This window comes from Lutra lutra, chromosome 4, assembly GCF_902655055.1.
Source record: "Lutra lutra chromosome 4, mLutLut1.2, whole genome shotgun sequence".
In the NCBI taxonomy this organism is placed as follows: domain Eukaryota; kingdom Metazoa; phylum Chordata; class Mammalia; order Carnivora; family Mustelidae; genus Lutra; species Lutra lutra.
In genome coordinates, this window is record NC_062281.1 from 110,847,761 (window position 1) to 110,991,939 (window position 144,179).

Here is a 144,179-nt window from a genome sequence, read left to right on the forward strand (position 1 = left end):
ACACAAGGCTTGAACTAATGACCTTGAGGTCAAGAACTGAGTTGAAATTAAGAGTCGGACACTCAGCCAGGCACCCTGACTTATTTCATTTGAGATAAAAGATATTTTATATATATGAAATATTCCATATTTAGTCTGTTACACAAAAGAGGTGAGAGCCAAGGACATTTAAGTGCTAATTCTCTGTTTTCCTCTGAAGCATTAAAGCAAGCATTCAGTAATTATAAAAGGAAAGACTTCTGCCCTTAGTCCTGGTGGAATAGCTTGTAATGTACAAGGCCTCCCAATTAATAAATGCTGGACAAAATATAAATATAACTATTTAAATACACTGGGGAATGACCAAAAGCAGGCTGAGAATTATGCTTGTATATAGGTTTTTCCCTCAGAACATTCCCCAGATTGTCTGGTAAGGGATGGCTAGTACTCAAGAGAAGGTTGCAGTCTTAGTGGCTAGAGGGGTCAAAGAAATTGGGGACTGCTAGAGGACCTATATATTGAGGAAATTCTAGAAATGAAGGTGGCACTGAAGGAGGAGCCAGCCTTCCAATCTGCATGTAAATCTCTTAACTCTTTGGCCAACTCCTGAATTGTGCTGGTACAGGGAAGTCTCCATGAACCTGTTGATGAAAGCCAAAGCTAGAAGGCTGAAAAATCAGAGCAGATCTTGTTGCTCTGTATTGCAAGAGAAAACAGAATTTCGAGTTTGAATCCTGACAAGTTGGAAGGCTTGGTAAGCATCTTAGGGTTTCTGTCAAATCCCTAAAATGGCTGTGTACTAGAAAAGACTATGCACAGGACTAAGGATTTGCACACTAAAGACAAAACCTTTCACATAATGTGAAACCAATCCTCCATAAAATCAAGGTGAGTAGTCAATGATTTAACTGCCTGCTGGAACAAAACACTTCCAGGGCATGATAACAAAATGAATCTCTTTAGCATATCAACAATGACTAGAATATAATATCATAACACATTTTAAAAAAACCAGGAAGATGTGATTTTTGGTCAAAAGGGGGGGAAAAAAGGAAAAAAAAAAAAAAACAGTAGAAAGAGATCCTAACATAATCCAGATCTTGGAATTAGCAGATGGGGATTTTAAAGCAGTTGGTAGAGCTATGCTCAAAGATGAAAAGGAAAAATGGTTGTAATGAATGTATATAGATGGGTGCTCTCAGAGAAATGGAAACAAAAACCCAAATGGTTGGACTTAACAGCAGAGTGTAGATGGCAGATGGATAGAAATTATCCTGTCTGAGAAAGAAAGAATAAAAAAAGGGAAGAAAAAAAAGCACAGAGCCTCAAAGCCATGTTGGGTGATATTCAGCAATTCAATGGATATGTAATTGGATTTCCAGAAGGAGAGAAAATGGGGCAGAAAAAAGATGAGTAAGTAAAGGTCAAAATTTTTCCCAAGTTTGGTGAAACTATCAGTACATAGATCCAGCTCAGTGAACTCTAAGCAGAATATAGAGAAAACACCTAATAACATCACAATTTAAACTGATGAGAACCAAAGATAAGAGAAAATCTTTTTTTTTTTTTTTAAGCAGGAACAGTCACTTTAATCAGCTTAGTCCAAAATGCAAAGTATTACACGGTCCCCCCAGATGCCCAAGACTTTTATTGCTCTTCCATCTGCACACTTTTCCTTGTGCTACTTTTGGGGCTGTAATTGTCCCAGATATTTCTACTCTTTAGTCTATGCCTCAAGTATATCCTTTGGGAGGTCTTTTTTCCCTTTTGAACTCTGATTCTGGTTTTTAAGGCTATTCACACAGAATGATGCCCCCCTTCTACCAACATCATTAAGTAGTTAATATCAGATAACCTCAGGTTTCAGCCCATTAATAAGAGAAAATCTTAAAAGCCACTGTGAGTGGTAGTAGGGAACCCACTACCTACCAGAGAGCAATAAATGTTGGCTGCTTCACCTCAGAAACAGTGAAGGTCATGAGACAACAGAAAAAGATCTCTAAAGTACTGAAATTAAAAAGCAAAACCAAGCAAACACAATCAATCTAGAGTTCTATATCCAGTAAAAATGTCCTCCAAAAATGAAAGCAAAATAAAGCAATCTTCATAAAAATAGAATTTATCCCTAGCAGACCTATAAGGAAAGCTGAGGGAGGATTTTTAGGCTGAAGGTAAATGATGTTAGATGGAAGGAAATAGTTAAGTATGTGAGTAATAAAAGGCTCAATTTTTTTCTTAATGTTTTTTAAAAGATAACTGACAATTTAGCATGGTATGCTGGCATATTAGATTTCAACAGTAATACAAGTTACAGAGTTTAAAGTATATTACACCATGGCAGTTCTTATATTTTACTTAAAGTGGTGGAATACTGGGATGCCTGGGTGTCTCAGTCATTAAGCAGCTGCCTCAGCTCAGGTCATGATCCCAGGGTCCTGGGATTGAGTCCCACATCAGGCTCCTGGCTCAGCGGGGAGTCTGCTTCTCCCTCTCCCTCTGCCTGCTGCTCCCTCTGCTTGTGCTCTTTCTCTCTCTCTGTCAAATAAATAAAATCCTTTAAAAAAAATAAAGTGGTGGAATACTAACTGTAGACTGATAAGGTTATGTATATTATGTTTTGAAACCCCTTAGTAACTGCTATAAAAAAAAAAAGGCAGAAATTTAAAAAAAGGAATTAAAATTGAATAGTAAAAGGTTTGATTTGTCAAAAAAAAAAAGGGAAAGGAGGAAATATAGGTAAAAAAAATATACAGGACAAATAGCAAAATGGTAGACCTAAATTCAACCAAACTAGTAATTATGTAAATGTAATTATGTAAATCAAACACTCCAATTAAAAGAATAAATTTTTTTAAAAGCGCAACTATATGTTGTCTACAAGAGTTAAACTTCAAAGACATAAGATGAAAGTAAAAGAATGGGGAAAATAGAACATACAAACTGTAAGCATAAGAAAACAAGTGGCTGTATTAATATAAGACAAAATAGACTTTAAAAGGAGTACACTTGAGATAGACTTTTCATTGAAGAGGGATAGTTCTTTAAGAAGATACAATCCTGGGGCGCCTGGGTGGCTCAGTGGGTTAAGCCTCTGCCTTTGGCTCAGGTCATGATCCCAGGGTGCTGGGATCGAGCCCCTTATCGGGCTCTCTGCTCAGCAGGGAATGTGCTTTCTCCTCTCTCTCTGCCTGGCTCTCTGCCTACTTGTGATCTCTCTGTCCAATAAATAAATAAAATCTTAAAAAAAAAAAAGATACAATCCTAAATGTGTCTTCATCAAATACAAGCTTCAAAATACACAAGGCAAAAACTAACAGAGGAGGTACAGACCAGTCTACAATCAGTTGAGGATTTTAATGAAACTCTTACCAACTGATAGACAAAAATATTGATGATTTGAACAAAAATTATTTGGACAAAATTGATATTGTTAGATCACCACATGCAATTGTAGTAAAATAGACATTATTTTTCATGTATGAAATGTTCATCAAAGTAGACTATATGCTTGGCTATTAGCCACAATGGAGTTAAGTTAAAAGTCACTAACAAAAAGGGGTCTAGAAAAGTCTCAAATATTTGGAAATAAAACAATACATTTATTTTAGGGGGCGCCTGGGTGGCTCAGTGGGTTAAAGCCTCTGCCTTCAGCTCAGGTCATGATCCAGGGGTCCTGGGATCAAGGGTGCATCGGGCTCCGCTCAGCGGGGAACCTGCTTCCCTGTGCCCCCTGCCTACTTGTGATCTCTTTCTGTCAAATAAACAAATAAAAAATCTTTAAAAAAATAAGCCTATATTAGAAACAAAGGATGTTTTAAAAATCAATGATCTGTTTCCATTTTAGCTAGAAAAAGCATCTAAAAACTGTAAGTAGAAAGAAGGAAATACTAAATATCACAACAGAAATCAGTGAAATAGAAAATGAACAATAAAATTAACAAAGCCAATAGAATGTCAAAATTTTTAAAGGCTAACAACAGTAAATGTTGCAAGGATATGAAGTAATTGAAATTTGCCTGCTGTTGGTAGGAATATAAATTGACATAACTACGTTGGAAGGTAGTTTTAGTTGTTTTTTTTTTTTTAAGATTTTATTTATTTGACAGAGATCACAAGTAGGCAGAGAGGCAAGGAGAGAGAGAGAGAGAGAGAGAGAGGAGGAAGGAGGCTCCCCGCCTAGCAGAGAGCCCGATGCGGGACTCAATCCCAGGACCCTGAGATCACGACCTACACTGAAGGCAGAGGCTTAACCCACTGAGCCACCCAGGCGCCCCTCAGTCAGGGTCTTGAGATCAAGCCCCACTCTATGTTGAGCATGGAGCCTGCTTAAGATTCTCTCACCCCGGGGCGCCATGAAACCACCCTTATAATCTAGACACACAGAGTTTCAACACCAAAAAAACTCCTTCCCACTATCCCTTTATATTCAAGCCTCTACCCACCCACCTTTTAGTGATTATATATAGAGTTAAAAGATTCCTATTCTGGTTTGTTTTTTTTTTAATTATCTCTCTTTTTTAAAGATTTTATTTATTTATTTGAAAGAGAGCATGAGAGGAGAGAGGTCAGAGGGAGAAGCAGACTCCCTGCCCAACAGGGAGCCCAATGTGGGACTCATTCCCAGGACTCGATCCCGGGACTCTAAGATCATGACCTGAGCCAAAGGCAGTTGCTCAACCTACTGAGCCACCCAGGCACCATTCAGGTTTTTACGTGACATGAGTTTTTATTTTTGCAGAGTAGATACTCAGGAGTGGGATTCCTGGGTCATGTGGTAAATGTATATTTATAAGGAATCACTGAGATGATTTGCAGAGTGACTCTATCATTTTGCATTCTCACCAGTATTGTAAAAGAATTCCCATTGCTCTGTATCTTTGCCAGTATTTCATATTGGCAGTATTTTTTATTCTAGCTATTGTGATAAGTGTGTTGTGGTAGTTTTAATTTGCACTTTGCTAGTGCAGTGATGTTAACATCTTTCACATGCTTATTTATCATTTTTATTTCCTATTTAGTGAAACATCCATTCATGTCTTTTGTTTTCTTATGCTTAAGTTTTGAGCATTCTTTGCATATTCTGGATACAAATTCTTTGTCAGATAGATATGTGATTTGTAAATATTTTCTTCCAACAGGTAGCTTGTCCTTTTATTCCCTTAACTGTGTCTGGTATAGCAAAAGTTTTTTATTTTGATGAAATACAGATTATGAGTTTTTTCTTGTGTAGATTATGTTTTGTTACCATATCTAAGAACCCATCATCAAACTGAAAGACATGTAGATTTTGTCCTATCTTTTCTTGTAAAATTCTTATAGTTTTGCATTTTACATTTAAATCTAGTTTTAGACTTTATTTTTGTATGAAGTGTGAGTTTTAATATCAAGTTTCTTTTTTTTTTTTGCATATAGATGTCCAATTGCTCCAACACCATTAGTTTTTATTTTTATTTCTTTAGCTTTCACCATTAGTTTTTTAAGACTGTCCTTTCTTTATTGAACTGTTTTTGCACCATTGTCAAAAATCAGTTGGCCATATTTGTGTGGATCTTTTTGCTGTTTTCTTAATTTATGTTTCCCCTCTGTGATACCACATTATCTTGACTAGTTTGGGTTTATGGTAAATCTTAAAAATAGGGAATGTGATTCCTCTAATTTTATTCTTCTTTTTTTGAAATTGTTTTATCTATTCTCATTCTTTTGCTTTTCCATATAAATGTTAGAATGAACTGGTTGATATCTATAATAAAGCTTGTGAGATTTTGATCGAAATTATTTGACTATGATGTGTTTAGGTGTGGATATTTGGGGATTTGTTGTTTTTGGAGTTTCTTATAGCCTCTTGAATCTGTAGGTTTATTTGCCAGGTTGGGAAGTTTTCAGCCATTATTTCAAATATTTTTCCAGCACTGTCCAGTTCAGGATGGTATGCAGAGTCTTTTCTTTCCAGGGGTCTGATAACAAATGTTAGACATTTCTTCTTATGCCACAGGTCCCTGAAATCTGTTCCGCCCCCACCTCCAGTTTATTTTCTCTGCCATTCAGAGTGGTTAACTTTTATTGATCTCCAAATTCACTGACTCTTTTCCCATCTTCATTTTCTGTTGAATCCATTCTGTGTGGTTTGGGTTTTTGTTTTCGTTTTGTTACTGGTATAAAATTTCCATTTGTTTCTTTGTATCTTCCATTTTCTGTCTTAATATTTGTTGCAAGATTATTTCTGATGGCTTGTTCAAGTATTTTTATAATGACTGCTTTAGAGTCTTTGTCAGATAATTCCAATATTGATGTCATCTCAGCCTCATCTGTTGATTTTTTTTCTTCCACTAGTTGAAATTTTTGTGGCACTTTGTGGAGTAGTTTTTTATTGTAGTGGGACATTGTATTATGAGATTCTGGATCTTGTTCAGATTCTATGGAGAATGGCAATTTGTTCTAGTAGGAAATCAACCTGATTAGGTTCAGAATGTAATTGCTAATTAACTTCTGTGGGCAATGGTTCCTATATCAGTTCAGTTTTCAAGGATTGCTTTTTTCTTTGGATTTATTTCAGGTTTGTGCCCCTCAGTAAGGGACCTAGACAGTTTGGGACCTAGCTGATTGGATAGTTTAGTTCTGAAGATGTTCTGGTATGCTGAATAGGGTCATATCCAAGCATTAGTGACTTGAGGGTTCATAAACAACTTTATGAGGTTGCTTTGCTGTGTCCTTCCCATGCCATTATCTCTGCTGCTTCCTGGTTTCCTAGGATCCCCTTCTCAAACCTCTGGCCATAAACTTGGGTTTCTTGTTAATCTACATTGTTGCTCTGTCTCATACCTTCATACTTTAGCCTACATCCTAACCCATGTGGAGGGACAGAAAGAAAAAAAGCAGATGGACTTGTTCTACACTTTTGAAACTACAGGTCCACTAAACAGAGAAAAATTCCTTCCTCTTGTATATAGCTCTTATGGGATTTCATCGTTTTTGGCCACCACTGCAGAACTGCTTGGGGCGGGGGGGGGAAGTGTTTGGATGCCAATAGGAAGTCTTTGCTCCAACTAACAGAACTACAAATGTAGTAACTTAGTCTTGTTTCGAAGTTCTGTAGAAACCTACGATCTGCGTAGAGATTACTGCTCAAGGGGAAGTAGTATGAGACACATACAGGACAGATAACCCCTGTAAAGTTGAACAACAGTTTGATCTAACTTAATGCCTATGGTGGGAAAACAGTGACGGCTCATCAGACAGTTACTATTTTACTTATCATTTTGGAAGTGGTACTATATTTTCAAAAGTCCAAGCCAAATGGTAGGGTTTTAATTGTTGTGAAACTACTTTGATTAGATGTGAATCTGAATTTCATGTTTATTTATACAATGTTACCCTTTAAAAATACTATTGTCTGCCTATATTCAGGAGATACTCTTTTGAATGCTTTTGTTTTTATATTTTTTGTTTTAGCAGTTGCTGTCTTACAAACAGAATGCAGTTTTCTTTAACAATGCATACAGAACCATTTTCCAAGGAGGAATTAATCTTCATATTAAATCCATCATTTTTTCCAATAAATTTTGATTGCCTAAAGTGTGCCAGGCTCAAGGCATTTGAGTATTATCTGTTAACTTTATTACTTCTCTTGGTTATAGGAATTTAGCAGATTAAGTTGAAATGTACATTTAAATGTTAGTAGCATGTGCTAAGCCTGAACTTTATGGTAGAGTTTTTTGTTCTGTTTTGGTTTTTGTTTTAAACCTGAAATAGGGCTGATTGAGTGAATAGATTGTTTGAATGAACTGGAATCCCACTGATATGCTGTTTTCTTTTTCTCTCATTTCTTTCCTTCCTTCCTTTTTACAGAACGAAAAATACTAAAGTGCTGTCCTTCTATCTGCATCTATTGGACGAGTTGGTCTCTGCCTGTCTGCTCTTTCTGTGGTTTAATGACAAGTTTATTGTCATACTGTAGGTAATGAGATTGGATAAGGAGGAGAGGAAAAGCATTACAGTTTCTAAAGTTGTTCAGAGGATTTGTATTTGACGAGCATTAGGAAGGTGCTCGATTCCTGAGCTGGAGGACTGAAAGTGGAAACTGAGAAGCCTACCTAGTCTGTCAGTACAACATAGGGTGGCTTCTGTGGGGAAGGAAACAAAACCCTAGATAAAGATTGGGTAGTGAGGTGTTATAACACATAACTTGCTTATATCAGCATGTAAACAAAAGAGGATGCTCTGAGGGAGTGGTGATGGGCCACTGCAGAGTTCTCTTAGGTGAGAGGCTAATTCTAGAGAACACGGGAAAGACAGGGAGTCCCTCATAGGTGCTCTAGATCTAGCAGGTCAAAGTCCAGTGTGCAGAAGGGCCAGCAGAAGGTAAACAGGAAGCCAGGATAGAGGAAATGTTTCCAGAGTACCTGGGTAAAAAAGTCTGATTCAGCAAAAATTCCTCTTACTTCTTGCCTAAGGCCAGAATTGTTCGTGCTGACAGTTGGAGGAGGGGGTGTCATGGACATGGCTCAACCCAGGCATGGGAAGCTAGATCATTCCACAGTGACTGCATGGAGTCATCAGTGACGTTCTGGAATAAGGCAGTGGGAATGAAAAGGTGAATATAAAAGATTTCAAAGGAATGAAAGGAAAGACTTCGCAATAGGGAATCTAGGAAATGAAGGGGACAAAGGCAATGTTTAGATGTCCAGGAACTAAGTAAGGGATTCTGACAGAAATTGGTAGTTGTAAAGCTACTTGAGTGGAAAAAATAAATTATTTTCTCTTTGTTGATGTTGAGATGTTAGTAGTTCTGCCATGGATGTGACAAGAAGCCACTAAGGGCCTTTGATTAACTTCTACAAAATAAAGAGGACTGAAGCCATATTAGTAGGAGCTATGGAAATAGAAAGGACACATTAGAAACACATTCAGACCACATATGAGGTATTCGACAGCACACACACTGAATATAAAGCTGTTATTGTGTGGCAAAGATTGATAGTAAAGAGGCTGCTTTGATAGAAGAGTATGTTTGAGAAGGTGGGATAAATGGGATCTGGGGTTTTGTGGAGAAGTAAAAAAATAAATTAAAAAAAGCTTTTTTTATTGCTTCTGATTAGAGGGGGAGAATTTTGGAAAGATAACAGAGGCTCATGTTGGTTTTAGTCTTAATTTCCTATAAATTGAGATGCATAGAGAATGAGGTAAAAGAAGAATTTGGAGTTAATGCAAATATCTGGAAATAAATACTGGAAGATGTCTTTATAAAGAAAAATAGTGGATAAGAACTACAAGGAGGACCTTCACATATTAAGACCTTTCCAATCTCCTAGTATCTCCTCCCTCTGGTGAGTTTTCCCATTTTCTGGTCCTAAACACCATTCTTTCCCTTTCATTCCTCAAGTCCTCTAGCTTTGAATCCAGTAATTGTTAGGTTCACAATATTCCTTTCAACTTATCAAACTGATAGACAGAAATCAGGTGAAGATTTTGAAACAAATTTTATTGGAAGAATTTTGATACAATTATTTATTCTTTTTAAATACACCTGAAGTTAAAATATATACATGAATATCTTCAAGTAGAAAAAAAAATGAAATATACATGATGGATTCATTGTATATTTAGGCAAATCATAATTGCTCACTTTAGCACATCCAAACCAAATTACAACACAGTCCTTGAAATTTGACATTCCAATCTAGCCTTGTATTCAAATATTTGTTTAGAAATGTCTTGGTGCCAAAATCTTCATATAGGAATCAAATCCAAAGTCAAACTTGGTCATGTGATTAGAAACCATTAAAGACAGGGAGGTAAAGTGTTGTAGGCGTGTTTGGAATATATCGAGAAGGGATTTGGCAATTTTTAATTCACAGTATTTCTGATATTAAAGATCGATTCTGTTTATTGATCAAACTCACAAGTGTTGGGGCAAAATATCACTTGGGAAGAAATATCACAGAATTTTTGCTATTAGAGGAAGCAATGTGATTATTTGGCAAACTCCTGACAGGATACATCTAGTTCAAAACAGAATCTTCACTGAGGCTAATTGATACATGATATGTGGTACCTAAACAAAATTCCAATATTAAAATTAAAAATAAAGCTTTTTTTTCTTTTTCACTAGTAAAAAGGGGAAATTTTACCATGGCAGCAGCAATTAAAAGATGAAAAATAAGAAATATAGAGAAGCTCTACTAAAATTTGGTATTTAGAAGGGAAAAAAGAGAAAAAAAAACTGTTCTAGGAATATTTAAATCACTAAATGAATATATGTAGTGTTTTTTGTTTTGTTTTGTTTTGTTTTTTTTAGAAGCACCTTCAGGTTATACCCCTGAAAGAGTTTTGGATAATAATATATCTGGAGATAAATGAAACAAGGCATGTCATACACAGATCCTTAAAGTAATATCAATATGGCAATTTTCCATAGAAACCAAGGAGGCAATGTGGTTTCTCATTTGGCAATACATAATGTAAAAATTCTAGTGACCCAGCTTCCAGTCTCAGTTCTGCCAAATTTCTATCCAAAAACATGGATAACATCTCTTTATGTCTACTGTGCCTGGATTAAAATAGCGAAGCAGCTCACAGGGCTCCTTGAAAAATAATGGCCAAAGTTGATACAAAGTCACTTATTTGTGCAAAAATGCCAAAGAAAAGCTGAGGTGTCTTCTGTAATAATAAATCACTGGTTCTATCTGTCCCCAACCATTAGTTTTGTAGCCACTACTACCTACAATATTTACTCACTAGTTAATCATTTACTGAGCATGTAAGTGGAAGTTCATACTAAGTTTGGGGATAATGAGATGGATGATGAGACAAGGCATTCTTTTCTACAGACTTTCCAACATCATCAGAATTGCCAAGTACTAAATTTTCAAAGCCACGGGAAGAGTTCAAAATTCAATACTATTACTAAGCATAGACTGCTACTAATTATAAAATAGATTTCTTCCTCAGAAAGGTGTCTATAAAATGTAATGTTGTACATCCTCAGATCCCTCTCAAGCAGCACAAATTATTCTTGGAAGATAATTCCCTCAACAATTATGTTAACCTCTCTTAGCCAGGATGGATTCAGTTTCTCTTTACTTATAGACTGGCAAGGACTCTCTTCTGAGTCAGTCCCTTTTTTAAGCAACTTTGAGCATCAATAAAACTTTCTTTTGTAAAGGTTTTAAAAATTCTTAAAGGAGTTCTGATTATTCTTTTTAGTCTGCACAGTTTAAATTCAATGGCAAAGGTAGGAAATAAGCATGAGAGCACTGAATGAAGGAATGAGTTTAAGCAATGTATATGTAACAACTGCTACCCCATAATCAGTTTTGTCACGGTAATTGTTCACTGATTTTATTGGAGAGTCTGTTCAAATCTGCTACAACCTCTTGTATCTTTTTACCACTGTAGAATGATATACATAAAACGGAGCCGTGGAGCCATCATCAAAAAAAGCTCTGGATTTAAAGTCAGTGCGTTACCACTGGCTATCCCTCAGGCAAGTCATTTAAGTTCTCCCACAACAGCTTCCTCATCTGTAAAATGCGGTGATGGTTACGAATTCCTTCCCCAGGGAGGGAATTTGAAAATGCTCCGTCCATCATAAAAGCATGCAAAATTTCTTTCTTTATTGAAATGTGAGGCTTTCAAATGTGACAACATGGAAAAGGCCATACAAAGACACAGAAATACTTAATAAAGGTTGAATCCCACCCTTTCCATATAATTTGTAGTTGGGAAATGGTTAAATACAAACCAAAGATGCCCTCATCAAAAAGACTCACATCCATTTGGCCTTTAGATATAATGATACTTCTCAGCAGATACCTTTTTTGATACATAATTTTTCACTGTAAGTCAGTCTATCTCCATGGTAGAGATCTGGATCGCTAAGGCTGCTGGTGGGTCATGTCTTGAGACAATCTTCTTCTATTAATAAAACTTTTAATGACTGTTCTCAAAAAATAAAATTTCTCTCTTTTTTTTTTTTTTGCCAAAGTTCTTGTGAACTGGAAAATGATTTCTTGTTTTGAAGATGGTAACAGAAAGAAAAAAGTTCAATTTTATCAAGGTAATGCTTTTACGTTGAGAGTAAGCAATTTAACATTTGGGGTTCTGGTAAGACTTCAAAATTTCACCCTATTGAATTAAAAGACTTGTTTTGTTCTCTATTTCATTTAATGCCCAATTTTGTGTGGTTCTGAGGATAAATGTTAAAAATCCAAAAACCTCCCCAGTAAGTGAAAACTGAAGTATCAAGACCGAAATGATATGATATGACCTGTGAGAATTAGCCTGGTTTCTAGAAAGTACAAGCTCACAGACTATAAACAAAATAAAGAAACTAAGCAATCCTTAAACTGGATTTAGCCTTGGCAATTAACAGAAAAATTCACTCACAAGTTAAAAGTATCCAAAGTACAGATGTCATCATATTTTAAAAATCAGGAACTGGTTTCATAAGAGTAAAAAAGTAAAAGAGTACAAAAATTATTATTTTCCATAAAGAATATTCTAAACCTCATAATGGAAGTATGGAAATAATATTCTGAACCTCATATTTATGAAAAATAAGACAATAAAACTCCATTATAAAGTGCCTTAATGTACCAAAAATGGAGGTCAGCTTTCCTTTATTTACAAATGCTTTTTCATCACATTTACAGAAAGGCAAATATTACACTGGAGAGGCAGCACAGTAGAATAGAAAGAACTTGACTTGGAGTCAGAAGACCTGGATTCTAGTCTTGGCTTTGCCACTAATTATCTCTGTGACCTTGAGTAAATGACAGCATTTCTGGGCTTCAATGTTCTCATCTGTAAAATGAGAGGTAGAACGAGACTGCTTTTAAGGACAGTCCCTTAGATGTAAAATTCTGTGTTCAGCAATGACGTATTTTTGCTCTTAAATCCCAGCATTCTATGAGGATGCCACCATATTAGTAATCTTTATAAAACTGATAATTCCATAGGTAAAAACATTATAGAACTCTGATCAACCGCATTTGGAGTCACCAACTGGGCTGCTTTACAAGGTATACAAGTCACAGTATTTTGGTTACTGGTGTCTACACGGAGGCTTTGAAGAATGCCAAAGCCTCTGGAGACAAGGGACTTTCCGATGTCACTAAACGTCTGCTGCTGCTTGCTTATGCCTCTGCAGAAAACCGCTTGGCAATGACAGGAATACAGAGATACAGTTGAACTACACACTGTCCTTCACAAAAGTGCACAGGGAGTCAGCAAAATAAAGCCACACATATGGTAAGCCCTTTGAGTAATATAATCTAGATTTTAAAACACAAAACTAATATAGGTGTATTTCTGTTTGGGGATGTTTACTAAGCAAGGTAAACTTTCCCAGAGCAAAACAAATTTGTTCTCCAGGGAATATTCTGATTTTTAAAATACGAGCAAACTTATACTCAGAGACTCACTGCCTGCCTTCCCACCCACCCCAAGAGACTACATCTACATCTATTTCTCCCATCTATTACAACAATCAGGTAGTTTCTCAGTGAAATTACCTACTTTAGCACTAGACCTGTGCCAAAAACACAGGTGAGACAGAATATTTGTTAGAATGAGAACAAAATTGCTTTTTCTCACACTGATTTGTCACTGCTGCACACACAGGTTTAAGGACATTTAATTAAAGCATAAATGTTAATGCCAACCTGCCAAATGATACGAGCTGGAAATCTCTTAAATAAGGTGCAAAATTAGAGTTCCATATCAGTCTAATCATCTGTATGCTTGATGATTATCAAAGAAAAAACACATATGCATGCACTTGTGTATTCAGAGTATAGTTAAAATGATGCATACTTTCGCATAGAATGGAGGGCCTGATGAAAGGCAGAATTCGACCTTCAGAATGCTCTGGTCAGGTATACAGGCCAGTGCAAATACTGTCTCCATATGTGAACAATCAGTACGATTAGATATAATACTAGCTTTTAAAGGCACACATCCAAAATTCCCACCTTCCTCTAGATCTGACATTTTCTACAATATGCCAAAATGCACAGAATATCCCAGGCTTGGTAGCGGATACAAACTTCCAAATGGCCATTTACACATATAATGAAAAAACAGTACATTATCAGAACATTTCCTTTTATACTTTCCCTCCCCAAACTCTCAAGAACTGTTTTAGTTAAACACATTCTACTGCAGGAATTCTTAGCTTTAGAACTGCCTGGCAGTAAGTAAACATGTTTTGAAAATACTGCTTAATCTGCAAAAAGGGGACTATCAACAGCTCATAGCAATCTGAAGCAGTTTGGGAAAACATAAAGAAAGTAGTCCAGTTCTCCTAATACACTTTCGTTCATAAACTGTAGATCAGAAATAAGGAGAAAGATATTCTAAAACTTACACAAAATCAACAACGATTTCTGCCCCATCAGTGAAAAAGTGCTTATTATTGGCCTACATTCTAAACAATCACATTTCCATCCTGCAGAGCTTTTCCCCCCAAGAATTCTTGTTTTTTTAAAGTTAAGAGGGAACATACATTGTGATAAAATGAAGAACAATGGGTAAATATCTCTCCAGATCAATATTTCTTCAAAAACACAGAGAATATTTGAGTGTTCAAGCACTTGCATCTCAAATCACAATTTTATTCTTCAAATACACAAAGACCTAGAAATCAACTTATTAACTTCTAAGACACCTGTTTTATCACAATTGATCTGTATCTTCAATAGTTCAAACTCAATAAAATGTTGCTTTTAGGATTTTTGAAAGCAACTGTATTTGTGCAATGCTTGCACAGGAAAACAAATTGTATGACTTGGCATTTGAAGAATGAGAAAACAAAGTAACATTGTCACAACCATTTCTGCCTTCCCTCTACATTGCCTTTCGTTAATAAAATCCATAGGGGCTCCTGGGTGGCTCAGTGGGTTAAGCGTCTGACTCTTGATTTTGGCTCAGGTCACTGTCTCAGGGTTGTATAATAGAGCCTGGTGCCAGGCTCCATGGTGGGCGTGGAGCCTGCTTAAGATTCTTTCTCTCCGGGGCATCTGGGTGGCTCGGTGGGTTAAGCCTCTGCCTTTGGCCCAGGTCATGATCCCGGGGTCCTGGGATCGAGCCCCGCGTCTGGCTCTCTGTTCAGCGGGGAGCCTGCTTCCCTTCCTCTCTCTCTGCCTGCCTCTCTGCCTGCTTGTGATTTCTGTCTGTAAAATAAATGAATAAAATCTTAAAAAAAAAAAAAAATTCTTTCTCTCCCTCTGCCCCCCTAGAAAAAAAATAAAATAAAAATAAAATAAAACCCATAAAAATAACAAAGAGACACACAGGGAAGTTTTCACAGACACAGTAGCTTTCAGAGAAATTTGGGATTTAGCAAATGTTTTAAGTAAGTCAAAACAATCGTCTATATAACATGTGTTTGCAAAGTTTTGAAAACACAGTATACAGAATAATGTGGTAACTGAATTTGATTTAAAAAGCAAAGTAACACCTATTTTTTGATCAGACAGAGTAGTAAGATAAAACTTTTCATATATATAAACCTAGGCTGGAAGTACACACAATCTGTATACATCACTTAGAAGAGTCTTACACTTTGTACAGATTATAGAATTATCCATTGGAAAAAACCATACACATGACCTTTGATGGTACATTTTTATGCTGGCAAATACATTTTCTGATACAAAGGCACTTTGAAAACCCAATATGGTTTGGTTCATAAGTTTGCAAGGTACAAACAATTTTACAAACCTATGATTATACTGAAGAATGTCAACCATCGTGACATTACATATAAAACGATTTCCATTTTTTTTTTTTTAAATAACACTAGTTTTGTGTAAATGAAAGCAGTGGTTTCCAGCAGCTTCAGTGAAGACTTTCCAGATGACTGGACACCCAGCATCTGGATTTGTACTGGCTAGGATGACAACTGGGAGTGAGGGCATTTTTGAAATGGAAAAAAACCAGTAAACAAAAAATAACATTCTGGGACAAAACTACAAACGTTAGAAATCAAAATGGTTTAGAGGGAAGAGCACAAAAGACAAGACCAAAAGTCCAAGAGAGATCCTCTTAATTTTGCTCCCTTAGCTGTGTGCTCCTGGCCAAGCACAACTGCCGACACTACCTGGTCTACTTGGCGCTGGGGAATTGTAGTGACGAGTTTTCTGTTTTAAAAAGCTAGCTACAACATTTTGAATTGTACAGTACCGGAAATATTAGGTCCCCCAAGAAGGATAATTTCTTTCATTTGTTACATGGCCGCAAAATCAATCTGTACATAAAGCTGTCTCACTCCAGCCTGAAAAGTTAAAAAAAAAAAAAAAAAATCAGAAAATCGAACCAATCAATAGCACCCTATACATTTTAGAAAAGTAACAGAAAACAAAAAAAAAAATCTCATTTTTTTTGAAAAAGGAAAGCATTATTTTTCTTTTCTGTCTCTGGAAAATAATTCTCCAGTCTTCATCAGAAAGGGCCAGTCATTTTATCTTAGAAATAATTATATTCATAATTGCAAAAAGATCCTCCATTTACCTCTACAGAAGCCATGCTCTTGATTATAAACAGTGTCCAAGTAAAATCTGGAACAGTAAGGTTACCCATCTACTGGTACTCTGCTAGCGAACAGCACAGTGTTTGCCTAACTGGCTACTAAAATCATAAACTGATTCAGTCTCAATCTTCCTGTGACAGACGATGAGCAAACACTTAAGTAGGACCATCTGTTGGTTATTTAATTACATTCTAACGCCTCTCTTCAATTTTGGATATGAACCCGCTATTCAAGGACTGCTTTCAAAATTGCTCCCAGCTCTCCTATATTATCAATTGTTGTACATTTGCTGCCTACAATTCCTTTTCTCTATTCTCTCTTGAACGCATTTCAACTGAACTTTTGCCAGCCAGCACTTTGCAGAGCTGTTGGTCAAGGTCACCTCCAAGTTGCTTGGACCAGTACTCACCTGTCCATCCTCTAAACATTTACTCTAAAGGCAAGGACATGGGCACATACTCTTTCCTACTGAAACACTTCCCTCTCGCTTGGCTTTCAGAGAAGACTCACTGGTGACCTTTTACCTCAATTATCAGTCTTCCTCAGTCTCCTTTGCTGGTTCTTCCTCTTACCTTTGAGCACTTAGCACTGAAATACTTAAAGGCTCAGTCCTCAGATTCCTTCTTTTTCTCCATTTGTTCCCTAGCTGATCTCATCTAGTATCCAGACTTTTAGTACTATCTGCATGCTCACACCTCCCACACTTGTATTCCCCCACTGGGACCTACCTGCCATCTACTTCACAGTTCTACCTAGATGTCTGACTTCCTCCCTGAAAGCCTGGTGATCTTGTATATTCTATGGCTCAATGCCATCCTCGGTGTTACAACCTAAAGACCTTTCTTTCTCTCACACTCATTAGGAAAACCTGATCGCCTTACTTTCAAAGTAGCCCAATCCCAGAACCTGATCATTTTACATCACCCCCATTGCTATGTTTACTGTCACTCACCCGTTATAACGTAATCTCTACATAACAAGGATTTCGTCTTTTTTTTTTTTCCATTGCTGATTCCTAGTACCTCAAATAGTGCCTGGCCCATAGTAATTGATCAGTAAATGTTTACTGGATGAACAGAAATTCTGTTAAATTCCTTTCAAACAAAAATAACTTTTAAAAATTAAAGCATACAGTAGTTACAATAAACATTTTCTTGCCAGTACCAAAGAATGAAAGGTAAATTAGAATATTAATGGAGAGAGAAAAAAAATCAGCCGGGGATTAACACTACAGTAATTTCTAGCATGGCCTTTTTTTCTTAGCATTCAAATAGGTGGACTCGGCACAACGCGAATCAATGTGTGGGAGGAGCAGGAACTACTCAAATGGGATAAAAAGCTGAGTAGACCCTAGAAGCTTATCAGCACAGAAGAGGTTTTAGCTTTCTTGCCTCATTAAAAAAAAGTAATAAAAATAAAAAAAATGATAGTAATAATAATAATAATAATGAAATAAAATTTAAAAATCCTTGCTTTGGTCAAGTTAAAGCTATGTAAAACTGCTTATTTGTTATTCAAATTTATGGAAACTACATTTAAGAGCAGCCTTTCCTTAAAGAGGCTTATGGCAGAAAAAAGACAACTCAACATCTGCATGACTTTGAGTTAAGATTTAAAATCAAATCTCAGTTTTTCTCATTTTAAAAGCATTGATACATACCAAGTTTGCCTATCTCATAAAATTGTTCTTTGTTCATCTAATATTTGACATGTATTTAATAAACCCTTGTTGCAACGCAGGATTGTATATGAATATATGAGAAAGGTTTTCATATGCTGTAAAAGGCTATTTAAATAAACTATTATGATTCGTTGTACGTATATCTGATTTACTCAACCGAGACGGTCTCTGAAATAAGGAACTCTTCTGCAAAATTCTTCTATATCTAACCTTAAGAAAAAAACTACTGCCCAAGTAAATTGGCTTAATTCTTTTTCTCCCTTTCTCTTTTAACAAAATTGTTAATGAAAGTAAAATGGGCAAAGTAAGTTGGTTTCCTATTACTATCCCTGCCACTTCCCTCAGCCCCAGACTAACACAGTGAAGATGGTAATAGAAATGAGGTTAGCCCAAGGCAATAAAAAGAGGAAAAACAAAGAGGCTAGGTAAATTGATCTTTGCATAATCATGAGTTAATTACTCAAGCTTGTATCTTTTCCCTGTGGGGCTACAGCTTTACATAAAAAGTCAGTCTAACAGAAAAAGTCATTTTGCTTCATCCAGCTGTCCTGAGGGGATGGCTTCAAGTTTTCTACCCTCCCATATTCCTTTCTCAATTTCCTTCAAAGTAGAAAGAAAAGCAGAATTTCCAAAGAATCCTATAGTGAGTCACCTACTCCCTGATTGCAAACTAGGTTTTCTATAGTTTATCCACACCATAAACACAAGACAAATAGTCTAGCAGATCAAAACAGGGCTCCGTTGCATCAAACACTCTACCGCTGGGATGGCACTGGGAGCTGGAGTCTGGTCTTTAAAAGCCTTGTCTTTAACAAGTGAAAACCATGTAATATTGTGTCTTATATCATAAGAGTCATGTAAACCATGATTCAGTCAATACTTTTTGAATCATTAAGACAGACATTTTTAACACAATGCGCTCCTAAGAAAATAAATGTGAACCTGGTGCCGCAGACTTAGAATATCCTCATTATCAATATTCATCGTTGCGGAAAGGAAACAAATCAGGAGTAAAAAAAAGAAAGGAAGAAAAGAAAAAAAACACGCAGGAATATGGCTATAGAAAATTATTGGTTTGTCTATATTCTCTACCAATTCCACAGAAACTTTATACTTTAGTTTTTGACTGAACATATAACATTAATCTTTATCCCTTTAAAATGAAGTCTTGAGGGGTGCCTGGGTGGCTCAGTGGGTTAAGCCGCTGCCTTCAGCTCAGGTCATGATCTCAGGGTCCTGGGATCGAGCCCCGCATCGGGCTCTCTGCTCAGCAGGGAGCCTGCTTCCTCCTCTCTGTCTGCCTGCCTCTCTGCCTGCTTGTGAACTCTCTCTGTCAAATAAATAAATAAATAAATCTTTAAAAAAAAAAAAATAAAATGAAGTCTTGTGAAACCTAAATCGTCCTCCATGTGAAACCTAAATCGTCTCCATGTGAAACCTAAATCGTCTCAGAATTAGTGAAACAGTGAGTGAATGTGATGAAACGGTAAGTCATGAGCAGTAACTTGGGCCTGGGTTCCTTTTTCTATAAACTACAAATAGCAGCACCTGTTCTGCAGGAGGCTGGGGCGAGGCGTGAAGCAGCTGTCTCAGCGCCTGGTGCGTGGTGGGCTCTCACTGAAGGCCCGGCTGCTGTTGCTGCTGCTGTTTCTGCTCTCTACCAACCAAACCAGTGAGGGCTTAAACCTTGTGGATTAATTAAAAACAATGAACCTAGGGGCCTGTTGGTCTCCCATCCCATGGCCGTTTACTCCAACCTCCTCAGGAGGTTAAGTTCTGGTGGGCATCAAGCACACAGGATGAAGAAAATGGAAAACTGGCTAAGGAGAAGTTGCAGAGTTGGCAAGCAGAACTGACACTTAGGACAGATGAAAACCTTCTACAGACAGGAAAACAAAGGGTGGAAGACTAGCTAGCCCCCAGGAGAGGGGTAAGTAGCTTCTCCCACTCGCTGCCCTTCCCCTCCAGCAGACAGGAGGCTGGACGGGGTCAGTAGTCAGGCAGGAAGGGATCAAGAGCATGGAGGCTGGTGAGGTTCCTAAAACTCGGGGAACTCCCATGGGAGGAGGCTTTCTGGTTCCTTCCTGGGTATCAGTGTGAACTTCTATTTTGAGGCTAGAGGCTAGAGCACCAAAAGCTGAAGCAGGAATCAAGGGGTTCAGGACTTAATATGCACAACAGAAACAGGCAGAAGAGGAGAAAAGATGAGGAAATCACAATAGAAGTTCTATCAGGGGGGTGCCTGGATGGCTCAGATGGTTAAGCATCTGCCTTCGGCTCAGGTCATGATCCCAGAGTCCTGGGATCAAGCCCTGCATCAGGCTCCCTGTTCGGTGGGGAGCCTGCTTCTCCCTCTCCTTCTACTGCTTCGCTTGCTTGTACTCTCTCTTTGCATCAAATAAATAAATAAGATCTTTTAAAAAAAAGTTCTATCAGGGAGCAAAGTAGGTTTGTCTTCTGTGCTTTGTGGAACTGAAGAGGGTACAAGCATATTCTAGATTTTTCTTCTAACATTATTTCTAACAAAATAGTATATTAAAAAATTAACAGATGGTATCAGCAAGTTTAAAAGACACATAAAATGTTAAACTGCCATCTTAATCTTCTTGTTCATATATTAAATACAAAAAATATCTATTTCATCAATTCCCAAAGGATAACTCCTTTTTAAAGAGTTAGTGCAGGGGAGAATGGAAGAGAGAACTTTTTCTATGTCAACAGAAAACCTTGTAGTTTAAAAATTGGATTATCCCTTACCTAATAATCCTTAAGGAATCTAAGTTCACCCAGTCACTTATTTTACTCTCTAGTAATGCACAGCTTTAGCTGGCCATTAAAGACTTATACCAGGGAAAATGAGAATAAAACCATGCCTAATATACAGTTCTAAAATAGTCATGCAGCTTAGAGTTTTATCAACAGAAAAGAAGGCTGTAATTCTCAAACTGATGTTGGTTTTTTCAGTTTAAAGTTGTCTTCACAGATATTTTAACAAGGACAACTTTTTTAACCCAAACTATCATTTAAATTCTGATTTAAGATCAGTTATTAGGGTGTCTGGGTGGCTCAGTTGGTTAATCATCTGCCTTCAGCTCATGTCAGGATCCCAGGGTCCTGGGATCGAGTCCTGCATCAGTGGGGAACCTGCTTCTCCCTCTGCCTGCTGTTCCCCCTGCTTATGGTCTTTGTGTCAAATAAATAAAATCTTAAAAAAAAAAAAAAAAAAGATCAGTTATAAGAAAGACACCTGAAAATGTCATAAAACCAAAAAGTAGGGGCACCTGGGTGGCTCAGTGGGTTAAAGCCTCTGCCTTCGGCTCAGGTCATGATCTCAGGGTCCTGGGATCGAGCCCCACATGGGGCTCTCTGCTGAGCAGGGAGCCCACTTCCCCCCCTGTCTCTGCCTGCCTCTCTGCCTACTTGTGATCTCTCTCTCTCTGTCAAATGGATAGGTAATCTTAAAAAACAGCAACAACAACAACAACAACAACCAAAAAGTATTAACTTATTACTGAGGAAATCCTTCTTTTAGTCTTTCGGAGCTTCAATTCCGCATACGTTGGAACTAAAACAATGATCACTAAGCAATTTGAAAATAATGAAAGGTATGAAATATGAGTCATTAGTAGGGTGATTCCTCCTCTCCTCTGGAAAAAATGTGTTGAACCATCTTCACTGCAAGGCCCTGCTCTGCAAGGAATGAAATAGAGTGGGCTTGACCTTGGTTGATGAAAGGGCTGAAAATATTTTTCAGAGCTTAAAAATTTCAAAACCCCAATACAGATTCCAAAACCAAAGAAGCAGCTGAATAAACTTTCAGCTTCAGCCATTGTAAAAGCCAAGATGTCTAAGGTTTCCAGAAGAAGCTCCTCCACCTACTGCAGTTGCGACTTCAGCAGTTCCTAAGCCCGGACGCAGCTGCTTGCGCATTTCTAAACCTAGAAACAGCATTCCTTTTCAGAGGGAAAACCATGACTAAGTGCCCAAGTCTTGGGAGAGTACTGTGGCATGTCCTGGAGGTCAAAAGAAGCTCACACTAAGGAGGGCGGAAGGACTAGGAGACAGGGGAAAGGAGAGAGCGATGACCTAGAAATGACAGTGAAAAAGCAAGGTTATTGCAGCCACATTCTCCTTTTGCCTCTAAAACTCCTCCTGTTTTGAGATGTGAGAAGGATTCAGACATACTGTGCAGGTCTTGCATGCCTCATTACGACATGTCAGTCATGTACAGACTTCAGAGTTGTCTGTTCAAGAGACCTAGTTCTTAAAATTCTGGAGTAAGCGGTACAGCATACAGCTTCCCAGTAGAGTAAGTCTTGCTGTTGCCTACATAAAATTATTTTATTATTTATCTCCAAAGGAACATAACCATACATTTCTCATTATTAGAGAAGAGAGATCATTTAATTTATGCTAAGATCCTGAATTTAAGCTGCATATTATGTTCTGTTATCCATGTCTGAAGCTACAATGTGTCTGTTTCTCTTCCTCTCCTTTGTTTTCCCACCTTCTTTCCCTCTGTGTGTGTGTATGTGTGTCTCTGTGTGTGTGTGTGTCTCTATTTCTATATATCATTACCACCTTTCATGCTGTGGTTAAACAGACCAATGGGAACCCAACCATATTTTTTCATACTTAGCACATGTAAAGATGGTGTTGGTCAAATACAGTTTGAAGAATTTGTTTATTCAACAAATTTTTTATACACATACATTTTTCTTAAGCATTGAGAATGGAAAATCATGACGTTTGGAAGAAACCTGCAGATAAATATGTGTATCTTAATGATACACAAAAAGATGTATTTATACACAAAAAAGATGAAGTTATGCAGCTTAGAGGGGTCTTTAGGCTTCAGAGAGAAAGTAACAACTAAATTGGGCCTTTATGTTAGAGGAGAGGATCTTTGTCCCATACAGAAAAGTAAACAGTCTACAGGGGTATGAGGTATATAGGAATGAATAGTGGGAGGCTTAAAAAGTTAATGGGGTCATGCTAGAAAGTTTGGGTTTTATCCTGGTGACAATGAGGAACCTCCAGTTTTTGTTTTTTTTTAACTTATTTTGAAAAAATAAAATCAACTATCTTTAATATTTTGCCACATTTGCTTTATTTCTCTATATTTACTTATAATCTTTTACTTCTGTTGAAACATTTGAAATTAGATATCCTGATCCTTTGCCACTAACTCCTTCATGGATCTGGTAAGAATGGGGACATTCTTCGATAACCACAATCCATTATCACACCCAAGAAATCTAACACCTACACAATTATTATGAACTATTATGCAGTCCATATTTAAATTTCCCAATTATCCAATAATTTCCTCTGTGCCTGTTTTTTTCCCCCTAATCTAAGATTCAGTTAAGGATAAGACACTGCATTTAATTGTGAAGTCTCCTCTAATCTAGCATAACCTCCCACTATTCTTCCCCCCTTTGTAGGCTAACAATCTCGTACAAGTTTCTACAAGCTGGGTTTCTCTGGTGGTTTGCTACTGATTAGATTAACCATTTCCGGCAGAAGTACCACACACTCTCACTGCATCACACCAGGAGGCACAGGCCAGTTTTTAAGTACACATTTTTAAGGCATGGAAACAGTTCCTCATTAGATCTGCGTGTTAGATAATTTTGGCAGCAGTGTCAACATCCAGATTTTTCACCAAATATTTCCAGCAAACTAGAATGAAAAAAGAATTTGTATTCTCTCACTCTCTCCTTAGATGTTCTTGACATGATGTTCTTATTCTCCCAACAGATACCTAGTTGATTATCAGTCACATGACTATGTCAACTTCAGACAGCATAAGCATCAAGTAAAGTGATTTGGCTGCAAGCTATGCACTAATTTATGATTCCAAATACAATAGCATATTAAGCTTTTAAATCTCACGAAACTATGGCTTTGCTATCACACAAAAATGTTAACATAGTCTACTTTTAGCTAAAGCCACTGACAAGGCATTATTCTTATTCCAAATGTTATTTTAGTTCTTGGCTTTAAACAGCATTTAACATGTCTTATAAGGAGTATACAGTAAAGGAGAATCTACCTTTTCTTTTTTTTTTTTTTTAAGATTTTTATTTATTTATTTGACAGAGATCACAAGTAGGCAGAGAGGCAGGCAGAGAGAGAGGAGGAAGCAGGCTCCTTGCTTGAGCAGAGAGCCCGATGCGGGGCTCAATCCCAGGACCCTGAGATCATGACCTGAGCCGAAGGCAGAGGCTTTAACCCACTGAGCCACCCAGGCGCCCCGAATCTACTTTTTCTTAAAGGAATTCCAATCAGTATAATGACAGAACGAGACTATCTTCCTTAAGAGTATTAGCTAAACTAAGAACTCCCAATTTTGATGGTATGGTTGAAAGAAAGTACTGTTATGTTTCCTTATAGTAGTGTGTGTGTGTGTGTGTGTGTGTGTGTGTGTGTACGTGTATTTATATACAGACATATTTAACATGCTAAGTAGTAAATGTTTCTTAAACTAGTAGATAAGATAAATTCAAAGAGTTAAAAGAGTTAAAAGAGTTAGTGAAAAAGTCATACCTGAGTAAAAATATTATGTGTTTGGCTTAAAATCCACCTGGCATCAGCATCAGGGGCTACTACTAATTTCAAGGTCCCAACATAAACATCAGAACATAAGGTCCAGAAATGCTGTTCTTGTAAACTGTAAACTCCTTGCAACTGCTGCACCTGGAACAGAAAGGGCAGATATTAACACTGTAATCAAACATAAGGGCCCCCTTGTTTTATTAGGTATGCTGTTTTATTATTTTTATTAATCAACAGTTCAGTAAACTGCTATTTAGATTATTAAATGTAACACTGTTATTATACGACATATCAGTAAACATGGATTCTATTCTCTAGCTCAAAGGAGGAGTCAGAGATTATTTGAGTTAGTTAACAAATACTTATTGAGTACTCTTTATGGGCCATGGCAGGTGTCTGGGAAATGTGAATGATCACATGCCAAAATCTGCAGGGCACAGCTGAGAGAGCACCTAGACAGAAATTTACACTTTCAAGTACATTGATCAGAAAACAAGTATAAACTCATTTGCATTTAGAAACAAGAAGAACAACAAAGTAAACTCAAGGAAATAGTAAGGAAGGAAATAAAGGACAGAAATTAATGATCTAGAGACCTAGGAACTATTAGAAATCACAATATCAAAAAACTAGTTCTTTGAAAGATTACTGAAAATAGAAAAGTTTTCAGTGTTTCTCAAAAGAGGCAGATTTAGGACAGGACGGTTCTTCCCTGTGTCAGAAGCTATGGGACCCTTTGTATCTCCAAGCCCCCAAGGAGCTAAATGCCAACATATACTTTTCTCTGAATCGTGTTACAACAAAAAGAAGAAGGACATCTCTCAGTTTTTCCAATGGCTCCTTAAGGTTTGCACAGCCTAAGGCTGACAACCACTGGCAAGACTAACTTTGATGGAGATTTAAAAACAAAACAGAGGGATGCCTGGGTGGCCCAGTCGGTTAAGCGGCTGCCTTCGGCTCAGGTCATGATCCCAGTGTCCTGGGATCAAGTCCCATATCGGGCTCCTTGCTCTGTGGGGAGCCTGCTTCTCCCTCTGCCTCTGCCTGCCACTCTGCCTGCCTGTACTCTCTCTCTCTGACAAATAAATAAATAAAATCTTAAAAAAATAAAATAAAATAAAACCAAAACAGAAAAAGCAGAATGAAAAAATAAAACTACAACCACTTTTAAAAACCATAAAAGGGAATACTGATGAATGTGTAGTTTGTGAATATACAAAGTACTGCCACTAAGTGGAATCCAAACACTTTTCACCGTCTCTACCGTTATCAGCATAGCTGACATTATCTCTAGTGTGAATTATTATAATAGTAGAAGTGTAAGAATATAGTATTATAATAACTGGTCTATTTCTGGCCTTGTACCTTTTCCACCTATTCTCATCACTGTATCCCACGTGCGATCCTATTACTTTAGGTCAGATCCTGCCTCTGTTCAAAATTCTCCAGTGGCGTCCCACCTTACTCCGGATAAAAATCAAAGCTTTCACAATGACTTATATGGGCCCATGTCACATGGCCTGCTTGTTACCTAAGCACCTCCTCTCCTACTAGGCATCCCCATGCTCTCTCTTTCTCAGCTAAATCAGCCTCCTCACCATTGGCTGGAAAGTTTCGCACACTCCTGGTGCAAGGTACTTGCTATGCCCTTTGCCTGAAGTGTACCTTCCTTCCACATTTCTACTGGGTTTGTTTTGTCTGGGTTTTTACTCAGATGTCATCTTCTCAGTAAGCTACTGGAGCTCCTGTACTCTTGGTCTTCTATTACTCTATGTAAAATAATAATGTTTTCATTTTTATGTTTCTTTGCTATGTTTTACTTTTTGGAGCATAATATGACACACTGTATTATTCATTTATATTATTTATACTTTTTATTGTCTGTCTCTCCAGCAGAACTTAAGCTCAAAAGGGCAGGGCTATGTGTATTTTTTAATGTTTTGTATCTTTACCATCTAAAACAGTGTCTGGCCCAAGTAAGTGCTTAGTAGATTGTGTGTGTATAAAGACTTAGAAACTCACTCCTTAGAGTACTTTTAAGAAGAGTAATTTTAAGGAGACAGTATATGTGTATAACACACACACACACACTAAACACACAAGTTTGAAAATCTAGACAAAATGGATAAGTTTCTGGAAATATAGAAAATGCTATAATTAAAAAAAAAAGAAAATGCCATAATATAAGAAAAATAGAAAATGTGAAAGGACCATTAAAAATTGAAGAGGTAAGAAAAAAAAATTCAAAAGGTAGAGGTTTATATCCAAAATATAAAAAGAACTCATACAACTCAATAGCAAAAAAAAAACAATCTGATTAAAAAATGGGACTCTGCTCAAGTTAAATAATATGGGGAAAGCGTAGTCACAGATGCTTTTCCTACTCGGACAGTGTGGTAAATAGAAAGGGCATGAGCTTGGGAATCAGACAGATATGAACTAGAATTCTGGCTCAGCCACTAGCATTTGTGACCTTGGATAAGTTACTTAAATTCTCTGAACCTCGATTTTATCTATGGAAAGGAAGATAAAACCTAGCCTATATAAATACGGTGAAGACCAGAAACCATATATGTAAAACAGTTAGTTCAGGGTCCAGCTTATAGTAAGCATTATTCAATAAACTGACCCTTTCTCTTCCATAGTTATGATGCCTACCCTACCTTAACATGATAACTACAAATGTCAAATGAGTAACACTTCATTTTCCATATCTAAAAAAAACCCTTTTATACTTTCTTTTTCCTTCTTCCTCTTTCTTTCTCTCTCTCCCTCCCCCTTCCCTTTTCCCTTCATTTCCTTTCCTTCTTTCAAGATTTATTTATTTGGCAGAACCCAAGCAGGCAGAGCAGCAGGCAGAGGGAGAGGAAGAAGGAGAAACAGGCTTCTTGCTAAGCAAGGAGTCCTATGCAGGGCTTGATCAGGACCCTAGGATCATGACCTGAGCCAAAGGCAGACACTTAAGACTGAGCCACCCAGGCACACCCCACCTTTTTTTTTTTTTTTTTTTAAGATTTTATTTATTTGACTGAGAGAGCACAAGCAGGGGAAGAGGCAGAGGCAGAGGGAGAGGGAGAGGCAGGCTCCCCACTAAGCCAAGAGCCTAACACAGGGTTTAATCCTGGGACCCTGGGATCACGCTGGGCTGAAGGTGGATACTTAACCACCTGAGCCACCCAGGCACCCCTCCTCTGGCATTCCAATCTGTTTGATGACACTGCCTTATAAATGATAAAATAGAGCACGCAGGGAGGTAAGGTGGGTGGGAGGGGCAGAGAGGGAATACAGGGCTCCATGCAGGGCTTGAGCCCAGCACCCTGAGATCATGACCTCAGCTGAAATCAAGAGTCTGAGTCTTAACTGACTGAGCCATGCAGGTGCCCGTGGTTCAATACTTTTAATCTTCTCAAGAACTTCATTCCTGCAGTGGCCACCTTCACTACCATATCATTGATTTCTTCCTCTAGGATGGCCCGTTCTTATCAACAAACATGCTCCAGAACTGCACTGTGTAATATGGAAATCACCAGACACCAGTGGCTATTTAAATACAGGAGAATGAAACTACATTAAAAATCAATTGTGCTGGGGTGCCTGGGTGGCTCATTGGGTTAAAGCCTCTGCCTTCAGCCCAGGTCATGATCCCAGGGTCCTGGGATCAAGCCCCACATCTGGCTGTCTGCTCCCCAGGGAGCCTGCTTCCTCTTCTCTCTCTCTCTGCCTGCCTCTCTGCCTACTTGTGATCTCTGTCTGTCAAATAAATAAATAAAAATCTTAAAAAAAAAAAAATCAATTGTGCTACCCATACACCTGGTGTATGCAGCCACATTTTGCTTGTGATTTCCATACTGGACACTGCAGATTATATAATATTTCCATTACTGGGGAAAGTTCCATGGGACAGCACTATTCCAGCATATCCTATTTTAAAAACAAACAAAAAGCCCCTGCCGTAATACTATATCCATACTCAGGCTGTCAACTCATTTCTTTGCTCCCTTTAACAGCCATACTTCTTAAAAGAGTTGTCTGTAGCTACTATCTCTACTTCCCCAACTCATTTTCTCCTAATCTACTCAAATCAAGGTCTCCTTTCCAAATGCCTCTGAAACTGGTCTCATCAAGTTATTAGTGTTCTTGATGCCGATCAATGATCACTTCTCTTCCTACTTTGCTCGCCCCACAGAAAGGGCAACTGCTTCCTTCTTCAGTTCTGAGAGACCACCTCTTCTGGTTTTCCAGCTCCCTTCCTAACCACTCCCTTTCCTGGCTTCCACCACCTGTGCTGTAAACCTGGAGCTAAAAGTAAAGCTAAAAAGAGCTGAATTCGGGGCGCCTGGGGGGCTCAGTGGGTTAAAGCCTCTGCCTTCGGCTCAGGTCATGATCTCAGGGTCCTGGGATCGAGGCCCACATTGGGCTCTCTGCTCAGCAGGGAGCCTGCTTCCCTCTCTCTCTCTCTGCCTGCCTCTCTGCCTACTTGTGATCTCTCTCTCTCTGTCAAATAAATAAAATCTTAAAAAAAAAAAAAGAGCTGAATTCTCCCAAGGAAATCTCACATAACCCCAATATTTTAAATATTATTCATATATCGATGACTCAAAACTCTCCCTGGTCCCAATCTTTCCCTAAAACACCAGATTTGCATATTTAACTACTTCACTGCCATTTCCCCTAAGAGTATAGAAGGCATTTCAATTTTAACGTATCCAGAATAGAACTCTTGATCTGGAGGGAGCTTCCATCCTCAAACCTGCATCAATACAGCCTGAATCTTAACAAATGGTATCAGCATCCACCTAGTTGAGAGTCACCACTTTTTCTCCCCCTCACTAACATAATCCATCTCCAAAAATGTATCCCAAATGTGTCCTTACCTCCATCTTCACTGTTCCCTCGGTAGTCCTAACCACCATTTTTCCCCACTTAGATGACAAGAACCTCATAACTGGTTTTCTTTGCTATCATTCTCTCTGGAATTTGTTCTCCAAATAGCAAGCAGAATAATCTTTTAAAAACATAAGTTTTATGACACTCTTCCTGCCTAAAAACTTTGTCCTACTTCTCCCCGGATTAAGATTAAAACTAAACCTCTAGGGGCGCCTGGGTGGCTCAGTGGGTTAAGCCGCTGCCTTCGGCTCAGGTCATGATCTCAGGGTCCTGGGATCGAGTCCTGCATCGGGCTCTCTGCTCAGCAGGGAGCATGCTTCCCTCCCTCTCTCTCTCTGCCTTCCTCTCCGTCTACTTGTGATCTCTCTCTGTCAAATAAATAAATAAAATCTTAAAAAAAAAAACAAAAAAAAAAACAAAAAAAAACTAAACCTCTAAATAAGACCCAAATCTCTGTATGATCTGGGCCCTACCATTCTCTCCAGCCTTTCCAGCCACTCATCCCTTTATTGACTATGCTTTAGCCACAGTGGCCTTTTCTTCTGGTCTTCACAACTCTAAACTAGCTCCAGCCATAGAACTCCCACATTAGCATAAAGAGTTCCTTGGCCTGAAACACTCTTCTCCAGGATTTTCACAGGGCTGGCTCCTTGTCATCAGGGTTTCAATATCCTTGAGTATAACTTCCTTAGTCAATCTAACGTGATCATCCCTGTCTACCACATCACTTTGTTTATTTCTCTTATAGTAACTATCATGGATATTTTCTTATTTACCAATTTATTGTTTAGTGCCTGTTTTTCCCCACTAAACCGCAACCTCTTTGAACACAGACACTCTCCGTCTTGCTTACCCTTATATACTTAGTACCTTATTAGAATACCTGGCACAAAGTAGGAGCTCAAAAAATATGTCGAATAAATGCTTACATTATCTGCTATTCATACACGTATTTTAGAAGAACTGCTCAAATTCTAAATGAGGACAATCTCTGCCACATTTTCTTTAGTGAAGTTCAATATTTTCCAATGATTTTATTCTGGTTTGTACAAATGGCATTCATGGTTAGCATTCAATCTTGGAAGAAACACTAAATTATACACATATGCTACCCTTATTTGTAAAAGTTAAAAACCCTAACAGCTTGAAAACAACATAAAATCTAATGGTTTGGAAGCTTTGAAACTTACCCTCTGATAGCACTGAGGCAGAGTATTTTCCAACACCGGAGGAGTTCTCTGCATTAATATTCCAACAGACTCTCTTAAAAGAGGAATAACACTAAACAGAAGTAAAAAAAAACTTTATTAAAGCCACATTCTGATAGTCCCATTCTTCAAGAAAGTAGTCATATAATGCTTCTATAATAGAACAAAACAAGATTTTGTTTATCAGAATAATATGAGGAAAAAGAATCTAGTCGTTCTAAATTTTTCATATGATCAGCAAGTTATTATCTAAAATAAAAGAGCTAGGGGTGCCTGGGAGGCTCAGTCATTAAGCGTCTGCCTTCTGCTCAGGTCATGATCCCAGGGTCCTGGGATCAGGCCCAGCATCAGGCTCCCTGCTCAGCAGGAAGCCTGCTTCTAACCCTCCCACTCCCCTTGCTTGTGTTCCCTCTCTTGCTGTGTCTCTCTCTGTCAAATAAATAAATAAAATCTCAAATAAAATAAAATAGCTAGACCAAAATACACCAATGTATGAAGCACTAAACTATACTACTGAATAGTATTGGAGCATCTAAAAATCTAAACACAGCAGTCATTCAACTACTATTTAAAATACAATTTCAGTTGGCCAGAAGCTTCCAAAGTAATCTATAAGGGACATCATGGCTGACTGGTCCTTAATGTTTATCAAATATTGACATGTATATATCTGAACAGGACACATACAAAATATATATTATAAAGGAATATACAAAAAAATTAATATGGTACATTAGTCCATTCATCCAATATTTTTATAGCCCAATTATATATCAGTATTCTTTCATTATTCAAAAAATACAGAAGCCTGGATATAACCACAGATCTAGTGTATCAACACCTTTAGTGATGGGGCCCAAACATCCATCTGTACTGATGTAGCTAGTCCTCCACCAATATTTGGAAATTACTATTTTAAGCTATTTGGATGATTAAGTGTACAGAAACAAGTAACAGTATAATGATAAGGGTGACTCAGTGCAATAGTTCTCTTATCTAGACATCGGGTTCACCTTAGTACAGTCTTATTTTTTTTCATTTCTGACATAAAATATCTGAGGGAAGGCCAAGGCATCTGTTTTTAAATAGCTCTCCACACGATTCCACTGAATCAGGGTGGCAATGCCCTGCTCTACTGCTTGAAGCAGACTAAGAGAGAGGTCAGACAGCTTCATTACACTTAATAGCTTAAACCAGTGCTCTCTTTTATTTTTTTTTCTTTCTTTTTTTTTTTTCAGTGCTCTCTTTTAAATGTGGAGAATCTCAAACTGCCCGAAGTAAAAACCCTCCTAATTATAGCTGTAGGAGATAGAGATAAAAGGAACAAATATACATTTCAAGAAAGGCAGAAGTTGAGACGTACCTTAAAAATTAGTGATATTTCTTTTTTAAGTTTTATTTTTATTTAAGCAAACACACACCCAACATGGGGCTTGAACTCAGGACCCTAAGATCAAGAGTCACATGCTCCTCTAACTGAGCCAGCCAGGTACCCCCCAAATTAGTGATATTTCTGACAGGTGGAAAGGAAGAAAAGACATTACAAGAACAAAGACAATGAGAACAGAAACAATGCTTGTCTTGTTCACAATTATATTCCCAAGGATGCCTAGTAAAATGCCAGTCATAAAGTGGGCCCACAGTAAAAACCCGTTGCTTAAATCAATGACAGATTTATAAATATTAGATGTTTTAGAATCTAGATTAAAGATAGGAAATAGCCACAGGGAAGCATTGACAAGTCCATTCCCGCACTTTATGTGCACAGTGAGAAGTACTTGGATAATGAGAGTAAGACAGGAACAGAGACAACTAGGAAAATTAAACAGATACTGTGAGAAATAACCAGTGTCTAATTGGATATAGTAAAGAAATAGTAAAGCAAAATCAAGGACAAGCCCAAAAGGCAAAATGTATGGAGGGGATGGCAATAGTGAAAATGAAATTATCAATGTAGAGAGGAGGTTAAGTCATATTCAAGCGAAAATATTCTTTAGTCAGATTAAGAGCTAAAAATAATTAGATATGACCCTTAATTCCTTCTTCTCCCTTAAAACCCCCATGCTCTGAATCACCAAGTTCTCATGATTTAACACCCTTCATATTTCCTGACTCCATTCCTTCCCCTTCATTCTATTACACATGTCTACAATAATCTCCATATCTTCACTTGGATTATTATAATAGCCTCCTAAGTGGGCCATTTTTTAGTATATGTGCTGCCGAAGCGAGCACTAAGTGGGTCATTTTAATCTCTAGTCTTATTTCAAGTCCACTGTGATAGTCGGCTTCGAAGATGGATCCCAATAGTCCATGTCTCCCTAGTATTCATGTTCTTGTGTAATCCCCTACCCTTCTCTAAAGTGTGGGCTGGACCTAGTGACTTGCTGCTAATGAATAAAGTACAACAAAAGTGACAAGATGGGACTTCTAAAATTAGATTAAAAGACTCCGCCTTCCATCTTGTTCCCCTGCTCTCTTGCCCTCTCACTTCTTCACTCATGGCTGTCATGCTGTGAGCTGTTCTATGGAGAGGCCCAAGTGACAGGGCACCGAGGGATGCCTCAGTCCAATAGTATAGAACGAACTGAATACTTTCAACAACCACTTCAGGGAGCTTAGAAATAGATTCTACCCCAAATGAACCTTGGAATAACTGTAGCCCTGGTTGACACCTTGACTGCCACCTTTGTAAATGACCCTGAGCCAGAGAGCCCCACTGGATATGACCATGTTCCTGAAGCAAAGTAGACTATAAGATAATGCCTGTTATTTTAGCTACTAGGTTTTTGTATAATTTGTTATGCATCCTTAGATAACTAATACAACCATTCTTTATAAAACTATTAGACTAATTTATCTAAAATCAGTTACCTGATCCTGTCCCTTCCCCATTAAAAAAATCCATTGAAAGCTCCTCCATGACTTGGGGATTAAATGTAAGCTCTTTAACATGGTATATTTTTGGATCTGCCCCACCTAGCTTCACCTTCTATCAATCCTTGCTTCACATTTTCAGCCCTCTAAATAAACATACCTGGACTTTACTTTTGGCTGTTCCTCCTTTCATGCTTTGCTCATGTTGTTACCTCTGCCTAGAATGTCCCTAAACAGCCCTGTAGTCTGGCTTCTATTCCTTCTTTAAAATCTCAAGTGTCACCCCTTCTAGAGTATATTTCCTGATCCCAAACTGTTTTCCAAACTGTATGAAATGTCCTCTCTGTGCTCCTATTTAAAAAAAAAAAAAAAGAAAATCAAAATCTGATACCTATGGTAATGTTAGATGGAGAGCAACTGAAGTGGAATTAAGGATTTTGACAGTAAAAGAATATGGTTATTCCTTCAACTAACCTGAAGAGCAGAGTCTGTTTCTACCTACTGTGCCATTATTATACAGGTGAGGATGCCCTGGGTTTATAAAAAAGGCAAAGAAAAACAAGATGGTAGACTGATAATGTACAATTCAACCATTATGACATTTTTCTTTCCTCCCTCCTTCATTTTTAGGGAAAAAGTCAGGAGTATTTTTTTTTTAAGATTTTATTTATTATTTAACAGATAGAGATCACAAGTAGGCAGAGAAGCAGGCAGAGACAGAGGAGGAAGCAGGCTCCCCGCCGAGCAGGGAGCCCAATGTGGGGCTCGATCCCAGGACCCTGGGATCATGACCTGAGCCGAAGGCAGAGTAATTAACCCACTGAGCCACCCAGGCGCCCCAAGTCAGGAGTATTTTTATATACCTTATAATTTTTATGTTTTCCCACTTTCCTTACTATTATTCAGAAAGGAAGGAACCAAAATGGCCCTCCTAGAATAAGAAAAAAGTTTGAGAATAAAAAAAGTTTTTTTTAATGCCTCCTCTAGGAGGCACATAGAAAAATTTCGCTCTTTTGAGCATTTTTTCTTCAATCTTTATCCCAAGGAACTGCTAATAATGCCTAAAGATATCTGAGGTGCAAAATACACCCGAATAGAAACCACTTGAGATACTTGAGATATACTTGGCAAATTGATTTACTCCATCATTAATTAGGTAATCCTGCTAATGAATTTTTATTAAGCAACTGCTAAGAATAAGCAATTATTAAGCACTACTGTATACTCTGCTTGGCATCAGATTTTCTAGAACCAGATGAAATCCAACTCTTGAGTTGCAAATGCAGGTCTAGAACACCAAAGGAACTTGCCTAAGGACACACCTAGTGAGGTGAGCCAGAATAATAAGACCGAGTCTTTTGACTCTAACTTCAATTTTGAAAAGTTAAAGTCAACAAACATTTATTATATGCCTACCATTTGCCGAGCATGCGCTAAGCACTGAAAATAAAAAGATAAATAATATACAATAGCTACTTCAAAAGGATTCATAAGTTTTGAAAAAGCCTATAGACAGGTGACTGGAAATCAGGCAACAAACACTTATTCAGGGCCTACCATTTGGAAGAAGGCACATATGAATGCAAAACAAATAGACATGATGCCTATACCCATTTTCATTTCCCATGAAATTCTGGCGACAGTTTTCTTTATTACTATGTTGTAAACTTACTTTTAAATCTACTTTTAAAAATAAAGAAGAGTTGGGAAAACTGGAAAAGAACTCAACTCTACTATAGCAGAAGGCATACAATATGAACAATGATACTATTAAGCAACAGGTGTGAAACATCTTTTTGCAAACAACTTTAAAATACTTGATGTTTTAGAATACCCTAGGCATATAGTCTTATTTTTTGAATTTATGTGTGATTTAAAACACAAAAAGAGATGACTGAGTCCAAGCTCTAATAATCCTTGAAGAGACTGGCCTTCAAACCTTAAGGACATTCCTCTAATACACACTCTCTCTCTCTTTTTTTAAAGATGTATTTATTTGGCAGAGAGAGAGAGAGAGAGAGAGATCACAAGTAGGCAGAGAGGCGGGCAGAGAGAGAGAGAGAAGCAGGCTTCCTGCTAAGTAGAGAGTCCCATGCGGGACTCGATTCCAGGACCCTGAGACCATGACCTGAGCCACCCAGGCACCCCTCTAATACAGTCTTTAATAAGTCACCCAGAAAAAAAAAAAAGTCACCCAGAACCATCTACAAATTTATCTAAACCTTTGTTCAAATTTTTATGTCTATATTTCATGTATGTTGCCCCTCAAAGCCAGCTGCTCCTAACTACCACATCAGTTAAAAAAAGAAAGAAAGAAAGAAAGAAAAACCCTAATATTTTCCCTTTTTCCATAAAATTTCTTTTCACATGTGGCCCTTAGTTTGAAGATTGTAGAACTGATGAAGAATTTCCATGATCACAGATAACAAACTATTAAAAGTAACAGGGAATTTAGAGATCACTCATTTTAACACTCGGTTCAAGAACTATAATGCATAATCCTAATAGGCTTAGTCGGTTAAGCCTCTGACTCTTGATTTTGGCTCAGGTCATGATCTCAAGGTGGTGAGATCAAGTTCGTCTATGGCTCCACGCTCAGCAAGTACAGGGAGTCTGCTTAAGATTCTTTCCTTCCACCCCTACCCCCGCCCCTAGTGTGAGCAAGCACATGTGCTCTCTCTCAAAAAAAAAAAAAAAAAAAAAAATCATAATGCAAATGAAAATTTTAATAAAATTAATTTTAAAATAACTAAATAAAACTATCATAATTGATATAAGGAATTAATAATAACAGTGTATTTTTTAGGTAACTGTCAATGAGGTATTTACTGATTTTGCTGTTATTATAAAATTCAAAATGGTTGCCTGCTTCAGTGGAATTTTAATAAAATGTTTACATTCAACAGCATTTCACCAAAGCACACTGATGTGTCACACTAATTTTGTCCAACAGTAATTCTGAAATTATTTAAGGATTTCAGCTGTATCTGTAAGTAGGTCATGAAACTGTGGTGGAAAAAGAAAGGTGCTTGCTAAGTTGCATGGTGATATAGCAATTTAGAATGAAGGTAAATTTCTATAACAATTTCAAAGATTATAAAATGTAAAAGAAACCTGCAGAAATTTTAGTTTTGCCTTTTAAAATTGTGTTTAGCTCAGGAGTTTGTGTCCATATTTTTCTGATTAACTATCGTAATGGGAAATCATAAAACAGATTTTAGCATGCATCTATCTACCCATAATGAAAGGATATGTGGGAAAAGACAAGCTTAGCAAATTCCTGACTTAGCTAACACTCAGAGCTGCATCCAAACCCAAAAAGTAAGCATTTGGAAACAATTAGAGGTTCACTTCTGGTTGACTAACTCAATTCTAACTTTAACATTGAAACACCATTTTCCTAGCATATATAAAAGGCATGAGTCATTCGGTATATGAGTTTACCAGTAAAACAGGGTAATGGTTTAATTCTTCCAAAGCTGAAGGTAAATTAAATGTATAATCATATAGTCATAAACATAAACTTAATGTAGGTTTAAATGCTAACAGATTAAATAACCAATAGTTATTACTCTTTATTGCCAATAACTTTGCAAATGAAAATATATTCCAATTTCACTTGAGAAGCAGCTTTTAGTGAAAGAGTCTCACCATTTTAACTGTAAATTATCTAGCAATATGATAAACAAGCCAAACAAAAGAAAAGGGGATACATTATGAAAACTTCTGAAGAACAGACTAGTGATAATCGTAATGCTAGGCAATAAAAAATTTCAGAGCTGAAACTATTACTTAGATCTGAGAATAAACATCTATAATAATAATAATTAAAACATAATCATTGATTCAACTTCTTGAATTGGCTTATGGGCTCAGTCCTTCTGCATATTATCAAGGGTTCTTACAATCTATGAACCTAGAAAAAGATAGGTGTACTTTTTAAAGAACCCATAAACTTTGAAGGTCTGGTATATGTCATACACTTGAAAATGTTTAGTGGACAAAAAGCCAAAGAAAACTGACCCAAAGTTGAAATATACTTTACATTTAGACACAGTAGTCCTAGGGCAAGCTATAAATAAGCAGTCATATTTGCATAAATACGATTATTTCATAGTGATGAACAATTACCTATTAACACAGAATTTCAAGAATCATAATGCAGGGGTGCCTGGGTGGTTCATTCGGTTAAGTCTCTGACTCTTGATTTTGGCTCAGGTCATAATCTCAGAGTTGTGAGATCAAGCCCCAAGTGGGGCTAATACAGAAGAGATAACTCCATACCACAGGAACTGTGGTTTACCTTATAATTATGCTAGGTTTCAAAACCTACGGTTTAAAATCAATGCACATAGTACCTACTTTAGTCAATAATGGTGATAACTGGATACCCTAAAATATCCCTAACTCAGAGCCAAAGTCATGAAAAGGTCACCCTTTCTTTAAACTTCTGGAACTTAGTTATAACACCTAATAAATCTGGTCTTTGGACCAAAAGCATTAGTAAGTAATGTCATATTAGTAAGTAATTAGTAATGTCTTTGTTTAGACAACACTTAATAGTGTTTAAAGTGCTTTCATAATTTTTTCCTTATTTGATCCTCACATCAGCCTTAAGTAACCTTAAGAAAAACATTCCATTCTGAAATGACAGAATGTCAGATATAGGCAAGATTCTAAGAGATATTTAGACCAGCTCCCTCATTTTGCCTAAGAGAAAACCATCTCAGGGAGATCAAGACAACTTGCTCTTTGTTACATACTAGGAAGAGGCAGAGTTGGATGTGCTGATTCCAATGCTAAAGTTCTCTGGACTCCACTACAGCGTCTCATCATCATTAAGTCCTCTAGAGCCAGAGATCGTGTTATGTTCTTTTTAGTCCCAGTGCCCAGCACAGTACTTGGAATATATAAGCACTTGGCACATGTCTGCTGAATATATTTAAGAATTTCAAACACTCTGGAAGATTTTAAGATTATTGAATAGCCCTTGTTTGATGTGACTTTCAACCCTTCAAAGTAAGAGCTAAATAGAAAAACAACAGGGGTCCCCTCAATTTAGTTACTCCCCCAAAGAATTTTTTGTTGAAGATTTATTTATTTGACAGAGAGAGAGATTGTGAGATAGCAAGAGACAGAGAGAGCAGAAGCAGGGGGAGCAGCAGGCAAAGGGAGAGGGAAGCAGCAGGCTCCTGCCAAGTCAGGAGCCAGATGCAAGGCTTGATTCCAGGACACTGGGATCATGACCTGAGCTAGAGGCAGATGCTTAACTGACTGAGCCACACACATGCCCCTCCCAAAAGAACTTCTAATAAAAAGAAGCAAAAGTATCTTATCCTCTACTCAAGTACAGATGAGAAAGAATTAAACTCAGGCAGGAGCAATCATTGTTCCCAATTCTTGATTTGCAATTTATTATCTTAATAAAAGCTCCTTTCTTTATTCTCATGAATAGAAACTAAAATCAGACCCGCTATATAAGAAAAAAATTATTAAATCATTTATTATATATCCATAAGGAACAAGGGTGTAGATAAAAAAAAAAAAGAATGCAAATTCACACTGATATCCTGTCAAGAGGCAGGGAACTGGAAAGAGACAATGGGATCAATGAAGGACAAGGGCAAAAAGCTCCACAGAATACACAGTTTTCAGAAGATGGGGCAGGAATAAATTCACATTATTTATATTACATATGGTGACATTTGTATTGAAAAGATAACGGGACCTGGAAGGACCTCCCCACTACTTCAGTAACCCACTTGAAAGCAGCAGCTGGAGGACAGACAAAAGCAGATCAAGTTCTTTAAGGAAATCTGCATTTTGCAAACAGTTTAGAAGTGAAGACACAGGATCTTGTTTAGAAAAACCAGATAAGACGGCAGGAAATATTTATCACCATTATCAAAATCAAATTAATTATCATTCACATAGGTTCAGTGATCACAAATTTTAACTCGTAACAAAAAGGACTTGAGGTCAGCAAGAAAAATGCAAAAGGACTGGAACCAAAGTTCTGACTAATCTCTAGGTTCAACAAGGTTATTAGGAATCTGGGCTAAACTCTGTCTGGTGAAAGTTAAAAAATGGTATACCTGTAACTGATTCAATCTGTGCGGTATTCAAACCATAACATTTCCTCATCCTATAGTAACAGAGCTTTGCCTCTAGATGTGTGTGTTCCTGTGAAGAACCTGGTATCCGGGAAGGAGAGCAGAGACAAGTAGCAAAGGGCACTGTTAATATGCAGCAACTCATCTGACCTCTTAAATGATGGAAGCAGTCACCAACATACTACATTTCTTTTATTCTTTTATATTTCTTTTATTCTTTCCCTCCTTTCTCTCTGTCTCTTTTCCCTCACTTGATAATGAATGAATGAGGCAGTTAACTATGGGGGAATAAAAAGGGGCATGTGAGAAACCTTTTAAGTGAATGGTGCCTGCTTTCCAAAAGCATTCCTTTTGGGACAGAAGGGAGGCAAGCAATTAACACACAATGCTTCCCAATTTTTTGCCAATTCGTGCTAGACTTTATATATCTTAACCCACTTAATCCATACATAACAAATTATGAGGTAAGCATTACTGTTAACCCCACTCTAAAGCTGAAAAATTGAGGCAGAGAGGCTAAGGCACCATAGAGCTAACTGGTGAAACCAGAACTTGAATCCAGGCACTCGGGCTCCACAGCAAATGCTCTTAGCCACACTGCAGTATTTCCTCCAATGAAGTCATCAACATGGCTTTGTTAGCTCTCACAAAGCACCTCTGCCTACAGGAGAGGTCTGACTTTTAGGAAAAGCTGACCCTCAGGGTGAATAGGAAGCCTGGACCACAAAAAGAAATTTAAAAGCTCAGGAAAAGAGGAGCAGTAATAACAATGTAAATGTTTTCCACTATCTGAGAGCTGATTGGTATTGTCAAAACTTGAATAGAAGCAAATTCCTACACCTAGTTACCATTATGGGCCCATCTTCAATGATAACTTCCAAAGTCACTGTTTGTGAGAAGTAAACCAAACATGGGAAATACAAAACAAAGGCAAAAGGACCCTTATTAAATTATTTATACAAATCAAACTTTTAAAATACCACTCTGAGAACAGACCTTTTACTGAGTATCTCAAGGTAGATTTCTAATTGCTACATTACATTGGATGCTGACTACATGAAAACACTTAGTTGCTGAGATGGGGGTGGGCGGGAGATCATGTTTTCCAAGGATTAATTAAGCAAGAGAACAGAGTAACTTAAGTGCAGGCTATAGCTAGTGGGAAGAGAGTTTGAAATTAATTACACACAACTTAACAATTAATATTAAAACTGAAGAACCAAGAGGGACTATGTTTTTTTCTTTTGGCAGCCAAGTGAAAAGAAGTGGAAAAAAAAAAAAGAGTAAGAATGAATAAGTGACTCAGAGTTGAAAAAACAATATGATTTCCACCTTTAAAGATTTATGTTTACTTTTTATTGTATTTTTTTTTAAAGATTTTTATTTATTTGTCAGAGAGAGAGAGAGAGAGCGTACGCGCACAAGCAGGGCAAGCAGCAGCCAGAGGGAGAGGGAGAAGCTGGCTTCCTGCTCAGTGGGGCTCAATCCCAGGATCCTGAGATCATGACCTGAGCCAAAGGCAGCCGCTTAACTGACTGAGCCACCCAGCTGTCCCCACTTTTAATTGTATTAAAAAAAAGTATTTTAATTCCAGTTAATTAATATACTGTGTTATAGTAGTTTCAGGTATACAATATAGTGATTAGAAAATTCCATATATTATTCAGTGCTGGTGATAAGTGTACTCTTAATCCCCTTTACCTCTTTCACCCATCCTCCACCATACTTTTATTTTTTTTAAAGGCTAAAAATGTCAATGATTCTAAAGTCAAAAGTATATTAAAAAATATATATATACATACATATATATACGTACATATACACATATATATATATGTATATATTTGAAGTCTCACTTCTATTCCCTTCCCTTTGCCAAGAGGTAGACACACTTGCTTTTGGTTCATTCTTTTAGAGTTTCTTTTGGAAATTTATAAGAAAACATGCATGTTATATATGTATCCCTTCTCCTGCTTCTATAAAAGGTAGCATGTGGTGCATTATCAAGGCGTTGCTTTTTTTTTTTTTCCTTTTCTTTTCTAAGTAGGCTCCATGCCTAGTGTGAAGCCCAAAGCAGGGCTTGAACTCAGGACCCCAAGATCAAGACATGAGCTGAGACCAGGAGTCAGATACTCAACTGACTCAGCCACCCTGGCATCCCTCAAGTGTTTTTTAAATAATATATCTTGACAATCACATATTATCATATAGAGGTCTTCCCTATTCTTTTTATTATTATTATTATGATAAAAAACATTAAGTTTTCTGTCTTGACCGTTTCTCAGTAACAGCAGTGTTAACACTGTTGTGCAAAAGATCTCTAGAACTTTTTCGTGCTGTAACAGTGGAATTCCATACCCATTAAACACTAATTTCTCCTCCTCTCTGCTCTGGCCCTTGTCAACCACCTTTCTATTTTCTGTTTCTGTAATTCTGACTACTTTACCTATTTCATCTGAATGGACATATCATATAGTACTTGTCCCTTTGGACTGGCTCATTTTGCTTAGCAAAATGTTAAGATTCACCTATGTTTTATCAGGTGACAGCACTTCCTTCTTTTTAAAGACTGCCTAATATTCCACTGTATGTATATACATTTCCGTTAATCCACTCATCTGTTGATGGACATCTATCTGGGTTACTTCCACCTCTTATCTCTTGCAAATAATGCTACAATGAACACAGGTATGTGCACATCTCTTTGAGATCCTGCTCTGAGTTCTTTGAGATGTATATCCGGAAGTGGGATTGCTGGTAAATCTATTTTTAACTTTCTGAAGAACATCCATATTTTCCATAATCGTTGTACCATGCCATGCCTACCAATACTGTACAAAAGTTCCAAATGCTCCATATCCACATGAATATGTATTAACTGTTCTTTTGATAATGGCCATCCTGATGAATGAGAATAAGTAATTTGGATTTCCCTAATGATTAGTGCTGTTTGAGCATCTCCTCTTATGCTTATTGGTCAGTTGTATATATTCTTTGGAGAAATGCCTATTCAAATCTTTTGCCTGCTTTTTCATCAGATTATTTGTTTGTTGTTACTGTTGCTTGAATTGTACATTTTCCTTATATATTCTGCATATTAACCCCCATCAGATATATAATTTATAATTATTTGCTCCCATTCCACAGGATGCCACTTTACTCCGCTGATTTTACTCTGCTGATTGTTTTTTATGAGGCACCAATAGTTTCTAAGTCTCATTTGTCTATTTTTTATTTTGTGGCCTGTCCTTTGGGTTTATAGCCAAGAAATCACTGCTAAATCCAATGTCCTGAAGCTTTCCCCCTAAGTTTTCATCTAGAAGTTTAAGAGTTTTAGATCATATATTTAGGTCTTTAATCCATTTTGAGTTAATGTTTGCTTGTGGTTATAAGGTAAGGGTCGAACTTTATTCTTTTGCATGCAGGTATCCAGTTTTCTTAAAACCATTTGTTGAAGACAGACTGCATTTTCCCCATTGTATAGTCTTGGCACTCTTGTCAAAAATCATTTGGCTATATACATATGGTTTATTCCCAGGCTATTTGTTCCATTGGCCTATCTTTATGCCAGGACTACACCATCTGAATTACTGTTACTCTGTAGTATTTTGAAATCAGGAAGTGTGAGGCTTCCTTCTTTCTCAAGATCGTATTGGCTATTCATCATCCTTTGAGATTCCATACAAATTTTAGGAGTTTTTTTATGCAAAAAAAAAAAATGTTATTGGGATTTTGATAGAGATTGCATTGGACCTGTAGATCACTTTGGGTAGTATATATATTTAAACAATATTAAGTTCTGAGATCCATAAACAAGAGAAATCTTTCCCTTTATTCTTCATACCTTCTTTAATTTCCTTTAGCAGTGTTTTATAGTTTTCAGTATACAAGTCTTTCACTTCCTTGGTGAAGTTTATTACTAAGTATTTTATCATTTTTGGTGCTGTAGTAAATGGGATTATTTTCTAAATTTACTTTAGATCAGTCATTGTTAGTATATAGAAACACAACTGAATTTTGAGTGTAGATTTTGTATTCTGCAACTTTGTTAAATTCTTTTATTAGTCCTAACAGCTTTTTAATGGAATCTTTAGAGTTTTCTACATATAAGAACATGTCATGTGTGAACAGGAAATTTTAATTCCTTTTTCAATTTGTATGCCTTTCTTTTTCTTGTCTGATGGCTCTGGTTAGGATTTTCAGTACTATGGTTAACAGTAGTGGTGAAATTGGGCATGCCTGCTTTGTTCTTGATCTTGGAAGAAAACTTACAAGTCTTTCTCCACTGAGTATGATGTTAACTGTGGGTTTTCATATATGGCTTTTACCACATTGAGGTAGTTTCCTTCTTAGTTTGTTAAGCGTTTTACCATTTCATTGCTGTTGAATTTTGTCACATGACTTTTCTGAGTTGATTGAGATGATCATGTCTTTTTTCATTCACTTTCCATTTGGCATATAACATCAATTGATTTTTGTATGTTGAACCATCCTTGCATTCCAAGTGTAAATTCCACTTGGTCATGATGCAAGATCCTTTTAATGTGCTGTTGAATTCATTTTGTCTAATATTTTGTTCAGGACTTTAATATTAGTCAATATTCATGAGGAATATTGGTCTATAGTGGTTTTGTTTCTTAAAGATTTTATTTATTTACTTGTTAGAGACAGAGAGAGAGCACAAGTAGGGGGAGCAGCAGGCAGAGAGAGAAGCAGGGTCCCTGCTGAGCAAGGAGCCCATTGCAGGACTCGATCCCAGGTCCCTGGGATCATGACTTGAGCCAAAGGCAGACACTTAACTGATTGAGCCACCGAGGTATCTCTTGGTCTATGGTTTTTCCTGTCATGTTTTTGTCTGGTTTCAGTACCTGGGTCACTCCTGCCTCACAGAATGACTGGGAGTCTTTTCTCCTCTTTAATTCTTTGGAAGAGTTTGAAAAAAGAATTGGTGTCAATTCTTCTCTAAATGCTTGGTAGAATTCACCAGTAAATTCATCTGGTTCTGTGCTTTTTTGTTGTTGTTGCTGTTGAAAAGTATTTGATTAGTGCCTTAATTCTTTAATTACCGGCTCCTCACTATAGGTTTGTTCAGAGTTTTTTGCTTCTTCATGATTCAGTCTTAGTAGGTTGATGTTTCTAGAAATACATCTATTTCTTCTAAGTTTTCCAATTGTTGGCAAATAACTGTTCACTGTAGTTCCTTATACTTCTTATTTTTGCAATATCAGTTGTAATGTCTCCTCTCTCAGTGTTAACTTTAGATATTTGAGTCTTTTTTTCCTAGAGTTTGTCTAGCTAAGGGTTTATCAGTGTTGTTGATCTTCTCAAGAAAACCAAGTCTAGGTTGTGTTTTTTTCTATTGTTTTTCTATTCTCTGTGTCATTTATCTCTGATCCAATCATTACTATTTCCTTCTTTCTGCTAACTTTCTAGTTCTTTAGTTTTCTTTTTCAAGTTCCTTAATGTATAAAGTCAGGTCGTTAATTTGAGGTTTTTTTTTTTTTTTTTGCTTCAAAATTAAAATGAGATAAAATAAAGTCATGTGACTATCCTGAGATTTTTTTAAATGTAGGTTATTTATCACTATGAACTTCCCTCTTAGTACTGCTTTCACTATATCCTCTAAGTTTTGATATGGTGTGTTTTGTTTTCATTTGTCTCCAGGTATTTTCTAAATTCCTTTGTAATTTCTTCTTTGACCCACTGGTTGTTAAAGAATATGTTATTTAAGTTCCACATAATTTTAGATTTTCATGTTTTTCTAGTTATTTCCAATTTCATTCCATTTTGATCAGAGAAGATATTTTGTATAATTTAAATCTTCTAAAATTTGTTAGAACTTTTGTTGTTACCTAACATGTAGTCTATCTGGCATATTGTTCCATGTTTGCTAGAGAAGAATGTGTATTCTGCTGTTATTGGATGGGGTGGTATACATATTTCTGTAAAGCCCAGTTGGTTTACAATATTGTTCAAGACTATTCTTTTCTTATGGACCCTCTACTTGGTTGCTCTATCCGTAACTGAAAACAAGGTACAATATTCTTCTTTGTCTCTTGTGGCAATTTTTGTCTTAAAGTCCATTTTGTTTGATATACCTATTTTGTCTGATGTAAGTATGGCCACTTCAATCTCTTTAGATTCCTGTTTATATAGAATATCTTTTTTCACCTTTTCACTTTTAGTTTGTGTATATTTGGATCTAAAGTCCATCTCTTACAGGCAGAACAAAACTGGATCATGTTCTCTTTGTTTTTGTTTTTGGTTTTTTTAATGGGGCAAGGGGCAGAGGGAGAGGGAGAGAATCTTAAGCAGGCTCCACACCCAGCACAGAGCTGGATGTGGGCCTCAATCTCACAACTCTGAGATCATGACCTGAGCCTCAATCAAGAGTCAGACATTTGACCAACTGAGTCACCCAGCTACCCCATGCTATTTTTTTAACCCACTCAGCTAGCCTATGTCTTTTAATAGGTATGTTTAATCTGTTTATATTTAAAGTAATTACTGGTATGAAGGACTGCTATTCCTATTCATTGTTTTCAGTCTTATAGCTTTTTGTTCCTCTTTTCCTCTCTTGCTTTGTGTTTCATTGATTTTTCTGTAGTGACATGTTTTGATTCACTTCTCATTTCCCTTTGTGTATATTCTACAGACATTTTCTTTGTGGTTATCATGGCATGTGACAAGTTACTTTCCTCTTACTTTCAAGATTCTCACTTCATATGTGACATGTGTCAGTTTAATTATGATGTGTCTCAGTGTATGCCTCTTTAGATTTATCCTAATTAAGTTTCCTGAATTTGTATGTCCATTTCTTTTCCCAAAGTTGAGAATGTTTTGGCCATTATTTCTTTAACAGGTTCTCTGCTCCTTTCTTTCTTCACTTTCTAGACTCCCATATTCATAGGTTGTTGTTCTTGTCCATCAATCCCTTTGGCTCTCTTCACTTTTCATTTTCGGTTTATCTGCTTTAGTAATCTTTGTTAAGTCCTGTGTTCAAGTTCACTGACTCTATCTTCAGTCTGGTCAAATTCACTAAGTACTACCAGTAAATTTTTCAATTTAGTACTGTTATTCTTCAGTTTCAGAATTTCTTCTTGGCTCTTCTTCCTAGTTTCTACCTCTTCGTTCATATTCTCATTTTGTTCATGCATCATATTCCTAATTTTGCTTATTTGTCTATCTATGCTTTCTTTTTTTTTTTTTTTTAAAGATTTTATTTATTTATTTGACAGAGAGAGATCACAAATAGGCAGAGAGGCAGCCAAAGAGAGAGGAAGGGAAGCAGGCTCCCTGCCGAGCAGAGAGCCTGACGTGGGGCTCGATCCCAGGACCCTGGGATCATGACCTGAGCTGAAGGCAAAGGCTTTAACCCACTGAGCCACCCAGGCACCCCTATGCTTTCTTTTTAGTTAATTAAGTATCCTTATGATGGTAATTTTTAATTCTTTATCTGGCAATTCATATCTCCTTCTTTTTAGGATTTGGTTTCTAGAGATCTAAGTTACTTCTTTAAATGTATCGTAGTTGGCTATTTCTTCACGTCTTATTTTTTGTTTTTGGGATTTTGGCATCCGAAGAATCAACCAACTCTCTAGACTTTATGATCTAGTTTCATACAAGGATGACTTTCTCTACTCAGCCTGGCTAGAGATTCTGGGGGCCTCAAAAGTCTTTTCTAGGTATGTGTCCTCTATGGGCTTTTTTGCAAGTAATCTGTCCTGTTTGGAGAGGTTTCCTGGCTTCTACTCAGGAGCTTTTATGTGTCTGTAATATTACAGCAAGCTAGGCTGTAGTAAATCCAGTCTTGGGGTTCCATCTAGTGTCTGTTGGGGGTACTGCAGACTCTAATGCAGGACGTTGTTCTCAGGGATGCCCAACCAGGCATCCTATTTGTCAGTACTTGGATACAAGCAAGCAAGACACTATCTCTCAGGCAGTACCTTCCAAAAGTCTGTTGGTGGTATGTTCAACTCCGTTCCCTCTTTAAGGATAATGTGGGAGTTGGGGTTTTCCTCCCAAACATTCCACCCTGTGCAGGGGTGGGGGTGGGAGTGGCTCTAATGATAAGAGTTATGAAGTGTCAAACATTTCCTACCAAGCCTCCACATAGTTGGGCTTCCCACTAGCCTGGGATGCAGGAAACTTTGAACTAGTTTCAGGATTTCTGCAAATCTATTTTGTCAGTTTGTTGTGTTAAAGTTCTGTCCTTAGTGAAGGAAAGAGAATTAATTTAGGGCCTCCTGTTCTGCCATCTTGCTGATGTCACCTCTCTTCCCCCAACTTCTTTTTAGGACTGCACAGAACTCCCTTTCTGATGGACATTTGTGTTCTTTCCAATTTTTGGCTGTAACAAATAAAGCCACAAAGAATGACCTTATAGATATATTCTTTTACATTTTTGCCAGTTCATCTTCAGGACACAAATATTTCTAGAACTAGGACTCCTTAATCAAAGATAAATGCACAATTAATTACGCTAGATACTGTCAACATTCGTTCTGCAGAAATAATATCATTCTCATTTCTGTCAGCAATGTTCTGCCTATTTTACCTAGAGCCTTGACAAAAAATTATGCAAACTTTTGGATATTTATCCACCTGATAGATGAGAGGTGGTGTCTCAATGTAATTTTAATTTGCGTTTCTTTTTTATAAGTGAGGCTGAACTACTTTTATATGTTTAAATGTAAGTTGTATTTCTTTTCCTGTAAACTAAAGGAACTTATATTTTTGTCCATTTGTTTATCAGGCTGTTAAGTCTTTTAATTTTTCTTTTTGGAGCTCTCTCTATATTAGGAAGGTTAGTCTTTCATGTTCTAAGTAGCAAATATTTATCAGTTTATTATGTCTTTTACTTCCCTTTTAATTTTGTTTTTTATTTTTATTTTTTAGAAATATTTTATTTATTCATCTAAGAAACAGAGAGAGACAGAGTGAGAGAGTATGAGGGGAGGTCAGAGGGAGAAGCAGACTCACCATGGAGCAGGGAGCCTGACACAGGACTTGATCCCAGGACTCCAAGATCATGACCTGAGCCGAAGGCAGTTGCCCAACCAACTGAGCCACCCAGGTGGCCTTTGCTTGTTTTTTAAAGTCAGAAAACCAATGTTTCCTTTCTAAAATTCTGCCATATATTTCTAGGGGGTGCCCATGGTCACCTCCTACCTTTGTCACCAGGTTTTCTATGTGGCTGGCAAACAGAGGCTGACCATCAGCAGACCAGGACAGAGAGGTATACAAGGGGGCTGGGCTTTGCAGCCGGTACCAATAACTTCCTACTTCACTTCCTACTACAAGATAATGATCTTGCCTCCCAAGTCCCAGATCTTGATGCTGGGGCCTGTGGCAGCGCAGAGACAGTATCGGTTAGGACTGAAGCACAGGGCATTGATGATGTCCCCACCATCCAGCATATAAAGGTGCTTGCCTTCATTGAGATCCCACAGCATGGCTTGGCCATTCTTGTCTCCAGAAGCACAGAGGGACAGTCACAGTGTTCAGATAGCTGATGTGGCCAATGTGATTAGTCTTCAGCTTGCAGTGTGGCAGCTTCCATACCTTGACCAGCTTGCCCCAGCCACAGCAGATAATAACGGGATTGCTGCTACTGGATGGAAAGCAGACACAAGACATCCACTCCGCATGGCTCTCATCCTGGACAGTATATTTGCATACAATCCATAGCTTGATGATTTTATCTCAGGAGCTACTGACAACTTGTCAATTGCTGAAGGCCATACTCAGCACATCCTTGGTATGGCCTACAAATCTGCGTGTGGTGATACCGTGGTACCTGTTGTGAGATCCCTGAGATGAAGGAGTCCATCCCAGGAGCCTGAGAGGGCAAAGTGGACACCTGAGGAAATGACCACATCACTAACAAAGTGGGAATGACCCAAAAGGGCATGCTGCGGGATGCCATCATCAGTCTTATCCCTGGTCAGCTTCCACATGATGATGGTCTTATCTCAAGAGATGGAGAGTATCATGACCAGGAACTGGGGAGTGGTGGTGATCTGGGTCACCAAGCTGTTGTGGCCCTTGAGGATGCCACCAAGTTTCATCTGCTCAGTTATGGTGGCAGCAAAGTGCAAGTATCGCCGTGGTGAGAAGAATGGAGTTTGATAATATTCACTGTAGGAGTGCTTTACTTGTTAATTTTGTTGTACCTATGGAAATATTTAAATTCCTTAAAAAAAAAAAAAGCATGGAGTTGGATAGCTCAGAGAGACTAGCACCACAGTTGTGGCTCTGCTGAGGAAAAGAGCTTGACCTCCCTTTCGATGTTTTCTTTTCTATGCCCAAGTTTTTTCATGTAACTTAATTCACCAATCTTTTTTCTTACTGATTCTAGGTTTCGAGCCATAGTTATTCCCCTAATACTCTCTTATTATAAAATAATTCAGACATGCTTTCTCCTAGTATTAGCATGGTCTAATGTTTTACTTTCTCATCAAGTTTGGAACTCGTCCAAGCATACATAGTATTAGCTACAGTTCCAAATTTATCTTTCTCCAAATAGCTGTCCAGTTATTAGAAAGCCCATCTTTTCCCCACTGAGTTGAAATGCCACCTTTATCCTTACTAAGTTTGTATTTGCACATAAATCTATTTCTGGGGGCATCTGGGTGGCTCAGTCAGTTAAGTGTCTGCCTTCATAGTGTCCTGTGATCAAGCCCTGAGCTGGGCTCCGTGCTCAGCAAGGAGCCTGCTTCTCCCTCTCCTGCTCCCCCTGCTTTTGTTCTCTGTCAAATAAATAAATAAAATCTTTAAAAAAAAATTATTTCTGGACTTTCTGATCTGCTCTGATAGATTTGCTTCTTCAGGCACCTCCCTATTTTAACTCTAAAGGCTTTCTTTACATTTTATATTTTATTTTCCAGGGTTTTTTTGAGCATTCCCTCCTGCTTGTTTGTTTTTCCTTATAAGCTTTAAAATCAACTTTTACTACCACCCTCCAGGAAAAAAAAAAACCTGTTGGTATTTTTATTAGACTAGTTTTAAGTTTATAAATAAATGTAAGAGTTAACATATTTATGATATTGATTCTTCAAAAACAAAAAAGGCTCTGTTCAAGTCCATATGTATTTTTTTAGAAGTATTTAAAAACTTGTCCTCACACAAGTTTTGCACATTTAATCTATAGACTAGATTTTGCTTATATATAAAGGGTATTAATTTTGTATATCAATTTTATATCTTTAACTGTACTAAATTATGCTTGTCAGTTTTTTCATTATTTTCATGAGTTTTACAGAAATAAAATAATAGATTTTACATAAAATAATCTCTTCTTTCAAATTTTTTAAGTCTCAAACACTCTCTTGTCTAAAGTAGTCTCAAACACTCTCTTGTCCAATAGGCTAATGATCACTAATACATTTGCTCTGCTCTTTCCAATATATATATTTTTAAGATTTTATTTATTTGAGAGAGAGAGAGAGAGAGAGAGAGAGAGCGTGCAAGCGAGCCAGGGAGGAGGAGTGTTGGGGAGCGCAGAGGGAGAGGGAGAAGCAGACTTTCCACTGAGCAGGGAGCCTGACGCAGGATCATGAAGTAGAGCTGAAGTAGATGCTTAACATACTGAGCCACCCAGATTGCACTCTTTCCAATATTTCTAAGACTGTCCACCACCCTCTTAACTAGGATTCATGCTCTGAACTACCAAACACACAAAATAATTTGAGTGACTATTTCCAAATTTTCCCAAGGATAGTAACATAACCAGTACTTTTCTAGATGCATAGGTGAGAGGTTAATACTTATAAACAAATGAATTCCTTAGGGATTCTCTCCCAGAATGCTGGCTGAGAAAGGCTGTTAGACTAATTAGTGTTTATAAATGCTCTCACTATGATGGTTTTATGTATGATTTAAAAATAGTTATTATACAATGATGTATTATTCAGTTTTATAATTTAGACACATATACAAATAAGTAAAAAAAATTTAGAAACTGCTTACCTTACCCCAGAAGTATAGTCCATAAATTATAACCACTTGAAGGATGAGGCGCAAAGGAAATTATTAGGCAAAACCACTTTTGAAAAAAAATGGCGTAATTTCTTATGTATATGACTATTTGAAGATATGACAGTTTCTTACATGTTTTTAAAAATGCTACTTTTTAGTTAATAATTATCTATTTATCTATTAAGCTAATAATTATCTATTATCGGGGCACCTGGGTGGCTCAGTTGTTAAGCGTCTGCTTTTGGCTCAGGTCATGATCCTAGGATCCTGGGATTGAGCCCTACATCGGGCTCCCTGCCCAGCGGGGAGCCTGCTTCTCCCTTCACACTCCCCCTGCTTGTGTTCCCTCTCTCTCTGTCTCTCTCTGTCAAATAAATAAATAAAAATCTTTAAAAAATAATTATAATTATCTATTATCACAAATAATTATCTATTTAACCACAGAATCAACAAGATTTATCAAAATCAGTATCTGGTCCAAATTCTGTCTTCATTAACAATAATGATCATCCATGATTTAGAATTTCAAGTACATAATTTTGTTTTCATTAGTGTATATTCTTTCTATTTCATATCTCTATTTATGATGATAACTGTCATTTCTGAAGTCTGTACTTCAGTTTGCCTCTGCAAGTTGGGCTATTTTTTTCTTCAAAATGATGAGAACTAAATTACTTGAAAAACTTTTACAGCTAACAAAAGACAATTTCTTTTGTTCAAAAGTTTTTCTTTGTATTTACAAATGATTATGGTAAAAATAATCCGTAAAATTAACCAATTAAAAATAAACCAGTTTCCACAAATGGGAACTGGTGAGTTGTAGAAAACCGATTACGAAAAAAAATTCCAGCACAGCTTCAAAGATACCACACCAGAAACAACGCTCTTTTCTGCATCCTGTTTATGTATTTTTTTCCCATCATACATAGGTACGTCTTTTATTTAAGTGAATCAAAAATCAAGCTACAGATCTATGTAAAAGGCATCACTTTTAAATAAATCACAGTGTGATTCAAAGCTACAACTAATTGTTCAAATTTCTGCATGCTAAGTTATGAATGTACTTGCCATTCCAACTCAACTACTTAAGGGAAAAGGAGAAAAATTACTCTGAAATCTCTTAAAAAAATGTATTTTCAGAAGATAAAAAATGACATTCTCACTGCTGAACTGGATCGCAGCTTTTCACTGAGAAACAAAATTCATCACAGCACAACTCAGTTTTACTGAGCAATTTAAAGCATCCTTCGCCTGTGTTAGAAAATGTTGAGAGAAAAACTTTTTCTAAGAAATCACTTTCACTGTGAAAGTGAAAACAGAACACTGGGCAGCCTATAAGAAGAGACGCCTATTTTCATAGCATGTTCTCAATCGAGAAACATTTAGGTCCAGAAAACATATAGAGCCCTATTATTTCTTTTGCTCTTGGTGAACTGCAAATACATATATAAAAATTAAGGGTAAGGAAAATTACTTCTTTATACTCATTTTGTTGAGTTGCTAAGAATTTTCATGTATTTCCTAAAATCAGTTTTGGCTAACCAGGCAAACTCTTACTTAATTTGAAAAACATCTCAGAGTGATCTGCTTACAATTATTCATTATCATATGAATATTGAAGCAAATTAAGTTTGCTCCCTTAACATAAGAATAGACAACTGGAATGTCTTTATTTTTGTCTTTATTTTGTACTCTAGAGCTATTATTACTTTTTTTATTACCCTCTATTTAAAAAAATATGTTTTTGAGGTAAAGTCAGAAATGTTAATTTGCCTTAGAGATGTTAGGAAAGAAGCACAATTTTAGAAATGCATCACCCCACCCAAAATAAATGTAAAATAAAATACAACAGCACCCCCCCAGAGAGACCCAAATAATGTATATATGTATATATATGCACTCTGATATTTTCCTGATACATATATACTTCAGATATAGACTCTTATTTAATAATGAATCATTCTATGTGTTGCCCTGTACCTCATTTTACTTATTATCATTGAATGAAAGACCTGCTACCTAATAATCATTATGAAACTTTACTGACTTAAAATAATAATTGTATTTTTACTTTTCATCTAGAAACTTTGAATGCTTTAATGCTGACCAAGATTAATAATCAGTATAGTAGAAACTCAATGTAAACAAAACAAAACACCACTCTAAAAATAACTGTAAAGAAATGTTATTAACAGTGGTAATGTGACCTTCAGGTGTTGTGATCCCAACTGATTTTTCTTTATACTTTTTATTGTACATCATTTTCCAAGTTTTCTACAATGACTATGTATTATAAGAAAACTGAAAAAATTTTCTTAACAATGTAATTTTAAATACATGCTATAATCAGAAATACTCTTTTAAAAAAGGAGCTCAGAATAAAAGAAAAAAGCCAAAATAAAACCCACAAAAATGTTTACATGGTCCTTTTGGCTGGTGGAAGTATGAGAAATTTTTTTCCTTTTCCTCTTCTATACCAAGTTTCTCTGTCAATAAACTTATTTCCATAATTCAAAAAAAAAAAAAAAGTGTAACTTTCATAAAATCCCCAGCCTCTTCTCTCAATAGCAGGAGCAAAGAAAAAAAAACAACCCTGGCTATTGCCTGAGGACACTGTTGTCCCTACAGCACTGTTTTCTCTCCCACACTCCAGTACTGCTGGCGTTAGTGACAAGGTAAATGTTCTCACTACTATTTCCAGATCTCTGCTCCACCTACTTACCCCCCAAAAAACAGTTCCTTTAAGGCCCAGGCCATCAGATTATTCCACCCTCTACCCATCTTGACTCCCAGTGCTATGATTCTGGATAGCTCCCCTCAGTCACTAAAGAGTGTAGCCATGGGCTTATTCTCTTTCCCCCTATACCTTTCTCATGACTCTTAGTTTAAATACCCATGTGGGCAGCCCATCCAGCACACATGGCCTGATGAGTTTATCCTGGACCCACGCCTACAGCCACTCCAGAGACCTGCAGATGCCAAGTTCAAGCCTCTTACAGCCTGAACCTCCCCTACTCAACTGCACTCACCCTCCTGCCAGAGTTCCGACCTGCTAACCCTCTCTTTTGCTTTTCTCCTCTTTTTCAGCATCTATTACCACCTTTAAATCCTTACTTCCCACCGCTATAATCCCTGCTGTGCTCCGTTCTCACTCTGTCAGCACTCCTCTGACAACCCCAAACGGACTGAATCTATCTACTCCATACCTTTCATCAAGTAGCTGAGAAGACTAGAGAAAAACATACAATGGTGCTGGTGGTTTTCACTTTAAATTCATGACCACAGACCTCAGAGTGGGCTCCCAGTGCTGGCTGGCAATCCTGCTGCTCCCCTTTACAGCAAAAGTCCTTAAAGAGGAGTTAACTACAGTTGCTAACCCCATTTCTCTCCTTCCCATTCTCTCCTGAAGCTCCTCTGAAGAGGCTTTCCTTCTCATTACCCTTCCGAGTGTCTTGGCTAAGTTACCAATTATCTGTCATAGCAGCATCGAACAGGGTGGATCACTTCTTCCGTTTGAAACACTTTCTTCACACGGCTCCTAAGACAATGTGCGTTTGTGACTCTCCTCCCATCTCACTGGCCACTCTCCTTAGCTCGAGCTGCTGTCTGTGCCCTGCCTTTCAGGGTTCAGTCCTCAGACCTCTTCTGCTCTCTACCAGCTCTCACTCTCTGGGAAAACTCATCCAATCTCATGGCTTTAAGTACCATACACAAGCAGATGACACCAGAGTTTATCTTCCACCCCAACCTTCTCCCTGAACTCTAGACGCTCTGCACTCTGTCCTGTATATTGCACTTCAGCTGTACTGTCCTTCTCACTGCACCTTACACAGGTCAGGCAGCTTCCCACCTGAGTATGTTTACCTGAAGTTCCCTCTCCCAGGAATAATCTTCCTTTGAACAGTCGCCTGCCTTTCTCCTTCACTATTAAGGGCTCTGTCACCTTATGCCGAGTACTTTCCAAGCCCTTCTAAAATAATACCCCCTTACCCTGCTTCATAGCATTCACCACCCTAAGACATTATGTTATCTATCTGTACGTTCATCTGCTTTATTCACTGTAACCCCTATTAGAATATAAACTCTGTAGGGGTTGGGTATTTGCCTGTGTTATTTACTGTCTAGCACAGAGTATGCACTAAAAAATTTATTGAATTTTTTTTAAAAGATTTTATTTATTTTTTTGACAGAGAGAGAGAGAGCACAAGCAGGCAGAACAGCAGTCAGAGGGAGAGGGAGAAGGAGAAGCAGTCTCCCCACTGAGCAGATAGCCCATGTGGGGCTTGAACCCAGGACCCTGGGATCATGACCTAAGCCAAAGACAGATGTTTAACTGACTGTGCCACCCAGGTGCCCCATGATTTTTAAGAGATGTTAAAGTTCCCTGGTTTATCTCTAAGAGGTGAGATTATGAGAACACTTCAATAGATAAGTTATACATTTCACTAATGTTTGAGTTTTTTTTATAATTAAACATTACTTTTGTCATCAGAACAAAGGAGAAGAACACATAAAAATATTAAAGTTTAACAATAATGAGAAAGAATCTAATTATATAAATTTGAGACTTTATATTTATGTAAACTAGTGAAAAAATGTTTTACAAATAGATTCGAAAGACTTACATAAGGATGATACACAGGTTTTATCTTGAAAGTTAACTGTAGTTGACCGATTGTGGCTGCATGAAATACTATACTGAAAGGAATCCTGAAGCTAAATTGGGTTCTCCAGAAGAGAAGGATGCTTTTCAGGAAAATGGAAGGGGTGTGAATTGTGATTCATGCCAAATAAATGCCACTCAATGACTTTATATCTGTATGTGTACCATTTCCAATCCTTTGTATTCAGCTGAGTTCTCCCAAGAATTCCACATTTGTACATCCTGCCTACAAGAGATCTCTAAACAAACATCTAATGAGACCTCAAACTTGGTCACAACCAAAACAGACCTTTTGATCTGCAGTGCTTTTCAAAAAGAAACAAACATCATTCTTCCTCTAGTCTTTCCTCTTGCATAAGGACACCTTCATGCACTAGGCTGCTCATGTAAAAGCTCTAGGAATTGTCCTTGATTCCTCTTTCATTCAACCCTGTACTAAACATTCATAATCCAAAAGCAAATCTTATTAGCTCTAAGCCCGAAGCATTTTCTAACTTTATCTCTATCTTTCCAGCTCCTAGATGAGACTGAGAAGTAAACGAGTAACATGAGCTACCATGGCCTTTCATTTCATCGACTTTAATAGGTTTCTAGCTGCTCTGCCTTTTTTGCACTCTTGCCCCCTGTAATCCATTACCTACATACCAGCCAAAGTAATTTTTAAAAATACAAACCAAATAATGTCACTTCCCTATGGTTTCCCACTGCAGTTGGGAAACTGCAGTGTTTCCCTAATCCTGGCTAATTTTCCCAGGTCTGTCTCTCCAATTTTATCACAAACCACTCTCCTCTTACTCCCTACACTCCTGCCGTATTGGTCAATGCTGTTTTCACTCTAGGGTTTTGATATTAGCTGTTTCTTACAGAATGCTCTTCCTCTGACAGGCTCTCTGGTGACATTCTGGTATCAGTTTAAATGTCCCCTCTTTAGAAGACTTCCTTTACCACTCAATCTAAAATAAAAACCCAATCCTACATCCTATGTTAACTCTCTACATGCTACAAATAACTATTTGATATTTGCATAGTTTATTTATTGTTTGTTGTCTCTCTCTCTCTCCTACTGTAATGTAAGATTAAAACAGTATCATATCACCACTCTGGTGAGAGGGTCTATTTAATAAATATTTGCTGAAAATGATTTGTACAGTTTTTAAATGTGTCATATTCCAGTAAAAAAGTTGTGAGTATGTATTTATTTTTTAACTGAATGGGAACAGAACTAAATAAGAATTCCTTATTTGGGAAAAGAAAAAGTAATTCTCCAAGGCTAAAAAAACATTAATTTATTTTGATTCAAATCCAAAATATACAAACTTTTTGCCTGGCAGATTCCAGTGCTGACTTTACAACAATGAAAAAACAACTTGCCCTCATGGAGCTTAAAAGAGAAGAAACAAGCTATTTCAATTTGGTAAGTAAATGCCACGAAAGGAATAGTAAAAAGTGCTATAGGTATATATATATATAGCCTGATAGGTGGACAATCAGGAAATGCTTCCTGAAGAAAGGGCTGTTTAAACTGCAATCTGATCTGAAGGATAAGCAGTAATGATGGACATACTTGTGGGAGGAGGGAGACAGGCACTCAGGGTGTAAGAGTATCTTGGGCAAAGGAAATATGGTCAAAGCCCAGAATCCAAGCAGCTCATAACATATTTTCAGGAAACTTAAAGTAATTTAATGTGGCTGGAGAAGATATAAATTGAGAAGGGGTGAGAGAAAGACTGAGAAGTAAATGGGTAACATCATAATGCCCCACTGAGCCATTTAGACTTCTTCTGAAGGTAAGAAAGTGCCACTGAAGAACTTAAAGCAAGGTAATGTATCTCCATTTACCATAATCTTCATTTAAGAAAGATCACTGTGGCCACATGGTAAAGAAGAGTTTAGAGAGAGACAGAGAAGCCCATCTCTTCAAAGCGACAACGGATAGAAGAATTAGGATAGTAAGAGCAGAGCCAAAGTAAAAAAAAAAAAAAAAAAAAAAAAAAAAAGCAATTATTAAGATCCTACTATTAGAAGCAACTAAAACTTCTAATACAAAATAAAATAAACATGGGACATGCAAATAGGTATAAAAGTTACCAAATCCATCAGGAGTTAAGTTTTATAGAATTCTCTGAGATGTTAGCTGAACTTTCAAGAAAGTATAGTTAAGATTTCCAAAGATGGGGGTGCATGAATGGCTCAGGTGGTTAAGCATCTGACTCTTGATTTCAGCTCAGGCCATGATCTCAGGGTCATGAGTTTGAGCCCCGCGTTAGGCTCCAAGCTGAGGATGGAGCCTGCTTAAGATTCTCTCTCAGTGGGGCGCCTGGGTGGCTCAGCGGGTTAAAGCCTCTGCCTTCAGCTCAGGTCATGATCTCAGGGTCCTGGGATCGAGCCCCACATCGGGTTCTCTGCTCAGTAGGGAGCCTGCTTCCCTTCCTCTCTCTGCCTGCCTCTCTGCCTGCCTGTGATCTCTGTCTGTCAAATAAATAAATAAAATCTTTAAAAAAAAAAAAAAAGATTCTCTCTCAGTGGGCTCAGTCAAGTGTCTGCCTTTGGCTCAGATCATGATCCCAGGGTCCAACCATGGCTGTCTCCCCGCTCAGTGGGGAGTCTGGTTCTCCTTCTCCCATTGCCCCCGTCATGGGCACACACACACTTTCTCACTCTCTCTCAAATAAATAAATAAAATCTTAAAAAAGATTCTCTTTCTTCCTCTCCCCACCACTCACATGCTCTCTCTCAAAACAAAGCAAAGATTTCCAAACTTTCAAACTTTATAAGACTTTTACACAGTAGCATTGCTTTCTAGTATAAATAATTTGAAGAAACTTAAAAAATAATCTGCATGTTTAAAATGTGTAAATTTTTTTAAAGCAAGAACTTCAAAATCTGTATTTATGAGTAATTGATAAGATTATAATTCCTCATAATTAAATAAATGTATTCTATTAACCGTAAGCTGTAAAAATTATCATATGCCCTCTAGTTATCATCAGAAAGCAAGTTTTGCTGACAGTAAAATCATTATGGATAAATAAAAACAGTAAAATCAAGACATATGTATATATATTCACATAAAATAATTCAAGACTGAATAATTCAAGACTGAAAGGCACTTATTATTTCATTATTCTGATAAAAATTAAATCAATAATAAAATATATTTCAGACTGTGATAAATTTGAAATACTATTTAATCTAATTCAGCAAATATTTATCAAGAATTTATACACATACACACAGACACACACACTTCGCATACATATTAGCATAACAGAGATAAACTATACTAAGAGACAGACCCCTCCTCAAGAATTTTATAAAACTAGATAGGGAGACAGACACCTATATACCTCAATAAGCATTTTTATAAGACTTCTGCAATGATAATGTAACTTTATAAATTAAATTGTTGTAGAAGAGACAATAACATTCTCTTGCATTTGTAAGATACAGACTAAGATTCTAACTATAGTTAATATATTTTATATTATCAGTGTTCTACTCTACAGATAGAATGTTGAATTCAAAAATATCCTACTAATTTGGATTGCAAACCCAAAAGACTAATTGCTAAATACCAAAAAGAAACATTAAAACCTAAACAAGAAATAAATGGCAAAAGAAAAAAATAGGAAGATGCAAAGAGAAATAATCTACATAGGAATTTATTAAAGGCCAAAAAAAAGCCAACACAATCATAATTTGCATTGTAGATCTGTAATTTAAGTACCACATTTTTCACCTCTCATTTTAATACCTGAAAGTAACATACAACACTTACCTTACAACTATAAGCATGGCTATCAGGATTGAACAAATTGGATCTGCTATCATTAGACCAAAATTTTGCATCATGATGGCAGAGGCAATTACACCAATACTTCCAAGTGTATCTGCCAGAATGTGTAAAAATACACCTGGGAACAAAGCATAATCAGAATCAAAATAGTATCTTCTGATCAATGAAAAATAAAAATATTTCTTAAAACTGTATTCTTGACTTTATATATTAAAAAACTAAATACCAATCTGAAAATCAGGGAGAATTTAGATTCACTGCTCAATAATGAAGTAATAATACTTCTGGAAATTGAAATAATCTTTCCTTTTTTATATCAGCAGGGGTTAAAATATCTGATTCATAAATTATACTTGTTTTTAATGTTCCTTAATATTTGATATAACATACATGAGGGATAACAGAAACAAGTTTATTTTAAGCACATTCAGCTCTGGTTAAAAAATTCCACAAGTTAATTAATAATTTGTTAGAAGAAAATGGTATTAGGCTGAAAGAATTGTTCAAGAAAGTGTTTATGGGGCGCCTGCGTGGCTCAGTGGGTTAAGCCGCTGCCTTCGGCTCGGGTCATGATCTCAGAGTCCTGTGATCGAGCCCGGCGTCGGGCTCTCTGCTCAGCGGGGAGCCTGCTTCCTCCTCTCTCTCTGCCTGCCTCTCTGCCTGCTTGTGATCTCTCTGTCAAATAAATAAATAAAATCTTTAACAAAAAAAAAAAAAGTGTTTATGATTACAAATATATGTATACACAGAGCCCTCTGCTGGTAACTAAAATTATTACTACTTGAGACTAAATTTCCTATGGACTGTGACTATAAAACCTGATATACTTATTAATTATCCTGAAGGTTTTGTTACCTAAAATTATACATTAATCTCAAACCTGATAAGAAAGAAAGTAGAGATATGAATATTTAAAAGCAAATATAAAATATTTTAAAGATTTTAATAAAAGTTAATTAAATTAACACTTGCTAAATATTTAATATTTAAATACTTGGTATTTAAATATTAAATTGGTAGGATACTGATATTCTGTCTTGAAATCTATATAGCATTGTGATATTGTGATTATAATAAGAAATACATATTTGGTCTTCATTCTGGTTTCTGGAAAACCCTTGGAACTTCCTAAGCGACAGAGACAAAGGTGTCTCTCATTAATGTTAATATACTTTTGGACCCCACCTAAGGATGGGAGCTGGCTGCCAGGAGAATCAGTCATATGATTAGAGGGTTGGAACTTTCAGTCCCAGGCCCCTCTGACCTCCGGTTATCAGAGAACTGCTTGCTGGTATGAGAATACATTCTTCACGCCCCCATTGGAATTGGGCACAGAATTAGTTCATGGTCAGAAGTTGGGATCAGAACCAGAACCCATTAAATATTAACAGTTAATAATCATATGGAAAACCATTAAAAAAATCAAGAAGTTTTGGGGCGCCTGGGTGGCTCAGTGGATTAAACCACTGCCTTCGGCTCAGGTCATGGTCTCAGTGTCCTGGGATCGAGCCCCGCATCGGGTTCTCTGCTCAGCGGGGAGCCTGCTTCCCACTCTCTCTCTGCCTGCCTCTCTGCCTACTTGTGATCTCTCTCTCTGTCAAATAAATAAATAAAATCTTAAAAAAAAAATCAAGAAGTTTAAAATACATTATTTCTTAAACAGACTTAACTAAGACAATAAATTATTCAACATTTAGATCCCTAATAGGTAAAATTTACTGTATAGTAAAATACTGTCTTTGAAACAAACTTAAATCATATTACTAAAAATGGAACATTTTAAAATAGCATTTATTCTATCTGAAAAGAAATAATATGTAAAAAGCATGTGTCTACTTTAGAAGTATTTATTCTACTTCTTTATTATTCACTGGACAATTAAAGGCAAACCATTTATTTTTTAGGTATAAAACAGATTTGCTAAAACTTGAAAACACTTTCTAATAATTTAAAAACAGACTATTACTGAATCAAATCTTGGGGCGCCTGGGTGGCTCAGCGGGTTAAAGCCTCTGCCTTCGGCTCGGGTCGTGATCTCGGGGTCCTGGGATCGAGCCCCGCATTGGGCTCTCTGCTCTGCGAGGAGCCTGCTTCCCTCTCTCTCTGCCTGCCTCTCTGCCTACTTGTGATCTCTCTCTGTCAAATAAATAAATAAAATCTTAAAAAAAAAAAAAAGAATCCGTTGAATCAAATCTTAATGTGTTCTAGGAAATTATCTTTTGCTTCATCGACTACTGTGTAATTTTATATCAAGTATTATACCAAATATAATTCATCCCACCGTACTTAATATATTTCTTCATTCGTATGGAGTATTGACCTTTATAACTATTCTTCAAAAAGCTAAATGGCTCTATTTCCTATAACAAAAATATGCTGAAGCATACTTAGAGACAAAATCTCTTCTTCTAGGGTATTTCAAATAGCAAAGAATTAAACAGACTAATAAGTGTCAAGGCCACGTTAAGTTTAAAAAATAAAATTGAAGAAAAATACCCATCAAAGTAGACTGAAGGTATCTAAGCTTCAAAACTCTTAAGTGACATGTGATTTCAAGTCTTTATATTCTTTAATCAGTGTTTTAGTAGGATCAGACATGAAAACAGCTCTAAATATTGAAAGGGAAGAGAAAAGAATCATTTGTTCTTGATTTTTCTTTGACTGAAAAGTCCCCAACCTGAAAATTGGCTTTATTAGCAAGTGTTATTAATTACCTAAACCCTACTTACTTTCTAGTAACTGTTCCAAGAAGAAAAATCACTAAAGAAAAAAGTTTAAACCAGTATGTTTAACGGATTTAAAAGTTGAGAGCTGGACTTGGTAGCATATGGATATGTTCACTGCCCAAGAACACTCAAGCCAGAGGTCATATATATATTTTCTTAATTTTTTGTACTTCGTATCTGGTAATTTTAATATGTGAGTCATTGGGGTTCTAAATCTTTGCTTTGTTGTTGTTGATCATTTCCTCTAGCCAGAGGTCATATTGAAGATGCTGCAAATAACTGAAAAACTCATTTACCTCAGTTTGTTTTCATGTATGAGTATCCACGTGGAAACTCTGAATGCCAGACACTTTTCCCTATCCTTGAGATATCTACTGGGCTGCTGCAGCCACCATAAATTGATGGATACTCAGAAAACATAAAGTAATTTTCTTAACAGCTTATATAAAAGATAATTAGGAAGGCAAATCTAACCTCCCTCCTCTCAACTTGTGATGATTTCCAAAACTAAAAATAAACTCATATTATCAAGGCTAATTTATAGCATTGGATATAGATGCATTACATATGCATGATTACAAGCTATTTCAGCAAATGCTGTTCTAAACCAATTCTATATATTTTGCAAATGGAAAACTAGTGACTGGAAGACACATTTAAGCCTCCTGAAATAAACTCCTCAGTATGGAGGAGCACATTCATAGTGGGGGAAAAAAAGAAAAGCTAGAGCTATATCAAGAAATAGTGGAGAAAAATAGGCACACTAGGGATTGGATCACAAGCTATTCAGAGAGTCAGAGTGAAGTCAAAAGTTAAAAGCAGGAAGGTGGGGAGCTGGAAATTAGGAAACTTTGATGATGAAGTCTAAACAGAAATTCAGAGCCAAAGATTGGCTCCTACCGCAAAAAGAAAAACTGTCATAATTCACAGACAAAACTGATTTTCTCTGCTTTATAAAATTTTGTAATGTACTGTTTTACATGGCATGTAAGCTCCTGCTTAGCCATCGTCATTTGATGCCAATGGATATGACAAAGGTTTCACTTTGCATTTTATATATAAGTTAATATTAACATAACAGAGTTAATTTTTTAGAGCAAGTTTACATTCATAGCAAAACTGAACAGAAGGTAGAGAGATTTCCCATATACCCCTGTCCTGGGCATAACATTCCAAATTGTCAAAATCTCCTAGCAGAGTAGTACATTTGTTACAAGGGATAAAACTACACTGGCGTCATTATCACCCCAAATCCAACTACATTAGCGTTCACTCTTGGTCTTCAATTCTGAAGGTCTGAATGCATTTCATTTTTTCCTCTAAATCTTTCCACAGTGTAAATACATACTAAATACTGAACTTGGAAAAAAAATATTTAGTAATTCTATGAAGGCAAATATATTATACTATGATATTACTATAGTCATGGGCATGACTATTATTTATAGTTAAGCAGTATAGTTTCTAACCTCTGTAATCTTATTAAATCTATGAAAATAGCCAAGTGATAGTTCAAAGAATGTACGCTAATATGCCTACTAGTATATATTTAAAAAGTCACAAGGAAAGATAATACTATAGACACAAATACTTTTACATATTTCTCTTACAGGAGAATTTCAGATAGCTCAATACAATGAAACCTATTTCATAAAACTGAGAAATATACAAATTGCTTGTCATACCTTGTAAAATCTGTCTGCTGGGTCCTGCTGTTTCTTTTAAGGAGGGACCATCTGTAGAGAGTTAAGTTACTTTAAAATATATCTTCAATTACCAATTCCATTTTTCCAATTCAGAGAACATTTCATTCAAATATATCATGAAGGATGCATGACTATATACAGCCACAACAGACTTACAAAATTATTTTTTAAATTTAATATAATAATTTAATGGAGATAGACATGGGCAACTTCAAAATGCATCAGTGGTACACACATAAGGAAATTAATATATCAAGCAATCTGGTAAAACATGGTAAATTAAGAACATAGTGAAAAGTCTCCTGCTATTCATAACATATCTTATACTACAGTTTGCTACATTAATTTTACAACTGGAAAACTGAAACAAAACAAAACTACTGCTGAAAGTTACAAGAAGTCCAAGAAATGAAACCAGGTCAGCACCCAGGGTAACGGGACTGTGGCAAACAAGAGTTTTCCAACAGCTTCTAGATGGATGTGGCAAGCTTTTCAAAGAAAGGAGATAAAATACTTTTCATTTTACCTTTATGATGAAAAAATTTAAGAATACTGTAATTTCTGGGCACCTGGGTGGCTCAGTGGGTTAAAGCCTCTGCCTTCAGCTCAGGTCATGATCCTAGGGTCCTGGGATCGAGCCCCACATAGGGCTCTCTGCTCAGCAGAGAACCTGCTTCCTCCTCTCTCTCTGCCTGCCTCTCTGCCTACTTGAGATCTCTGTCTGTCAAATAAATAAATAAAGTCTTAAAAAAAAAAGATAATAAAAAGAATACTGTAATTTCTATACTGACTCTGAAGATACTATGAGCTTTAACATCAAAGCAGAAAACATAGGTAAATGATGTAAAAGATCAGCAATATTGAGATCATTAGGAGGTCTGACAAACTTTCTGAACATATCCAACAGAAAGCCTGCCTGGGGTCATGGTTCTTGGCCCACAGTACCAAAGAGCTGACATAGCCTTACTACAGCTTTGATAAGAGATGGTAACAATGCTAGAAGATGCTGCCCAGTGATATGGCACTGCATATGGTGGGGAGAAAGACGCAGTCACATTAAAAAATCGTGCTGATTGTCAAAAGGGTTAACTGTCCTAAAAATCCAGCTCCTGATCAAGGCAAGAGATTTGTCTAAAGGTAGTAGATCCAGATAAAGACAGTAATTTTTGACATAATTATGTGGAAAGGTATATTCTGCTATACTAATATAATGGTTGTATAAAACAACATAACTCCCACCTACCTATGTAAAATCTGAAAAGTCCTTCTGGACAAAAAATCTGTTATCTGTGGTAGAGACTGGCTGGCTACTTGTTTATCACCCATTTCTTCTTCTTCTTTGGTAAACAAATAAACTACATTTCTCGTGCTCTCTTAAGTTATATATCTAACAGTATTAAGCAAAGAAATATGACAGGTAGGGTGCCTGGGTGTCTCAGTTGGTTACATGTCTGCCTTTGGCTCAGGTCATGATCCCAGATCCTGGGATCTGGTTTGCAGGGAGCCTGCTTTTTCCTCTCCTTCTGCCTGGCACTCTCCCTGCTTGTGGTCTCTCTTTCTAATAAATAAATAAAATTAAAAAAAAAAAAAAAAAAAAAAAAGAAATACGACAGGTAAACCACTTCTAGGCTCATAAAAATGCCCCACATGATATTCTATGTACCCTATCTCTGGGGAGATGCAGGGAATCCAGTGAAGGATTCCAAGGGTCAAGAATCCCAGGGATGGGGCGCCTGGGTGGCTCAGTGGGTTAAGCCGCTGCCTTCGGCTCAGGTCATGATCTCAGAGTCCTGGGATCGAGCCCCACATCGGGCTCTCTGCTCAGCGGGGAGCCTGCTTCCTCCTCTCTCTCTGCCTGCCTCTCTGCCTGCCTGTGATCTCTCTGTCAAATAATTAAATAAAATCTTTAAAAAAAAAAAAAAAAAGAATCCCAGGGATGAAAGGAACCTAGATCCCTGAATTGAATGAGAAACACCCACCATCCTTTACCCTGTTAACCCAAGAGCAATATATATACTTTTACTGTTTGGGTCACTGAGATAGGAGCAGTTAAACCAAGCAAACAAAAAACCAACTAGTTTAACTGACAGTGTAGCATTTCAATAAATATAAAGCTCACAGTATTTCCCACTGAGACTATGATGTCTCCCAAAATGGAATCATGGCCCTATTACTTGTATATCCTCAGACTGGCTAATAAACAGTGGAGGCAGAAATAACAGTAAAGAGAAGATTCTGGAGTCAGATTTCCTTTTTTTTTTTTTTTTAAAGATTTATTTATTTATTTATTTTACAGAGTGGAAGAATCTCCAGCAGACACCCCACTGAGCAAGGAACCCTATTCAGGGCTCAATCCTATGACCCCGAGATCATGACCAGAGTCAAAATTAAGAGTGGGACACTCAATCGACATAAAAAACTAGGAGGCAGATGCTTAACCAACTGAGGCACCCAGGAACCACTGGAGTCAGATTTCCTTGTGTTTGAAGCCTAGCATTTCCTTTTACTAGTCACTATGATCTTCATGTGCCCTGAGGTCATGTAAATTCTTCTTTGCCACTTACCCTTCTCCCCCTTGGCTAAAAAAAAGCTACCTTTCACCTATTTAAATTCTTACTGCAGTGCATTACTCAAGGTATAAAAAAAATTCTAGGGCAACAAACAAGGGGTCAATTGCAAATATTGGTGGTAATGCTACAAAAGTAATGACTCTATTGACCAACCAGCAAAATCCCTTTGTAAACAATAAAGTTTCCAACTGTTTTTTTTTTTTTTTTAAGATTTATTTATTTATTTATTTGACAGACAGAAATCACAAGTAGGTGGAGAGGCAGGCAGAGAGAGAGAGGAGGAAGCAGACTCCCCGCTGAGCAGAAAGCCCGATGCGGGGCTCGATCCCAGTACCCTGGGATCATGACCTGAGCTGAAGGCAGAGGCCTTAACCACTGAGCCACCCAGGCGCCCCATCCAACTGTTTTTAATAGAATGCTAATGAAACTATCAATCTATAGATCATCAAAAATAATTTTTGATAACAGATCACTATGTAATTTTTGGAATGTAATTCTGAAGGTGTTCAAAGAATTGACTGGAACTGCTATAAACACAATTTCTTCTATTTAAGGTTTCTTATTACTTACATTATAAAGCTAGAAAATAGGAACAGACTTATTGCCAAAACATTTTTATATTGTTAAGTGTCATTTATCCATACACTAATTGAGGAAAAAAAGAGCTCAAATTATCTCACTAAGATATGTATTTTAAGTAAAATGTTGCCTTTTATAATTATAATGTATCAACATTTTTCAAATAGAATTACTTTAATTGACTTTTAGTAATAACTACAATAACTCCATCCAAAAGAAGTGTTTAAATGCTAAATCTTATGTTTCTAGGAAATAAAAAATTTAAATTTATATATGCATTTTATTGCCAAGAAGTAGAACACATGATCAATCAATAACTTAACCTAATATAATCCATTATTATAAAATGCTGGAATGAAAATAAAAATTCAAAGATAAACAGGATGTTGTTAAATTTATAACTATTTATAAGTTTTTGAATGGGTGAGAGTAGTTCTCAAATCACTAAGTTATTTGGAGTCCACTGAATATATTCCAGAGTAATAGAAAAGCTCCATTCTAGGGGCACCTGGCTAGTTTCTCAAAAAGTTAAAAATGGAACTACCATATAATCCAGTAATCACACTACTGGGTATTTACCCAAAAAATACAAAAGCACTAATATGAAGGGATATATGTACCATTATTTATTGCATCATTTTTTATGGTAGCCAAATTATGGAAGCAACTCAAGTGTCCATCCACAGATGGATAAAGAAGATGTGGAAGGGAAGTATCAGGCAATATTTACCAAAAATTACAATGAAAACGTGCAAAACTGAAAACCCCTGTTGTATTTTTATAAGCCTATATGTAGTACAAAAGGCCTTATTGTACTTCAAAAAATTATAATTTTCATTTGCTAAAATGTATTTGTTTCTCATTCACTGACACTGATTTAAAATAGTGGCACACAGTATAATGTAGTCACTGAAAAAAAGCTATATCCATGGCATTATACTGAGTTAATTTCATTATATACTAAACATGAATTAGCCCTGGGAACCATTTAGTCTGATTCATTAGAAAGGCAGTTGATTACAAAACCTTTTCAAGAGACTCTTTCAACTAAGAGAGTAATCTATACAAAATTTCTGTGTATTTGGAAGGCTGTCCATTTGAAAATATTTTGGCTGTACTCACCATGAGAATGAAAGTGCCCATGCCCATGAGCATGATCATGACTATGTGGAGCACCGTGTTTCAATTCGTGACTATGGCAATGATCCCCATGGCCATGTGCCTGATCCAGAACACCATTAAAAAGGGAATGACTGTGTCCATGGCCTAAAAAGTAGTTAGAACAAAAAGTATGTAAAAACATATTATGAAAATGGTTACAATAATACTGACATTAGTGAAAAGAATTAGCTTTAAAAAGAGATTCAATTAAATATTTACTTGTAAAAAGTGTTACAGATTCATTAAAACTGACTGAGTTCCTACCATGGAATATGGGAAGGAAATGAAATATGGAGGGAAGTGGTAGACTTTACTAGAGATGAAAATAAGTGAGAAGTACACAGAAATATTTAGAGATTAGATAATGTTACTCATTCATTCAGAAAATACCTATTTGAAAGATACTATGTTATAGGCACTGTTCCTATAAGGCACTGGGGATAAAGCAGTGAAGACCACAGATAAAAATCTTAGCTAAAACTTTGTGAAGTACTATTATATATATAATCAAAGATGAAACAAAATGTATGCATATGGTCACTTTGAGGCAGAGGTAGGGAAGCCACTGTATTTGATAAAAGATCAGCAGAATTACATTATAGCAGGTAGAATCTTTAGAAAAAACAAAAACAAAATAATGCTGAATCCTCTGTCCATAGCAGACCTAAAAAGTATTAAACCACCAAAGAAACATCTTATACAAGATATTCCAAAGCACAGAAAAAGATCAGATGTTACCCAACTCAAAAACATCACTAATATTCACAAAAATCCTAAATACCAGTAAACCAAATCCAGTATTGCATTATATGAAAAATCATGAATAAGGGGGAGATCAACTCCAAAATGGTAGAGAGGTGATACTGGCAAATTAGCTCTCTCTCTAAAACAACACAAATATAAGGGACACATTTAAAAATTAACCAGTTCAGAACTCTGGTAATTAACCAAAACCAGAAAACAAACTAAAAAGCACCCATCCAAGAAGAAACTATCAAACTTCGTAAGACTAGACGGTTTTTGCTGTTTTTACTTGGGGCTATTCCTGTTTCACCTCCTGTACCACCTCAGCTGACAGTAGCTAAAAGCCAGCAGCACTGCAGACAATGGAGAGATCTGACTTCTTTGAAAGCTGTTAAAAGCAGCGTCTCCAGAGCACAGTTAAGTATTTTGTTCAAACTTGCAGTTCCTTAGGAAAATCTCTATTCTCAGTGTGGCGAATATTAGAGTCAGCTCTAAAAATTCAGTGGCCATACACTGCAAGAAAGCAATAAATCCAAGACAGTCATGCAACAAGACAAACAGCAATATTAGCAACAACAAACTTTGAAGGGAGAGGGTAATGACACCAGAGTCATTATGATATAAAATGTCCAGTTTTCAACAACAAAAATTATAAGACACACAAAGAAAAATGAAAGTATGCCACATACAGAGAAAAAGAAAAGCAACCAACAGAAAATGTTCCCAAAGGAGACCCCGATTTTAGACAAAGACTTTATTTAAATCAGCCATTATAAATACGTTCAAAGAAATAAAGAAACCCATGTCTAAAGAATGAAAGTATAACAACAATAACTCACCAAATAGAGCATATCAATAAAGAGAAATTATAAAAAAAAGAATCAAGCAAAAAATTCTGGAGTTAAATATAATAACTGAAATGAAATATTTATTAGAAGTGCTCAACAACATATCTGAGCTACAGTTAGGCAAACCTAAAGATGGATCAATAGAGACTGTCCACTTTGAGGACCAGAAAAGAAGAAAATTAAGAAAAATAAGCATAGCCTTAGAAACCTGTGGAAAATCAAGTATACCAAATTAAGTATTAAGGAGTCCCCAAAAACCAAAGGAAGTAAGAGACAGAAAAAAGTATCTGAAGAAACAATGGCTAGAAACTCCCCAACTTTGATAAAAAAAAAAAAAAAAATACTAATCTACACATTCAAGGAACTTAGGAAAATTCAAGAAGAATAAACTCAAACAGAGCCATATCTAGAAACATAATAGTCAAATTGATGAATGTCAAAGAGACACTGAAAACTGTACACCAAGATAAAAATAATTTACCATATATAACAGAACTTGACTAAGATTAACTGGTGACTTCTCCATAAAAACGATGGAGGTCAAAAGCCAGTGGGATGACAAAAATCAAAATGTTAGAAAAAAACTCAACCAAGAATTCTAAATTCAACTCTCTCTATTAAAAATAAAGGAGAAATAAGATATTACCACATAAACAAAAACACTACCTGCAAATGAAATGAAAGAACACTAAATAGTAACCAAAATCCACACAGAGAAATAAAAAGCACTGGTAAAGGTAATTATGACAGAGGATAAATGTATTTTTAAATTTGTGACTTGTTTCTTCTCCTGCATATTTTGAGAGACAACTGCATTAAGTAATAATTATAAAACTGTACTGATGGACATCATAAAAACACACAATTTGTATGACAATAATAGTAAAAAGAAGGGAGGTGAACAGAGAAGTATATTGGAGCAAAGGTTTTGCATATTACTAAATTACTATTAATCCGAACTAAACTGATTTAAATTAAGATGGTACTTGTAATCCCCAGGACAACAATTAGGAAAATATTCAAAAATACATAGTAAAAGAAACAAGAGAATTAAAAGGTATAATAGAAAGTATCTACTTAAAAACAGGAATCAGGGAATAGAGTAACAAAAAGAACAGAAGATAAAGAAGACAAATATCATAATGGCAGATGTAAATCCTACCTTAATAGTAATTACATGAGATGTAAATTGTTTAAATTTCCCAATCAAAAGACAGAGACTGTCAGAATGGATTAAAAAAATATGATCCAGTTACATTTTGTCTATAGGAGACATACTTTAGAGTCAAAGACATAATAAACAGGTTGGAAGTAAAAAGACCGAAAGAGAAATACACCATGTAAGGAGTTTAAAAAAAAAAAAAAGAGCTGGAATGGTTATCATAATATCACCCAAAATAAACTGTAAGCCAAAAATTACTTTAAGAAAAAAAGAACATATATAATAACATGATCAATCTATCTGGAAGATATGATGATTACAAACATATTGCACTGAACAACACAGCTCCAAAATGCATGAACCAAAACCTAAAATAACTGACTGAAAAAATATACAATTCAACAGTAACAGCTGGAGACTTCAATACTTACTTTTAATAATAAGTAGATAACTAGGCAGAAGAGCAACAAAAAACTAGAAGATTGAACAACTATGGACAAATAAGACCTAACAGACACCTACAGAACACAGCAGAATACATACTCTTATCCAGCATATATTTGTCCATACAGACCAAACGCTAGGTCATAAAATAAGACTCAGTAAACTGAAAAGAACCTGAAATCCTAAAAAGTGTATCATCTGATCACAATGGAATTAAATTAGATATCAATGACAGAAGAAAAATGAAAGACAAACTCTTAAATAAGAAATTACAAGGGAAATTGAAAAATACTTTGAGATGAACAAAAATGAAATGAAAAAACATGACATACCAAACTTACAAATTATATTTCAGCAGTGCTTAGAAAAATATTTCCCTATGACCAAAGGGGCATTCTTAAAAAAAAAAATAATTGATAAACCTTTAACTAAATTAGCCAATAAAAAAATGGCAGAAGGTACAAATTACTAAAACTGGGACAAGAGGACTTCACAACTGACCTTATGGAAATAAAATGAATTTTTAAAAAAGACGTACTAAAGTAAACAAATAAGATAATTTAGATGGAATGGACAAACGAACATTCCTAGAAATCAAATCTGAATAGAATTTTAACGAGCAAGAAAAAAAAAAAGAAAAAAAGAATAATTTAAAAACTTCAAAAAAGAAAAGCCCAGGCCCAGAAGACTTCATTTGGAACTCTGCCAAAGATTTAAAAAATACCAATACTGCACACTCTTCCCTGCCTACCCCCTTAAAAAAATAAACAGAAGAGAAAGGAACACTTCCCAACTCATTACATAAGACCAGTATTATCCTGATACCAATACCAAACAAAGACATCAAAAGAAAACTACAGGCCCAAATTCCTTAAGAATACAGACACGAAAGTTTTCAACAAAATACTAGCAAACCAAATGAAGCAATATATAAAAAAGATAAACCATGGCCAAATGGAATTTATGCTAAGAGTGAAAAGGTGATTTAATACCCCAAAACCAAGCAATGTAATATGTCGTCTTAATGGAATAAAGGATAAAAACAAATTGATCATCTCAAAAAATGAAGGAGAAATTTGTGACAAAACCCAATACCCTTTCGTGATAAAAAACAAACAAAAAAAAAAACAAAAAAAAAAAACCCTAGTAGACTAGGAATAGAAATGAACTCCCTCAATCTGATAAAGGGCAATTCTGAAAAATACAGGGCTAACATAGCTAACATCATATTTAATGAAGAAGAAGAAAGCTTTATCCTAAAGTCATTAAAAAAAATAAGGATATCCTTTCTCACCACTTTCTATTTACTGAAATGTACGGTACTGAATGTATGTACTAAAGTAGGGCACCTGGGTAGCTTAGTTGGTTAAGTGTAGGACACTTGGTTTTGGCTCAGGTCATGACCTCAGGGTCATGGGATAGAGCCCTGCCTTGGGCTCCATGTTCGGGGGGGGGGGGGGGGTGTCTGCTGGAGATTCTCTTTCTCCCTCTCCCTCTGCTCCTCCCCCCACTCGCATGAGTGCATTCTCTCTATCAAATAAATAAAAAAACCCTTTAATATTGTACTGAAACATCTCATCAGGGTAATTAAGCAAGGAAAAAAATTCAGATGCAAAAGGAAGAAGTAAAATTATCTCTATTTGCAGATGACATGATGCCAAAAAATTCTACAGAATCCATTAAAAATGTATTAGAATATTGAACAACTTCAGCAATGTGGCAAGATGCAAGATCAATATCCAAAAATGAACTGTAACCCTATACATTAGTAAAGAACAATCAAAAAATGAAATTAAGAAAGCAATCACATTTACAATTAGCAACAACAAAAAAAGCCTAATTGTAAAGTTAAGAAGTGTGAAACATGTACACTAATAATAATAAAACATGTTGAAAGAAAATAAAGAAGCTATAGCAAATGGGAAGGCATCCCATGTTTATGGATCAGAAGACTTAAAATTGTGGGGCGCCTGGGTGGCTCCAGTGGGTTAAGCCTCTGCCTTCAGCTCAGGTCATAGTCTCAGGGTCCTGGGATCAAGCCCTACATCAGGCTCTCTGCTCAGCAGGGAGCCTGCTTCCCCTCTCTCTCTGCCTGCCTCTCTGCCTACTTGTGATCTCTCCCTCTCTGTCAAATAAATAAATAACTTAAAAAAAAAAAAAAGAAGACTTAAAATTGCTAACATGACAGTACTTACCAAATTGATCTACAGATTCAATACAATTTCTATCAAAATCCCAACTGCCCTTTTTTGCTGAAATTGGTAAGCTGATCTTAAAAAAATTTTTTAAAGATTTACTTTAGAGAGAGAGTACACATGCACACATGGGAGTGAGCAGAGGGAGTGAGCAGAGGAAGAGGAAGAGAGAAATTTAAGCAGACTCTGTGCTGAGCAGAGTGCGGGGCTTGATCTCATGACCCCAACTGAGGTCATCACCTGAGCCTAAACCAAGAGTTGGATGCTTAGCCAGATGCACCATCCAAAAGCCCCTATATGGAAATATATATAAGTAAAATAATCTTAAATTAGTAAGGAATAGGTAAAATTATCTTAAAAAAGAAGAATAAAGTTGGATAACTCCTATGTTCCAATTTGAAACCTACCTCAAAGGTACATTAAACAAGACAGTAGAGTACTAGCATAAGGATAAACAAATAGATCAATGAAATAGACTTGAGAGTTCAGAATAAACTCTCACATTCATGGTCAACTGACTGTTGACAAGAATGCCAAGACAATTCAGTGGGGTGGGGAGGGATAATCTTTTTAACAAATGGTGCTGAGATAACCAGAAATCTATATATAAGAAAATGATAGTGGTCCCATACCTCATACCATATATAAAAATTGACTGAAAATGCATCACACACTTAAATGCAGACCTAAATGGATACATTTTAACCATAAAATTTAAGGATAGTTTCTTAAAAAATCTATCAATGTAATTACAAATTTTAAATTGACTAAAGAGAAAAAATGATTACTTCAGATGCAGGAAGAAAAAGTAATATCCTTAACTTGATAAAATAGTTTCATTAGAAGCAGACCATAAACATCAGACCAAATGGTAAAATTTCAGTAGCATTCTTCATTGACTTAAGAAGAATGCACATTAAAGTCATCTGGAGAGCATTAAAACATGCTGATGTTTGGGGCTTCCTCCAGAGATTCTAACAAAAATGTTCTGGGATAAACCTGGGCACCAGCGTTTTTTTAAGTTACTCGGGTGATCATTCAGGGACACAAGGATACAAACCAAGTATATCTAATCAACACTGTGCTAGAGGTCCTGGTTATGCAATAAGACAATTAGGAATAATAGTTTTTATTCCTAATTGTAATAAAAACATTCAATTACCTAAAAATGAACTGACCGAAAAATACAAAGATCTTTATCGAAATAGCTAAGACAATTTAGTAAAAGACATAAAAATTCTTTTATGCATTCCCAGTCAAAATCCCAAAAAGATTTTTCATACAACTTGACAAGCTGATGAAAAAACCAGTTGAGCAAGATAAGCCCAAACAACTTTGAAAGGCAATTTAATATAGGCTAAAAGTGTTCTTTTACCTCAATGGGGTAAAAGGCAGGTTAATAATTGGTGCTTGGAAAACTGCTTATTCACACTGAAAAAAAAACAAAGTTAAGTCGTAACTCACCCCATTATGAAAACAAATTACATACAGATGAAGGAACAAAATGGATGAAGAAAAAAACCCTGACATTTTAACAGTATTAAAATATGAGTATATGTTTATGACTTGGGAATAGGAAACTTCTCAAACAAAGTAGAAAACATACCAGAAAAAAAGTAAGACAGAAACACTAAGAATACATCCAAATTAAGAAACCCTATATAAAAGTTTAAAGATAAGCCATAGATTGGGAAAAGATGTTTGCAACACAAAAAACAAATGATTAGTATACAAAATATATAAAAATTATTATAAATGGATTAACAGGAAGACCATAGAAAAACAAGCAAAAATAAATAGACAATTCTAGGAGAGGAAAAACTTGAGTGGCCTAAAAACACAGAAAGATTTTCAACCTCACTACTAATCAGAGAAATAATAAATAAAATGAGATAACATTTTTATCAAAGTGTTAACAAAACAGTGTTAAAGCCATAATAGTAAGTTTTGACGTGAATGGGATGAAATCAGTACTGGCATTCATTGCTGGGGTAAATGTGGATGAGCCATTTTGGAGGGCAATTTGCCATTGTCTATTGAAACTAAAAAACTCTGTTTCCTGTGTTCCAGCAACTCTACATATATTTCAGCACATTGCAATTCAAAGAACTTTGTGTGGTGATAGACATGTTCCACATCTGCTATCCAATATGATAGCCCTATGTGGCTTCAGAGCACTGGAAACATCACTAACGTAATTGAAGAAATGAATTTTTAATTTTATTAAATTTAATTAACCATAATTTAAATTTAAATAGCCACATGTGACTAATGGCTACCAAATGGGTCAATACAGCTTTTGAAAAACACTTGCACATGTTCACAAGGATATGCTTCATGTGGAAAGAACTTTAAAGTCTATATACAGAAGACCAGTTTAAAAAAGCCATTGTATCCCACACCATGGAGCTTTATGTTCACAAGAGAAGGCAGACTAATGTATACCAAATAGAAGGATCTCGAAGACAGAGGGTATAATGAATCATACCCACATACACTCTAATTTTTAGGAACTAGATTTGTTTTGTGGTTTTTATGTTTATTTGTTGGTTTCATATAAATGGTGTCATACTAAACAGATCAGCTGCAGGGTTCTGGAAGAATCCACACTAAGCTGAGAACATGTGTAATCCTGAGATGGCACTCAGAGGGAAGAACATGGAGAAGGGGGAGTGATGGTTCAGGAAGACATTAATAAAAGTCTATTAACATATTTTTTTCATTAAAAATCAACATAGGTTTTAACTTTAAAATTTATCAATTTTCAAAAATGACAATTATGAGGGAAAAGAGAAAAATGAAGAAACGTAGTGTTCTAACCATCATACCAGAGCCATGAGAATGTCCATGACCTCCATGCTTGAAAACAAATATTCCTACTAGGTTTACCACAAACCCAAGAACTGAAACAAGAAGCAGTCTCTCATGGTGTACATCGGGAGGGGCTAATGCTCTCTAGAAAACACATAATACAAACAAAGAGCATTGATATAATTTCTGATTGATCAATTGGTAAAAACAAAAAGCAATCTTTAAAAATTTATTATTTTCAAAATTAAAAGCATTCTAAAAATATATGCCAAGACAGTTTATAGGGAAAAAACAAAAACAAAACAACAGTGCTCACTTACTGTAGACAAGGTAATAATTACTATTTTTAAATATTTAAAATATTTAAATAAATAAAAAACCAGATATTTAAAAGCATGACTATTTCGTCTAAAACCTCTCTCTCTTTGGTATCTTAAATAATATTGCCATTCATTTTAAGTTCACTGATCTTTCAATTTTCTCTTTCCGTTTTTTTATTGTACCAAATATTAAAGATTCACCCGCAAAACTCTCAGGTTCTTTTTAAGAACTCTTTCCAACAGACCTCACTATCCAGATTGTGCTTTTAGTTTTCATAGAGTCAACACTTCATTCATAGCCTATAAAGCACTATCATTTGGTTGTTTTCAATTTCAAGTAGTTTCACATATACTTAATTTTTTCAACTATTTTATAAGCTCCTTTTACATAATATTTTACCTAACCCAAGACTGTCCTCAATAATTAATAGCATGAAAGAGCTCTGTAACATGTACCTTTAGTTCATAAACATTTTCATTATAGAAATGTAATTTAGTGAGTCTAATCATTATTTACAATACCTCAACTCCTTCTGAGAAAATAAAAAAAGCAGTGAAGATCAAAAATAGGCCATTGACAAAGCCAGCCAGAACTTCCGCTCTAACATACCTAAAGAAGAGCAAAGCAAACAACTGAATTATTATTTCTTAAAAATTAAATAATAAATTTATACATATTCAGAGGTTCTAAAACCATATTTATATGGTTATAAGCAGCCAGCAAAGTTCTAGTATTTATGTAGAATGTGTTTTATTCTACATATATTGTAGAAATGAGGAAATGAATTTAATTATAATGAATTATGTATAATAGCACAATACTGCAAAATACATCCATTTCTACAAGCCAATAAAGGCCTTCTTAAAATAAGCAGATTTAGAAAGACCTTTCACAGAAATGTAAATCTCAAGTTGCCCCTGGAGAAGGAAAAACTAGACTAGACAAGTAGGCAAAGGAAGGATCTAAAGATAAAAAGGAGAAGAAAAGGACTTGAAAGAGGGGTTTTTCTAACTTACTGGTTGCTTTTTTTCTAAGAATTCCTTACATTTTTTTTGTTTTGTAACTTTCTGCTCAAATATTTGGAAAATGGAGCTTTGATCTGGAGGAAAATAAAATTATTTCTGAATTACCCCAGAGATAACTTGAGATTTATATTTCTATCACTCTTTTCTAAGATAAATAAATTAAACAAAAATGTTTCAATTACCTATTTTTACAATCAATTCTAGCTTCACATAATACTCATTAAACTATGTTAAAAATACCTGTCTTTTTCTCCATGGACTTCTGAAGCTTTCTGCTTCCTACCTGCGTGAAGCATTGGGGAAAGATTTTATTTTTTCCATAAGGTACTATTTGGCTTAGTTAAAGTCATCAGAAACAACTTTAACTTGGCAGTTTTACATGTCCTAACATTATTCAAAGGGTGCTGACAGCAGTTAATCACTCTGGTCCTTAAACAATATAATAGGAGAATCAGAAACACTGCTTCTTCTAGCTTTCTATGTCAATTTCTAGGTAATACAATTTTTACTATAAGAACTATGTTTAAAGTAAAGAGAACAAACTCTTTAAAAAGCACTCTATTCAGTCCTGTTGGGAGTTTGCTCTGTCAGTACATTCCAACATAGTACATATTTCTCCACTCAGAAATAATGCATACTTCTACCTTCTAACACATACGAATAAATTAAATTTACATAATATTTGTCAAAGCATATGCCTTTTTATTTTTCAGGAGAGAACATTCATTAAATTCCGCTGGCTTTTCATAGTAAACACTTAGGAATTGATCTAATATATCAGCAGGGTTACTAACCTCAAAATGAAAAGCACTTTCTTTTAGCCCACTCTTCTATTCCATAGCTAATAACTGATAGAAAGCCTTTTGTCCTTGAGTTCCATTAAATTTCAAGATCAAGGGTAGGAATGTTATCCAGGTGTCTTTTTGTCTCTAATGCCTAGCTTAATAGGTGCTCCATAAATTCTGATAAACTGCTGGGCTAAAGTGACTTAATTAAGCTTAATATATTTGCTAAACTTGGTTGCAGGGTTGAAGTGAAAAACGTGAAAACCAGACATACTTGCCTTTACAAATGACTACATTTACTTGAATACAGTGAGTCTTGGAATGAAAACAGCACATTCATGAAAGTGCTATTGCCTAATGAAGTATGATGGTATCTGAATTCTTTAGCCATGGCAAAAAAAGACACAATGATACATACATACATATAAAGGCATGTACATGTGCATTCATCTACCTTTCAGACATATATTACTTTTATGCTGGCATTGCTATTTCAAAAACAGGAGTGTGACCAGACACGAAGATGACTTTTCTATAAAGAAATACTGAAAAGTCTTCTGCTTCTCATATTCCTCCTGTTACTCTTCTACCAGTCAGTCTGCTGCCATGATCATACTGAACTGGGGGGTTAGGGATTCATCCCCAGGCTTAGCCTATTTGGTGTCACTCTGATGTACTGGTACCTACATTTTATTACTGCTGCTACTTACTACTATAGCAACTATTAATAGTTTCAAATGTTGCATTAGATTTTACTAATTTTTCCCTTCTCAAAAGAAAAAAGCAAACAAGAAGACAAAACAAGAAATAAAAAGGTGGCAAGATTATCACTCTCCTATATTAACTAGTTAGAGTTGAATAGTTAAAAGCTGCTATGATACTGAGGTATTCAAAGCTGTTCCTAAAAACCATCTTAGAATGGGACACTGTGCTTTATAAATAGAAAAAAATAGGTACCCTAAGATTTAAGGGACTGATAATTTTAATTGTCACCTACTGTTTATCCTGAATATTTTTTAAATTTTTTTCTGAAAAATTGTTAAATAAGATATTCTAATCAGATTTTTTATTTATAGTACATATGAATTACTAATTTTCCAACATAAGATTAGAACTTTACATGCAATCTTTCTTTAATGATCCAAAATACACTTAGGAATCTTTTGATTGCATAATGCCATGGAAAATGTTCTCTTCTGAGCTATTTGGATTTATAGATATAGAGATCCCTCACTGTAGTCAATAGAAACAGTATATTAGTGTTTTTTGTCTCACTTTTTATAATCTTACAAAGAGCCACATCACTTTGGTTATACCCAAAATCAGCAAGTTCTGTCACAGAATTTCATCTATCTTTCTTTTGGCACTTGTCACAATGTACAGTTTTTATGGTGTTTTTTTACAGTATTGTTTCCTCATTAGAGCACAAGTTCCTCCAAGGCAGAAGCCATCTTTTATTCATCTTTAAAAGTAGCAAAGAGCCAGACTCATATGGGCCCTCGATAAATATCTAAAGAGAACAAGAGCACATACAAGAGAAGTGCATGCGTTCTGGCTTGAGAACAAAAGCGATGGTGGAGAGAAAGAAGAAGCAGTGAGGGAACAAGAGTAAAAGAGAGAACAGGAAGCAGTATGCATAAGACAGTGGATGTGAGCAGGTAGGACAGAAGGAGAGACACTATAAAGGAAAGGGAACCTTCCGGAAGGAGGATCAGTGAAAAAAGGAACGAGACTGGGGATGGGAAAGTAGAAAGAACTAGGGCTAAGAAGTTGAGAGGGAGGAGGAATAAGAAAGAGCCTGAGAGAGACAGTGGCCGAGGGTAGAGAGAGAGAGAGAGAAAACAGGAGAAAAAAAAGATAAAAGATGTGTGGGAGAGAGAAAGAGAGGAAGGGGTGTGAAAGGCCGAGGAACAGAGAGAGATCATGAGCAGAGGCACAAGGAACTGGAAAAAAAGAACAAGAGAAGGGAGATGGGAGTTCAGGAGAGACGGCAGAGAAAATGAGGATGGAGATGAGAGTAAAAGAGAAAACAGGTAAGAGTGAAGAAAGGAGATAATGTGAGAAAGCACTCACAAGGGAGGGGGACAGAAGAGAAAGAGTCAACAAGTAAGAGGTGAGAGAGGGGAACAGGAAAGAGAAAGAAGGTGGAGAGACAGAGAAGGAAGGTATTACCCCTAAGTGCTACTTACACATAAATATAATTACACTGCAAAATACTCTATGAACTTGAAAAAGAAAACATTCAGGCAGAGTCAATCAAACACTGGACACTCCACTGCTTCTCCCAATCAGTGATGGCAAAAGGTAAACTCTGCCTCTAAATAATACTAGGCTCAGAAGTGAGACCAGATGTTCCAATATAGTCTCTCCAGCATAAAAACACTCTCCAATATTTGACTAATTATCCAAATTGAGCAAGAGTATGAAAAGAAACATTTTTCATAAAAGTAGAGCTTGAAGAGGGTAAATAATATAAAATCATATCAGATAAAGATAACTTTAAATAAGTCAGTAAAAAAATATCCCTCTAAAAAAGAAACATGACCATTTTTATATACTGAAACTTTCTTCTTCTCCCCCCCAACCCCCTACCCAAAATAGGTTAAGAGTTAAGAAAGTTTCCAATCTAGCAAAAAATTTCTCTTAAAATTTTTTGGTAAAACCAAGATGTCCTACCTCTAAGCAAAAGAACACAAAAGAACTTAGATGCAAAAAAAAGTACATGCTGTAGATTCCAAGTAAACACTGTTCCAAAACAGGTAAAACGAATCCACCGAGTTAGGAAGTACTGCACAGGAAGGAACCAGAAGGAGGCAATGGGGGGCAGGCGGGTTAAGGGCTCAAGTTACACAAATGTGTTTAATTTGTGAAAATTCATGTGCTTAAGATTTGTATTTTTTCTGTATTTCTTATGCTTTAAAAAAAAGGTTTTTAAAAAGTCTTACCCATAAGAGAAAGCATCATTATCTCTCCATTTTGAAATAACAGATGCTGCCAATCCAGCCAAAATGGCAGTGCTATCGAAAAACATGTGAAAAGAGTCGGAAATCAAGCCTAAGCTGTAAAAGAACAGACATATTGGCATATTATAATAGTAACCAAATAGTAAGCATCCTTCTCTAAATTCTCTCAATGTCCTTCTGCTTATCAGGAACTAATCTTCTAAAAAGACAACCTTGAAATACCATACATAGAAAAATATTAAGGATAAATTTTAAACACCTAAGAAGGAAATCCTAACAACCCTTGCCCAAGGCGGCGGGGGTGGGGGGGAACAGCTTCTACTGAAAGAGGGGTAAAAACAAAGCTAGCTGCTACTGGAGAAGGGGCAGGGTTTTGTCTACTCTCTGGTCACTGGCAGAGGTCAGCTGCCACTGAAAGAGAGAGAGAGAAAAACCCAGCCATTTACTGCTGGGGGCAAGTCTGAAGCCACGTTGGGCCCAAGATCTTACATTGATAAAAAGCAAAGGTCTGCTGCTGTCGGAAGAGGGTAAGACAACTGTTCCTTTTTCTGATAAAAGGCTGTGGGGAGAGGTGGGAGAAGGGGCAGGAACATTAATAATACCCACTCTGGCTCTAAGTATGAAGGGACTGCCTAAAAATAAGGCTCCAGCAGGAGAACCAAATTCTCTCTCCCCTGCAACGAAAGCCTTGACTAGAGTACAAAACAATAGCAATCTATCTGCGAGAGCAAGATAGAGCAAGAGCAGAGACTCCCCTGGGGCAAGGTGTGCAGGGCTTGGTGAAACTGACAGCGGAGCAAGAACACTGAAAAAATCCTCCAGGACCCCAAGCCCTACCCTAAACAGAAGGTGGTAAAAGCCACTCAAAAAATCTGAAGTCAAGGGCACCTGGGTGGCTCAGTGGGTTAAGCCTCTGCCTTCGGCTCAGGTCATGATCTCAGAGTCCTGGGATCGAGACTCACATCGGGCTCCCTGCTCAGCGGGGAGCCTGCTTCCCCCTCTCTCTCTGCTTGCCTCTCTGCCTACTTGTGATCTTGATCTTTCTCTGTCAAATAAATAAATAAAATTAAAAAAAAAATCTTAAGTCAGTGGCTTGTTGCTAGTCAACTCTTGATCAGAGACTCAAAACTCCCACACTAACGGCCTGACAAAGTAACAGGTGTGCATATTTCTGGGCATCAATACTATTAACCTTTGTCCCTATTATTTTTTTAAACATAAATTTTACCAAACATTTAAAGAACAATAAATACCAATCCCTTACAAACTCTTCCAAAAAAACAGATGATGAAGAAATGCTTCCCAATTCACTGTATAAGAGCAGTATTACTCTCATACCAAAATGCATACCAAAATGAGACAAAAGACACCACAAGAAATGAAAGAGACTAATCTTTCACAAATATACATACAAAAATCTTCAACAAATACTAGCAAATGGAATCTAAGAATATATATTTTAAAAAGTATACACTGTGACCAAGTGGGATTAATCCCAACACTGGAAGGTTGGTTCAATATATGAAAATCAATCAATCAATCAAACACATCATATCAAGAGGATAAAAGACAAAACCACAAGATCATCTCAACAGGTGCCAAAAGAGTTGGACAAAATTTAACTTTCCCCTTCATAACAAAAACACTCAACACCCTTGGAATAGAAAGAACTTCCTCAATTCTTAAATGGCATCTACAAAAATCCCACAGCACAATTAATGGCTAATGACTGAATGTTTCCCCCTAAGATCAGGTATAAGATAAGGATGTCCCCTCTCACTACTTCTATTTAACATTATACTGGAGGATCTAACAAGGGAAGTTAGGAGGAAATAAAAGACACCCAGACTGGAAGTGAAGGAATAAAACTATCACTATCTGCAGATGACAGGATCTTATATATATAAAATCTTAAGGACTCCACTAAAAACCTATTAAAATAAACAAGTTTGGCAAGGTTGCAGGACACAGTTATCAACATACAAAAATGAACTGTATTCCTATATAGGAATGATACAAAAAATAAAATAAAATAAAATTTCCATTCGCAATAGCATCAAAAAAAATACAAACACATTTAACAAAAAAAGTATAAAATTTATACTCTAAAATATAGAATACTGATGAAAAAATTAAAAAGACCTAAATAAATGGGAAGACATCCATATTTATGGATCAGAAGACAATACTGTTATAATGCCAATACTTCCCCAATTGATCTACAGATTCAACTCACTCCTATCAAAATCCCAGCTGACTTCTTTGAAAAAAGTAATAAGCTGTTCTTAAAACTCATACAGAAAAGCAAAGGTAGAGGACTCAAACTTCCCAATTTCAAAGTTTACTACAGAGTTACAGTAATCAAAACAGTGTGGTGCCGGCACAAAAGTAAACCTATAGAGCAATGGAACAGAATTTAGAATCTAGAAATAAATCCTCACATTTATGGTCAACTGACTTCTGACAAGGATGCCAAGATACAAAGAACAGTGTTTTCAACAAATGCACTGTTACACCTGGAAACCCACATGCAAAAAATGGTTTTTGCCCTTATTTCATACCATACACAAAAATTAACCCAAAATAGATCAAAGACCTATGCATAAAAACTAAAATATTGGGACGCCTGGGTGGCTCAGTTGGTTAAGCAGCTGCCTTCGGCTCAGGTAATGATCCCAGCGTCCTGGGATCGAGTCCCACATCGGGCTCCTTGCTTGGCGGGGAGCCTGCTTCTCCCTCTGCCTCTGCCTGCCATTCTGTCTGCCTGTGCTCGCTCGCTCTCCTCTCTCTCTGACAAATAAATAAAATCTTAAAAAAAACAAACAAACTAAAATATTCACCACCTTGGATTGGGCAACAGTTTCTTATATAAATAAGACATCAAAAGCACAAGTAACAGCAAAAACAGAAAACACAGACTGGACATCACTGGAATTTTAAAACTTATGTTCCTCCAAGGACAATAATAACAAAGTTAAAAGATAATGCACGTGTGTGAGGAAGTATCTGCCAATCATATATTTAACAAGGGGCTTGGATCCAGAGTATAGGAAGAACTCTTTTTCTGTTTAAAAAAAAAAATTTTTTTTTTAAGATCTTATTTATTTATTTGACAGACAGAGACCACAAGCAGGCAGAGAGGCAGGCAGAGAGAGAGGAGGAAGCAGTCTCCCTGCTGAGCAGAGAGCCCCATGTGGGGCTTGATCCCAGGACCCTAGATCATGACCTGAGCCAAATACAGAGGCTTTAACCTGCTGAGCCACCCAGGTGCCCCTTAAAATATTTTTTTTTAGTAATCTCTACACCCAACATGGGTCTTGAACTCACAACCCCAAGATAAAGGGTTGCAGGCTCCACCGTCTGAGCTAGCCAGGTGCCACTATATGAAAAACTCTTAAAACACTTCAAAAAAATAAATAATCCATTTTCTTTTTTTTTTTTAAGATTCATTTATTCATTTGAAAGAGAGCGAGCAAGCACCAGAGGGAGGGGCAGAGGGAGAGAGACTCTTAAGCAGTCTCTGCACTGAGTGTGGAGCCTGATGCAGTGCCAGATCTCATGACCCTGAGATCACAACCTGAGCCAAAACCAAGGTGTCACTTAACCAACTATGTCATCCAGAAGCCCCAAGATAAATAATCTAATTTTTTAAATGAACAAAGAACCTGAGTAAACATTTCTCCAAAAAAGAAACACAAATGGCCAACAAACACATAAAAGATACTAAACATCATTAACTACCTTTCAGGGAAATGCAAATCAAAACAATGAGAAACACCTTCATACCCACACTTTGATAACTAAGTCAAAAAAAATCAGTAAGAAGTGTTGGTGAGGATGTAGAGAAACCAGAATTCTCACACACTGCTGGAATATTATTTGGCAATAAAAATAAATGAATGCTAACACATGTAGAATATGGATGACCCTTGAAAACATCATGCTAAGTACAACAAACCTGTCACAAAGGATCATACATTATGATTCCATTTATATGAAAGGCCAGAGTAGGCTAATATATACAGACAGAAAGTAGATTAGTGGTTGCCTAGAATTAGGGAAATCAGGGGATAAGGGAATTAGAGGGCAATGGCTACAGGTGCAAGGCTTCTTTCAGGGAATAAAACTGTTCTAAAATTTATTGTTGTGATGGTTTTACAACTCTGTGAGTATATTAAAAGCCATTTAATTATATACCTTAAATCAGTGAATTGTATGGTATATGAGTTATCTCAATAAAGCCCTTTTTAAAAAATGATAACTATCTAAGACAGAGATCAGCAAGCTATGGCCCAGATCACTATCTATTTTTGTAAATAAAGTTTTACAGGAACACAGTTACACTCATCCATTTATATACTGTCTACTGATGCTTCTGTGCTATAACAGTAGAATAGAGAAGTTGTGAGAGACCTTATGGCCCTTGAAGCCTAAAATATTCACCATCTGCTGTTTAGAGAAAGTTTGCTAACTCCTGGTATAAAGCAAACACAGGTGCACTGTATTGTGGAGTTTCAACACATAAAAGTGAAATGAATGGCAATAAGCGCTTAGGACAGTAGAAAATATAAGTTTTTTTAAAAAAGATAAACATACTTGTGGTAAGTTAAAAATCCATATTATGCATCTAAAGCAACCACTAAAAAAAGTCACTAAAGGAGGGACATAGAATTCTGCACCAACACAAAGCAGATGTTCTGCTACCACTGGAAAAAGAGCAGGAAACTCACTCTCACCCAAGACTATCCACATGTACACAGCAGTTTTGCTTTCACAAGAGGGGCAAAAATGTTGAAAACAACACAAAACATACTCCCAAGGCCAGGTTCACAGGGCCTGCTTAAGACTGAGGCAGGGTTGGGACGCCTGGGTGGCTCAGTTGGTTAAGCGGCTGCCTTCGGCTCAGGTCATGATCCCAGCGTCCTGGGATCGAGTCCCACATCGGGCTCCTTGCTTGGCAGGGAGCCTGCTTCTCCCTCTGCCTCTGCCTACCACTCTGTCTACCTGTGCTTGCTTTCTCCCTCTCTCTCTCTCTGACAAAAAAAAAAAAAAAAGACTGAGGCAGGGTTAAGTTAATGAATGCCCCTCTGCTGTCACTAAAAACCTAGCACTGAGTAGTAAGAAACAGCAGCCTACAGCTTGTGGGGAATACTAGTAGGGAGGGTGGGAATGCCATGAATATGAAGAGAAAGCTTCTGTGACACATGCAAAAACCTAACCCAATAATGGCTTGACAGAAGAGGCATATCTATTTCTAGTTTATAAATACTATTATTTTAATAACCACAGCTTTTTATTCACTATATCCAGACTTTGATCAAAAATTTCAAGATAAAGAATAAAGAGTAAGAGAAAGAACTCACTGTGAATAGATAAAGCAGTCAACAGAACCAGACCAAGATACTGGCTCAGATACTGGAACTATCATCACTATAATTAATATGTTAAAGGATCTATGGGAAAAGGTGAACAAAATGTATGAATTACTGGAGAATTCTAGCAGAAAAATATGAGATTTTTAAAAAAAGATTTATTAATGCGAGAGAGAGAGAAAACATGAATGGGATGGGCAGAGGGAGTGGGAGAGAATTCCAAGCAGACACTGAGCTGAGCAGGGAGCCTGACATGGGACTCCATCTCACAACCTTGAGATCATGACCTGAGCCAAAACCAAGAGTCTCATGCTCAACAACTGTGTCATCCAGGAGACCCTGAAAAAAAAATTATTTTTTTTTCAGATTTTATTTATTTATTTGACAGACAGATCACAAGTAGGCAGAGAGGCAGGCACAGAGAGAGAGAGAGAGAGAGGAGGAAGCAGGCTCCCCGCTGAGCAGAGAGCCCGATTCGGAGCTCGATCCCAGCACCCTGGAATCGTGACTTGAGCCAAAGACAGAGGCCTTAACCCACTAAGCCACCCAGGTACCCCAACCCTGAAATATTTTTTTAAAAAGTAAATGGAAGGGCACCAGTTGTTTGGGTATCCAGCTCCTCATTTCAGCTCAGGTCATGATCTCATGGTCATGGATCCAGCCACCAATGAGGGGCTCTGTGCTCAGTGAGGAGTCTGCTGGGGATTCTCTCTCTCCCTTTCCCTCTGTTCCTTCCCCTGCTTCCACATGCACGCATGCACACATTCTCTCTCAAATAAATAAAATCCTTATAAGAAAAAAATTTAAAAAAAAAGTGAAAATTAAATGGAAATGGGAGAAATAAAAAAACAAGGTATCAGTGCTGAAGAATTCTTCCAACTGGTTTATGAGAAGACTGGACACAGCTAAGGAAATAATTCAGTGAACTTGAAGATAGCTCAATAGAAATGTTCTGAAAGCAAGTATATCAACAGCTCAATATTTAAAACTAAGGCATATCAGAGTGGTTAAGAGCACTACTTCTGAAGTCAGAGTACCTGGGTTCAAATCCCAGTTCCACAACTTACTAGTTCTGACAATCTCAAATTGCTTAACTACTTTGCACCTCAATTTAGCCCTCCCTTAAACAGGATAATAATAAAAAAATGTCATAAATGTTATAATGATTGAATTAGTATCTGTGAAACACTTATCACAGTGCTTGCCACATTAAGGCTATATTAATATTCCTATTATTACCATTATTATTAAATCCCTATATTAATTATTAATATCTCATAATACCTAGTGTTCCCACCATGACCTATAGCTCTTGACAATTTGGCTAGATGCCAGAGCCTTCAGTTATAAGTGCTACAAACTAAAGTGAAAACCATTCCTCACCTAAGTAGAAAAAGCAGTTTTAAAATGTTCTCATAATCTGGAATAATTATAAAATTAGAAAATGAAGTAAAACAACACATTAAAAAATACAATAATTTTTTTAAAAAGATTTATTTATTCTAGAGAGACACAGAGAGAGAGCGAGCGAGGGCAGGCAGCGGGGAGAAACAGAGGGGCAGAGACAAATAGACTCCACACTGAGTGTGGAGCCCCACCTCAGGGCTCAATCTTAGGTCCTGACATCATGACCTCAGTCAAAACCAAGAGTCAGGGGCTTAACTGACTGAGCCACCCGGATGCCCCCCAAAATACAATAATTTGTAAATCTCTTTCAAGTCATCACAAAGTATTTTGGAAAATGTCTTAAATTTTATCTTAAACTTTGTATACCTTATTCAAATATAGATGCATAATACAGTTTAAGCACTGTCTGTACTCATTTAATACCCAACTCAAAGCAGAATGAGAATAAAGGAATAAATAAGGACTAAATAAGAAAACTGATGCCTGAGGAGGACAAAGTAAAGGTTCAATTCTCTCGGATCTATTATTTTATTTTATTTTTTTAAAAGATTATTTATTTATTTGACAGATAGAGATCACAAGTAGGCATAGAGGCAGGCAGAGAGAGAGGAACGGAAGCAGGCTCCCTGCTGAACAGAGAGCCAGATGAGAGGCTTTAACCCACTGAGCCATCCAGGCACCCCTCAGATCTGTTATTTTAAAAAACTCTCCTTGAATAATTGGATCTCTACAATACTACATACTTGAACCTTAATAATCATGTAACACTGAAAATAATAACTTTATTATATTTTCAAATATGAAAGACCCATTTGATGAATATCTCTGTACTGTATTATAAAACCACTAGTAAAGACATTGCCTATGATTTTTTTTTCTATGCTGTGACAAAGGACTAATGTGGTAAGTTACTTTCAAAATTTGGTTTCAGAAAATGACCTATACTGATAAAACAATGTAGTCGTGTTGTAGTAAAACCAAACAATGAGAATTTTTACCCATCCTCCCTTAACTTTATGAATTTTACAACTAGATTTAAAAGTCAATTTCAGTAACTACCTTAATTTACATATTTAGTAGGCTTATTTTTTTCACTCTATACATGGTTCTTAACAGTTTTATTTCTTAATTTAAGGATTTTATTATATATTTGATTTCTATTTTAAATGGCCATAAATTAGTTGTAGGAGGTTCAGGGTATTCATTCTAAATAAATATAAATAAAAAAATATTTACTGATATACAGATGTATACATATATTTAGTAAAACCTGGTATGGGTTGAATTGTGTCCTCTTCCAAATTCTTAATTTTAAGTCCTACATCTCCAGTACCTAAGAATGTGAGCCAGTTTGGAAACAGGGTCACTGCAGACATAATTCATTAAGATTAGGTCAGAGAGGTGGGCCCAGATCCAATGACTATTGTCCTTATAACAAGGGGAAACCTGGAGACAGACAGCACCCACAGAGACCACTGAGTCAAGATAAGGTATCAGATGAGACTTCCACAAGCTAAGGAATGTGAAAGACTGCCAGCAAAGCAACTGAAGCTAAGGGAAAGTATAAACATTCTTCCTGGCTGACCTCAGAAGGAACTAGCATGGCCAATTCCTTGATCTTAGAATTCGAGTCTTCAGAACCACAAGATTGTAACTTTCTACTGTAGTACTTTGTTACAGCAGCCCTAGCAAATTAATACACACTATCTTTTTTTATGACAAATTTATTTTAAATATATTTAGTGGACATCACACATTGCCCTAAGAGGGGAAGATGGTAAATGTCTTCTGTATACTATACCAATTAGGTTCCCTTTTCAAGAGTTTTAAATATAGCTTGGGAATTTTAATACTCATCAAAACGAGATTTTAATTTTATTTAAATTTTAAGTAACTTTAATTTTCATTAAAATGTTAATTTCATTTTCAGTATATTGTAAAATATGAGTCTACCTGAAAAACCATTCTCTCTTCTAAAGTGGAAGAACATCATGTTCTTAAAGCATTGCAAATGGTCTTTTTATTTAAACCTGGTATCATGATTTGAAAATACTCAGCGGCAACTATGTAGGCAAACTCATATGAAAAAAAGTATATTTCTAGTTCTCTATTCACCTATCATGTATCAAAATACTCATTAGGAAGGTCAATTTTATTGTTCATCTTCAATATTAGCAAATGTTTCTTATTTTGAATTGTCATTTAAACTACATGGCATAAATTTCCTTATAAATGAAGACAGCAGAGTATTTCACGGTATCTGATTTTATCTGATTTATACCAAATGTAACCTGATGAAGAAAAATTAGTTGCTAAAAGCAGCACTCTTGTTTTAGGCTCCCATCTTTAAAAATTGTCAGTTTCTCTATGATTTTTTAACTTTTTTGAAGTGACTACTTTCTAAATATATTTTAATAATGAAAACTTCTTAGGATACAAAAGAGAAACCTGATCGTTGAAGCAAAATATAATAAATGTAAATAGAACATTTAGCAAAAGAAACTTTCGGAAAAGATTTTAAGGTCTACTAGAGGCAAAAACAAAGGAAGGAAGAAAAGAGCCCATAAATTGAGACTTAAGAGACATATCCACCAAATACTATAGATCTTGTTGGGATTAGATCATGTTTGGATTCTGATTTATTAAAATAACTATAAAAAGAAATTATGAGATAATAAGGGTCATCTGAACACTTAACTAGACAACTGATATTAATAAATTGCTAATTTTTTAATGAATTGCCAATTTTTAAAGATGAGAATAGCAATGAGTAGTATTTTTTAAAAAGGGGGGTGGGTTCTTATTTTTTAGACACTCATTCTGAAGCAATAGTATTTCTTTTGAAAGAAATTACAGTTGCTACCTGTGTTAAAATAATCCAGTGGTAGGACACGTAAAAGCATAAGGAAGGTAAAGGCAAGAGGAAATGGAATAGGTTACATGTCGACAAATGTTAAATCTGGGTGATGGGAAGGGACATGAGGTTCATTAAACTCTCTACTTTTACGTATGTTTAAAATTTTCCATACTAAAAAATTTTAAAAAGGTCTATTGGTAACCAAGCTAACAGTATATTTATGGTGGTTGTTAAAGATTAATTAAAAATTGAATATAGGGAATAATCAAGATAGATTTTCCTTAGATGGAACGGAGAAAAGAAATAACTAACTCTCAATTTATTACCAAGAAATCTGAATCCTGACATCTGTATAAATTGTTAAACTAATGAGAGTTACAATGAAAAACCCTCAACTCCACTACATTCCATTATATAATCCCTTACTTAAAAAAATTCAGCAAAATGGAATATTTATCTGCATTTTTAAGATGAAAAGTGTAGAAAAGTAAAAGTCATCACCATGGACTGGGAAGTAATGTTGTCTTTTGAGAGAGGAAAAGCTGATAGAAGATTAAGATATACATGTTTGAATTCTATAGAAAAATGCGATTAATGGCATTTTCTTTACCGAAGAGTTACTTTACAAGCATATGCTATGACATATAATAGGAACAAATCAATGTCCGGTATGGCCTAAAACATTTCCTGAACAAATATTTACTTTGGTAATGCAAAGACATTTATCTTTAGAGTTGTATGACTTCCCTTTATGTCTAAAGGGAAAATGATTGTAATAGCCTTGGTAAAAAATATTACTGACAGGGGCACCTGGGTGGCTCAGTGGGTTAAGCCTCTGCCTTCAGCTCAGGTCATGATTTCAGGGTCCTGGGATGGAGTCCCACATTGGGCTCTCTGCTCTGCAGGGAGCCTGCTTCCTCCTCTCTCTCCCTCTGCTTGCCTCTCTGCCCACTTGTGATCTCTCTCTGTCAAATAAATAAAATCTTTTTTTTTTTTTTAAAGATTTTATTTATTTATTTGACAGAGAAAGATCACAAGTAGATGGAGAGGCAGGCAGAGAGAGAGAGAGGAAAGCAGGATCTCTGCCGAGCAGAGAACCCGATGCGGGACTCGATCCCAGGACGCTGAGATCATGACCTGAGCCGAAGGCAGCGGCTTAACCCACTGAGCCACCCAGGCGCCCCAAATAAATAAAATCTTAAAAAAAAAAAAAAATTAGTGAAATTAAATTTTCTAACAGACAGTGAAGTGCACATAAAATAAAACAGAGTAAGAACAAAGAAAACTATACTGAGATACTAGAAAAAAAAATCGTGTGTAGTGGAAAAACAAAAACAAAAACAATGAGAGGTGCTTCTAGGCTCTCTTGTTACTCTAGGGGAAAAGAACTCTGGGCCTCAGTTTTCTATTTATAAAAGTCAAACTAGCTTAACTCTTTCTAGTCCCACTTCCTGAGCCTACAGTATCTTTCCTAGCAAAGAATCTTTGACTTTCAGCAGGATACCAGTTTGACTGGAACAAAGACATTTGCAACCAGGCATGACCAAAATGATAAAGGTTTAGCCACTGAAATATAAGTCAAAGTGCTCTACGTCTGTCCAGATAAATCTCCTTAAAAGACACTATATACACTTTTTATCAATTTTTCTCTCCATTCTGAACAATCTGCTGCTAGGAATGGCTGGAACTCTTTAATAGCCATCCTGGAAATAAAGTTTTGTCTTATTTAAGAAATCATTATTTGGAGATTTTTCTGTAATTTCAGAAAGAACTTAATCTTTGTACAAAACCACATACTTGGGGCACCTGGATGGCTCAGTTGTTAAGCATCTGCCTTTGTCTCAGGTCATGATCCCAGGGTCCTTGGGCTCCCTGCTCAGTAGGAAGCCTGATTCTCCCTCTCCCACTTCCCCGTTTGTATTCCCTCTCTCCCTATTTCACTCTCTCTGTAAAACAAATAAATAAAATAAAATAAAAAACCACATACTTATACTATATTGAGATTTAGTAGTTACTCAACAATAAATAGCAATGAAAATGCTAGAAGGAAAAAGAACCCTATAGAATGAAAAATCACATATGGTATTCCTACTATTTCCCTACCAACTTCAAAGAATAGAGAAAAGAGGAGTTTAATGATTTCTCCCCTCTACTAGGGCTAGTTAGTATGTTTAGTGTAGGTAGATTAATTCCATATATTCATTATTTCCTCATTCTTCATTCAGCAAATATGTATTAAGCACACTATGTGCCATGCACTGAGGTGCCTGAATAAGACAGAAAAGATCCATACTTTAATAAAGTTTACATTCTAGTGGAAAAATAAAAAGCAGTGGATATTTAATGGTGGAAAAATACACAAAGAGCTTAGCTAGTCTTCCACTGATGACACATTCCCACCATCAAAAATATAAACCAACTATAACTAAGTTCTTCATTTTTTTTTTAATTTACTTGAGAGAGAGAGAGAGAGAGAGAAAACGCATGCACAAAAAGGGAGAAAGAAAAGCAGACTTTCCACTGAACAGGGAGCCTGATGCTAGGACCCTGAGGTCAGGGGACCTGAGCCAAAGGCAGATGCCTAACTGAATGAGACACCTAACCGAATGGCCTAAGTTCTTCCTTTAAATAATAAAGTCTCCAGGAGAGACTGTGGACTCAGAAACAAACAAAGGGTTTTGGAGGGGGTAGGGTGGAGGGTGGGGTGAGACTGGTGGTGGGTATTATGGAGGGCATGTATTGCATAGAGCACTGGGTGTGGTGCATAAACAATGAATTTTGGAACACTGAAAAAAATAATAAAAAAAAATAAAGTCTCTAAATAAAAAACAGAACTATTTAACATTTTTTGCAACTAGTTCAACTGTTTCCGTAAACCTTTGTGAAGAGAGAGCATGTTTATCCATCTTTTAATTCCATAATAGAAAAGAAATTGACATTTCATGTTCACAACATCTTGAAGCTTAATTTTTATAGAATGAAAATGAACGCAAAAATGACTACGATAAAATAAATTTTGGTGAGGTCTTTTTTTCAAGCAACTTAAAATGTAATTGAAACTTCAGGAACAGAGATAATCTAGTCAAATAAAGAAACTGTTGATCAGTCAACAGAAGGGACTAAAAACTATAATATTTGAATAAGACATAGAAATCCAGATTATGACAAGGCCCAAGCAATTTTTAAATATGCCAAGGCTTCAACAGCTATGTACTGGACTCTCATTCCTCTGATAAAATTTAGTATTAGGGGGCGCCTGGGTGGCTCAGTGGGTTAAAGCCTCTGCCTTGGGCTCAGGTCGTGATCCCAGGGTCCTGGGATCGAGCCCCGCATCAGGCTCCCTGCCTGCTTCCCTTCCTCTCTCTCTGCCTGCCTCTCTGCATACCTGTGATCTCTATCAAATAAATAAAATCCTTAAAAAAAATTAGTATTAGGGAATAAGTGGTTATGGATATGGAGGTTAACATAATGATGAATACCTACTAAATGATTTAGGTACGACAAATACTAGTTCAGAGCTAGATTTCAAATGTGGAAGATATAATAACATAATCAGAGAGAGTAAACTCGAGGAAAAGAAATCCTAAGGTCAGGAGAACAAGCCACTAAAGGGCAGAAGAAAAAGTCATGTACCACTGATGTTTTTCTTATGTACTGATGCATGCAGACAAATGGCTTGGAAAACAATGGTTTTAGTACAGTTGATCTATGCACAACACAGGCTTGAACTGCTGGAGTCCTTATACACAGATATTTTTCCATACATTATAGTACCATAAATGTATTTTCTCTTCCTTATGATTTTCTTAATAAGATATCTTCAGCTTACTTTATTGTAAGAATACAGTGCATAATACATATAACATACAAAATACATATTAATCAACTGTTCATGTTATCACTAAGGCTTATGGCCGATAGTAGGCTATTTGAAGTTAAGTTTTGGGGGGGAGTCAAAAGTTATACACAGATTTCTGACTGTACAAGGTTCATGCTCCAATCCCCATGTTGTTCAAAGGTCAACTATAATTTCCTCAATAGACCTCTACAGATCAAAAATTTACTTTACACTTAACTTTCCATGAAAGAAGTGGTTTACGCACTTCAAATATAATTTCCTTGATCAAGACATTTCACACAGTAATTTATGCATGGAAGGCCATATTGAAAGACAGTGTATTATAATATAAAGTAACTGTAGCGAAAGTGTAGATATGCAAACCAAGTTATAGTCTTGATACAGTTGGTACATATGCCATGATATGGCATAATTTAAGAAGAGCAAAATAAATTATAAATACTGTATATTTATAATAAAGCTTGATTTACAATACATCATAGAGCTTTTAATACACACAATACATCGAATGATAGTCCTATTATAGGATACCTATATCAGCTTCCCAAAGGATTTAAAGTGGTTATTATGTATACTAAGATTTTGTTATGTTTCAATATGCCTTTAAAAGAGGTGACTAGATCAATAACCTTTATAATGTACTGAGTATTTTTTATAAAATTGAGTTGACATCTGAACTGAAAAGAAGTCCACTTTTTCACACAAAAATGTAAATGTCACAAAAAATGGTGATCTTATTTAATATCATTGTTCATTCTTCATTTATTTATTTCATTTACTCTTGCATTGTTCATTCTTAATAGAGATTAAGATCAAGGACAAAAAGTCTCTGAAAATGGACTAAGGAAAAAGACTAACTCTAATTAATAGAAAATAAAGTATAAATGGCATGAGTTCTTAAGCTGTTCAAGATGTATTTCAAGGAACACAGTATCACCCTGAAGTTTTATATAAAATTTTAAGTGTTGGTTTTTATCAGATTCTCATATGAGTGTGAGATTTAAAGAGCATTCAGCACACTTAGAAGTGTAATGATCTTATTGTTAGCTGAAGAATTTTACAAGCCCCTACGTTATTCAACAGCAAATACCCAGACAACAGTGCTTCATTTACAGAATCCCTGAATTTTACTCTTCCTAAGGAAGTTTCAAAAACAAACAAACCCAAAGATGGCACACACAAACCCATCAATTCAAGAGATGTAAGTTTGTAGAAAACTATATGGGATTTTCTACTGCAGTCAAAATCAGGAAAATCATGAGACAGTTGTAACCTATTTCTCTGGGTATACCCTTTATAAAGCCCTTTCCCATCCCAAGACCTAATAAATTAAGCTGAACATCTCAGATACTCCCTCTCGGAATCTTAAGGGTGAAAACCAAATGCCACTCCCCCACGAGGGAAGCAAGGAACACTCCCACCCCCAAAGAGGCAGGAAACAGGTTTCTCCCAATTTCAAGAAAGTGAGCAAAGCTAAGCTTTGTAGTCAAGGATGACTATCAGCCAAAATGAAGGAGACTTGTCACTCTTGTTTGACGGGAGGGGTGGGAGGGCGGGACCCAAATCTTAATGCTACTGCACACGATGGGCCCCGGATCTTCAAAGTAGCCTTTCCAGATTGGTGTGAAATTGAGAAAGCAACTCAGCAGCAGAGCTGAATGGCAAAGGCAAGACCTGAACCTCCTGGTGAGGAGCTACGTGGCACTAAGCAAACTGCTTCGTTTCCCCCACCCCCTGCTTCCGCCCTGCTTTTCCCTTTTGGTTACCAGTTGCTCCAGATGCCGTAGAGTAGTTCAACAAAAGCGAAAGAGAGGTTCAGGCACAGGAAGAAAAACAGGTTCCGGGACGTCTTGTCCGACAGGATAGACCTGGGAGTGATAAAAGTGGAGAAGAGGCGGGAGTCAAAGGGGTGCCAGGACCCGGAGGTTGGGTGCCCTTTCAAGACCCTCCCAGTCCAAACGCTCCTTTCCTCACAGCGAAGGAAGCTGTCCCTGACGCTCCCGCCCTGGACCTCGGGCCATCCTTAGGTCTGGGCCTTCTCCCCTTCGACCGGATACCCCCTTCCCGCAAAAATATCACCCCGCACCTAAACCAGCCCGAAATCTTGCCGAACAGATTGAACTTGGGTGGTTTGTATTCATCGTCCTTGATGGACAGGGGCAACATCTTCTCTGCCCGGCGAAAGGCCGGGTCTACTCCCCTCTAGAAGTGGATCCGTGGGTGATGGCAGTGACAGTGGTGACGCCTCAGACGGGATTCCCCAGCGTTTGTCCCGGGCCGCGCGCCGCTTCGAGACACAGACAGACACAGACACACACCCGGGAACTCGCCGACTTCCGGCCCGGGCCGCGCAACGCGTCCTGGGACGCGAAAGGGGGAGGCGGGGCCGGGGGCGGAGCCAGCGCGGCGGGGCGGGGCTTACGGCGGGGGCGGGGTGGGACCTGCTAAGAGGTAGCAGGGGGCAGAAAAAGGTGGCAACTGCTGGGTAGTTAGTGAGCCTCCCTGAGATGTACGCACGAATAAAATCCCAAGGTGGCGGCCCACAGACTGGGATAGCTGGGAGGCTGGAAGCCCGATCTCGCCCACCCCGACCGCCTACCACTGATATTCCCGGATGCGCGGGCGTCCAGCGCCTGCCCTTTCGCCATTTCCCCCTATTGGCATTAAATCACGGAGTCTGAGATGGCAATGCTTTAGAACCCAGGCGACAACCTGTACTGCAGCCGCCAGTCTGCAGGGAGCGCAAGTGATGGTTTTGTTGGGGGAACTCGGGGAGCGCCCAAGTCCTAGTACGCCAGTCCCCCGAAAACAGAGCCTGGCCTTCCGTACGGCCAAGTGTGAGGCAATCAATACATGCCTTTCGAAAGAATGTTAAGTGAATCCAGAAGAAGCCCTTTAAAGAGAAAGACCGTGTTGGAATTGAGGTTTGGGTAACGCATGGCCTCCCGGACAGTCTCAATCCGCGAGCCCCTCAAAACTCTCGAGATCGTGCAGGTCCCCTTCACTTCCAGGTCATCCCGGGGGCCGCAGCGGCGGCTGTAATTCTTGTCAGACCCTCCCTGCGCCTTTGAGGGAGGTGCTGTAGGAGCTGACCCGCCGGTGGTGCGGGAGTACGCGCGGGGCGCAGAAGAGGCGAGCTCTCGGGCTTGTCCCGGGCACCCACAGTCGTTGGAACGTTCCTGCGGGCGCCTTTCCGGAAAACTGATGGGATTAGGTCAGGTGGCCCATCACGTGAATGATTAAAAGTTGTTACCTTGGGGAAGAAATGGGGGAAAAGGAAGACTGGCTTTTTTGGAAGTGGGCTGGAAACTACAAAACCGAGCTTCTTGGGAACTGCCTTTTAGTCTAACAGGAAGTGGAGCGTCACCGGGAGGGAGGGGCGGCCACCCGGCGACTGTCCCCTGCTTCAGGCGCTCACTTTGCGGGCGGTGTGTTTTTCAGGTTAATCGTTCAGCGTATGAGGCAGGTTGGATGCACGCTGCTGGCTTTAGAAAACAAACAAACAAACAACAACAACAAAAACAAACAAACAGAAAATGAGCAAGCGAGACGCCCCTTCCGTTCTATGAGAACCAGGCTGCAAGCAAATAAATCGGCTAGTCCCACTGCAATCTTCTGCACTCGAGGTAAGGAAATAGCAAATGCTCTTGTGTTAAAAAATGTTTTGCAGTGAGGATATATACATGTTTTGCTCTCGTTCTTGGAACTTTGTGCGTGAGTGGGGTAGTGATTCGTTGTCTTTATTTTTGGGAGAATGTAATTTTTTTCAGTGTTCATGTTAATGAAAACTGCTGTGTAAAACAGCTAGATTCCAGAAATTAAGTTCTGTGAAGAGTATTTTTGCCTTTCTTGGCCGAGGTTTCATTATTTTAAACATAGAAGTATTTTCAATTAGTAGAATTTACTTATTTTTTTTTAGGAGGCTTTTATATGAGCCATAGACTTTGAATTTTACTCTCCTTCACTGCTGGGGAAATATTAAGTGGGTGCAAACTAGGTTAAAGATAAATATTTCCATGGTAATTGGGTTTTTCTCCAAAACGGCTTTATTTCAATATGATGTAACTGGGGAGGCGTGGGAGATCTATAGAAATAGCCAAATTTCAGTAACTGATTTTCCGTATTTTCTTAATTCATCAAGGTCAGCTGCAGTTTGAGCCTGTATTTTTGCATTCCACCTCTGAAAATGAATTCTGCATTTTATCCCACATTGCTATGAATGAGAAATTGCTCAGCTGGTTTATGGAGAAATCTGTATTACCCCATTACTCCTTTCAAATACTTTTGAAATAAGTTGGAGAAATTGAAGTTTAATTTCAGTTAGATTGGTTTTCTGGGACTCCCAAATTGCCCCACTCCCCACCCTCAAAGATGTAGATATTCCTGTGAGGGCCTTCTCCTTTCAAAAAGTGACAATGGCACTTCACATCTTTCAGTCTTAGATGACATAATTAGTAACTTTGATACTAAAGGCATTTTATTGGAAATAGAAATTGAACACTAGTTAATGAGGGAAAGTTCTACAAGTGGAAAATGTTTGCATTTCACTTCTTTTTTCATCTGAAATATTTTGTCCACATATGTTGACCAATATATATTGTCATATCAAAGTTAAAGTTAGTTTGTTTCATTCAGGAGTCATTTAATGAGTTTCTACTATCTGCTAGGCTCTGTGCTGGGTACAGGGTGGGAGGAGGAAAATAATTATAAAGCCAGTTAAGTCCAAATTCTTTCCCTGGAAGAATTTTATGGGAAGAAGCAGCTGATGTGAGGAGAAGGGGTGACAGGCAAATCAGTCTGGGATTTTAGAATTGTGTGATGTTTCAGATGTGCACTAAGTAAGCCCTTGGTGTATCAAAGGGAGACAATTGTCACTCAGTGAGTCTTTTGATAATATACCAAGCCTTTTGTCCCAGCCATCCTGTTGCCCCTTCAGATAACTTGTTTCATGAAAGAACATTATTTTGGAAAATCGAAAATGATTCTTAAGTTCAATTCAGGTGGTCATTACAGATGCAGATTTTGAAAGATTCCAATCATAATTCTTAATTCTTTCTTGTCTTAAGAGTATAAGGGGTTTCTTAGGTCATAAAAATAGATATTGTAATAAACATTTTAAAATTAATAAATGGATTTCTACCCTGAACTTTGAAATATTTGTTTAGATCATTTTCTACTAGTTAACTGCATTACATTAACTAGGCAAACTATACGATGGAAAAAAACCCAGCTTCTAAAACATGTGATTGAGGACTGTGAGAAATGAATGCAGAGTGGATGAAGGGGCAGACGCTTATCTCCAGTCAGGGTTCCAGCTCCTTTCAGGCAGTCGTCAGTAAGGAATAGGAAGGATGCCATCTGTCATTCCTTAGTAATCAACCCTGGCATTTAACTGCAGCCCTATTTTAGACCCCATGCTTTTTTGGATGCTTCAAATTGAATGCCCTGTGAACCTTGACTGAATAAAGAAGCTGTGATGGTGGATAAAACTAGAGATTCTTAAAAATCTAGAAATCGAATGTTGGGGTAAATTGCTAATGCATTCCAAGGTTTTGTTCCATGGTACATATATATGGCATATAGTTTTCAAATGTAAAAACACATCAGACAGGCGGAATGATACGAGTTTATTCTGCTTCTGCATACTTCCCAAAGGTGAACACAAAACATAGCAAGGTTAGCTCCAGGTTCACAGGAAGACTTTATCTATCTCACTGCCTAACTGTAATTTTTAGAACACAGAGTTACTCATTTTAATTTCTAAAAATAATCTGAAGCCTATAGGCCATGGCATTGAAAGCATTTTTAAAAATTTCCTGATGGTTGACAAAAACATCACAGAAAAATCTTTGATTTCCCCTAATAGCACCAAGAGATCCTGTTCCTATCAATTACAGAAGCCATTAAGAAAATTTTTTAAAAAGTTAAAACTTTATCATAATGAGGTAAGTACCAGTATGGGATTTTGTTTGTTTGTTTTTTAAAAATGGGGGTAAAATACACATAACATAGTATTTGCTATCTTAACCATTTTTAAGTGTGTAGTTTCATAGTATTTGGAATATTTACATTGCTGAGCAACCATTCTCCAGAACTTTTTCATTTGGCAGAACCGAAATGCTACACTCATCAACCAACTCGCCATTTCCCCCTTCCCCCAGCCCCTGGCAACCACCATTCTACTTTTTGTCTCTGTGAATCTCTAGATGCCTCATATCGGTTTGTCTTTTTGTGACTGGTTTATTACACTTAGCATAATAGCCTCAAGGTTCATCCATGGTATAGCATGTGGTAGAATTTTCTTCCTTTTAAAGGTTAAAGACTATTTCATTGTACGTATATACCACATTTTGCTTAGCCATTCTTCTGTTAATGGATATTGGATTGCTTCCATGTTTTGGCTCTTGTGAGCAATGCTGCTGTGCACATGAGTGTACTACCAATATTTTTCTCTAAGAAAAATTATTTCCTCTAGAGATACTCTTGTTTCCTTGGAAAACTTGAGCCAGGGTCTGTTACAAAATTCTTTAAGGCCTCCTTTAGTCTTACCCATCGAAATAGTTCAGCGTATGGAATAAAGCCAATACCCATAAAGTTGAAATATTCTCATAGACTAGAACAGAGGTGAAGATAAGAGACTACACAAGACACTGAAAATACAAAGTGGCAAAAGTGTGAAGTTTGGTGTGACCAACCACTCTTTCTGTGGCTCAGGGAGAATCACTTCATAGTCTCGATCTCCGCCATCCCATCTCTAAAATGGGGGTGGATATATTTTAATTTCCTTGTCTCTTAAGATTTGAAACCTTACTGATTTGAGATACTATATAACACACAGGTGGCAGAGGTCTGACAGTTTTCATTACTATTGCTAAGCTCTGTGAGGGCAGGAACTGGGTTCTCTTTGTGTTACCATCCTTAGTGCCTGACAGTGCTGGGCACGGGGTAAGTACCTCTATATGTTTGTTGACTGGTGGATATTTGCCAGGGGGATTCGGACCTTCCTCTAATAAAGTTAGAAAGCTTGTATGAGCCAGGATTGCCTTGATGTAGGTTTGATATCTGAAACTATTTATAAATTATAACTCATATGTATGAAATCTGTTTCTCTTAGCGATTTTGGAATGTGAGTTTATTGCTGAACACCACTGTTTTCTAAAAGAGAAGTTTCCATAGAATATTCCAGAGATCTGTTGCCTAACAATCTTGCCTTCTCTCCGTTTTCCTGTGACTGAAACAGAAGTTCAAATGAAAAGCTCTATTATGCCAGAATGGTAAAAGTAATATATTTGCAGATGTACTTGGTTTCTTTTGACCCATTTCTGGAACTAATTTTGCATGGCACTGTACTGAGCTAAAAATGCTTTTCTATTTCTAGGCTTTCTTCTAAGGATGCATTGACTCCTTGGATCCTTACAAGTCGTGGATGTTCCTCTTAGAAATAAGGCCATTCCTACTCCTGCCCTAAAACATGTCCCTGGAATTGGTCCTCTCCAAACATCATCATCAACATTATCTTCATCATAGCTGCAATTAATTGGCAATTCCAGGAGAAAGATCCAAGGCTAAAGTGAACTTTCATCTTGCATAGTTTTATGTAACATAAGCCGGGCGCTTTGAGGGTAGAGAGGACCTTGCTGTCTCTCTCAGTAACAAATGGCTGGATAAAAGGAGGAGGTACTTTTAAAAAAAAGTTCCATATAATACTTATGTATTATTTCCTCTTAAATCAGTGATAATGAAGCAAATCCAATTAATTGATAGTAGCTGTCTGAGGAAGTATAGAAAAGGAATCTGATGCTTTTTACAGGCTTTGGAGCTAAAAAAAAAAAAGAAAAAAAAAAAAAAAAACAAACCAGGACTGTTGGGCAGCTTTTTGCTATGAATAAAGGGTGGGAATGGGGAGAGAAGTGGAAACACAGGTACTTACTGTCCACTATCCCTGCTTTAAATGCTACCCTTGGTGTTCATTCAGACCTGATTTACCTATAAATGAATGGCTCACTCTGCCTGGCTGCCATCAGGAGAGTGTGATCTTTCATGTGCCCAGTACGGAAATTCTTTCCTTACAGCCTGAGTGAGAAATGACCTGTCACAGCATCTATCTAGTCAAATGCGATATTGCAGTAAATGTAGCTATTTATCCATCTGCTTTAGCAATACTGTTGCAGAACTACAATTTCAAAATGCAGTGAGGGCCAGAACTAAGCCTTCTAAAGGACAGGCTTTAAACTGGCTGTCAGTGATCTTATATATGTAGCCAGTTTTACTGTGACCAGAAAAGACGAATTGTATTTATCTGAACAGCCAGTCCATGACTCATTTGGTCCAGATTGTGGTCACCTAAATGATCCATTCTGAACACTGTATAATCGATCCTAAGTACAGCAGGATCACAAGATGAATCCCACATTATGGACACTTTTCTTATTTATTATTACTCTAAGTCTATCCCTACTCTTGGTTTTCCTATTCCTAAATAATTTCCTATTCCTAAATACAAATAATAAAGAATATTTATTGGTAACACAAAATCAGTTAACTTATTTTGATGTGTTTAGACCTGTGAAGAAAGTGATGGGAGTTAGGAAGAGCCTTGTAAGAACAGATGGGTTCCCCAGGAGGAATAGTGAGGGAAAATCATTTAGGAAGCAGAAGATAGCAGTTGGTAAAGGATGAGAAAAGTGGCATGGCACTTCTAAAATAACAGTGAAAAGAATGAATTTCTTGAATATGTAGAAAATACTAAAGGCAAAACTCTTCTCAGAATGCTGGATAGCACCTGGAAAAGACTTGTAAAGAAAAGTGACCTTTCGTGTGCTATTTCTGGCATTCTGTGTTTTTCTGGGAAGTAAATACTTAGTGTGTGCGGCTTGAAATTTTCACAGAAGAGGCTTACGATGGGCCATGGTGAGTGACATCTGGCAACAGTGTTCTCGGTTTTCTTTTTCTGCCAATTGTCTTGAAGTCTAAGGAGTTTTTTTGGTCAGTGTCTGGACCCAATCTAAAATTTCATTTCTCAACTAGGTTATATTTTATTTTCTGTTGGTTTAAATCCTGTATGCTGCCTGCCAGATTAAGTCATCTAACTTCTAATTTTTGTTAGCTCCTTAAAGTTTGGGGAAATTCACAAGGACAATATTATCTAGGAAGTGATGATTTTCCCCCAAGGCAAATCAGCTTATTCTCCCAAGATCTTCCATAAAAACAAAGATGTGCAAAGGTATTTTAATGCAGAAACATGGCTCGTGCTTGAGACCACATTTCTGACGGGCTGTTCTAGTCACCAAATGGGGGATAACTCAGGTCTTTTACATAGGGGTTGGTTTCTTGGTTACTACCCAGTCTTAACTGGGCCTTCATTCACATTTAATTTAAGTCTGTTCTGTTAGTTTCAAGCATTTCTTATCCATTGTGGAGTTGGAGACGGTTTAAACAGAGTCCCTCACCCCATTTAACCACAAAGAGTTGATAGCACTCACTCAAAAAATGGGCCCGGCCCTGTCCTGGATGACAAAGACTAATGGAAACTGCCTTCCAGATACAGTCAGATTCAAAAAGGAGCATAGTCAATGGTTGTGATACCTGGGAACAAAGCCTAGTGGCACCATGTTCTGAGTTCCCAGGAGCACTGAGGATGGAGAGCATAAGCAGTGTTTGCAGGGGAGAGGATGTTTGAAAGAGACTTGGGAGGGACCCAGGAGTGTGAGTTTGTCAGTTGGGGCCAGGAAAGGTCTTTGTAGGTGGGGAAAATAACATGTACCAGCACATGGGAGTCCTAGGCCAGCATACTGGCTGTTGGTATCGTTAAGAGCCAAGTCTTGGAATTTGGCACCATGTGTCCCTTTGCTGTGGATTGAGCGGTGTGTGTCATCTGCGTGCCGTAAACCTGGGCAGAAACTGCTCATCCGTTGCATAGCTTGTCTCTTACAACTCGTGCACGTTCACAGAAGGAAAGCCCAGGTTCTGAATTGGCTTCTGCATTCCACTGCGGAGATGATTTTACGTCTTGGCAGCTGAAGGCCCTTTTCTGAACATCTCTATTCTATAATCATCAGTTTTTCGACAAGTACATATTTTGCCGGAGGAACCAGAGGAGAAAACAATCTGTACGACATGAGACAAATCTAGTAGTGAAATGGCAGAATAGTTATCGTTCCTCTGCCATCTGTGGCATCAAAATGAAAATGACAGCTTCTCAATGTACGACGTCAGACTGCTCGCTGCTTTTCTACTTTATGAGTCAGAGGACATAACTAATCTTTGTTCATACTATGCTCTGGCATATTTGTTTTCAGCTTCAGTCTGGATAATTGTTGCTTTTTCAGTCTGAAGGTACTAGCCCCGAGGAAAGGATTATTCATTCAACAGCTTTCCTTCTAGGGAGTTTGGATAGATGATGTAAAGAAGTAAGTGACTAGTGGGTCTTTGAAAATTTTCAGATTGCTTGGTCCATTTAGAGACACCCATTAGAGAATTTGCAACTGTCACTTTATAGACCATGCATTATTTACTTTCTTACTTTTATACCCACATTTAAGAAATTTTTTTTAGCATCTCAAATAATGCTCTTCCAAAAGCTATTCAACTCTCAGATGTTAAAAAATTTCTGACATAGTGACCCCACAATTCCACTCCTAAGTATATACCTAAGAGAAATGAAAAATATGGTCACATAAAAAACTTGTCCATGAATGTTCATAAGAGGATCACTCCTAGTAGCAAAGTGGGGAAACACCCCAAATGTCCAGCAACTCATAGATAAACAAAATGTGTTTTATCTACGTGGGACTGGAATGCTATGTGGCAATAAAAAAAACATGAGCGAGGTACTGACATATATATATGAGGACATGGATGAACCTTGAAGACATTCTGCTAAGGAAAGAAAGCTGGTCACAACAACCACACATTTGATTCCATTTATATGCAATGTTCAGAATAGGCACATCTATGGAGACAGGAAGTAGACTAGCGATTGCCTGGTTGGGGGGGAGGGCGAGGTTGGGGAAGATGAGAACAGGGTGGGCGGGGGGTGGGGAATGAATGGGTCTGGGGCTTCTTTTGGGGACGTAGAAAATGTGTTAAAATTAGAGTGTGGTGCTGGTTGCACAATCCCATGAATACAATGAAAACCACCGAAGTGTTTAGTTGACCCTCAAACAACATGGGTTTGAACTGTGCATGTCCCTTACGTGCAGGTATTTTTTAATAAATACAGTACAGTGCTATCAATGGATTTTCTTTTCCTTATGATTTCCTTAATAACATTGCCTTTTCTCTCGCTTACTTTATTGTAAGAATGCAGTCTATAATACGTATAACATACAAACTGTTAATCCAATTTTCGTGTTACACTAAGGCTTCTGGTCAACAGTAGGCTACTAGTAGTTAAGTTTTGGGGGAGTTAAAAGTTATACGTGGGGTTTGATTGTGCAGAGTGGAGTAGTTGGTGCCCCTAATACCTGTGTTATTCAAGAGTCAACTGTAAGCGGGTGAAATTTAGGGTATATTAAATAAATCTTAACAGAGTTGTAAAAAACACCCCAGCATACCAAGCATAAATATTTATATTATTGTACAGATAGTGACAGTCTTGTGCGGTGATACTTTGCTACACCCTTGCAGAATTTACCATAACACAGGAGGAAGAGTTCTGGACAATGCCATCAGGAGATCTGGATTCTTGTGCTGGGTCTGCCACCTGTGTGCTGGGTGCGTGAGCCAAGGCTAGTTCCTCATGCCTGGACCTTGAGTTCTTTCTGAAGTATGGAAGTGACTTAGAGCTCTGAGCTGTCTTTTGGCTTATGTGTTTGTACAGTAAAGCGTATAAATACTGGGGCAGTTTTGGATCCATGGCTTTACCCCTTACTGTTCGAGTAGAACCAGGGTGGTAAGGTGTTCAGAGGCCACCTGGCTAGCAGTCCTTCCCTGATCGTGTTCAAGTACATCGTGTTACGTAAAGTAGATGTAGAGCAGGGTTTTCAACCTCAACATTATTAGCATGTGAAGCTGGATAATTCTTCCCTTTGGAGGGGTGTCCTGTCCATTGCAGGATTTTAGCAGCAACTCTGACGTCTGCCCACTCAGTAGCATCTCTACCTCAGTCCTGACAATCGAAATTGGTTCCAGTCTTTGCTACGTGTCACCCAGAGGATAGAGTCATCCCCCCATTGAAAACTCCTGGTGTAGAAGATGCTAGAATAACAATATGAAAATAACTAAAAGGATATGCTCTCTACCTATGAAGAACTAGTAAGTTAATGTATATGCGAAAAATATCATTTGGGGAGGTCTTTGATTTTTCAGATGATCAGGAGAAGAGGAAGGAAGACCTTTTGTTTTGTTTTGCTGCCATTTACTGTGTTTATTAAAGTCACATTTAATCTATGGTAGTCATGGATTGGAGAAAGGCAGAGAAGGATTAGTTAAGCTGTCAGATCCTTTTTAGAATGAGAAAGGGTGTCAGTAAATATATACAGACATTAAAAAACAAAACAAAACAAAAACCCAAGAAGGATGCCTGGGCGGCTCAGATGGTTAAGCGTCTGCCTTCTGCTCAGTCATGATCCCAGGGTCCTGGATTGAGTCCCGCATCAGGCTCTCTGCTCAGTGGAGAGCCTGCTTCTCCCTCTCTCTCTGTCTCTCATGAATAAATAAATAAAATCTCAAAAAAAAAAAAATAAGAAAAAAAGTCTAAGAAGAGGGTGTAGGAGTTGAGGGCAAAAGAACTGGGAGGAGCCTCCATTTACTTCTTGGTTCTTTCCATGTAAGATGTAGTCTATCCTAGATGTGTTCTCCCCCATATCTCCTGTTCAAAGCTCAAAGCTGTGGATTTGGTGGTAAGTTCTTTCTCTGGAGAAAGAATAGAAGAAAGCTAGAAACTGAAATCCAGACAGCCAGTGAAGTCATCGTTATTCTCCAGACTGATCTGAAACTATTTCTAGCAGGCCTACTGTGGAGTTCCAAACTTCACCTGTTCTCAAAGTATAGACTTGCTGCTTGCCCTGCGGTCTCTGAAGTTCTCGCTCTTCTTGCTTTTCTGAACAGACTAAAAATTTTACATGATTGTATTGGGTTGCATTATTTAGTAAATATCATAAGAAATATTTATGCTGTGTTTCTAAAGATAAATTACTCATATCTCCCAACACATTTTTTGATATAGGTAAAACAGGGATTAGGAGTTATCTGAAAGAGGAAATTTCTATGATGGTCAATGGGGCTAAATCCTACTTAAAAGTATAGGTTAAAGTAAAATACTCATGTGTGTCTTCGACAATATCTATAGTAGGGTATATAATTATGTAATTATATATAAATATAATTACATAATTATATTTATAGTAGGCTATAGTAATTAATTTCATTACTTTTTCTACACTAGTGTTGCCAGATAGTTACCCATGTCTGCTTTAGAAACTAGAAACACCTTTGTGTAAGTTTTGCAATATGCTATTCCTACTCGGCTATAGAAAATGAACACAAAGATCTTAATCAGGGTATATTTTAATGCAATTTTTGGGTATTCTTTGCTCTGAGTGTTTATAGCTAGCCATTTTTATGCAGAACTGAAAATATGTTTTATGAGACCTGCTTTTGATTCAATATATTAGAAGAATTTTTAAGGCCTTTGAACTAAGATTATTAATTCATAATGGTTTTTTCTTGGTTGATTACATTAACAGTATATGTTGTTTTAGTAAGAGGGTATATGCAATGAAAAATATAGTATTCTACAGCATTAAATTACTGTCCTTGAAAAATGATCATAATAAGCTGAGGTTACTTCAAATATAATTCATTTTATTCATATCTTGAGGGAGGCCATGATTAAAGGAGAAACACAAAATTGCTTTTTTTTTTTTAAAGATTTATTTATTTATTTATTTATTTGACAGAGATCACAAGTAGGCAGAGAGAGAGAGAGAGAGAGGAGGAGGAGGCAGGCTTCCCGCTGAGCAGAGAGCCCGATGCGGGGCTCAATCCCAGGATCCTGGGATCATGACCTGAGCCGAAGGCAGAGGCTTTAACCCACTGAGCCATCCAGGCGCCCCCAAAATTGCTTTTCTTAACAGAACATGCCGCAGAGAAAGTCCAGGAGAGAATATTCTTTGAAAACTCTCTGAAAAGGTTACTACAAGGTAACATTGCTTTCCAAATCTGGACTATTGCAAAGTGAGAGCTGCTGAATGACAATGACCATCCCTTGATCTTATACATAAGCTTTTCTTTGCATTGCACAGGCCTCAATGCACTCTCCAAGCATGGAGCCGATGCCCCTAGCCCTGTCAGAATTCTCCATTCCCCATTCTCATACACTTCAAAGGGAGATGTTAAAGGCATGGTCCATATGGTCTCTCTATGTCCTTGCTGAACTGTATATGGAGAAATCATTTCTACAATTGCAAAACACTCCTTACCACATGAAACATGATCACAGGAGTGGGATTGTTACTTGAATTCCACCACTGCTAACTCTCCTCCATTAAAAACTAAAGGCTGACTGAACATCATTCCGAAATTAAAGTGAGATTTCACTGGGAATCTAATCTGGAGATGAGAAGATTTAGATTACGGTTTTAGGATTGGCTGCGGTACGGTGGTCTGGCTGCACGCGCCCAGTTAAACGACAGAGTGTGGAGTCAAGAGCATAGGCATCCACACACAATGAACTTTTCTAAGGAGATGGCTACAACCAAAACTAAACTGTACAGAAGCAGTGGTGCACAGAACAGAGAGGGTGGCTCAGTGTCATTGGCATACCACTGCTGGGAGGGAGCAGTAAGTAGTTTCCTCCAGCTTTATCACATTTGTCTATATTGTGGAATAAATGAGAGTATTCTTTTATTGTATCATCTAAGAAGAGAAAATTTTTAAAGATTTTTAGAATTTATTTATTTGAGAGAGAGCACAAGCTGGGAAAGAGGCAGAGGGAGAGGCAGACACCCCACTGAGCAGGGAGCTCAATGGGGGGCTTGATCCCAGGACCCTGGGATCCTGATCTGAGCCTAAGGCAGTTGCTTAACTGACTTAAGTTGCTTAACCCAGGCTTCCCTAAGAAGAGAAATTGTATTAAAAATAGTAAGAGAGGGGCGCCTGGGTGGCTCAGTGGGTTAAAGCCTCTGCCACAGTTGAAAATCCACATATGACTTTTGACTCTCCCAAAACTTAACTAATAGCCTACTATTGACCAGAACCCTAACCTATAACATAGTTGATGAACACTTATTTTCTATGTGTATTATATACTGTATTCTTACAATAAAGTGAGTCAGAAAAGTGGAAATGTTAAGAAAATCATAAGAGAGGGGCGCCTGGGTGGCTCAGTGGGTTAAGCCTCTGCCTTCAGCTCAGGTCATGATCTCAGGGTCCTGGTCCTGGGATCTAGTCCCATATCGGGCTATCTGCTCAGCAGGGAGCCTGCTTCCCCCTCTCTCTCTGCCTGCCTCTCTGCCTCCTTGTGATCTCTCTCTCTCTCTGTCAAATAAATAAATAAAATCTTAAAAAAAAAAAAAAAAGAAAATCATAAGAGAAAAATCCACTGATGGTCCTGGGCTTGATTTACTGAAAAAAAAATCCACATATTAAGTGGGCCCATGCAGTTCAAACTGTGCTGTTCAAAGTCCTACTGTATACGTTTATCAGAACATCAGGTTGTACACTTTAAATAGACACCATTCTTACGTCACTGATAGTAAAGCTGTTTAAAGAATTAGTGCAGTACTAAGAGAAAGGTAACCCCATTTGAAAAGATTGTCCTCGGTCCAAATTCTTCATGTTAAAATGAGGGCAGATTTTAGAAATACACTGCTAATTCTTCTGGCTTGTGTGTAGATGAGCTGCAGTCCACAACCTCGAAAGCAAGCAGGCCCAGAAGGGCAGGTCTAGTCACTGCCACTTTTCATTTTTCCCTTAGGCCAAGTTGCTCTACCAAAGAGGCAGGGAGAACTGAATTCAAATCAACTCAAATAAGATTTACCGCTGTGCTCCTTGAAAAAGCAAAACCAAAAACGTGGTAACTAGGAAGAGTGCTGATACTGCATTTTATTGCCGTTTCTATTCCAGGTGTTGCCACATCTGCAAACTTCCCGGGCGAGTGATGGGCATTCGTGTGCTTCGCTTCTCTTTGGTCGTCATCCTCGTGCTGCTGCTCGTAGCCGGGGCTTTGACCAGTTTACTTCCAAATATCAAGGAAGACAAGATGCTCACATTGCGCAGGGAAGTAAAATCCCAGGGCAAGTCTGCCCCGGATTCCTTTACTCTAATAATGCAGACGTACAACAGAACAGATCTCTTGCTGAGACTCTTAAATCACTATCAGGCCGTGCCGTATCTGCATAAAGTGATTGTGGTGTGGAACAACGTTGGGGAGAAGGGACCAGATGAGTTATGGAACTCTCTAGGGCCTCACCCTGTCCCTGTGATCTTCAAACTGCAGACAACAAACAGGATGAGAAATCGACTCCAGGTCTTTCCTGAACTGGAAACCAATGGTGAGTTGCTGCTGGGGTCCTAGCCGGCCTGGGCTGCGCTCCCCAGAACAGGGGGGCAGGTGTGTGGCTTTCCGGCCTTCTGCTTGTCCTGACCATGTGGAGAAAGCAGGGAGAGGGAATCAAAAGAAAGCACTCTGGAAAACTTAAGGGACAGTTTTCAAGGGGCCAAGCAGCAGTTTCATAGGGAAGAAATCACAGACGTCTTGCAATGGTGGCAAAGAGGTCAACATGAATGAGATCTAATTACATATTACTGTTTCCCAGAAAGTTGTAAAATGCCGTTCAGCTTACACTTAATGTATTTTTTTTTTTTTTTTGCCACCTCCCTTTTCCTTCCATCCAGAGCAGTTTCAGGAGCATGGTAATTTGCTTAAAAGACGTTCAGTTTTATTTGTTTATAGGTTCATTTGTTTCTAGGGTAATGGATGAGAGTTGCATGATAGTTTTCTCCTCAGGCAATTACTAATATCAATTACAATTCAAATAAGCACTTTTTCTGCTAGACAAATCTCTCCAGGAGTACATTTCTTGTTTACTAATTTTGTTCAGGAAATTATTCATTTGAATGATCTATCTAGGCACCATTGTTCATTACTAGTTTTGTTTTCAGTTCCAAACTGTTGTATATAAATTTTTTTTCCTTTTGTTGCAGCGGTGTTAATGGTAGACGATGACACGCTAATTAGCGCCCAAGACCTTGTCTTTGCTTTCTCAGTTTGGCAGGTAATATTGCTCTGTCCTTTATAACTTCATCAGTATAAAGTTTTCTCTAGCGTTTAGTCGGGCAGCGTGCTTTATTGTGGGAGTCATCTCAATCAGTGTAGACAGGATTTATCTTAGAGACAGATACATTTGTTGCATGGTAATCAACATGTCTCGTGTTCATTTAAGCCAGCCTGCAAGTTATGGTATCTTTTATCTATATTCGATTTATATTTGATATGGGGGAGAAGAGCTAGAGCTACCTTCCAGAGAACAATGAGGAAATGATCTGGTATAGCAAAGACTAGAGTCTAGAGATATTTTTCTTTAAGGCCACAGATCTGTGTCTCAAATGAGAAGTATATTTCTACACAGAAGTATTAATATTGTATATAACTTCCTTTAAAATAATGCATTTATTACACCCACAAAATTTAATCCTAATGCTGGGACAACTTTTTAGGAATTAGTAATAGTAATAATTCCACATGCATCATTGTGGTGGTAGTTTATTTATTTATTTATTTATTTTTATTTTTTTCCCCTAAATCCTAGCTGGATTAAACAGGCATAAATTGTTCGCTATTCTATGAACACAATTCTTTGCTACTGAGTATGTGTTAATTAATAGTAGTTGGCTTTTACAAGTTGCAGAAACCAGGACTGCACACCAGTTTTCTGAAGATATGTCAAATAAACACTGTGCTACCCAATAAATGGTCTAATTTGTGCTACAGTAACCCTCCTTAATTAGTTACATAGGATATAAGAACATTAGATATTAATGGTAGGTGGTCATAGTACTCAGCAGATACCAGCATTCTCAAAACTTTAGTTTCTAACTTTATGCCAAGATCAAAAAGTTTTTTCCCCCCCAATAGCAGTTTTTCCAACCCTATAAATAAAGCTTCTTAGGCAAAAAATTCTAATGTAACATTCCAGCCGTGAAATTTCTATTTCAGGTAAAAAAATCAATTTACCTTAAATGTCAGGGATGGGCGGGGTGGGGAATAAAAGAACTGTGTTTAATTAGAAAATCCAAGTAATATGGATAAATATGACTTTGGGGTTTTATTCATAGAAGAATAAACAAGAACAGTTTCAATCCATTGCCCAAGGTAACCTGATTCCTAAAGTTCACTCCCATCAGTACGTGGCATATGGAATGATTCGGGGAATAGAGGCGGGCAAGGCTGGAGTGGACATCTAGCGTGCCTTTGCGCTCACTGGTTACCACTAATTTGTGCTATGACTTTTCCTCCTTTGAACCTGTGAACCTGTGGAACAAGTTTCACCCTCCTAGATGATGTCAATGGCACTTCCTCTCTGAAGCCCCCGACACTTTATCCTTGACTCCCTGCCCATTCCCTTTGCCTCCCAGAAACACAGCTGTCACCCTGTCCTCAGTGGTTCCAACAAGCTCACCCAACTGTGCATACAACCATCTCACACTATGGGAATTCCTTATCCACACAGCTGGATCATACCCTCTCCAGATGATGACTTTTTTGGAAAGGGATTTAACCCAGCCTGGTGTGTGTGTGTGTGTGTGTGTGTGTGTCCCTAGTTTAATGTCTGTTCAGTAAATAAGTGAAACACAAATTACTTATGAGATTGAACTAAACCTTTTAACTCTATAAATTCTTCTTTTCTGTAATTTACTGGTTTTCTCTTGTTTACTGGGTTTTGTTTCAGTTTTAGTTACTCTCATCTTAATTTTATGGTTTTACTACTATCCTTTCTTCAAAGATTCTGAGAACGTCTCATTATATATATATATATATATATATATATATATATATATTTTTTTTTTTTTTTTTTTTTTTTTTACTGGTATCTTTAAAAAGGAAACATCCAGGCTGAAAAGGGAGAAAAATATAACATTGTTTAAGATCAACAGTGACTTTCAGGAATATTGAAATCAACATGGAAAAACAGTAGAATCCTACCTGTAGATTCACAATTTTATATGCTCCTAAGAGATTGAAACAGGTTTTCAAAATAATTTACCTTATCTCCCATATTAAATAGCATTCATATAGTCAGCTTCTTTTAAAGCAAATTTGGAAGAACCAGACTCTTTGGTGACTAGATTTTATTAATATCAGAAAACGTTTGAATTTAGAGAACATTTGTAAGTTTAGAAATTTTGTTAGCAATTTGGGTTGCGATGGAATTTTGACCTGCAAATGTATCAGGGCACAGGTTTATGGAGTCGCCCAGAGTTATATGAAATTGAGATGCAGAAGTCAAGAATAAAATAAAGTTGGTATATCAGTTTAATTCTCTCTGTAATAAATCATTGCCTTTCTCACCATGTCTGCTCTCAAGAAATGCCACCCTTAATTGTTCTTTTTCCACCTTTTCAGCAATTTCCTGATCAAATTGTAGGATTTGTTCCTAGAAAGCATGTCTCTACATCATCAGGTGTCTACAGTTATGGAGGGTTTGAACTGCAAACACCAGGGTTTGGAAATGGCGACCAGTACTCTATGGTGCTGATTGGAGCCTCCTTCTTCAATAGCAAATACCTTGACCTGTTTCAGAGGCAACCAGCTGCTGTTCATGCCTTGATAGATGAAATCCAGAACTGTGATGATATTGCCATGAATTTTATCATTGCCAAGAACACCGGGAAGACTTCAGGGGTATTTGTGAAACCTGTAAACATGGGCAATTTAGAAAAAGAGTCTAACGGTGGCTATCCTGGAATGTGGCATCGAGCTGAGCACTTTCTGCAGAGGTCTTACTGTATAAATAAGCTTGTTAGTATCTACAACAGCATGCCCTTAAAATACTCCAACATCATGATTTCTCAGTTTGGTTTTCCCTATGCCAACCACAAAAGTAAAATATGAAACTCAAACAAAAACAAACCTCCAAACTGCTTAGTATTTGAGTAGCTTCTCTCTGCTGGATTGGTGTTTTGTTTCGTTTGGGGGGGGGGTTTTGTTTTGTTTTGTTTTAAGCAACATCATGAAATTTTATCTACTACAGAAAGTCTCTGCAAAGGAAAAAAATGTACCGTGCTTCTAGGACATAAAATTCCCAGGAACTTCAAAAACCAAGAAGCTGGTACTCTCAAGATAGATCTTTTTGCAAGGAATTTTCATCCCCGGATAGAATTCCTTGGTCAGCAATTTTATTGTTTACATTCTGAGACTGTTCTCCAATTTCTTTGACTCCTGGCATTTGCCTTAAGGACCCATAGCAAGTTGTCTCCAGGATCAGAAACTCCAGAAAAGCATTTCTCCACTTTCCCCTGAAGGATGATTGTTTTCATCTGAAGCCTGAAATGCACCGGCATAGAGAAAAGCCATGTGAAGGTAAAATAGTCTCAATCCCATATAATAACAAGTGGAAAACTCATGACTCTCAGTGCTTTCATTGTGGTCTTTGCAAGCAGCCCTTTTCAGCACTAACTCTGCCGGCATGGTTTTGATGCAACCATCAGGGCTTTGATTTCGTTGATAAGTCCATTGTGACTGGAAGAGTTCATTTTAGTAGCTGAAGGATGTCTAGCTGTTTGCTTGATTTTTGTGAATATTTACCGCATGCATCACAAAAAAGTGCAGCCTGTGTTTCTTATGTGCAACTTCTATGCAGCAAGGAGCAAATGTGTTACCAGATTCAGGTAGTGCATTTTGTCCCTGAATCTGACCATGAGAGTGTACATTAATTCTTATATTTCACATAAACTGTGTGTTGTTTAAGAAACTTAAAATCTTCTGAAAGAACGATTAGGAACTGACGAAAGTTACAATCCATAGTATCAAAAGATCTTTATTGTTAGGCATAGGTTTCCTCATGGGTACTAAAGAGTTATGTGTATTATACACAAAGGTAATCTCTCGTATTCAGAGCTACTGCTGCTCCCCCCCCCCCCAAAAAAAAGACTCAAGGCATTCATCATGATGATATTTTGATTACATACAGGAAAAAAATAACTGAATCGTAACAGAGGAATTTTATAGGGAGTCTGCGTCGGTAAATTAACTCGCTCACTCTGTGAATTAGTATCTGTGTTCCACATGGTGTCTGCGTTTTGTCCTTGTTCACACCAGTAGCAAGGAATACTTAATTAAGCCCATCTACTACCTTCTCCTCTTCATTTTCCCTCTTGTCCTCCTATAATGTCATTGTATTCTCACATTTGCAAAGCTGTGAAAATATTATAATAATCATGGTTAATGTTCCAACAATGAGGTCTCGAGGTCTCTGTGCAGTTAGTGTAGTATATGTTCTTTCTTTACGTTGGCATGTGTATGTGTCTTAATGCAGTCAGATAAAGCCAGTAGAACCCAGAACCTCACTAAAAACCTATAATGTTCACTATCTGCTTTGGCCAACCTTGGTAGTGATTTTTTGCCTCTTGGAATTCACCTGGGAGATAAATAAACTTCTACCATGCAGATGTTCTCTTAATTAAGCAGACTCACATTTTTGTTGTCCGTATTTTTACAAATTTCTAAATACTCTAATCTATTGCTCAGGGTAAAGCAGAGGCATTGGCTACATTCCCCAGGGGGGAATTCTCCAGTGGGAAAATATTCCCAGATTTTATTTCCCATTTTGTATTCTCAAACTTGTCTTAAGCACCACATAGGTTAATCGTATCATGTTTTCAGACATAGAGCAAATATGATCACAAAGTGAAGTTTGGTCTGTGACACAGAGAACTTTGCATTGTGGCTTTGATTCTACTGAAACTCTTCCTCTGCATGCCTCTTGTTCTTGCTCCAAGTGATCGGGAGAAGAGATGATGCTCAGGTTTGAAACTGCACGAGGAAAGCAATGTAGCTTAGAGGCTAGGTGTGCCAGGGGAGTATCTGGACTCAAATACTTCCTAGATCTCACATTTACTTAACTTCTTGGAGCATTGGTTTCCTCATCTGCAAAAAATGCGAGTCCTATCTATGTGGGGGTTTGCTTTAAGAAGTAAAGGGCAGGGATGCCTGGGTGGCTCAGTGGGTTAAGCCGCTGCCTTTGGCTTGGGTCATGATCTCAGGGTCCTGGGATCAAGTCCCGCATCGGGCTCTCAACTCAGCAGGGAGCCTGCTTCCCTCTCCCTCTGCCTGCCTCTCTGCCTACTTGTGATCTCTGTCAAGTAAATAAATAAAACCTTAAAAAAAAAAAAAGAAGTAAAGGGGATAACATTTCAACGTAGCACAATGCCTTGCCCATTTTAATGGCCAATAAATGAAAGCCTTTGGGGTAAGTTTTGCTAATAAGTGCAGTTAATTCTACAACTCAGCACCTAGGTATTAGAAAGCCCCTAGGCCCACCAGGTGAGATATTCAAGAAATTATTCCTGTATAACAATGGGCAGAGAACCACGGCAATTTTCAGGTTATTTTCTTTATTTCAAATGCTCCTCTTCTTATTCTTAAAACTGTAGCAATTTTGGCTTATTCAGAACAGCATAAAGAAGAAATGAGAAGTGCCCCACCACACTAATAATAGCTAAGCACATGTGTATCTATTCCTCCTGCCTTTCCAAGGCAAATATTTTAATAGAATGATTTATTTGGTATTTCATTGGATAGATAAACTCTGATTTATATAATTAATCCTACTACCATTTTGTTTGATTTCTTACTATCAGGACAACATTGGGTAAGTGCCCTTCCTTGCCTTTGAGCACATCTATAATGATTCCTTTATAGTAAGACCAAGAACTTCAATACCTGGACCTATACGTGTGTTTTTAGAGTTTTTGATACATATTGCTATATGCCTCCAGAAGCATTCCTTAGCTGCACTATTAGTATCACATCTGAGGGCACCTGTTTCCCATCGGACTTCCCAACATTGTATATTTAAAGTTTTCTTTCCTTTTTCCATGTATAAAATTCGCAAAGGTGGCAGGATCTGGAAGGACTTTGGCTGTGTCTAGAACTCTGTTAAGAAGGCTGAAAAACAGGAAACCCAACTGTCAAAAGATTCAAAGGCAGTGTAAGCTTTAGGAAGCTTTTGAAGTGCTTCTAGAAACTCTTTGTTCCAGGCTTGAAATATAGGCAATGAACTGCTGACCCTTTGCTTGTCCCAGCAATAACAAAATTGGGGGGCAGGGGGCGCCTGGCTGGCTCAGTCGGTTAAGCGTTCAACTCTTGGTTTCCACTCAGGTCATGATCTCATGGGTCGTGGGACTGAGTCCCCTGGGGGGCTCCATGCTCAGCATAGAGCCTGCTTGGGATTCTTTCTTCTCTCCCTCTGCCCTGCACCCCTACCTCCCAATAAATAAATAGATCTGAGGAAAAAAATGCTCCTATTCATTCCGCTTGGAAAGACCCAAGACCTTGACTCAAAGATGGGCGTGCCTGCTTCTTTTTGTGCGCTTACATGCTCTGTGGGATGCAGGGGAGAGCAGGAGGTAGAAGTCAGGAGGAGGAGTTGGAGTGGAGGGCTATGCTATGATGGAGGAGAGTTGGGGAGGTGCCAAGTCTCACTGGCTGCTAGGGCTTTAGTGGTGAGATGTGATCATCCCTTACCCCATGCTATGTCATAAACCAGTGTTTGGTGTCCTGCTAGGGATCTCCCAACTTTGCACTCTCTCTTTCTCTCTCTCTACTCCCTTCCTCCTCACTTCCCATTCCTTCTTCTTTCATGAAGGTTCTTTCAATATAAGACCCAAAAATACACTTACTGTAGATGAAATAAAAAGAACATTTCATACATTGGAGACATGCACTGAGTCCCGGCTCCACTTAATTTCCTTCTCTGGAGAATGGGGATGAAAATACCTGCCTGAAAACTTCCCTGGTTGCTTTTCGTTTCAAAGAACATAATGTGTAGAGAGAACTTTGTAGCATCAAGAAAGCACAAAAATTTTTTTAAAGCCATTACAGATAAAGAAAGAGCAGCTTGGCCAAGAATTAAAGAAACTTGGTCGTGAGTTAGGAGCTGTGTCAAAATTATACCTTGGAGCATAAAGAAGCAAGAATGAATATGCAAGTACTAAAAACAATTTAAGGAACACACTTTATTAACTCTGGCTCAGAATGGAATATTCAAATTAAGTGTTTATCTAAACTAGAGATGACTCAAGGCTTCTTCTCTTTTTATATGTCAATATTTTATTTAAAAAGAAAAAGAATCAAATTCTCGGTCAGAATACTTTAAGTAGTTTACAAAAATAAACCTGAGGGAAACAGCTTTAATTTACAACAGTGGTTTTTAACTTGGGCTGATTCTACCCTCAGGGTTCACACAGCAAGGTCTGGAGACATTTTGGTTATTACAATTGGGGGCATGCTACTGGCTTAGAATAGAGCAGCCCCCCAACACAAAGAATTAAGCATCCCAAAATGTCAGTAGTGCTGAAGTTGAGAAATAACATGCTTGATATTATATTATAGAATATATGGGTGGTAATTTATCTATATAGTGCATACTTTACCGCAATGCAAGTTGCACTGCCAAAGTTTTATCCCATATATTAGTGCCTATTATATGGGACAGAAAACTAAAGGGACAGGGTAAGAAATCTGGTGCATAATTCTGTTACCCCAAATCTGATCAAAGAGCCAGAAATTTTTCTAGATCAGGTTTATTCCTACCTTTTTTTTTTCTTTCTCTCCCCAACCCCCAAATCTGTATGTCTTTATTTTCACATCTGAAGAAATAGAGCTTCATTTTCTGGGAAGGACCTAGGATAGATATCTATTTCTGAATCACTACTGAGCAATATTACATAATACAGTGTATATTTTAATAATATCTCTATTTAGAGAAAGTCAGAATGACTGACTTAATGTAAGCTAAATATAAATTCTCAAATTATCATATTTGAGTGTTAAAGTATTTTTGGTTTAAGCAATAAACTTAATAAATAGCTGGGGAAAACAATTTATACAGGAAAGAATGATGCAATGGAAGAATTAGGAAACATTTTTCTCCTATCAGCTAGGTAACGATTTAGGTTATGTAAATTTAACTGGGTCTCAGTTTTCAAATCTACAAAAGAGGGAAATGAACTAAATGATTAGTAAATTTCTTAACAGCTGTAAAATTTGGTGACCCTAAATCAGTGTTGAATTGGTAGGTTTTAAAGGGACGAGGTTAGGGGCATTGAGTGGCTCAGTCAGTTAAGCATCCAGCTCTTGGTTTCCATTCAGGTCACGATCTCAGGGTCATGGCCTCAGAGTGGTGGGATCAAGCCCTGAGCTGGCCTCCATGCTAAGCATGGAGTCCGCTTGAGATTCACTGTCTCCCTCTGCCCCTGCCCCAGCTTACATGCTCATGTACTCTCTCTCTCTCTCAAATAAATAAATCTTTAATGAATAAATAAATAAAAGAACCAGGTTACACTTTCTGACAAGAAAAAATAATCCCTTAGAGTTTAGCTCTGTTGGAGCTTAGTTTCTTCCCTACACCCTCTGCCTATCTCCCCAGGAATCCTTTCTCAAAGTGAATACCAAATCAGTAATAATTCAATTAATATGATACACATCATTACTGTTGTACTGTTTTTGAACCAAAAGACATAATGATTATGCCGTGACAATGATGAGGAAGAAGAAGATGATGCCATCAGTTAGTGGTAAACACCGACTAGAAGAGATTATGATTTATTTAAAAGGCGTGTTACTTCTCAACCAAGCTTCTGTTGCCCTGGCCTTTGCGAAGATTCCAAAAGAGATACGCAACAGGGTAACAAGCCACTTGAATCAAACTGAACTCTGAATCAGAAATAATCAGGTACAGCCCTTAATTTGATAAAACCAGAATGCAAATACAAGTTTTGAAAACAAAAAAAAAATTTTTGAAAGACAACTGTGTGATTCTATTGAAATTTATAAAACACTACTTTTATGGAATTTACTGTGTTGCCAGCAGATGTCAGTGCAACCTAATTAACATTTTTAGCAGCTCAACTACCTGCCAGTAAACTGAGTGAAAAAGAGTCCTAAAATAGCAAAGTAAAAAACCGACTGTCAATGTTTTTGATTAAGAATATCTTCTTCAGGGGAGCTATAGGATAATATCGGTGTTCCAGAAGTTACTTAGCTAAGTGGGCCCTGGTCTAGGTACATCGTATTACATAAATTGTAACACATTGGTATTATTATCATCATAGTTTATGTGACAACAGCATTTCTCCGTGACCTATAAAAAACATGATCTTAATTAAGTACAAAAGCTAATCTGTGATAAAGTGTAAAAATAACAGTATTTTTAAAACCCACACATCATAGACACTAGTGCCAAACAAAACTCATTTGTCTCTATGAGGCATATTTACAACCCTTGAAGAAACACATTAATTCCTAATGAATCCTGAAATATCTCCAGTGTGATCACATTTGTTTTGGAGAATGTAGACTTTAGCTTTTAGCAAAAGTTGTTAATCTAATGCAGTACCAGCAGCACCTATTATGTGAGGAACACACACTGACATGATCGCATGGGATTTTTGTAACAAGCCTGCAGCGCAGATACCAGGATCACCCACATTTGAGGATTTAGTAACTGACATTCAGGGAGGTTAGGTAATTTGCCTAATAAATAAAGGTGGCACAGCAAGTCAAAATGACAGACTGCAGTTGATTCCAAGGCTATACTCTTAATGCAATACTCTTCTTACCTCTCAGAAGGTAAGAGTATTGGGCCTATTTTAAAGAGGCTCGTGAAATAGCCTTTTATTGTTGCTTTCTCATCACACTTGGAGTTAAAGCTTTATTTTGCCCAAAAGACTTCTACAACAATGATATGGGACACAATTAGAATTAGTCTAAAATATGGATAGAATAAAGAAGTATGTGTAAAATTACTACTAAAAAGCAAAAGCCAGTTTCTTGTAAAGTTAAATATGTCTTTTCCATATAACCTAGCAATCCCATGCCTGGGTATTTACCCGAGAGATATGAAAATTTAGATCCACACAAAGGCCTGTAGACAAATGTCTACTGAAACTTTATTCATAGCCATCAAAAGCAGAAAAGAACTCAAATTTCCAATAACTAGTTAAAGGATAAACATAATTTGGTTTATCCATACATTAGAATGCTTTTCAGCAATGAAAAGGAACAGACTACTGATACACGCAGCAATAGGACTGAATCTCAAATCAGTTAAGCCAAGTGAAAGACGACCAGACACAGAAGATTCCATGTATACGACCTTCTGGAAAAGGCAAAACTATAGAAGCAGGAAATAGATCAGTGGTTGCCAGGGCCAGGGCTTTGGAGGGGGGAATTGACTGTACAAAGGGCATAAAGAAAATTCGGGGGCTGACAGGAACATTTTAGATCTTGTTTGTGGTGGTGGTGGTGTTACTAAATATATTTATCAAAGCTCATAAAACCTTGGGGCGCCTGGGTGGCTCAGATGGTTAAGCCTCTGGTTCAGGTCATGGTCCCAGAGTTGTAGGATCGAGCCCCACATCTGGCTCCCTGCTTTGCTGAGAGCCTACTTCTCCCTCTCCCTCTGCCTGCTGCTCCCCGTGCTTGTGCTTTCTCTCTCTGTGTCAAATACATGGATAAACTTTTTAAGAAAAAAACCCTCATAAAACCATATCCTTAAAATTGGTGAATTTTACTTCATGTAAATTTTGCCTCAATAAACCAGGCTTTTTTTTTTTTTTTTTTTTTTTTAGTAAACGACATTTGACAAAATTCAACACCCATTTATGATAAAAATTCAACAAAGTGTACATAGAGGGAATGTACCTCAGCATAATAAAGGCCATGGATGACAAGGCCACAGCTAACATCATACTCAGTGGTGAAAAGTTTAAAGCTTTTCCTCTAAGATGAGAAGTAAGAAAAGGATGCCCACTCTCCCCACTTTTATTCAACATAATATTGGAAGTCCTAACCACAGCAATTAGTCAAGAAGAAGAAATAAAAGACTCATACAAAACATTAGCAATGTCATTAACAGTAAAACTTACGAAAAATTGAGTCCAATAACAAGAGATAGAAGAGAAGTTAACAACTTAAACATTTGTCCTGGAAGATCTTGCCTTATCTGGGAATGCAGGAGGACAGAAACCAGGATTCTCATATCAAATGGCCAGCCCACTCGCTTGTGACCTTGAGAGAAGCATGACTTCTCTCCAAATCTTAGGTAACTCACTGGTAAAGAAATTGCAATAAATATTTGAACTCTTTGACCTTCTTGAATTTCTCAAGCTAGAAAAACAAAACAAAGATCATATTTGCCATTTGGAAAAAAAAAAATCTCTCCCTTGTTGGTCATTAAGGGAAAACCCAGGTCTAATATGTAATTCCTTTGGTAGAGAAATGGAATTAATAAAATTAGCTTTATTACTCACCATTCCTTTGGAGAGGGAAATTTTTATAATTTGGCCAGCAGGTGTCATGCACTCATCTTGGAAAAACTGAAAAGTCTTCATATCGCGATGCTTTTCAGATTAATGTTTCCCTAAAATTTTTATCTGGGGTGATTATGAATGTTGTTTCTCTGTACAAATGTGTAGAGGAAGGAAAATGTCCTAAAGATTCAATCTTTTTCTCTGTTCTAATAATATATGGCAATTAAATCTATATACCGAGATGGAAATCTCTTATTCCATTATGTTTAATGTTCCAAGATTTTTAGAAAACAGAGTAATGGCTCTTGAACATTGCTTATCCAGTCTTGGCACACTCAGCCCTTTAATGGTATTTCCTTTACTTTCAGTGTCATCTCCAGCATGAAGCCTTCCCCTGGCAACTCACATACCATCAACCTCTATGTATCCAAATATAGCAACTGCTACATTATCTAGTAACTCTTTATGCATAGGTCTATCTCTTCTTTTTTGGCCACACCCCAAACTATAAATTCCTAGGAGGTTTCTGTGCTGCATCCTCAAGTACATAGCATAGTAGCTTGTGCTCAGTAATGTTTGTCAATGTAAGTGAAGACGTGAACCAACACTTGAACCAATTCTACCTTCTCCCAAACAAGTGGTTTTTTGATGACCTGGTGAAAAGAGAGAGGACTGACAGGTGGTCAGATCAACAGAAATGTGTAGAGAGACACATGGCTATTTTCCCTGGAGAAGTATTTGGGACAATTGTAGCTTATCAAACAAAATAAGACAGTGCCATATAGAAACGAAAAATTTGGGATAATGGAGTCGGTACATGGCTATGTAATGGACCAGCAGGAAGTCTTAACCTTTTTGTGCCAAAAACCCTTTTAACATCTGGGCAACCCTAAGGATACCTTCTTGATTTTTTTTTAAAAAGATTTTATTTATTTATTTGACAGATAGAGATCACAAGTAGACAGAGAGAGAGAGAGAGAGGAGGAAGCAGGCTCCCTGCTGAGCAGAGAGCCCGATGTGAGGCTTGATCCCAGGACCCTGGGATCATGACCTAAGCCAAAGACAGAGGCTTTAACCCACTGAGCCACACAGGCGCCCTTCTGGATGTTTTTTAAAAGACATGCTTTTAAAAGACAAAGTAAAATACCTAAGATTACAAAGAAAACTAATTACATTTAAATACAGTTTTCAAAATATGTTTAAATGATTTGTTAATGAGATCTAGCAGTAAGTTTGATAACTACCATAATTTCATAAAAGTGATGAGTGTAAATGATATTTTGAGACATCTGTGACAACTGTAATATGATATGAAAATATGTTTTTGACAGTCACAGGTACTGCTAATCCTTTGTAGTTTTGCCTACATTCATAATTGATAAAAATGCTAAATTTCAGGCTAGCAAAATTAAAGTTGTACTTCTTCCTCCCTTCTAAATGCACAGACCCCTTAAATTCTATTCATCAACCACTTGAGGGGGTCTATGGACCAAAAGTTAAGAACCCCTGAATCAAAGGAAGTTAAAATGGCAGAAATTTCAGAGTTATGAAATCTGAAGGAGCAAAAGGATTTTCCTTCTACTAGTAGTCTTCTCTCTTTTCTTTCATGAATTTCATAGTACTCACTTCCTCACCTCTCATTTACTCTTTGCCCCATCACAGCAGGGTTATATCTCTGTCTTTTCATGAAACCAGCCTTTCCTACTTCTTGCCTGATGTCTAGACATAATACAGTCCCACGGGTATGTCTTGATCCTCACCTTGTTTGATTTCTCTTTGGCTTTTGTACTGTTGACTAATGTCTTATAAAACTTCTTTCCTCTTTTGTCTTGACTCTGTTTTTCTTGTACCTCTTTGGTTTTTTTTTTCAACCCTCCTACCCATCTCCTCTCCGGCCTGTGGCTATGTCCTGGGGGTTCTATCTACCTTCTGCTCCTCTTCTCACTCTGCATACTCCTTCTGGATAGTCTCATCAATCTAGACTACATCTTTAGGACAAACCTCTTTCTTGAACCTAAGACCCTATATCCATCTATCTATGACACAACCCTTCTTAAATGTACCAGGAAATCCCTCAAACACTATACATCCAAAATTAAACTCATCCTCATCTCCTCCCTGCTTCTTCCCTATGTTCCCTGTATGGGTGAATTGACACTGTAACGCAAAGCTGGTCGAAAGTCTGGAAACTTTTTGATTTCATCTTTTCCCTTACTCCCCGATATAAAATTAATCGACAAATTTTCCAGATTATCTACTTTAAGATCTCTCAAGCTTGTTCATTTTTTTCTAGGTCTACCATAACCTCCTTAGACATTTTGATAGCTACCAATCATTGCTTATGATTTGTCAAATACTATGCCAACTGTTTTAACACGGTTTTATTTAATCCTCAAATCACCCGCTGGGGTAAAAACTACTATGCCTAAAATAACAAATGGGGAGATAGAAGCAAAGGGAGGGAAAGAATAGCCCAAGGTTATGGGGCTTTTAAATAGCAGAATCAGGATCAGAGTGTTGGTCCACGGACTCCAAAAGCTGTGAGGCTCCTTGTTGCCCTCATGGTCTCTGGGATTGCCTTCCTGAAATCCATTCACTATGGTACAAGTAAAGTTCTTTCAATCACAGGCAAATCTGACTGCCTGTACTTTTGCAGTGTTCCTGAGACTCCTCCACTGGGCTTCCTGAATTCACCTCTGCTTACCTCTCCAGCTTTCTCTCTTGAAACCACCCAACTTGCACCCCACACTTGGCTGCTTTTCATTCCTTCAGCACACTTCTTTCTTCTATCCAACTCTACCGGTCTGCTCAGGCTGCCTCAACTAAATACCACACACTGGGTGTCTTAAACAACAGAAACTGACTTTCTCACAGTTCTGGAGGCCAGAAGTCTGAAATTCAAGGTGTTAGCAGAGTTGTTTCTTTCGAGGCTTCTGTCCTTGTCTTGCAGATGGCTACCTCCTCTGTGAGTCCTCACACGGTGTCTCTGTGCACAATGCATCCCGGCTGTCTGTGTGTCCAAACTTCTTTCTTATAACACCAGACAGAATGGATTAGGGCCATCCTAAAGGCCTCATTTTAACTTAAACACCTCTTGAAAGGCCCTAACTCCAAATAGAGTCACATTCTGAGGTCCTGGAGGTTAGGGTTTCACCCCATAAACTAAGGAGAAGACACAATTCAGCCCCTAACACACACACACCCAGCTAACTCCAACTTACATCTCTTGACTCATTCATTTGTACCACCTACTCCGGGAAGTCTTCTCTGGCTACTGCAGGTCTGTTTTAAGGGCCTCTGCCATTAATATTGTTACTGCCCCTAGGCTTCTCTATTATAGCATTTACCATTCTGTACTGTGATTACTTTTTCACTTCTTGAAGCCCCCCCACCCCCCACCTAGCATCTTGAGGGCAGAACACACCTCAGTATTCATTTTTCTAGCCACAGCCCAAAACCCGGTAGGAGAATCACATAAGCGTTTAGCCAGCCAATTAGTTCACAATTTGTTAGTTAATAATTTCCAAAAGCTTATTCTGGTCAGGGACTTTTCAACAAATGAAGGATATGGTGGTGAACAAGATGAGGTATTCCTCTCCTCTCATGGAGTTGGCATTTTAGCAGGCAAACAATAAATAGGTAAAAACAAACAAACAGGGGGGAGGAGTCAAGATGGCGGAGAAGTAGCAGGCTGAGACTACTTCAGGTAGCAGGAGACCAGCTAGATAGCTTATCTAAAGATTGCAAACACCTACAAATCCAACGGGAGAAGAGAAGAAGAACAGCAATTCTAGAAACAGAAAATCAACCACTTTCTGAAAGGTAGGACTGGCGGAGAAGTGAATCCAAAGCGACGGGAAGACAGACTGCGGGGGGAGGGGCCGGCTCCCGGCAAGCGGCAGAGCAACGGAGCACAAAATCAGGACTTTTAAAAGTCTGCTCCACTGAGGGACATCGCTCCAGAGGCTTAACCGGGGTGAAGCCCACGCGGGGTCAGCGTGGCCTCAGGTCCCGCAGGGTCACAGAAGGATCGAGGGTGGCTGAGTGTCACAGAGCTTGCAGGTATTAGAACAGGGAAGCCGGCTACAGAGACAGAGCCGAGGAGTGAGCTCTCAGCTCGGGGTTACCTTGAACCGGTCGCAGGCTGGGTGAGCTCGGAGCGTGGCCAGAGGCCAGGGTGACGGGAGTAATTGGGCGCTGTTCTCTGAGGGCGCACTGAGCAGTGGGGCCCCGAGCTCTCAGCTCCTCCGGGCCGGAGACTGGGAGGCCGCCATCTTCATTCCCGCCCTCCAGAACTCTATGGAAAGCGCTCAGGGAACAAAAGCTACTGAAAGCAAACCCGAGCGGATTACTCAGCCCGGCCCCTGGTAAGGGCGGTGCAATTCCGTCTGGGGCAAAGACACTTGAGAATCACTACAACAGGCCCCTCCCCCAGAAGATCAACAAGAAATCCAGCCAGGACCAAGTTCACCTACCAAGGAGTGCAGTTTCAATACCAAGGAGAGCGGCGGAATTCAGAGGAGGAGAAAGCAAAGCACGGAACTAATGACTTTCTCCCCATGATTCTTTAGTCTTGCAGTGAATTTATTATTTTTTTTTCTTTTTCAATTTTTTTCTCTTCTTCTGCTAAATTTTTTTAACTTTTACCCTTTTCTTTTTTAACGTTTTTAACTAGTTTATCTAATATATATATATATATATATATTCTTTTCTTTTTATATTTTTTCATTATTCGTTTTCTTTTTTTTAAATTGTTTCTTTCTTTCTTTCTTTTTTTCTTTCTGAACCTCTTTTTATCCCCTTTCACCCCCCCCATGATTTGGGATCTCTTCTGATTTGGTTAAAACATATTTTCATGGGGTTGTTGCCACCCTTTTAGTATTTTACTTGCTCCTTCATATACTCTTATCTGGACAAAATGACAAGGCAGAAAAATTCACCACAAAAAAAAAGAACAAGAGGCAGTACCAAAGGCTAGGGACCTAATCAATACAGACATTGGTAATATGTCAGATCTAGAGTTCAGAATGACGATTCTCAAGGTTCTAGCCGGGCTCAAAAAAGGCATGGAAGATATTAGAGAAACCCTCTCAGGAGAGATAAAAGCCCTTTCTGGAGAAATAAAAGAACTAAAATCTAACCAAGTTGAAATAAAAAAAGCTATTAATGAGGTGCAATAAAAAATGGAGGCTCTCACTGCTAGGATAAATGAGGCAGAAGAAAGAATTAGCGATATAGTAGACCAAATGACAGAGAATAAAGAAGCTGAGCAAAAGAGGGACAAACAGCTACTGGACCACGAGGGGAGAATTCGAGAGATAAGTGACACCATAAGATGAAACAACATTAGAAAAATTGGGATTCCAGAAGAAGAAGAAAGAGAGAGGGGAGCAGAAGGTATATTGGAGAGAATTATTGGAGAGAATTTCCCCAATATGGCAAAGGGAACAAGCATCAAAATCCAGGAGGTTCAGAGAACCCCCCCTCAAAATCAATAAGAATAGGTCCACACCCCGTCACCTAAGAGTAAAACTTACAAGTCTTAGTGACAAAGAGAAAATCCTGAAAGCAGCCTGGGAAAAGAAGTCTGTAACATACAATGGTAAAAATATTAGATTGGCAGCAGACTTATCCACAGAGACCTGGCAGGCCAGAAAGAGCTGGCATGATATATTCAGAGCACTAAACGAGAAAAACACGCAGCCAAGAATACTATATCCAGCTAGGCTATCATTGAAAATAGAAGGAGAGATAAAAAGTTTCTATGACAAACAGAAACTGAAAGAATTTGCTAACACCAAACCAGCTCTACAGGAAATATTGAAAGGGGTCCTCTAAGCAAAGAGAGACCCTAAAAGTAGTAGATCAGAAAGGAAGAGAGACAATATACAGTAACAGTCACCTTACAGGCAATACAATGGCACTAAATTCATATCTCTCAATAGGTACCCTGAATGTTAATGGGCTAAATGCCCCAATCAAAAGATACAGGTACCAGAATGGATAAAAAAACAAAACCCATCTATATGTTGCCTACAAGAAACTCATTTTAGACCCGAAGACACCTCCAGATTTAAAGTGAGGGGGTGGAAAACAATTTACCATGCTAATGGATATCAGAAGAAAGCAGGATGGCAATCCTTAGATCAATGAGATTTTAAGCCAAAGACTATAATAAGAGATGAGGAAGGACACCATATCATACTCAAAGGATCTGTCCAACAAGAAGATCTAACAATTTTAAATATCTATGCCCTAATGTGGGAGCAGCCAACTATATAAACCAATTAATAACAAAATCAAAGAAACACATAGACAATAACACAGTAATAGTAGGGGACTTTAACACTCCCCTCATTGAAATGGACAGATAATCCAAGCAAAAGATCAACAAGGAAATAAAGGCCTTAAATGACACACTGGACCAGATGGACATCACAGATATATTCAGAACATTTCATCCCAAAGCAACAGAATACACATTCTTCTCTAGTGCACATGGAACATTCTCCAGAATAGATCACATCCTTGGTCCTAAATCAGGTCTCAACCGGTATCAAAAGATTGGGATCATTCCCTGCATATTTTCAGACCACAATGCTCTGAAGCTAGAACTCAATCACAAGAGGAAATTTGGAAAGAACCCAAATACATGGAGACTAAACAGCATCCTTCTAAAGAATGAATGGGTCAACCAGGAAATTAAAGAAGAATTGAAAAAATTCATGGAAACAAATGATAATGAAAACACAATGGTTCAAAATCTGTGGGACACAACAAAGGCAGTCCTGAGAGGAAAATATATAGCGGTACAAGCCTTTCTCAAGAAACAAGAAAGGTCTCAGGTACACAACCTAACCCTACACCTAAAGGAGCTGGAGAAAGAACAAGAAAGAAACCCTAAACCCAGCAGGAGAAGAGAAATCATAAAGATCAGAGCAGAAATCAATGAAATAGAAACCAAAAAAACAATAGAACAAATCAACGAAATTAGGAGCTGGTTCTTTGAAAGAATTAATAAGATCGATAAACCCCTGGCCAGACTTATCAAAAAGAAAAGAGAGAGGACCCAAATAAATAAAATCATGAATGAAAGAGGAGAGATCACAACTAACACCAAAGAAATACAGACAATTATAAGAACATACTATGAGCAACTCTACGCCAACAAATTTGACAATCTGGAAGAAATGGATGCATTCCTAGAGACATATAAACTACCACAACTGAACCAGGAAGAAATAGAAAGCCTCAACAGATCCATAAGCAGTAAGGAGATTGAAACAGTCATCAAAAATCTCCAAACAAACAAAAGCCCAGGGCCAGACGGCTTCCCGGGAGAATTCTACCAAACATTTAAAGAAGAACTAATTCCTATTCTCCTGAAACTGTTCCAAAAAATAGAAATGGGAGGAAAACTTCCAAACTCATTTTATGAGGCCAGCATCACCTTGATCCCAAAACCAGACAAGGATCCCATCAAAAAAGAGAACTACAGACCAATATCCTTGATGAACACAGATGCAAAAATTCTCGCCAAAATACTAGCCAATAGGATTCAACTGTACATTAAAAGGATTATTCACCATGACCAAGTGGGATTTATTCCAGGGCTGCAAGGTTGGTTCAACATCCACAAATCAATCAATGTGATACAACACATTAATAAAAGAAAGAACAAGAACCATATGATAGTCTCCATAGATGCTGAAAAAGCATTTGACAAAGTACAGCATCCCTTCCTGATCAAAACTCTTCAAAGTGTAGGGATAGAGGGCACATACCTCAATATAACCAAAGCCATCTATGAAAAACCCACCGCAAATATCATTCTCAATGGAGAAAAACTGAAAGCTTTTCCGCTAAGGTCAGGAACATGGCAGGGATGTCCATTATCACCACTGCTATTCAACATAGTACTAGAAGTCCTAGCCTCAGCAATCAGGCAACAAAAGGAAATTAAAGCATCCAAATCGGCAAAGAAGAAGTCAAACTATCACTCTTCGCAGATGATATGATACTGTATGTGGAAAACCCAAAAGACTCCACTCCAAAACTGCTAGAACTTGTCCAGGAATTCAGTAAAGTGTCAGGATATAAAATCAATGCACAGAAATCAGTTGCATTTCTCTACACCAACAACAAGACAGAAGAAAGAGAAATTAAGGAGTCCATCCCATTTGCAATTGCACCCAAAACTATAAGATACCTAGGAATAAACCTAACCAATGAGGCTAGGAATCTATACACAGAAAACTATAAAGTACTCATGAAAGAAATTGAGGAAGACACAAAGAAATGGAAAAATGTTCCATGCTCCCGGATTGGAAGAATAAATATTGTGAAAATGTCTATGCTACCTAAAGCAATCTACACATTTAATGCAATTCCTATCAAAATACCATCCATTTTTTTCGAAGAAATGGAACAAATAATCCTAAAATTTATATGGAACCAGAAGAGACCTCGAATAGCCAAAGAAATATTGAAAAAGAAAGCCAAAGTTGGTGGCATCACAGTTCCGGACTTTAAGCTCTATTACAAAGCTGTCATCATCAAGACAGCATGGTACTTGCACAAAAACAGACACATAGATCAATGGAACAGACTAGAGAGCCCAGAAATAGACCCTCAACTCTATGGTCAACTAATCTTCGACAAAGCAGGAAAGAATGTCCAATGGAAAAAAGACAGCCTCTTCAACAAGTGGTGTTGGGAAAACTGGACAGCCACATGCAGAAAAATGAAATTGGACCATTTCCTTACACCACACACGAAAATAGACTCAAAATGGATGAAGGACCTCAATGTGAGAAAGGAATCCATCCAAATCCTTGAGGAGAACACAGGCAGCAACCTCTTCGACCTCAGCCGCAGCAACATCTTCCTAGGAACATCGCCAAAGGCAAGGGAAGCAAGGGCAAAAATGAACTATTGGGATTTTATCAAGATCAAAAGCTTTTGCACAGCAAAGGAAACAGTTAACAAAACCAAAAGACAACTGACAGAATGGGAGAAGATATTTGCAAACGACACATCAGATAAAGGGCTAGTGTCCAAAATCTATAAAGAACTTAGCAAACTCAACACCCAAAGAACAAATAATCCAATCAAGAAATGGGCAGAAGACATGAATAGACATTTCTGCAAAGAAGACATCCAGATGGCCAACAGACACATGAAAAATTGCTCCACATCACTCGGCATCAGGGAAATACAAGTCAAAACCGCAATGAGATATCACCTCACACCAGTCAGAATGGCTAAAATTAACAAGTCAGGAAATGACAGATGCTGGCGAGGATGCGGAGAAAGGGGAACCCTCCTACACTGTTGGTGGGAATGCAAGCTGGTGCAACCACTCTGGAAAACAGCATGGAGGTTCCTCAAAATGTTGAAAATAGAACTACCCTATGACCCAGCAATTGCACTGCTGGGTATTTACCCTAAAGATACAAACGTAGTGATCCGAAGGGGCACGTGCACCCGAATGTTTATAGCAGCAATGTCTACAATAGCCAAACTATGGAAAGAACCTAGATGTCCATCAGCAGATGAATGGATAAAGAAGATGTCGTATATATACACAATGGAATACTATGCAGCCATCAAAAGAAATGAAATCTTGCCATTTGCGACGACGTGGATGGAACTAGAGGGTATCATGCTTAGCGAAATAAGTCAATCGGAGAAAGACAACTATCATATGATCTCCCTGATATGAGGAAGTGGAGATGCAACATGGGGCCTTAAGGGGGTAGGAGAAGAATAAATGAAACAAGATGGGATTGGGAGGGAGACAAACCATAAGTGACTCTTAATCTCACAAAACAAACTGAGGGTTGCTGGGGGGAGGGGGGTTGGGAGAAGGGTGGTGGGATTATGGACATTGGGGAGGGTATGTGCTATGGTGAGTGCTATGAAGTGTGTAAACCTGATGATTCACAGACCTGTACCCCTGGGGATAAAAATATATGTTTATAAAAAAATAAAATAAAAATAAATATTAAAAAACAAACAAAAATAGCAATTTAGTACCGATGAAGAAAATAAAATAGGTAAGTGATGGAGAGCAGCTTTAGGGGACTTCTTTGGCTGGCGGTCCAGGGAAAGCTGGAAGGAGACATTTGAGATGCTACTTGAATGAGGAAATGTAACTATGTGTGATCTGTGGGAAGAGAAGAATTTCAAGCAGAAGGAAACATCACAGGCACAGGCCGTGAAATGGGAACGAGCCTGGCAAGTCTGAGAGATAAGAAGAATGCCAGAGCAAGTAGAGGGCAGTGACAGATGGTGAGAGTAGAAGGACAGAATGTCAGAAGCTTGAACTGTGTTCTAAGAGCAGAGGAAGCCACTGAAAATTCAGGCTGGGGCTGGAGACGTTATGATTTATATCCTTAATAATATTGCTCTGGGGTGCAGGTTTTAGAAGGGCAAGGGTGCAGCTGGGAGACCAGTGGAGAAATTGCTGGCAATGACCTAGATCAGTGGTTCTCAATCAAGAGTGCTTTTGCACCCCTGGGCCCCTGGAGGACATTTGGCACAGTCGATAGAGATTTTTGGTTGTTACAACTTTGGAGTGGGCATATAGTGGCTAGAGGTCAGGGATGCTATTAAACATCCTACCACACACAGGACATCCCCTCATGACAAAGAATTGTCTGGTCAACATGTTGATAGTGCCAAGGTTAAGAAACCCTGATAGAGAGAGAAATGATGGTGGTTTGATTGAGTGACAACAATTGAGGTTTTGAGAAGTTTGTTAGCCTTAAGATGCATCTGGAGATTGCTGTAAGCTGTACAGGACTTGTGAATCCTAGGTTTGGGAGTGATGAGGAACTGTGATGAGGAACACTGGGGATGAGTCATTAACGCATAGGTGATATTTAAAGCTATGAGGATGGGTGATATCACCCAGGGGGATAATGTAAACAGAGAAGGGAGAAGGGCCTGGTGGAACCATGGGTCACAGCGGGATTAGAATCCTGTGAGAAGAGACAGAGCCAACACACAGGGAAGTATGAGGTCCTTAGGAAGGCCGGAGAGGTTGTGTGCCAGGTTCAGGGGAGGGGGGCCTGAGGAGCAGGGGCATTTCTTCTACTGAAAAAGGAGGGAAGGCAAAGTCCATGAAGAGAGATGTAGGCAAGCAAGTGGATTTCGTAGTGGAAAGGAGAGCAGTTCCCACCTGATTGCTCTGTTATCTCTATGAACTGAGGTCAGAGTATGAGTACCAGTTGGGTGTGAGTGTGAGTTTGTGCATGTGTGTGTGTGTGTGTGTGAGAGAGAGAGAGAGAGAGAGATTAGAGATGTGAGAAGAGAGGATATTATGAAACAGCTAACTTGGAAGGGAGTAAGTCAGCATGGAAATGAGTTAGAATGGCCTAATAGTGTTTTGAACCACTTGAGATTCACAGTCACAAATTTAAAGTGAGTACAGTCGGTACAAGTTCTAGATTAAAAATTAATAACTTCTCTTGAATGAATAAAATGTCACAATAACAATAATATTAACAGCTACCATTTCTTGACCACTTACAATAGAGCATGCATCATCTTTTACAGAACACTATATACATTTTATTATTCTCAAACAACCTTACATGATAGGCATTATTATCCTTAATTAACAGTTTCTTTATAGAAACTAGGACTCAGAGAGATTAACTAATTTCTTCAAAGCCACACAGTAAAAGGACAATATTCAGAGCTGGGTCAGTGGACTCCAAAGCTCATATTCTTAACGAGTGTTTTCTATCCTACTCAGAAAAACACTGTCCTGTGCAGGGCTCTGTAATTTCCCTATTCTTTTCAGTAGGCCAAAGATGTCAGCAATTCCCAGAAGAGTTGTGGGATAAATGGAGATAATGTCAGGGGAAAAAAATCACCTGAGGTTCATTAAAAATGCATAAGATTGACTGGTATAATTTGTTTGTTTGTGATTTTTCTCTTTCAAGATCCTCCTTGAGGCTTACTTAAATCCAGTTTTACCTGTTTATCCAAATGGTCGAGGGAGGGCATGCAGAGGGATAAACATACTGGAAAGGGAATGGGGTACAGCATGTGATTTGGCCTCAGCTTCCAACCCCCAGTGGGACAGTCTGGAGTTCTGAAAAGGGACGCGAAATTACTTCTAACAAGGAAACATTCTACTCCCCCCACCTCCCACTCTGGTCGCAACGGAGATGTGAGGGTTGAGAGTTTATTGAAGACCTCAAGAGATGACCTGAAAAGAATGCAGATTTCCCTTTGTAATTTGCCCCTGACCACACATGCCGCTCACTACCATTCTTGTCAGCCGTGCGTTTCACAACAGGACTGTAGTGATAGACCACATGCAAATGTGACCGTTCCTTCGAGTCAGACCCACTGCAGCAACACGTTCCATTGAGTGTTTGTCATTTAAAAGAGCTGTCAGCCATATTCTTGACTGTCCTCCCTCCAACAATTAAAAAAAATTTAGGTCTGTTGATTTTCTTCTTCTCCTTTTTTTGTGAGGATACTGGGTAGAAGAGAACAAGCACTGGACAACCTCCAGATCTGATTAATTTCCATACAGCATTGCTGATACGACTGTATATCATGTGGAAAGTTGTGTTTGTTCTGGATCAGTTTCAGTAATATTTACCTACCACTTGCCATTAATCACTTAATGCTGCTCTATTATTAAAAAGCTATTTAAAAACAAACAAACAACAACAACAAAAAACCTTCCAACTTTCCTGACACCTTTGTTTAAATACTTAATGAAAGATCGAGGCTCCTGGATGGCTCAGTCAGTTAAACATCTGACTCTTGATTTCAGCCTAGGTCATGGTCTCCCCGTGTGGGACTTCACACCCAGTGGGGGGGTCTGCTTGAAGATTCTCTCCCTCTGCTCCTCTCACACTTGCGTGGGCCCACACTCTTTCTCTCTCTCAAATAAATAAGTAAATCTTTTAAAAAACGAAAGATCAGTAATTCTCAGCATTTTAGAGCTACTTGTTTTTTTCTCTGAGCCTCGTTTTGAATAATTTGTCTATTTTCACCACAGTGATTATGAAATATGTTGACTAGGACAGGCACTGTACTTTACACTGGTGAGACAGCATCTCTCTTTTTCACACAGCAGGTTAAGCCCCTATGTATTTTGTTCTTCTCCAGGAAAGAGTTTAAGAAATCATGTAGCATTCCACAAAATTTGTTAACCCCCTTCTGCCTAGCACTGTGTCAGATGTTTGAGATACAAAAGAGGAGAAGAAATGTACACTGTTCTTAAGGAATGGGAAAAGACAACAATATCAAGTGTGACAGAGTACAGGGAGCTTTACTGGAGGGATAGAGGGAAACAAAAAGAAAAAACACACAACCTACATAATGTTCTAACCTTTCTGTCCTAAGGTGATGCCACTGACCGTTTCTCACTCTGATGCTTCATGACCAACAGGGCTTTGCAGAGAGACGATGAGCTGGTACCATTTACCATCAGGGAACCTGGGTTCAGGAGTCAGATAGACCCAGGTTAAACTTACGTATCCATCACTCAGTAGGATGTGAAGGTGGCAAGTTTGTTAACCTCAGTAAGCCCAAATTCCTGTATTTTCAAAGTAAATCTTATCACAAGGGAGGCAATATTGTGTAGTGTCTGCGAGGTAAAGCTCTGCGGCTAGGCTGCCTGGACTCACAGCCAGCTGACCCTGGCCGAGTGATTTCATCTCTCCATTCCTCAGCTCTCCAAATGCGTGATAGGGGACAATAATTTTACCTGTGTCATTGGTTCTGGGGTGGACTAAATGATTAAAGTGCCTAGAACAGTAGCAGGCATATTATAACTGGTCAATAAATGTTAGCTATTACTATTATGGTTATTATTATCATCTCCTTCAATTGTCATTGAAAATTAAATGAAATACTGAAAGCAAAGTAACTAGCATAGTTCCTAACACTCACTAATTATGTACTAAATGAGATAAATAAAACTAACTGAATGAAATGCCACATTCTTACCTTTCTCTCATCAAGCCTCTAGCCATGATTTCAACAGAGGGAGCTTCTATTTTATTTTTATTTCTTTATTTACTTATATTTTAGAAAGAGATAGAGCACAAGCAGAGGTAGGTGCAGGGGAAGAGGGAGAGCATCTTTTTTTTTTTTTTAATTAACATATAATGTTTTTGGTTTCAGAGGTACAGGCCTGTGATTTATCAGTCTTATGTAATACCCCAGTGTTCATCATTTCACATGCCCTCCTTACTGGAGAGAGAGAAATTTAAGCAGGTTCCATGACCAGCACATGGAGCCCAACATGGCCTTATGACCCTCAGACCATGATCTGAGCCAAAATTAAGAGTCTGACACTTAACTGACTGAGCCTCCCAGGTGCCCCAACAGAGGGAGTTTAAAAATGTTAAGTCAGATGGGGATGCCTGGGTAGCTCAGTCGGTTAAATGTCTGCCTTCAGCTCAGGTCATGATCCCAGGGTCCTGGGGCGGGAGTCCTGCACTGGGCTCTCTGCTCAGCGAGGTGCCTGCTTCTCCCTCTACCTCTGAGTGTGCCCACACTCTCTTGCGCTCTCTCTCTCTCTCAAATAAATAAAATCTTTTTTAAAATGTTAAAATCAGATATATCACAATTCTTCTTACAGTTTCCAGAAGTTTTTCTGACTCACTCAAGAATTAAAGGCAAAATCCTCTGGGTGTCTTATAAGTCCCTCAATGACCTGATCCTGCCCTCCCTGCCTCGCCTCATAACCTACCATTCTATGTCCCACTAACCCTGCCTTACCCACATGGGTTCTGGGCTGTTCCTTGAACACACAAAGCCGACTGCCATCTCCTACTTGGGCTGTTGCTTTTCCCAGGAAGGCTCTTCTTCCTTCAGGTACTGGTGTGGCGGGCATCTTCCAGCTGCTCAGGGCTTTGCTCACATGTTTCCTTTCCAGTGAGGCCATCCTCTTCCTGCTATCCCCTTATTCTGCTTCATGGTTCTGCTTAGGACACTGTTATGTGATATACCCTATGTTTTACCTATCTCTTTACCTAGCTCTTGTGTTCCTTCACTAGAAGGTAAGGTAACTTTTGTAATTTTGATTTGCTAGACATATCTATTTAAATATCTATCAATGATCAGTTTCAAAAATTGACTATTATCTAGGCCTTGAAGCAAAAGTTGACATATTTCAAATTATTTTCAAAACATGTTTGCTGGATACAACTTAACTAAATTAAAAGTCAACCATAACAATGAATTTTGGAACACTGAAAATAAAATAAAATAAAATGGGAAAAAAAGTTAACCATAAAAGACAAGCAAAAAAATTCTTATATACTTGGAAAGGAGAAATTAAGATGTGTATTATAAGTATTTATAACTAAAAATAATAAAAATATTCCATATCAAAACATAAGAGGCCAACAAAAGTAATTTTTAGAAAAAAAGATACAGCTTTAAATGCTCACATTAAGAAAGCATAAACAAGCTGTACATGCAACCTAAAAAGAAAAAGAAGAACAGAATAAAAACAAACATTTGAAGAAAGAATATAATAAAGCTAGGGAAAAAATTTATGGTTTAGAAAACAAGATATAGTAACTAGAATATACAAAGTCAAAGTTGGTTCTTTAAAGAAACTATTAAAATAGGCAAACCTCTAGAAGGATTGATAAAGGAAACTAAAGTTGGCACAAATACATAATAAGGTTTGCAACAGAAAATGAAGATAAATTTATATCCAGGAAAATTTTTTAAAGATAATGATACTTCAGTTAATTTATGCTAGTAAGCTGAAAATTTAGAAAAATATATAACCCTTTATCAATAGTTCAATAACCATTAAAAACACTAACAAAATAATTGTGCATCTCCCTAAAGAAAACAGCAATCTCAGATGATTTTATTGGAATGTTCTACCAGATTTTCAAGGCAAAATTTATTCTATCTTTTGCAAACTCTTTGAGAAAATAAAAAAAGAAGGAACATTCCCTACTGTATTCTGTGAGTTCCATATAACCTTGATAACAACCAGACAAGGACTGTATGAGAAAAGAAAATTACAGGCTAATTCTACTTAACGTAGATTGAAGAATCCTATACAAAATTAGTAAACTAAAACTGGAAATATACAACGTAAAGAATCATGATACATCATGATCAAGTTAGATTATCTCAAGAAATGCAAAGCTAATAGAACTTTAGAAAAATTCTAGATGTTATTCATCAGAAGAATTAATTAAAGCAGGTATATCTTATAAATTCTCTTTTGGAAATTTGAAGTTATCCCAAGGAATAATTGGGAAAGAAAAAAAATAAGTTGTTTGAATTTAAACCCAAAGTTCCTAAATTTGCCTGGCTCTGGCTAAACTGTTTTTTTGTTTTGTTTTGTTTTGTTTTTTAAACACCTGGCAGAATGAAGGAGTTAAAAATGAAAGCAAATTAGTCTCCCACATCTGAGTTTTGTCCTTCAAAACATCATGTTTCATATCATAAGTGTGCCCCTGGATATAGCTTTATTTTCTCTTATTGTGAGATTTCTATCCAAATTCACAAAACTTTATAAGAAACTTTTTTTTCTTAAGATTTTATTTATTCATTTGCCAGACAGAGATCACAAGTAGGCAGAGAAGCAGGCGTTGAAAGAGGAAGGGAAGCAGGCTCCCTGCTGAGCAGAAAGCCCGACTTGGGCCTCCATCTCAGGACCCTGAGATCATGACCTGAGCAGAAGGCAGAGGCTTTTAACCCACTGAGCCACCCAGACGCCCCTATAAGAAACTTTTGAAAGGCATTATTTTATTACTAAGTGTGATAATCAACATCTGCTCCATTCTTTTATTTTGCAATTAATAATTTTAAAATTTAAAAAGAAATTGTTACTTCTGGAACATGACCTGTGTTCTTAAAAGAAATCACTGGAATACTCTATGATCAAGTTTCTTTTGCCAGATTTATGTAGGAATTTACTGAAATATTTATTGAGCCTAACATAGAATAGGCACCAGGTAAAGTGCCTACAAGCATGAACCTGTCTCTTAGAGAATTAAAGAAACTAGACCACGGTCACCGTTCCCAAAATATCTGACTTTAAAGATCAGCCTTTTTCTGCCAGATTTGGAAAAAGAAGTAGCAGACTGAGACATTTTTCTTGATAGTTACAGAAATTCAGTACAGATAGTACAAAATAGTTACTTTCTTTCTTACGTATAGTTTCATTTCTCTTGGTTAGATATTTTTGTATTGGGACCTTAGCCAGATGATTTTTTCAATTTTGCTGGACACTTATCGATATACCAAAGTTTTTTCATTGAATTTTATATAAATAAATAATTTTATATAAATAAATTCTAATTTGGGTAAGCTCACTTAGCATCCTCCACAAATTATAGTAATTTGTGGTAGGAATTTGGTTCGATATAAAAAATCATTGCTGGGTTTTTGTACAAGAGGGAACTTCCATGACCTCTATGTTTGAACTGTGGGAAGGATGAAAGGGAAGAGAATTTGTGTTTGACTTCATGGAATCTTCCAGGTCTTTAAGACTCCCTGCATTGTATTCTATTACCTCTTGACCTTTCATCCTCAGCCTAGATTTTATCATTAAGGATTTATAACTTATCTTAATAACTTATGCAACTCTTCTGCCTCTTTGCCAGGGACCCACCCTACCTGAGAAAGCCCCAACGCTGGAAACCCTAAAAAATACTTTTGCTGCTATTCTATTCAGTCAGCTAAATTCTAAAGAAAAAAGTTTCCCAATCATACAATTATCCCTCTGTAATTTTAGTTTTTCAAAACTTGCTGGGCATTCCATACGGCTTACCAAACTATTCCTTGTTGGAACTAAGGTTAGTTGTATTTCTCTTTCTTCTTCAGCAACTGTCTAGTAGCTTCATTTTTTCTGCTCAAGCCTTTAGTTTATTTCTTCTCCACTCACTAACAGAAAAGAAATTCTCTTTCTTCTTTGTGGAAAATACTGAAGCCATTAGACCATCATTAGAGCTGTGCTTTAAAAGATTTACCTTCTGGGGGTGCCTGGGTGGCTCAGTGGGTTAAAGCCTCTGCCTTCGGCTCAGGTCATGATCCCAGGGTCCTGGAATAGAGTCCTGCACTGAGCCTGGTTCCCTACTTGGGGTGCCGGAGGGTCCTATTTCTCCCTCTCCCTCTGCTCCCCTCTCTCTGTCTCTCGCAAATAAATAAATAAATAATCTTAAAAAAAAAATCTTTCTTACGTTGTTTGTTTTCATTTCCAGTTAGTTGCATGTATTTGTTGTTGTTTCAAATGACATATCCCTAATACAATATCATCCATAGAAGAAAAGTAGTTACTAAAGGTGTTTCTTTCTTTTTTAGGAAGCTATCCTAGTGTTTTTAGTCATCTGGATAATCCCCAGTTCTCGGTGAATCTTCAAAACCCATTTTAAATGGATTAGAAAACAGGCATACGAAGTCCCTTAATATATTATAATTAAGAGCAGCTAGACAGGTGAATCTGGCTACATTCCAATTATTTTACTTACTATTATTTTATAGTATTTGGAAATTATTTATTATTTTTCAAGTGTCTTTTTTTTGCTAACAAGTTTGGTTGAGTATAGGTAAATAAATTTAACTATTTATTATGATTGACACAATTCTTTTTATAAGACCATATTAAATAGCTCCAAAATAAATTTAATGGATCTCTATTGCTATAACTGATCTATTCAGTCTTGTGCTGGGAACTTCACTGGTCTTATTTCATGAACACCACTAAGATGGTCTTAGGTAATCACAATAATGGTATGTTGAGGCATCAGAATAATTACACACACAGACACACACACACACACACACAGACACACATACACACACATTTCAAAGGTAGATTAAACCAGATGGTTTAATTTGTAAGCTGTGGTAGAGACCACATCTTGTGCTTTTCTCTGTGCCTCAGAGGGCATAATGCAGACAAATGAATACGGTAGTCATATAATGCTTGGATGAATAGTAAGAGGGGCTGTGGGTATCAGTAATGTTCCTATGACTCCGAAACCCGTTGCTTGAGGTCACATCCTGACTCCATTACTTCTTAGCTGTGTGACTTTGAGCAAATGATAAAACTCTCTGAGCCCCAGATTCTCAGTCATTCACTGTGCATACTAATTAGATCCCCCTCACTGTGGATTTCTGTGATTCATTTAAATGAATCCATATGTACAAATACGTGTAAGATTCAAGATAGTACCCAACACATAATAAGCTTTCAGTTAGTCTTTGCTGTTATCACTCAGAATAGATATGCCAAAGTGGAACACTTCCCTTTTAATACTTTGCATATACATATTTTCTAAAACTGTTACTCCAGAATGATCTGCACAGAGCAACTGGTCAATGAGATTCTTCCTGCTGTGAGGGCTAGATGAATATTATGGCTCTAGATCAGTTCCTGACACATAGTAGACATCAATAAATACCAGCTTGCTTTCTCTCTTTTCTCCCTTATCTTTCATATCCTTTGCTTCATGTCTCTTTCTGACAGCCGCTCTTACTATTATCGTGTTGTGAATAACTTTTTGGCATTGGTAATCCTGCAACTTTGATCTCAAGATGTCTATTATTCTTTGGATCTTTCATCTTCATTTACAAGAAAATCTTGGCTCTGTCGTCAGATACGCCTGAATTTAAATCTTGGCTCTGCCACTGAATCTCAGTCTTTTTTTGCTCATTGGCAACAAGAGGATAATTTAATCTATTTTACAGGGTTGTTGAGAGGGTTAGGGTGATTATAGGTTGTGTTCCTATTAGTATGCTTGGCACATAGTGGGTGATCAAAATCTATTAGTTCCTTCCCTCCATAAACTGATTTCCCTCACTTCGTATTTTTCTGTAGTAATTTATTTCTCTAAGGGATGGAGATAAAATTCTTAATTGATGTTATCCCACATCTTT

General features: G+C 37.5%; 2 protein-coding genes and 1 pseudogene across 4 annotated transcripts; 1 reads left to right on the forward strand and 2 right to left on the reverse strand.

Annotated features, from left to right (window-relative positions):
- Nucleotides 1-9,794: 9,794 nt before the first annotated feature.
- On the reverse strand, nucleotides 9,795-98,156 carry SLC30A7 (solute carrier family 30 member 7). 2 transcript variants are annotated; one of them, XM_047727249.1, is made up of 12 exons: nucleotides 97,894-98,156; nucleotides 97,574-97,675; nucleotides 82,295-82,408; nucleotides 78,061-78,148; nucleotides 77,236-77,362; nucleotides 68,976-69,119; nucleotides 64,684-64,734; nucleotides 60,255-60,390; nucleotides 30,827-30,917; nucleotides 24,741-24,890; nucleotides 16,162-16,252; nucleotides 9,795-12,780 (listed from the first exon to the last, which is right to left on the reverse strand). In XM_047727249.1, the coding sequence occupies exons 1-11, from the start codon at nucleotides 97,971-97,973 to the stop codon at nucleotides 16,205-16,207; spliced, it is 1,131 nt and encodes a 376-aa protein (XP_047583205.1). In that variant the 5' UTR covers nucleotides 97,974-98,156; the 3' UTR covers nucleotides 9,795-12,780; nucleotides 16,162-16,204. The 2 variants fall into 2 exon arrangements, with proteins under 2 accessions (XP_047583205.1, XP_047583204.1); XM_047727248.1 differs by lacking the exon at nucleotides 9,795-12,780 and having other exon boundaries at nucleotides 15,461-16,252.
- LOC125098431 (receptor of activated protein C kinase 1-like) lies at nucleotides 48,894-49,993 on the reverse strand (annotated as a pseudogene).
- A 908-nt stretch (nucleotides 98,157-99,064) lies between the features above and the next one.
- On the forward strand, nucleotides 99,065-116,886 carry EXTL2 (exostosin like glycosyltransferase 2). Of its 2 annotated transcripts, XM_047727250.1 has the most exons (5): nucleotides 99,066-99,433; nucleotides 101,674-101,752; nucleotides 111,876-112,303; nucleotides 112,956-113,026; nucleotides 115,375-116,886. In XM_047727250.1, exons 2-5 carry the CDS (start codon nucleotides 101,748-101,750, stop codon nucleotides 115,861-115,863), a joined length of 993 nt encoding a protein of 330 aa, XP_047583206.1. In that variant the 5' UTR covers nucleotides 99,066-99,433; nucleotides 101,674-101,747; the 3' UTR covers nucleotides 115,864-116,886. The 2 variants fall into 2 exon arrangements, with proteins under 2 accessions (XP_047583208.1, XP_047583206.1); XM_047727252.1 differs by lacking the exon at nucleotides 101,674-101,752 and having other exon boundaries at nucleotides 99,065-99,433.
- Nucleotides 116,887-144,179: the final 27,293 nt, after the last annotated feature.

Excerpts from the sequence above, each read along its gene's own strand:
- SLC30A7 (XM_047727249.1), bottom strand. The coding sequence starts at position 97,973 with ATGTTGCCCCTGTCCATCAAGGACGATGAATACAAACCACCCAAGTTC. Across the intron at positions 77,363-78,060 it reads TTTTCTCAGAAGGAGTTGAG|AGAGCATTAGCCCCTCCCGA; the intron begins GTATTGTAAATA and ends TGTGTTTTCTAG. Across the intron at positions 16,253-24,740 it reads CACATAATATTTTTACTCAG|GCTGGAGTGAGACAGCTTTA; the intron begins GTATGACTTTTT and ends TTAACTTTTCAG.
- EXTL2 (XM_047727250.1), top strand. Across the intron at positions 112,304-112,955 it reads TCCTGAACTGGAAACCAATG|CGGTGTTAATGGTAGACGAT; the intron begins GTGAGTTGCTGC and ends CTTTTGTTGCAG. Across the intron at positions 113,027-115,374 it reads TTGCTTTCTCAGTTTGGCAG|CAATTTCCTGATCAAATTGT; the intron begins GTAATATTGCTC and ends CCACCTTTTCAG.